This window comes from Budorcas taxicolor, chromosome 21 (assembly GCF_023091745.1).
Source record: "Budorcas taxicolor isolate Tak-1 chromosome 21, Takin1.1, whole genome shotgun sequence".
In the NCBI taxonomy this organism is placed as follows: Eukaryota; Metazoa; Chordata; class Mammalia; order Artiodactyla; family Bovidae; genus Budorcas; species Budorcas taxicolor.
Window position 1 is genome coordinate 48,805,006 of NC_068930.1, and position 121,896 is coordinate 48,926,901.

The 121,896-nt window shown below is 42.7% G+C and overlaps 3 protein-coding genes and 10 non-coding genes across 14 annotated transcripts; 6 read left to right on the plus strand and 7 right to left on the minus strand.

Annotated features, from left to right (window-relative positions):
• Positions 1–4,152: 4,152 nt before the first annotated feature.
• EAPP (E2F associated phosphoprotein) lies at positions 4,153–23,493 on the minus strand. The gene is made up of 7 exons (XM_052659768.1): positions 23,360–23,493; positions 20,174–20,355; positions 18,989–19,081; positions 17,570–17,687; positions 14,214–14,327; positions 7,822–8,389; positions 4,153–4,237 (listed from the first exon to the last, which is right to left on the minus strand). The coding sequence occupies exons 1-6, from the start codon at positions 23,455–23,457 to the stop codon at positions 8,113–8,115; spliced, it is 882 nt and encodes a 293-aa protein (XP_052515728.1). The 5' UTR covers positions 23,458–23,493; the 3' UTR covers positions 4,153–4,237; positions 7,822–8,112.
• Positions 23,494–29,050: 5,557 nt separating this feature from the next.
• Positions 29,051–29,214, minus strand: LOC128067166 (U1 spliceosomal RNA). Its single transcript, XR_008201367.1, has one exon. It is a non-coding gene; the product is annotated as a U1 spliceosomal RNA (small nuclear RNA).
• A 4,323-nt stretch (positions 29,215–33,537) lies between these two features.
• Positions 33,538–33,701, plus strand: LOC128067178 (U1 spliceosomal RNA). The gene has a single exon (XR_008201375.1). It is a non-coding gene; the product is annotated as a U1 spliceosomal RNA (small nuclear RNA).
• A 7,641-nt stretch (positions 33,702–41,342) lies between these two features.
• On the minus strand, positions 41,343–41,432 carry TRNAY-GUA (transfer RNA tyrosine (anticodon GUA)). Its single transcript is given in 2 exon segments — positions 41,343–41,378; positions 41,396–41,432. It is a non-coding gene; the product is annotated as a tRNA-Tyr (tRNA).
• A 2,592-nt stretch (positions 41,433–44,024) lies between these two features.
• LOC128067058 (U1 spliceosomal RNA) lies at positions 44,025–44,188 on the plus strand. The gene has a single exon (XR_008201275.1). It is a non-coding gene; the product is annotated as a U1 spliceosomal RNA (small nuclear RNA).
• A 7,544-nt stretch (positions 44,189–51,732) lies between these two features.
• On the minus strand, positions 51,733–51,896 carry LOC128067070 (U1 spliceosomal RNA). Its single transcript, XR_008201286.1, has one exon. It is a non-coding gene; the product is annotated as a U1 spliceosomal RNA (small nuclear RNA).
• LOC128066481 (uncharacterized) lies at positions 51,831–55,495 on the plus strand. Its single transcript, XM_052659530.1, has 5 exons — positions 51,831–52,224; positions 52,292–52,341; positions 54,214–54,363; positions 54,991–55,109; positions 55,262–55,495. Exons 1-5 carry the CDS (start codon positions 51,831–51,833, stop codon positions 55,416–55,418), a joined length of 870 nt encoding a protein of 289 aa, XP_052515490.1. The 3' UTR covers positions 55,419–55,495.
• On the plus strand, positions 54,489–54,578 carry TRNAY-GUA (transfer RNA tyrosine (anticodon GUA)). The gene is given in 2 exon segments: positions 54,489–54,525; positions 54,543–54,578. It is a non-coding gene; the product is annotated as a tRNA-Tyr (tRNA).
• Positions 55,496–57,683: 2,188 nt separating the features above from the next.
• LOC128067093 (U1 spliceosomal RNA) lies at positions 57,684–57,847 on the minus strand. The gene has a single exon (XR_008201305.1). It is a non-coding gene; the product is annotated as a U1 spliceosomal RNA (small nuclear RNA).
• Positions 57,848–60,577: 2,730 nt separating this feature from the next.
• On the plus strand, positions 60,578–60,667 carry TRNAY-GUA (transfer RNA tyrosine (anticodon GUA)). The gene is given in 2 exon segments: positions 60,578–60,614; positions 60,632–60,667. It is a non-coding gene; the product is annotated as a tRNA-Tyr (tRNA).
• Positions 60,668–64,248: 3,581 nt separating this feature from the next.
• On the plus strand, positions 64,249–64,412 carry LOC128067081 (U1 spliceosomal RNA). Its single transcript, XR_008201295.1, has one exon. It is a non-coding gene; the product is annotated as a U1 spliceosomal RNA (small nuclear RNA).
• A 1,735-nt stretch (positions 64,413–66,147) lies between these two features.
• On the minus strand, positions 66,148–119,554 carry SNX6 (sorting nexin 6). Of its 2 annotated transcripts, none has more exons than XM_052659678.1 (14): positions 119,497–119,554; positions 119,295–119,342; positions 102,910–103,014; positions 102,563–102,673; positions 99,256–99,377; positions 97,200–97,323; positions 89,808–89,903; positions 87,469–87,574; positions 83,531–83,606; positions 81,636–81,675; positions 75,733–75,819; positions 72,135–72,294; positions 71,967–72,052; positions 66,148–67,818 (listed from the first exon to the last, which is right to left on the minus strand). In XM_052659678.1, exons 1-14 carry the CDS (start codon positions 119,500–119,502, stop codon positions 67,765–67,767), a joined length of 1,221 nt encoding a protein of 406 aa, XP_052515638.1. In that variant the 5' UTR covers positions 119,503–119,554; the 3' UTR covers positions 66,148–67,764. The 2 variants fall into 2 exon arrangements, with proteins under 2 accessions (XP_052515638.1, XP_052515637.1); XM_052659677.1 differs by lacking the exon at positions 66,148–67,818 and adding an exon at positions 71,257–71,522.
• On the minus strand, positions 84,061–84,282 carry LOC128067105 (small nucleolar RNA U3). Its single transcript, XR_008201316.1, has one exon. It is a non-coding gene; the product is annotated as a small nucleolar RNA U3 (small nucleolar RNA).
• Positions 119,555–121,896: the final 2,342 nt, after the last annotated feature.

Below are 121,896 nucleotides of genomic sequence, written 5' to 3' on the forward strand. Positions count from 1 at the left end.
AGTCCACTTAGATAAATTCCTCAAAATGATAAAATTATGGATATGGAGAATAGATTATTAACTACCAGGGTCTAAAAATAATACTCAAATGCCAGGTAGATAGATCCATAAATGAGCAGCATGAGGGAGAGCTTGGTGGTAATGGAATAGATCTGTTTCTTGACAGCACTGATGATTACTGGAATCCATACACTAGATAAAATGACACAGAATTATACATATATGTTACACCAATGTCCATTTCTTGGCTTTGATACTGTACTATATCCATATAAGATAGAAGGATTGGGAAACTGGGTACTATTTTTACAACTGTACTATTTTTACAACTTCCTATGAATCTACAATTGTATAAAAATTAAAGTTAAGAAAGAAAAAGAAGTCAGGAACTCCCTGGCAGGAATTGGTGCTTTAACTGCCATGGCCCAGGGTTCAATCCTTGGTAGGGAACTAAGATCCTGCAAGCCACATGGTATGGCGAAAAAACAAAAGAGAGAGAAAAAAAAAGTTTAAAAGCAGTTGCATATCTACATAACAAAGTTAGAAAGCAATGTTTTTAAAGAGACAATTTAGGGGCTTCCCTGGTGGCTCAGTGGTGAAGAATCACCTGCCAGTGCAGGAGACATGGGCTTGATCCCTGGTCCAGGAGAATCCCACACGCCTTGGAGCAACTAAGCCTGTGCGCCACAACTATTGAGCCTGTGCTCCAGAACCCAGAAACTGCAACTACTGAACCCATGTATCCCAGAGCCCAGGCCCCACAAGAGAAGCCACTACAGTGAGAAGCCCCCACACTGCAAGAGAGCAGCCCCTGCTCGCCACAAGTAGAGAAAAGCAGCACAAGGAAGACCCAGCACAGCCAAAAATAGACCATTTAGATAAATAATAAAAATCATTAGTTACCTAGTAATTGTTCAGTCACTAAACCGTGTCCGACTCCCCATGGACTGCAGCACATCAGACTCCCCTGTCCTCCCAGAGTTTGGCCAGATTCATGTCTATTGAGTCAGTGATGCTATCTGACCATCTCATCCTCTGCTGCCCCCTTCTCCTTTTACCTTCAATCTTTACCAGCATCAAGGTCTTTCCCAAGAGTACCTGGAGCTGACTGTGACTCAGATCATGAGCTCCTTATAACCTACAAAATAAATCTTTTTAAAAAGTATTCAAGAATGGCATGTAAAAAATTATAAAACTCCATTGAAACATAAGTGGAGCAATATCATGTTCATTGATAGAAAGATTCAATATTGTAAAGATGTCAATTTCTTTAAAATGACCTAAAGATTAAATGAGTTTCCAATTAAGATCTCAAATAGGTTTCCAATTAAGATCTCAAATAGGTTTACAGTTAAGATCTCAAATAGGTTTACAGAACTTTTACTAGTTGCTTCTAAAATGTAATAGCCTAACTTACCATAAAGCTACAGAAATGAACATGGTACACTGCATTGGTACAAAACAACCAACCAATAAAACAGAATGGAGAGCCCAGAAGTAGATCCATGCACACTTGGAAATTTGATAAGACAGAGATGCCATTTAGGTCACTGGAGAAAGAATGGACTTTTCAATAAAGAGTGCTAAGTATCCACAAAGAAAAAAGGAATCAGTGATAGATAAAATAATTAGATATGAGTAGATATTTTGGAAACATTTCAAAGAAAATAGAGAATTATCTGTGACCTCAGGGTTAGGAGAGAGCTATTAACCAAGACACAAAAAGTGTTAACCATAAAATGACAAATTCGACCATCTTAAAAGAACTTTTTTTTCATTAAAAGAAACTATGAGGAAGGTGAAATGAGAGCCACAAAATGAGAGAAAGTATTTGCAATATATCACTCACAAAAGTCTGCTACCTACAATGTATTTTTAAATTTATTTTTAAAAGTAAAATAACAGATAATAATCAGGAAAATAAAATAAAAATTGCAATGAAAAATTGGTAAAAATACATATTTAGATTGGTAAAAATTAAATTTGTTAAGTATTGACAAGAATGAAGATTCTTATGGGAAGTTTGGGAGATTCTCAGATGGAATTTCTGTGTGTGTTTTTTTTTAATGAATCCTGGCTCTGAGTCTTTTTTTTTTTTTTTTGGCAGGGGGTGGGGGAGGGCGGTGTTGGGTCTTCATTGCTGCACAGGCTTTTGTCTCATTTTGGTGAAGAGCAGGGGTACTCTTTAGCTGCAGGCTTCTCATTGCAGTGGCTTTTTTTTTTTTTTAAGTTTTATTTTTCAAAATGTACATTTGGTGGGACCTGTTCATGCATCTTCACCAGCAGCTGGGGCATTTCCACCCTTGGTGTGTCTGGTGTAAATCACTTGAGCTCTGTGCTTTGAAAGCAGTTTAATTAGTCCTTTACTAAGGAGTTGCTGAAGGGCTGCCCTGACCAGGGAACCACGGATCTTCAGACTCTCAGAGACAACAGCTGGAGTTATAAGCCTAGAGTTGGGAGCTTCTTTACAGAGTTTGTCATATGTTGCTTTGTCAAACACGACTAGTATTGAGCTTGTCCCGAACTTTGCCTTTGGATCACTTCTTTTTGGCCCCAGATTTGTTCTCTGGATCTTTGTCTTTCTTGATCGACTGTTCCGGCATCTTTCCTCTTCTTGTTGTCCTTGGGCGGCAGAGTGAAGCCCGGAGGGCAGCTGTGACAACTGCCGCCTCGCTAAGATGTCGGCAACAAGGCTGCAGCGGCTTCTCTCGTTGCAGAGCACAGGCTCTGAGCACACGAGCTTCAACAGTTGACGCTCCCAGGCCCTAGAGCACAGACAGGCTCAACTGCGGCTCGTGGGCTTAGCTGCGCCTCGCCATGTGGGGTCTTTCCAGATCAGGGATTGAACCCATGTCTCCTGCACTGGCGGGCGGATTCTCCACCACTGAGCCACCAGGGGAACCTATTAAATGGAATTTCTTTTGTTTCCCTCGTGGATGTAAATTGGTATAATTATTGTGGAAAATGATTTGGCACCATCCTGAAAACTAAACATTCACATATAGTATAACATACAATTAACACTCCTAGATTTAACCTTAAAATTTTTGGAAATATGCATCAAGAAATGTGTATAAGAATGTTCAAAGCATCAATGTTTTTAACAGCAAAATAAATAAATAAGAAGAAAAACAACCCAAATATCCACCTGCAGGAAAGTAACTCAATGGGGAGGTTTCAGCTCAAATACCACTTCATTAGGCCTTCTCCAAGCTCTATTTAAAGTGTAAAACACACACTCTCTCATAGTAGCTACTCCCTTATTTTCACATCAAATCACAACTCTCAGTTACCATCTAAAGTCAGTGCTTTTTTTTTAAAGGTCGTCTTCTCATGCTGGACAGTAAACTTCATGAAAAGAATGTGTCTCTTCTTACTCTGTATGTCTAGGCCTTAGCACACAGTCACACTGAAAAAGGAAGGTGAGAGAGAAATAACAAAAAGAGGGGGATAAGTGAGGTGGAAGAAGAGTTCATTGAAAGCTCACCTACCAAAACAGAAACAGACTCACAGACATAGAGAACTGACTTGTGGTTGTTAAGCAGAGGGAGAAAGGGGGAAGGATGGGTTGGGAGGCTGGGGTTAGCAAATGCATCTATTATATATAGAATAAACAAGGTCCTACTGTACAACACAGGGAACTATATCCAATATTCTATAATAAAGCATAATGGATAAGAATACCTATCTATATATCTGAATCATACCGCTATAGAGCAGAGTACAATATTGTAAATCAACTCTACTTCCATAAAATTAGGTGTTTTTTTAAAAACAGTTCATTGAGATCTCAGACAAAAGGGGAAAGGGAAGCCAAGTTATACAATCTTCCACATGAAATGGAGCGACTCTGTATCTGGAAGGTATGCTCATCATTTGAAGAAGGACTGAAGAAAGACAATATAAAGAAAAGACTTGGCAAAACAGGAAGAAAAAAATCAAAATTGTGGGGGGAGGATCTGGAGGGTACAGAGCAATTCAAAATTGTTTCCGCTTTTGAGCTTAAGGTCTTACTCTTGCGATCACTATGTTTCACTGAGGGGTGGGAGGGCAGTATATTCCCATTGGAAGACAGTAGGAAAAGATTTACCTTAATTGAAGTGTGCTTTATCAAGTTTGCTATTGCATAAAATAAACAATGACAATTGTTATGGGCTTCAGTGTATCTTCTTAAAATGCGTGTGCTGAAATCCGAACCCCTGGTGCATCATAATGCGACTGTGCTTGGAGACAGGATCTGTAGTGAGGTAATTACAATAAAGTGAGGTCACATAGGTAGGCCCTAATCCATTATAACTGCTTTCCTTATTTCCTTACATAAAAGAGATGAGGACAGACCTGCATACACACAGAGAAAAGTCGTGAAAACACAGCAAGGTGGCCTTCTGCTAGTCAGGGGAAGAAGACTCAGAACAAAAACAAAAAACAAAAACTGCTGACCTTGATCTTGGGCTTTCCACCTCCTGAGCTTTCAGAAAATGCATTTGTTGTTTAAGCCACCTAGTTTGTGGTATTTTCTTGTGGCAGCCCTGGCATTACTCTAAATAAATACTACTCTGCCTAGAACTGCTTTAATGCAAAAGAAATTTTCCTGTGCTTCCCTAGGTCCCATTACCCAATACCTATTAAAAGATAATAAAATCTGTCATGCTATTAAGAATTATTGAAATTGCTTCATTACCTGAAATTAAAAGACACTTACTCCTTGGAAGGAAAGTTATGACCAACCTAGATAGCATATTCAAAAGCAGAGCTATTACCTTGCCAACAAAGGTCCGTCTAGTCAAGGCTATGGTTTTTCCAGTGGTCACGTATGGATGTGAGAGTTGGACTGTGAAGAAAGCTGAGCACCGAAGAATTGATGCTTTTGAACTGTGGTGTTGGAGTAGATTCTTGAGAGTCCCTTGGACTGCAAGGAGATCCAACCAGTCCATCCTAAAGGAGATAAGTCCTGGGTGTTCATTGGAAGGACTGATGCTGAAGCTGAAACTCCAGTACTTTGGCCACCTCATGCGAATAGTTGACTCACTGGAAAAGACCCTGATGCTGGGGGGGATTGGGGGTAGGAGAAGGGTACAACAGAGGATTCGATGGCTGGATGGCATCACTGAGTCAATGGACGTGAGTTTGAGTGAACTCCGGGAGTTGGTGATGGACAGGGAGGCCTGGCATGCTGCGATTCATGGGGTCACAGAGTCGGACACGACTGAGCAACTGAACTGAACTGAACTGAACTGATGGGATATTGATAAACTACTGCCAACTTTTTGTTCCCTTACTGATCCCTTCCTATAGGAAGACTTGATCAAATCCAATTTGTCCATTTCACACTGCAGGCAGGAAGCCCAGGGCCTGCAAGCTTTTCCAGAAACGAAAACATACAAGAAAATGCCTGAGATCTAGCCATGAAAAGGGCAGACACCAATTTAAGAAAATTAAACTACAAAATTTTTAAATGTTCCATCAAATTCATATAATTTTTTCATTTTTAAAACATGAATTTCCTTACATTTGAAAATAATTAGCACATTAGATTTTTACATTTCTCAAGAATTCTCACATATGCATGACTGCTTAAAACGAGTATCAAATCATTAATGAGTCAACACAGTCAATTAATTTCCAAAACAAAGATAATCCATTCAGAAAGTTTTTTGAGAAGATATTCAACATTGGATATGCGTGCATCTTAATATTTGATGACATGGGGTAGGGTCATCCATTCCCTAACTGCCTGCCTCCTTCATTTCCAAATTACATAACAGTTCAGAGGTGGGTGGCAGTGACTCCTGCAAGGGAGGGCTAGGGCACTGTGAGGACGAAACATCTAGGGGTAAGGAGGATAAGGGGCTCAGAAAAGAAGTAATCACAGGAACTTCCTTGGTGATCCAGTGGTTAAGAAACTGCAACGCTTCCAATGCAGGGGACAAAGGGTTCATGAATGATATACATGAAAACACAGAACAGAAGCATAGATACATCCTGGCAGGAGGCTTCTAGAGAGCAGCACCTGGCTTACATCCAGCAAGAAAACAGCAACCTCAGTCCCACAACCTCACACTTTGCAGTATCTTGGAAGTACAGCAGTTAGTGAAATCTTCCCTGGGCAAGTCTTCACATGAGAATACAACCTGGCCAACAACTGGATTACAACCTTCTTGGACCCTCGGTAGAAGATACTGCTAAGCCATGCCCAGACTTCTGACACAATGATAGTTAAGACAGAAAAAGATCTTACAAAGCTACAGTAAGACAAATACAAGGTTAAAATAAGTAGACTAGTAGTATTATTCTGTAATGTATTATCTGGCAATATGTTGAAACATTTAAAAGTATATACACTGAAACATTTGAAAGCATATATATTGAAACATTTAAAAGTATACATATTGGGAGGTGGGAGGGGGGTTCATGTTTGGGAACACATGTAAGAATTAAAAGATTTTAAAATTAAAAAAATAAAAAACTTAAAAAAAAAAAAAGAAAAGTATACATATTGCTTTCAACTGGATTTTTGTTGCTCAGTAGTGTCTGACTCCTTGCAACTTCACAGACTGCAATATGCCAGGCTTCCCTATCCTTCACTATCTTCCGGAGTTTGCTCAAACTCATGTCCACTGAGTCGATGATGCCATCGAACCATTTCATCCTCTGTCACCCCTTCTCCTCCTGTCCTCAATCTTTCCCAGCATCAGGGTCTTTTCAAATGAGTCAGTTCTTTGCATCAGGTGGCCAAAGTATTGGAGTTTCAGCTTCAACATCAGTCCTGCCAATGAATATTCAGGGTTGATGTCCTTTAGGGTTGACTGCTTTGATCTCCGTGCAATCCAAGGGACTCTCAAGAATCTTCTCCAGTACAATTGAACTGGATAGATATCAGCGTATCACAAAAATGATCAACTATGATATTAAGACACTGGAAATTTCCTAGAAGCAAATTCTTTATCATTCTTCTGCCTTCATTCAATTCCTACAAATACCACACTATCACTGGTTCCAGTTCACCGTATGTGTAGCCTTTTAGAAAGTGCAAAAGGCAGGGAAGTGGAAAGGATATGTTTTCCCTCCTGGAGGTATATCATTCTCTGAGGAAGAAAGCAGAAGCCCCCCTCAAGCTCTGTTGAGCCCTGACCTCTGTGGAAAATCACTGCTCTTCTCTTTTCATTTTAAAGATGAGAAAACGAGCTCACAGGAACAGACTTGCCAAAGATTAGCATGGTAGAGCCTGAATTAAAACCTATTTCCTGACTTTTTTTCACTCTATCACATCTCTATTAAAATAACAAGACGACCCCGAGCTTCCTAATGTTGTTTTTGGTGAGAGTCCAATCATATTTTTTTAGAAAAGCTAAAATGTACAGATGCCTACACTGCAATTTCCTCCAAGCTGCCACTAATGATTTTTCTATTATTAAGAGCAAAAATAAACATACCTTGGTTGCTTGCAACAGCAATTCTGAAATAAATGGTAGCACAAGAGACAGCAACAGAATTTTTAAGTCTAAAGCTAGAGGCTGAGTTTGCTCTTCCTTACCACAAATTTCTATTTTACTATGTTAATTCATTAAGTTTAGAATACTTGTAAGTATCATCCTTCTAAGAAAGACCTATGTTAATTACCCAAGGCACCCCCATACTAACTCTACCTAATTTTAACAATTACTAAATACTGTTCATTCTATCCTATGGGGGAGAAGAGAAATAAACATACTTCTAAGCAAAAACAATATATACAAAAGTGAAGAGACAGTTTCCAGTTTAAGTACACCAAGGGTATATCCAAAATAGAAAACAAAAGTAATACTCTGAAACAAAAGTTACCTGTAACTCTAGAACATTTTAATTCTAGAGAGCTTTAATAAATAAAAGGCCCCAGCTTCCAAATATCTATCCAAAAAAGGAATGAATAATGAATCCCATCAGAACTGGGGAAATTTTCTTTTTCTTTAAAGGAGGTGGAGGGATGAGAGCAGATAACCATTTTCTTTCAAAAAGATAAAGATAAAACACTGGTTCCTCAAATAACCACTCAGAATGTCACTTGAGATGAGCAGGCGGGAAGAATATAACTGTGTATTTGCCTTGTATACAATTAAATGCCAACTTGGCTATTTAGGAATGGCTTGCTAAAACGTTGAAAAAATGAAAGACTTCATCCTTGTCATAGACTGCCACTTCAGTGGAACATTCGGTGCACATGACTGGGTGATAGATTTCTTCCACATCTGTCTCTGCCTCCTCCGCAGCACCTTCTTGGTTAGACCTCATCTTCTTATGGCCTCGCCTTTTCTTCCTGTTCTCTGGGGCTTTGTATCTCAGAATCTCTTCCTTGTTGACAGAACAATTCATTACAAACATTGCTCTGTATTGAGTTTTATATGATTCATGCCTAAGAGGAAAATGAAACGGAGAATTTGGATTTATGTTCTATTTTAATAGTTATACATTTAGATAAAAATTTAAGACTCAAAAACTTGCTGAAATACCAAACAAAGTTAAAACATGAGAGCAAAACAAGAAATTCAAAAACTTTTAAGAGTTATTTTAAGAATAGGAAGGGACCTGTTACAAAAATAGATAATAAAGAAAGAATATATTCTACTGCTCTAAAGCTAACTTTTACCTCAGTAAAAAAGTTTTTGATTTGTTCTTCCAACACAGAAAGACAAAAGTTGTTGGAAACTTGAGAGGTAATGTTTAAAAAATCTTTGACTGCATCTTTTCCTGTTGTGGCCTGAGACTCTGCCCTCCTCTCATTACAGGGTGCCATTCTGGTCACTATTTTAGTAAAAGCTACAGTTTTAAATGCTTAAAGAGCATCTGACTTCATAATGGCCATTCTTGGCTTCACTCCAATAGTCTAACGAATAAATAATGATTTCTTTGTTCTCCTCAAATAACTTAATGTTTTCCTACTTTTCTTGACTTAGTAAGTTACTTTCCTTTTCTCCGCCTTAAACCTCATATAACAGAAATATCTATTTGGCTAAAAACAGTGAAGTCAAGTTATGCCTCCATTGGTTCTAAATGCTGATCTTTTCCTCGTCCACCAACCACCAAGCTGGTGCTTCTCTAGGTGAGACCATAAAAATTACATTTATACTCCACCATACTGGAATCCTGTATTCACATGGAACACAATTTTTACCAAGACCAATTTCTACTGTTAGATCATGAAGCAACTTCTTTTGGGTATAGGAATCCTGTAACATAGCAGCATGGTTTAATTTAAAAGAAAGGCAACTTTAGTACAAAGGTACTTTACTTTTTCTTTATTTCCTACTCTAGGTGTCAATTTATATACAAAAAACTTAAGAGTTCAAATGGAGAGTATGAAAATTCATTGTTGCAGATGATCAGAAACCTCAAGTTAGCTAGTAAGAGTAAAACTACATCTGGCTACTCAGTGACTGGAACAAATCTACCACCAGCATCATCATTTAGTTTCAGTTAACCTGATTTATAACACGGACTAAGATAGACATTTATAAGGCTACTGGAAAAAAAAGGAGAGGAAAAAGGCAAGATTATATTTGGATTAATAGAATGATGGGGGTAAAAAAAATACATGATCTTCTCAATTGATGCATAAAAAGCATTTGAAAAATTCAACACTTTCATAATAAAAACACCCAAAAACTGATAGAAGGAACTCCTCAATATAATAAAGGCCATATATGAAAAATTCATAGCTAACATCATATTCAATGATGAAAGACAAAACTTTTCCTCAAAGACAAGGGAACAAGACAAAAAATACCTGATTTCACCACTTCTATCCAACTTGAAAGTTACAGTAAGTGCAATTAGGTAAGAAAAAGAAATAAAAGGCATCCCAACTGGAAAGGAAGAAGTAACATCTTCTCTGTTCACAGATGACATGATATTATATGTTTAAAGCTCTATAAAGATTACACAAAAAACTATCAGAGCTAATAAATTAATGCAGCAAAGTTGCAGAGGGCAAAATGAAGACATAAAAATCTGCTGTTTCTATACACTAGCAAAGAACAATCCAAAAGGAAAGTAGAATAGAGATTACCAGAGGCTGGGATAGGTACGGATGGAGAATGGTGACTTACTGACTAATGGGGAAAGAGCTCCTGTCTGGAGTGATGAAAAGTTCTGGAAATGGAGAGTCATGATGGCTGTACAATTGTACTGTAGTTCATGTCACTGAATTGTACACTGGAAGGTCAGGTACACACTGCTATAGTTAACATGGATAACCAACAAGGACCTATTGTATATAGCACAGGAAACTCTGCTCAATGTTATGTGCAAGCCTGGATGGGAAGGGGTTTGGGGGAGAATGGATAAATATATACATATGGCTGAGAGTCCCTTCGCTATTCATCTGAAACTACCACAACATCATCAATTGGCTATACTCCAAAACAAAATAGAAAGTTTAAAGTTAAAAATAAAAAGGTTAAAACAGGCAACAAGATAAGAGTGTCCATTCTCACCACTCCTATTCAATATATTTCTAGAAATCTTAGTCAAAGCAATCAAGTTAAAAAAAGAAAAGGTAACCAAACAGAAAAGAAAGAAGTAAAATTATCCCTATTTCCAGAAGACATGATCTTATGTATACAAAACTCTAAAGATTCCAAAAAGAAAATGTTAGAACTAATAAATTCAGTAAAGATTCAGGACACACAAGCAATCAACAAAAATCTGTTGCATTTTCACTAACAACAAACTGAGAAATTAAGAAAACAATCTCATTCACAACAACATAAAAATACTAAAGTACTTAGGAATAAATTTAACCAAGGAGGTGAAGGATCTATACACTGAAAACTATGACAGTGATGAAAGAAACTGAAGAAAACACAAATAAATGTAAAGATATCCCATGCTCATAGACTGCTACAATGTCCATGCTACCCAAAGCCATTTTATAGATTCAATGCAACCCTTATCAAAATTCCAGTAGCACTTTTCATAGAAACATAAAAAATTCTAAAGTTTGTATGGAACCATAAAAGACCTCAAATAGCCAAAACAATCTTGAGAAAGAAGAACAAAGCTAGAGGCATCGCACTTCCTGATTTCTAACTATGCTACAAAGCTACAGTAATCAAAACAGTATGGGATTGGCATAAAAAACAGACTCATTGATCAACAGAACAGAATCAAGAGCCCAGAAATAAACCCATGCATGTACCATAAACTAGTATTTGGGAAGGAATCAAGAATATTCAGTGGGGAAAAGACAATCTCTTCAATAAACGGTATTGGGAAAACTAGATATTCATAGGCAAAAAAATGAAATTGGACCCTTAACTTATACCACTCACAAAAATTAATTTGAAATAAAGACTAAAACTTAAATTTGAAATCATAAAACTCCTAAAAGAAAACCTAAAATAAAGCTCCTTAACACTGGTCTTGGCAATGTTTTGGAACTGACACCTAAGGCACAAGCAACAAAAGCAAAAATATACAAACAGAACTACATCAAACTAAAAAGCTTCTGTGCAGCAAAGAAACAATCAACAAAATAAAAAGGCAACCTGTCGAATGGGAAAAAATATTTGCAAATCATATATCTCATAGGGGGTTAATTTCCAAAATATATAAGGAACTCAATATAAAAAAATCCAATTAATAAGTGGGCAAAGAAGCTGAATAGACATTTTTCCAAAAAGACATACAAATGGCTAACAGGTATACAAAAAGGTACTCAATATCACAAACCATCAGGGAACTACATATCAAAACTACTGTAAGATTATCACCTCAAAACTACAGTAAGATATCACCTCATAGAAGAGATATGATCAAAAAGTCAAAAGATAACAAAAGTGAACCCTTGTGTACTATTGGTAGGAGTGTAAATTGGTATAGCCACCATGGAAAACAGTACAGAGGAGCCTCAGAAAGTCAAAAAGAGAACCATCATATGATCTAGCAATCCCTCTGTTGGGAATGGATACAAAGGAATGAAAATACTCTCTCAAAGAGACATCTGAGCCCTCACTTCAGCCAGGTGATCAAGGTCAACATTAACAGCCATAAACCATGTTGGTAGCTTGTTGCCTATGACATAATGTGATAAAAATGGCACTTTACTTCAGTGGTCTTCCTCCCAAAAACCCATCACAGCATTATTTACAACAGCCAAGATGTAGAAACAACATACATGTCCATCAACTGATGAATAAATAAAGAAAATATGGTATAGACACACAATAGAATATTATTCAGCCATTAAAAAGAAAAAAGAAAAAAATCCTGCCATTTGTAACAACATGGAGGGAGCTTGAAGGAATTATGCCAAGTGAAATAAGTCAGAAAGAGAAAGACAAATAGTGTATGATCTCACTTATATGTGAAATCCAAAAACAAACAAACAAACAACTGAACTCATAAAGTTGGTGGGGGAGCCAATGTTCATCTCAGCACTGTTTATAATAGCCAGGGCATGGAAGCAACTTAGACGTCCATCAGCACATGAATGGATAAGAAAGCTGTGGTACATGTGCACAATGGAGTATTACTCAGCCATTAACAAGAATACATTTGAATCAGTTCTAATGAGGTGGATGAAACTGGAGCCTATTATACAGAGTGAAGTAAGCCAGAAAGAAAAACACCAATACCAACACATATATATGGAATTTAGAAAGATGGTAACGATAACCCTGTATTGCAAGACAGCAAAAGAGACACAGATGTATAGAACAGTCTTTTGGACTCTGTGGGAGAGGGCAAGGGTGGGATGATTTGGGAGAATGGCATTGAAACATGTATAATATCATATGTGAAATGAATTGCCAGTCCAGGTTCGATGCAGGATACAGGATGCTCGGGGCTGGTGCACTGGGATGACCCAGAGGGATGGGATGGGGAGGGAGGTGAGAGGGAGGTTCAGGACGGGGAACACGTGTAAACTGTGGCGTATTCATGTTGCTGTATGGCAAAACCAATACAATATTGTAAATTAATTAGCCTCCAATTAAAATAAATAAACTTATAGTAAAAAAAAAAGTTGGTGGGGGAGGGTAGGTTGATGAAAGTGGTCAAAAGATACAAACTTCCAGTTATAATGATTAAGCTCTGGAAATCCATGTACAGCGTGATGACTATAGTTAACAACGTGCTATGCTTAGTTGTGTGTGTGTGTGTGTGTGTGTGTGTGTGTGTGCGCGCGCGTGTGCGCGCGCTTAGTTGCTCAGTCGTGTCCGACTCTTTGCAATTGCATGGACTGTAACCCACCAGGTTCCTCTTTCCATAGGGATTCTCCAGGTAAGAACACTGAGTGGGTTGCCATGACCTCCTCCTGGGGATCTTCCCAACCCAGGGATCAAACCCAAGCTCCCACTATATTACATACTTGAAAAATGCTGAGAGTAGATCTTAAAAGTTTTCACCACACAAAAAAAGGAACTATGTGAGGTGATGGCTGTGTTAACTAACCTTATTGTGGTAATCATCCTGAAATATATTTGAATATCTAATTATTACACTGTATGCTGCTAAGTCACTTCAGTCGTGTCCAACTCTGTGCAACCCCAGAGACGGCAGCCCACCAGGCTCCCCCATCCCTGGGATTCTCCAGGCAAGAACACTGGAGTGGGTTGTCATTTCCTTCTCCAATGCATGAAAGTGAAAAGTGAAAGTGAAGTCGCTCAGTCATGTCTGACTGCTCGTGACCCCATGGACTGAAGCCTACCAGGCTCCCCCATCCATGGGATTTTCCAGGCAAGAGTACTGGAGTGGAGTGCCATTGCCTTTTCTGATTACACTGTATACTGTGTACCTAAAGCTTATACAATGGTATATGTCAATTACATCTCAATAAAGCTGGGAAAAGATTTTTTTTAATTCTTAAATGGTCTAGCTAACAATAAATTGAATATTCAAATGAAATACTCTTACAGCAACATTTTTAAATGCTTAAAATAGCAAATTTTATGTTATCACAATAGAAAAAAAAAATGAGTCTATTTGAGAAATTTCATCATCCTAAAACATATATGCAGTTTTACTGAATCCTTATCAGCACTGGCAAGTACTTATTAGAAAACCTAGTTAGACTACATATAATCAAAATTATTTCTATAAAGATCAGTCATGCAGCACAAGGGATATATGAAGACAGAACTTTATCAGAATTCCTAAGTACCTCGAAAGTCTATTTAAACAAGGACCACCAAGTGGTTTTATTTTCACGTGTGTGTGTGCATGTGTTTATCAGTTACCTTTGGCAATCAAGACATAGTGTAGTCATGCAGGCAGGGCAATTCAAGACAGCATCGCTATTCGGAACAGGCTGCTGCTGTTGACGTGGTCGCTGTATTCCAAAACCATGGTAGCTAGAACAGAAAAAGAAAGAGGAAGGGTGAAGCACATTAAAGCCAGATCTTCCTTTCTAATGCCACTTTCCAGTAATAGAAATCAGTACCCTTTTAGCTGCTGCTGCTGCTAAGTCGCTTCAGTCGTGTCCGACTCTGTGCAACCCAGAGACAGCAGCCCACCAGGCTCCCCCTTCCCTGGGATTCTCCAGGCAAGAACACTGGAGTGGGTTTCCATTTCCTTCTCCAATGCATGAAAGCGAAAAGTGAAAGTGAAGTCGCTCAGTCATGTCCGACTCTTCTCGACCCCATGGACTGTAGCCCACCAGACTCCTCTGTCCATGGGATTTTCCAGGCAAGAGTACTGGAGTGGGGTGCCACTGCCTTCTCCAGTACCCTTCAGAGAAACGGTTAATTCTAGGAATGGGGCACATAAGGTAGACTTGGAATATCCTGGAGGGCCAGAAAGTAAGGTGGTGCTCAAAAAGAAAAAAACAAAACCAAAACCAAAAATCCATGAGACAATATGTTAAAGGGGCACAGGAGCCAACTCAAAGAGCCCCTGATGACTGAAATCAAAACAATTAGAGCATTGAAATAAAACAGTGTTAAATTATAAGCAAAGTATAAATAAATACCCATGACTCCATGCTGACATAAATGACTTAATATGTAAATAAATGGGGGAGAACAGATACATCTCCCATATGTAAGAATTACAAATAATTTATGAAGGTACTCTCCCCTACAGGAGGTTGAACATGACTCCTTAAGTCGAGGCTAAGTATAATGACATCCTTCCAAACAGAAGGTACAGAAAGGTGTGGAAAGAGTAACTTTACAGCTGAGAAACTAAAGCATGCTTGGTAGTGTGTGCCCTCAATACAAACTGATGAAAACGGCACTTTACCTCTATGGTCTTTCTCCCCAAAACCTCAAATTCCAATAGAGGACCCTCCCACAATAGTCCTGATCCATGCTCCTCAAAACTGTTAAAGTCATCAAAACCAAGGAAAGTCTGAGAAACTCATAGCCAAGAAAAGCCTCAGTAGACATGACAACTAAATGTAACATGGTATCCCAGATGGGCTCTTGGAAGAGAATATGGATATCAGCATAAAAACAGGAAATCTGGGGGGATTCCCTGGCAGTACAGTGGTCAGATCATCTTGTTGTTGGTGGGGGGAAGTAATAAGGAAATTCTCTGTATTACCAGCTGAATTTTTCTGTAAATCTAAAATTATTCTAAAAAAGTCTACTAATTAAACACACATACATCAATAAAGCTACTTTTAAAAAGCAAGCATTGTAAGCTCTAAGTGCCTAAGAATCTTAGTCTGTTTTGTTCCCTTTTGTATTTCAAGAGTCTGGAACAGTGTTTTGCATATAGTAAGTGCTCAACAAATATGCGATGATTGAAAAAATAAAGTATGAATTTACTTACAAAGACACTAAGGTGTAAAAGGATATATTCTTAAAAGGGGCTTATAGAAAACATCAAAAAACTCTACTGCAAAACACAAAATCATTTGGCATTACTTCCTAAACTCTTTTTTGTGGGGAAAAATACTGAGAACGTGTGGTATATATTTCATAATTTTTGTTAAATACCTCCAAATGCTTGAAAAATTTCAAACCCCAAGAAAATAACTAAATTATTCATTCAACAGATAGTGAGTGTCCATATGACATTGTGCAAGATGCTTGGGATACACCACTGAACAAGACAGGTATGATCACTGTCCTTGTGGTGCTTAAAATGTACTGAATTCATTATCTGAAGTGGATTTCTGTGGTCTTAAAAGGCAACTACTACTTGACATAGGAATGTGAGTAAGATACTAAGATGTAACTTCTCAAGATTATATAACAGTGAAAATACATTCCATCTTAAGTCACTGACAACTTCTGTTACCAGAATCAGGAGCTAGATCATAAGCTCCTTCATTATTTCAATCGCGCTCACAGCACTTAAAATGTTCATTTCACACTGTAGGTGTGAAAACTACTCATCACATAAATGCAAGAGGCAGCTGTAATTGGTGCATGGGTGAAACTGGGAGAGGAAACAAGGACAAAGTGGGAGAGTGGAAGCTAAAAGGTGGTACACAAAGACCCACACAGCATCACATTCCCTCTGGACTGGACAACTATAGATTCCTGGGCCCCACCCCCGATGAATCAAGACTTCCTGGAGTAGGACTCAAGGGTTTGCATTTCACTCCCACCAGGTGATTCTGAAGCTCAGGCAGGCTAGGGTAACATTAGGTAATAGTGATAAGCTTTCAGCTTTCATTTTTATGATAAATCGATTTTTATCAAATCAAATTTGAAATAGAGTATGGAGTTTCCTCTTGGAATGATGGAAATGATTTGAAATAAACATAGGTAGTGGTTGCACACCACTGTGAACACACTAAATGCCCCTGAACTGTTAACTTCAAAATGATTAACATCATGTCATGTGAATTTCACCTCAACTTTAAAAAGTCAAATTTGTAAACATGATTCAAGTATTCAAATAGAAAACATAACATCCACTCTTAATCCACATAAACTCTTTTACTTTTGGCCATGCTGAGGCATGCAGGATCTTAGTTCTCCAACCAGGAATGGAACCCGAGCACCCTGCAGTGGAAACGTGGAGCCCTAACCACTGCACCCCCAGGGAATTTCCCATTTGAACTTTTAATCTCTAAGTAATTTTATACTGCTTATTTGAAAAGTCTGCTTTGTTTCTTGAAGGGAGAGACTTGACTAGCTACAGCAGTTTGAATTCAACAACAGTTTTTAAAAAATAAATGGTCTAAAGAATGTATATATGTATATAACTGAGTCACTTTGTGTACAGCAGACATTGGCACAACATTGTAAATCAACTATGTTGTTGATGTTCAGTCACTGAGTCATGTCCAACTCTTTGTGACCCCATGGACTGCAGCACACCAGGCTTCCCTGTCTTTCACTATTGCCCAGAGTTTGCTCAGATTCATGTCCATTGAGTCCATGATGCTATATTTCAAATAAAAATAAATAAATAACCAGTGGCCTGACTGAAATTTGCTTTTCAAAATATTCAGTAGTTTTTTTCTCAAACTTTCCTTATGCACGACCCGGGTGTCCTGCGTTACAGGCAGATCCTTCACCATCTTAGCCACCTGCAAAGTCCCTATAAACACACACACATACACTCAAAACGTGAGTACAGTGAAAATCATCTTTTAATCATTTTCCCTAAAGATGTGAAATATTAAATTTCTTACCCTCTTCTCTGTGCATCAACCCAGGCCTGATCTCTGTTATCTTTTTCAGGATCATATAGTAATTCATCATTTGTTGGAATTCTGTGTTGTTTCTTCTTTTTTTTCTTGGTCACTTGTGCTAATTTTGAAAATGTTAAGAATATGGCTAAGTAGCATGTCTAAAATTCACACCTCTTTTACACAAAATGAAGAATCCTATTTCCTAAGGTATACATTTTTTCTATTTTCCTAAAAAAACTTTTTTAAACTATTCCTCCAAATAGAGTTCAGAACCGAGTTCAAATAATGAGAAGTCAGAGTCTCAAAAAAGCCACTCAAATCAAGTCAAGAATAGACACTAATTTTTTTTTTTTTTTTGGCTGCACTGCTCGGCTTGCAGAATCTTAGCTCCCAGATCAGGGCTCAAACCCAGACTTCCAGAAGTGGAAGCATGGAGTCTCAGCCACTGAACCAACAGGGATTCCTTAGAAACTAGTTTTGATGTCTTAAATTTTCCATAAGCTCTCATACATAAAATGCTCCTGAAATCAGAACAAAAATGAGTGTGGGGGGAACCACTATGATCGTCTACACACACTAGACCTACCTGAGCAAGTCAGTATTTATCCAACAATATATAAAAATATAAAATCATTTCTTTACCTTATAAATATGTACGTATTCCATCATAACTACTGATATAATTAAGTTAGTTTTAGCTCTTGTCATTATGCTCAACTTTGCTCAAAATTTACACAAAATCAGGGGCTTCCCTGGTGGTCCAGTGCTTAAGAATCTGCCTTGCAATGCAAGAGACACCACTTCCATCCCTCGTCTGGGAAGATCCCACATGCCGCAGAGCAACTAAAGCCTCAGCCCGGTGCCGAGAGCCTATGCTCCACAGGAGAAGCCACTGCAATAAGAAGCCCACTACAGCAACCAAGAGTAGCCCCTGCTCGCCGCAACCAGAGAAAGCCTACACACAGCAATGAAGACTCACTACAGCCAAAAAAAAATTTTTTTAATTTATACAAAATTAATTTCAAAGAACAGAGAGGTTGATTAAAAAAAAAAAGAATTGTTTCCCTAAGCAACAACTTAGGGAAAATTCTAAAAGAGAGTAGAAACTATCTGCAGTCGTGAAAGCGAATGCTGCTGTGCTAAAGAACGCTGAAGGAAAAGGCCGAGAGCCTTGAGGAGAGAGCTACTGAGTCAGGACTCTCCTCCTCTCCCCAGATGCGCCTCTGCACGCTGCCCTAGTCCCAGCCCTCACGTGTGTGTGCTTCCATCTGCTCTACACACAATCCTGCTTTTGTTTTCACATCAACTGTCTGCAATTTCTTAAAGGATAAAACTCAAAGGGAAAACCTAATATCAAATTGCTAGGTAAAACTTCTTTCATAAAATATAACTGCTAAACCTGGCAAACATGTTCCTTACCTGCTTTGTCTTCATCTTCAGAATCAGAATCAAAATATATATTGTCATAGTACTTTGTCGGAGCTGTTCCAACTAACCCATCTCCTGAAGACCCTAGTCAAACCATAAAGGAAGTTTAAAGACTAAAAGATACAGAATTGACAATATAAAAAACTCCATACATTCTTCCATCACTTCAAACTGCTATCGGCTCATTCCCAATTTCATTTCAGTGGAAAAATACTTTCACATCAATGACTTACTGGAGTCAATGACTTAACTGTATTTCTGTGCCCTATGCAATCACAGAGAACTCGTCGTCGAATATGTGTTCCAAATCATGAGAAAATTATTCTTCCTCTCTTGCCAGAAAGAGACTGAAAGCACATATGATAATGATAAAAGCACCTCTAATAAAACAAAACAGCCATATTTTCAAGTTACCAGTATATATATCTCTACCTTTCAGCCATGCAGTATACTGTAGAGAACAGGAAATAAACATCTTGTTTTAAGGGACTTTAGAAAAAAGAGGATAAGAGCTCTACAGAGTCAGGAGGAATGAGTCGAGGACATTTTCTTCCTCTCCTCAGTAGTGCCTAGTGCCATGACATTTCCTATACTTCTGTCATCATATGCGTACATCCCTAATTCTTCCTCTTAACTAATATCTGCCCTTGCTTTTATCATTATCATATATTCTTTCCATTTTTAACAGTTAATATATAGCATAACAATATGGAAACCAATGTTGAGGAGTCCTACTTTCACAAAACAGTTTTCAAGTCAGGTACATTTTACATAACAGACCATGCACCAAAATTAAGTATATTTCATTACTTACTAAAATAAGACAGGAATTTGTGGTGACACATTGCTCAATCTGCTAGATCAGTGTTATATAACCTAAAAAGTACTTCTATAAGCTAATGTCTCTTTCTTTCTTTATCCGAAGGTAAAAAGTACAAAAGGAAATCATATAAGTAAACAATGCTTAACAGTCTCTTTCCGGCACCACAGGAAAATTCTGCACTAGCAATGAAAGAACAGTACGCTCAGGTTGCCAAGCACATTTATTCATTCACTCAAGACGTGTTTACTGGGCACTGACTGAAAGTGCTGGGGACACAACAGAATGCAAATAAGGGTCTCTGCCATCATGGAGCTTAGAAAAATATCTATGTGAAAATCTAACTAAAAGTTTACCTGTTTCTAGAGAAGATAACTTGTCCTCCATTGTTCTTATGGTAGAATTTAATTCAGCTTCCATTTCTTTTTCAAATTCATCTTCACTAGAGGATTCACTTTCCCCAGTAAGGCATTCTCTGATAAGTTTTCGTTTTTGGTCAGGAGTCCCATGTAAAAGCACATCCACCTCATCTTCAGAACTAGAACACATTTAAATCACAAAGAACATGAATATTAAAGTATTAAAATAACTTAAACACCTATCATCCCATTGCCCAACAATTTTAAGTTTCATAAGGTTGCACTGGATTCAGCTGTCATTACATACAGCTCTTCTGACTTCAACCATTTCTGCGTATTTCCAAACATATTTTTTAATGTCTGCATACCATTTCCCCTTGCAGATGCTGTATAGTTATTTGTCCTTGCTATTAAACACATACAATGAATAACTCTGGATATATAATTTTGCTTCTGTTGATTTCCTTAGGTTAAAAGTCTAAAATTAGACACAAACATCTTTCTGACTTCTGGAATTATCACACTACTTTTCAAGTGTATTGCACCAATTTGTAATTCCATCAGCAATGAAAACTTTACTGGGCATTTGTTTTAAAGTCTGGACACTTAAATAAAACTTAATATATGTAACAGACAGCTAATATATCCACACAAAGTGTTAACAGACAGTAAATATCACAGTTTGAAAGGCACAGTGCTACAGAGAACTATAAAAAGAGAGAGAGAGAGACCTAAAATATATTCCAAATTCTCCTGAGCAATTTAAGCCAATTTGGCCTTTTGTGCCTGGGTTTCCCCATCAATAGCAGTATGGAATTAAACCAGATATCAGAAGAAATGAAATGTTATCAAGATGAAATGCCTAAGACATTTCTAATACAGTCAATAGTACATATATAATGTTCAATTATTCATGATCTGATGAACCGTTACAGACTATTCATGGGTTTTGCTTCACTATTTTCTCTTCTATTAACACACCAGAAGAAGGTAAATAAGAATAATACAACTCATGCCAATCAATTTTGCTAATGACAGAGGCCTTACCCAGATTTTACTCCCAAGAAAATTCCCCATCCTGACCTGCACACTCCCTTTCTCCATCACCTCTATATTCACTCAGGTTCTCTTATCTCTGCCTGTACCATCAAGGCCTAAGGATCTCCAGGTCTCAAAACTCTTCTGCTTCCTTCCACCCTGAACCCTGATGCCACCATATTATTCCTAAAGAACGCTTATCACATCACTACCCAAATCCAAAAAAAAGTCATCCATGACCAAAACTCTGAGTACAGCATTCAAAAGAATCTTCCACAATCTGGTTTCAACTTATCTTTTCAGGCTTATCTTTCACTACTACCCTTGAACTATCACAGTACTCTTCAACTGGGGGCAATTTTGCCTCCTAGGGAACATCTGGCATAGCTAGAGATATTTTTGATTGTCACAACTGGGACGTGGGAGGAGGGGTTACTGGCATCTAGCGGCATATTTACTGCCTGCTGTAAAAGGTGCATTCTCCAAGCCCAAGTGGTCCTCAGCTATGATACCAACCCACTGAACATGTAGCAGCCATCTGGGCCTCTGCATGTAACTCTATAGATAGGAGTTGGAAGCAAGAGCAACCAACACAAACGGGATGCTCAGACTGCCTGCTCTACTATGAGGTGCCTCTCACTCAGGAGATTCATGTGTTCTGCCAGCTTCCATGAAACGGTAACAGGCGATAAAGGAGTCACTTCTAGAATGAGTAAAATCAAATCCTGACAGACACCTCTTAAACACCTCTCTAACACAATTTCCCTTTCCAAAACAAGCATTGGATTCAGCAGGCAATACCACCTAATAACACTGTTTTGTTTTCCAAGTATTTATATTTACAGTTACCTTACCAGTGGCAACTATCATAGGAATATAAAGTCTCCTTACAAATATTTAACTACATGGGAATTCCCTGGTGATCCAGTGGTTAGGACTGTGCTTCCACTGCTGGGGGCCCAGGTTCAATCCCCAGCTAGGGAACTAAGATCCCACAAACTGTGAGCCAAAAAAAAAAAGAGAAGGCATTTAACTGCAAAAATGTAAACTGACTTAAAGAAAAATATTAAATAAATAATAACGAGGGTGAATACGGGGATGATAATGGAAGAATAACTCAAGTTCAGGAAACACTGAAACCAATCAAACTGAATTACTAATTGAGACCTACTTTCACAGACTGGGCCCCTAAGTGAAACTCTTCATAAGGGAATCCTGGAATCCATCCTCACTTCCCACAACAGAAATCTTCACAGCAGTCTGATCTCCCATCCTATAAACCCTCCCCAGGATAGCATGAGGAAGCACTGTGATTAAGAGAAAAACAGTTTCACAGAAAACTAGTCGGACAGAATGTTTTGAAGTTTATGAACAGGATCTGCTGACAGCTTTTAAAATGGCTAAACTTGCCTGGAAATCTCTAGTCAACATAATTGCGAGTTTCCCCCAGGTAGGATAAATCCCTTTCTTCTGGAAATTCCAGTGGAACTTCATCTGTAACTATCCCAGGTCATCTTTTTCTACAGCGCTCTTCTGCAATACACGTTTATTTCCAAGACATATATCTCGCAAGATACATATCTATCTTATGCCCCCTACTTTACCGTTAAACCTGTCAAAGACAAAAATCTTATGTCTGATCTCTGTAGCCCACAGCAAGCATACAACAGATGCTCAAAAAAAAAAAAAAAAAAAACGTTAATTATCCCCTAATTTCTGTTTATGGCAGTTTAATCTTAATGATGTTCAATCCACAGTAAGTCCCAAGTGCCTCACAACAAACTCGCGATATGCTTATTATACTTCCTTTTTATAAACGAGGGACTTGACCTCAGTCACAGTACTGGTAAGCTGCAGAAGCAGGATTCGACCTCACAGTTTTTGATTCTTACGCGTAATTCCAACATATGGACTATGGCCCTCCCCTGCGCCAATTTCGATCCTGCCTCCCCCGTTACTGCAAGACCTCACCAGAATCCCCAGCGGAGTCCACAGACGACAGTGGGGTGCGACAGGGTCCCGAACCGCTGGCCGCAGCATCCGCACGGGCCCGGCAAGCGCAGCGAGTCGGGAGGCTGTCTGACCTTGGTCCGAAGCCTCGGGGGTCGGAGAGTGGCAGGGGGACGGCGCGGGGCAGGGGCCCACCTGCTCAAAGCCGGCTCCTCGTCGCTAGGCTCCTCAACTGCGTACGGATCATAGTCGTCTTGGAGGCGGTTCATAGTGGCCGGCCCCTCCGATACCATCCACAGGCGTCCGCCGAACGACTGTTTACTCCGCAGGTCCCTTCCCTAAAGTGCTCCGGCACAACTTCCGCCCGCACTTCCGAGTCCTTTATGCGCGCCTGCGCGGATGTTCCCAGCGAAGGGCTGGTACGGCAGGCGGGTCCGGAAGACCTGCTGCTCCCCTTCGCAACAGGAATATGTTCCTATTCGGAAACGTACGAAGCCGCTACCTTATTACTGGAAGTTGCAGTCAGCACCCTCATAAGTGGCAGTATGTGGGATGAACACTCCACGTGCCGTGTTTCACGTTGTGACGTGAAAAACCAGAAATCTATATGCTGAGGGGCTTGTAGCCTTAGATCAGGGCCAGTAGGTCTCCAGACACTAGCATTCAACGTCCCTCCAGCCTCGTCGCCTGAAACCCTTCTACCTTTTTTTCTCGCGCTACTGCCTTGCTTTCACAGTTCTCCCTTCTCAGTCTGACTTCGCCCTCGTCTGTCTTCCAAAAAGTTGCTAAGCTGTCATTCAATTCAGTTCAGTTCAGTAGCTGAGTCGTGTCCGACTCTGCGACCTCATGAACCACAGCACGCCAGGCCTCCCTGTCCATCACCAACTCCCGGAGTTTACCCAAACCCATGTCCATCGAGTCGGTGATGCCATCCAGCCATCTCACCCTCTGTTATCCCATTCTCCTCTGCCCCCAATCCCTTCCAGCATCAGGAATTTCCCAATGAGTCAACTCTTCGCATGAGGTGGCCAAAGTATTGGAGTTTCAGCTTCAGCATCAGTCCTTCCAATGAACACCCAGGTCTGATCTCCTTTAGGATGGACTGGTTGGATCTCCTTGCAGTCCAAAGGACTCTCAAGAATCTACTCCAACGCCACCGTTCAAAAGCACCAACCTGCCATTACTTACTTCCTAATTTGCCTATCTTGACCTCTTCTTATTTCCGACCTTTTCTCAGCCCTTACCTTACATCTGCTGTATATGTGAGATGAGACAGATGACAGCGTCTTGACTGTGAGACAGTTTCTCCTGTTTCTCTACCAGCCTATACTCAAGCGTCTGCCCCCTTAGGGACAAGTGACCCCTCTTAATGATCCAATTCAGATGACTATTCTGTCTTATTTAATCCTTGCCCTTTCCTCTGATACTTTGTCGGATTTCTTCTTGCTTGGCTAGATATCTCCGTCTGCTGCAATTCAATCAATGTAGCACCAGATCAGCACAGCATCTTTCACCCCATTTCTATGCCTCAGTCAGAGCTGCTTTTGACTCAGTTTCTGCTCTTACCACTTCCCGACATCCTTAGAGTTGCCATAGACTGAAAGTCTTGGAATCGATTGGACTCCTTTGTCCCTCCTTTGCTGACAAAGGGCTGTCTAGTAAAAGCTGTGGTTTTTCCAGTTGTCATGTATGGATGTGAGAGTTGAACCATAAAGAAAGCTGAGCGCCAAAGAATTTATGCTTTTGAACTGCGCGGTTGAAAAAAACTCTTAGAGAGACCCTTAGACTGTGAGGAGATCAAAGGAATCAGTCCTAAATGAAATCAACCCTGAACGTTCATTGGAAAGACCGATGCTGAAGCTGAAGCTTCAATACTTTGGCCACCTGATGCGAAGAGCTGACTCACTGGAAAGGACCCTGATGCTGGGAAAGATTGAAGGCAGGAGGAAAAGCAGTGAGAGAGGATGATGAGATAGTTGGATGGCATCACCGACTCAATGCACGTGAGTTTGAGCAACCCTGGGAGACTGTGAAGGACAGGTAAGCCTGGCATGCTGCAGTCCATGTGGTTGCAGAGTCAGGCACGACTGCAACAGTAAGTGATTTTTATAGATATTATATTTGTCTTTGTCCGATCTGCTTAGTATAACCTCTAACACCTATTCAGTTCAGTTCGGTTCAGTCGCTCAGCCGTGTCTGACTCTTTGGGACCCCATGGACTGCAGCACGCCAGATCTCCCTGTCCAGCTCCCGGAGTTCACTCAGACTCCATGTCCATTGAGTCGGTGATGCCATCCAACCATCTCATCTTCTGTCGTCCCCTTCTCCTGCCGCCTTCAGTCTTTCCCAGCATCAGGGTCTTTTCCGATGAGTCAGTTTTTCACATCAGGTGGCCAAAATACTGCAGTTTCAGCTTCAGCATCAGTCCTTCCAATGAATATTCAGGACTGATCTTCTTTAAGATGGACTGGTTGGATCTCCTTGCAGTCCAAGGGACTCTCAAGAGTCTCCCCCAACACCACAGTTCAATTCTTCAGTGCTCAGCTTTCTTTATAGTCCAACCCTCACATCCATACATGACTATTGGAAAAACCATGGCTTTGACTAGAGTGACCTTTGTTGGCAAAGTAACGTCTCTGCTTTTTAATATGCCGTCTGGTTGGTTATAAGTTTTCTTCCAAGGAGCAAGCGTCTTTCAATTTCACCGCTGCAGTGATTTTGGAGGCCCCCCCGCCCAAATAAAGCCTTTCACTGCTTCCATTGTTTCCCCATCTATTTGCCATGAAGTGATGGGACCAGATGCCACGATCTTAGTTTTCTGAATGTTGCGTTTTACGCGAACTTTTTCTCTCCTCTTTCACTTTCATCAAGAGGCTCTTTGGTTCTTCTTCGCTTTCTGCCATAAGGGTGGTGTCATCTGCATATCTGAGGTTATTTCCCGATTTGGAACCAGTCTGTTGTTCCATGTCCAGTTCTAACTGTTGCTTCCTGACCTGCGTATGGATTTCTCAAGAGGCAGGTCAGGTGGTCTGATATTCCCATCTCTCTAAGACTTTTCCAGAGTTCGTTGTGATCCACACAGTCAAAGGCTTTGGCATAGTCAATGAAGCAGAAGTTTTTCCTGCAACTCTTGCTTTTTCCGATGACCCAACGGGTGTTGGCAATCTGATCTCTGGTTCCTCTGCCTTTTTCTAAATCCAGCTTGAAGAGCTGGAAGTTCAGGGTTCACATACTGCTGAAGCCTGGTTTGGAGAATTTTGAGCATTATTTTACTAGCGTGTGAGACGAGTGCACTTGTGCGGTAGTTTGAGCATTCTTTGGCATTGCTTTTCTTTGGGATTGGAATGAAGACTGACCTCTTCCCGTCCTATGGCCACTGCTGAGTTTTCCACATTTGCTATGCCAGCACGTTCACAGCATCTTTTGGGATTTGAAATAGCTCCACTGGAATTCCATCAACTCCACCAGTGAAGGTCCTAAGGCCCACCCACTTGACTTCGCATTCCCGGATGTCTGGCTCTAGTTGAGTTTGAGTGATCACTGCTGCTGCTGCTGCTGCTGCTGCTAAGTAAGTCGCTTCAGTCGTGTCCGACTGTGTGCGACCCCATAGACGGCAGCCCACCGGGCTCCCTCATCCCTGGGATTCTCCAGGAAGAAACGCTTGAGTGGGTTGCCGTTGTCTTCTGCGAGTTGAGTGATCACACCATCTTGATTATTTGGGTCGGGAAGATCTTTTTTGTGAACACCTATTCAAAGTGCTGTAAATTCAACAGAGACCCTTTTCCCACTTGCCTGGGTAATACTGAAGTAAAACCACACTAACCTGGAAAAGGATTTGATTTAGGTCATACCTGAATGGTCTAGCGGTTTTCCCTACTTTCTTCAATGTAAGTCTGAAGTTGGCAATAAGGAGTTCATGATCTGAGCCACAGTCAGCTCCCGGTCTTGTTTTTGCTGACTGTATAGAGCTTCTCCATCTTTGGCTGCAAAGAATATAATCAACCTGATTTCGGTGTTGACCATCTGGTGATGTCCATGTGTAGAGTCTTCTCTTGTGTTGTTGGAAGAGGGTGTTTGCTATGACCAGTGCATTTTCTTGGCAGAGCTCTATTAGTCTTTGCCCTGCTTCATTCCGCATTCCAAGGCCAAATTTGCCTGTTCCTCCAGGTGTTTCTTGACTTCCTACTTTTGCATTCCAGTCCCCTATAATGAAAAGGACATCTTTTTTGGGTGTTAGTTCTACAAGGTCTTGTAGGTCTTCATAGAACCGTTCAACTTCAGCTTCTTCAGCATTACTGGTTGGGGCATAGACTTGGATTACGGTGATATTGAATGGAAACGCCTTGGAAACGAACAGAGATCATTCTGTCCTTTTTGAGATTGCATCCAAGTACTGCATTTCGGACTCTTTTGTTGACCACGATGGCTACTCCATTTCTTCTGAGGGATTCCTGCCCACAGTAGTAGATATAATGGTCATCTGAGTTAAATTCACCCATTCCAGTCCATTTTAGTTCGCTGATTCCTGGAATGTCGACGTTCACTCTTGCCATCTCTTGTTTGACCACTTCCAATTTGCCTTGATTCATGGACCTGACATTCCAGGTTCCTGTGCAATACTGCTCTTTACAGCATCGGACTTTGTTTCTATCACCAGTCACATCCACAGCTGGGTGTTGTTTTTGCTTTGGCTCCATCCCTTAGTTTTCTTTCTGGAGTTATTTCTCCACTGATCTCCAGTAGCATATTGGGCACCTACTGACCTGGGGAGTTCCTAATTCAGTATCCTATTATTTTGCCTTTTCATACTGTTCATGGGGTTCTCAAGGCAAGAATACTGAAGTGGTTTGCCATTACAGACTGGTTCCAAATAGGAAAAGGAGTACGTCAAGGCTGTATATTGTCACCCTGCTTATTTAACTTCTATGGAGAGTACATCATGAGAAACGCTGGACTGGAAGAAACACAAGCTGGAATCAAGATTGCCAGGAGAAATATCAATAACCTCAGATATGCAGATGACACCACCCTTATGGCAGAAAGTGGAGAGGAACTAAAAAGCCTCTTGATGAAAGTGAAAGAGGAGAGTGAAAAAGTTGGCTTAAAGCTCAACATTCAGAAAACGAAGATCATGGCATCCGGTCCCATCACTTCATGGGAAATAGATGGGGAAACAGTGTCAGACTTTATTTTGGGGGGCTCCAAAATCACTGCAGATGGTGACTGCAGCCATGAAATTAGAAGACGCTTACTCCTTGGAAGGACAGTTATGACCAACCTAGATAGCATATTCAAAAGCAGAGACATTACTTTGCCAACTAAAGTCCGTCTAGTCACGGCTGTGAAGGCTGAGCGCCGAAAAATTGATGCTTTTGAACTGTGGTGTTGGAGAAGACTCTTGAGAGTCCCTTGGACTGCGAGGAGATCCAACCAGCCCATTCTGAAGGAGATCAGCCCTGGGATTTCTTTGGAAGGAATGACGCTAAAGCTGAAACTCCAGTACTTTGGCCACCTCATGTGAAGAGTTGACTCACTGGAAAAGACTCTGATGCTGGGAGGGATTGGGGGCAGGAGGAGAAGGGGACGACAGAGGATGAAATGGCTGGATGGCATCGCTGACTCGGTGGACGTGAGTCTGGGGGAACTCTGGGGTCGCAAAGAGTCGGACACGACTGAGCGAACTGAACTGAACCTGGAAAGTGACAGGCGTTCGTAAGAAAAGGTAACTATAACTGGGGGTACAACGTTTCTGAGCGTCATCAGTACCGCAAACTATGAAACACAACAGCGCAGCAACGAAACGAAAGAAACACAAGCGCAGCGACCACGGAGGCAGCGCACTGTGTAGTTACTTAGTTTCGTCTGTTTTTGGCAAACCGCGTTGATCAGGGGAAAGCGCGAACGCAGTCCCCCACTACCACAAATTATGCAGTCGAGTTTCCCACATTTGGGGAAATCGCAGGGGTCAGCACATCCGGAGTGCAATGGATAAGCCTCGCCCTGGGAAAACCACCTTCGTGATCATGGTATCTCCCCTGCCAGGTAAGTATGAGTTGCTGCCCACCCACCGCCCAACACGCTCGAGCTCGCCCCACTCTGCACGCACGGTCACTTCCCTCGCACCACCCCCGCACACTCAGCCCCTGCGCGCCCCTCGGCCCGGCCTCGCCCACCCGGGGAACAACCTCAGGAACCTCCGCGTGTGCACACGCAGGACACCGAGGCCCGGGAGGAGCGGGACCAGCAGCCTCTGCGCGCCGCTCATCTACATACGCCACGCCCCCATGCCGGTTCTGTGACCAACCAATCCCCAACCTAGACAAGTTGCCTTGAGGTTTCTCGGCCCCAGGGTCTGGGCGCGCAACGAGAAGACGCGACCTGGAGGGGGAGCCCCGGAAAACAGGAGTTCTGGGCGGCCGGAACCCCGCATTTGAGAGTGAGGGTGTGAGTCGCGGCTCCGTTCTAGTCTCACCTTCCGATTTTGTTTCCACAGCCAGACCGAACTCATCCCCACTGGGCATGGTTATTATGAGGACCTTTCCCTCCCCCGACCCCCGTTAAATATTTAAGTAATAAGATTTCCGCAGTCAGTTTAAAAGCGATCGCTTTATTCGTAGTGTCTTCCTGAGTTAGCATCTCCATCAACTACTTCAACACGTATCTGCTTCAAGATACACAACTAAACCAAGTGAAACTTAAAGGGAAAAAAAGTCAAGAGTCTAACCTTGAAGAAAGTAAACCAGGCCAAGGTACAAACTTCTTCCACTTTGCAAAGAGTGCAGTGCTTGAGTCAAGTATATAGTACTGGCAAATACAAAGTTTTAGATTTTATTTCGGCCGTTGCCCTGCGATTTGCAGGATCTAAGTTTCCCCACCAGCGACTGAGCCTCTGCTCCCTGCAGTGCAAGCACGGACCTAGCAACTGGACCAGCAGGGAATTCCAAACAATTTTTAGACAGTAAATGAGACATTTTATATCTCAGCTACTCTGCCCACTTAGAGTCTACCCCTCCCCTGGAATCCCAGTAACTAAGCTGATCAACAGAATGAGGCCCAAGTGATTTTCAGGGGATTCTGAGGCTAGGTCCGCGGAAGCCTTGCATCTTCTTCTGTGTCTCTGAGAACCTTGTGTGGCAGACTTGAGCTGTGAGTAAGAAGACTGACAACTCGGGCTGCCATGTTGAGAGGAAGCTGCTGCTTAAACCTGTCTCTTCTCCCTCCGTAAGGAGAGAGTAAAGATAGAGATGAAAGTGAAAGTGAAGTCGCTCAGTCGAGTCGGACTCTTTGCAACCCTGTGGACTGTAGCCCACCAGGCTCCTCCGTCCATGGGATTCTCCAGGCAAGAATACTGGAGTAGGTTGCCATTTCCTTCTGCAGGGGATCTTCCCGACCCAGTGATCGGACCCGGTCTCCCACATTGCAGGCAGACGCTTTAACCTCTGAGCCACCAGGGAAGGCCAAGATAGAGGTAGGCCACCCTAAATTGGCAGATGGCAGGTCCAAGAAGCATAGGAACTTACTAAGATTGTCTTGGGTGGCTGAAAGAGGAGTAGCTCTCTACCCCTGCCTGCCAAGTCTTAAAAGTTTATAAAAAGGCCTTAACTGGTTTGTCAGGTACACTGTTCAGATGGTCTCAACAACACCTTACTTCCTCAAGGTGTTTTCCTTGGGATAGTTCCCACTGTGGGAGTAGTAGGCAGAGGGTACATTCCAAGGACAGGGGAATGGTTGCCTGAGTCTAGCTCAAAGACCAGTGGTCACAGCCTACCGATCATCTCCTTCAACAGAAGACCAAAGTTTTGTCTCCAATCTGTTCCTGGTTGGAGAAGTAAGATCCCACAAGCCAAGAGCCATGCATGGAAAAGGGACACACTCGGGTTTCAGTCCCAAACTGTGACCCCAGAAACTGCAGATTTGAATGAAAATAGATGAGTGTTTTTGTTTCAAAGCTCTTAACTTTGGGGGTGATATTTTCTGGGAGGGGGTGATATTTTTGTGCAGCAATAGAGAAATAGAAGAGGGATACAGAAGTAAGCAAACAAGTAACATGAAGTAGAAAGGGGAAAACTGGATTAAGGGATAAAGAAGACACAATGGAGAGCAGGGGGTGGGGTTGAGGGCTTACAGTGTGTGATGAGGGGGTCAGGGAAAGCCTCTCTGTTTCAGTTTGCTGCATAATCCTGCTTCCCTTTGCTTGCTTGTCATTAGCGCATGTAACCACCAAAAATTGACAGGCTCAGCCCCTGAGTTTACTTGTTCTGTTACCAGTCCTAGAATCAAAACCAATTCCTTAGCATTTCCAATTCTTAGTTTTAAATTTATGGGAGTAAGTAAGTAATGACTTAACTTTGTGGATCGGAATGAATATGGATGTAATTGTGGCCGAGGGCCACAATCCTTCAGCTCAGCTCAGTTCACTTCAGTCGCTCCGTCGTGTCTGACTCTTTGCGACCCCATGAATCACAGCACGCCAGGCCTCCCTGTTCATCACCATCTCCCGGAGTTCACCCAGACTCACGTCCATCGAGTCCGTGATGTCATCTCATCCTCGGTCGTCTCCTTCTCCTCCTGCCCCCAATCCCTCCCAGCATCAGAGTTTTTTCCAATGAGTCAACTCTTCTCATGAGGTGGCCAAAGTACTAGAGTTTCAGCTTCAGCATCATTCCTTCCAAAGAAATCCCAGGGCTGATCTCCTTCAGAAAACACCACAGTTCAAAAGCATCAATTCTTCAGCGCTCAGCCTTCTTCACGGTCCAACTCTCACATCCATACATGACCACAGGAAAATACATAGCCTTGACTAGACGGACCTTAGTCGGCAAAGTAATGTCTCTGCTTTTGAATATGCTATCTGGGTTGGTCATAACTTTTCTTCCAAGGAGTAATCGTCTTTTAATTTCATGGCTGCAGTCACCATCTTCAGTGATTCTGGAGCCCAAAAAAATAAAGTCTGACACTGTTTCCACTGTTTCCCCGTCTATTTCCCATGAAGTGATGGGACCGGATGCCATGATCTTCGTTTTCTGAATGTTGAGCTTTAGGCCAACTTTTTCGCTCTCCTCTTTCACGCTCATGGGTTTCCTAACAGGTGTCTCTTTCATGTCATTGTGACTCACGGGAGAGTATTGTACCTCCCAAGAGAGTTGGGTGGAACAATAGTTGAAAACCAGGGAAGGGAGTTCCCTGGCAGTCCTCCCTTTCAGGGTAGTGAGTCTGGGTTCAGTCCCTGGTCAGAAAACTAAGATCCCACAAGCCAAGAGGCACAGTCTAAAAAAAACAAAACCAGAGAAATATACAGCATATGAGTGGTACATTATCCTACAACATTTCAAAGCATAGAAAGAGCACAAGCAGAGGGAGAATCTGAAAAGGTATTACAGCAATCGTACAGTTGGAGTAACCATAGGTGCAGCATCTCATGGCTGAAAGGAATCCTAAAGGATCTTTCTATCTAGTTACTGATCCACCCATTGCTTGCAGATGAATTTTGAAAGACAGGTAGGGTTTGGATGGTGTTTGCACTGCAAGGAGCAGAGGCTCAGTCGCTGGTGGGGAAACTTAGATCCTGCAAATCGCAGGGCAACGGCCGAAATAAAATCTAAAACTTTGTATTTGCCAGTACTATATACTTGACTCAAGCACTGCACTCTTTGCAAAGTGGAAGAAGTTTGTACCTTGGCCTGGTTTACTTTCTTCAAGGTTAGACTCTTGACTTTTTTTCCCTTTAAGTTTCACTTGGTTTAGTTGTGTATCTTGAAGCAGATACGTGTTGAAGTAGTTGATGGAGATGCTAACTCAGGAAGACACTACGAATAAAGCGATCGCTTTTAAACTGACTGCGGAAATCTTATTACTTAAATATTTAACGGGGGTCGGGGGAGGGAAAGGTCCTCATAATAACCATGCCCAGTGGGGATGAGTTCGGTCTGGCTGTGGAAACAAAATCGGAAGGTGAGACTAGAACGGAGCCGCGACTCACACCCTCACTCTCAAATGCGGGGTTCCGGCCGCCCAGAACTCCTGTTTTCCGGGGCTCCCCCTCCAGGTCGCGTCTTCTCGTTGCGCGCCCAGACCCTGGGGCCGAGAAACCTCAAGGCAACTTGTCTAGGTTGGGGATTGGTTGGTCACAGAACCGGCATGGGGGCGTGGCGTATGTAGATGAGCGGCGCGCAGAGGCTGCTGGTCCCGCTCCTCCCGGGCCTCGGTGTCCTGCGTGTGCACACGCGGAGGTTCCTGAGGTTGTTCCCCGGGTGGGCGAGGCCGGGCCGAGGGGCGCGCAGGGGCTGAGTGTGCGGGGGTGGTGCGAGGGAAGTGACCGTGCGTGCAGAGTGGGGCGAGCTCGAGCGTGTTGGGCGGTGGGTGGGCAGCAACTCATACTTACCTGGCAGGGGAGATACCATGATCACGAAGGTGGTTTTCCCAGGGCGAGGCTTATCCATTGCACTCCGGATGTGCTGACCCCTGCGATTTCCCCAAATGTGGGAAACTCGACTGCATAATTTGTGGTAGTGGGGGACTGCGTTCGCGCTTTCCCCTGATCAACGCGGTTTGCCAAAAACAGACGAAACTAAGTAACTACACAGTGCGCTGCCTCCGTGGTCGCTGCGCTTGTGTTTCTTTCGTTTCGTTGCTGCGCTGTTGTGTTTCATAGTTTGCGGTACTGATGACGCTCAGAAACGTTGTACCCCCAGTTATAGTTACCTTTTCTTACGAACGCCTGTCACTTTCCAGGTTCAGTTCAGTTCGCTCAGTCGTGTCCGACTCTTTGCGACCCCAGAGTTCCCCCAGACTCACGTCCACCGAGTCAGCGATGCCATCCAGCCATTTCATCCTCTGTCGTCCCCTTCTCCTCCTGCCCCCAATCCCTCCCAGCATCAGAGTCTTTTCCAGTGAGTCAACTCTTCACATGAGGTGGCCAAAGTACTGGAGTTTCAGCTTTAGCGTCATTCCTTCCAAAGAAATCCCAGGGCTGATCTCCTTCAGAATGGGCTGGTTGGATCTCCTCGCAGTCCAAGGGACTCTCAAGAGTCTTCTCCAACACCACAGTTCAAAAGCATCAATTTTTCGGCGCTCAGCCTTCACAGCCGTGACTAGACGGACTTTAGTTGGCAAAGTAATGTCTCTGCTTTTGAATATGCTATCTAGGTTGGTCATAACTGTCCTTCCAAGGAGTAAGCGTCTTCTAATTTCATGGCTGCAGTCACCATCTGCAGTGATTTTGGAGCCCCCCAAAATAAAGTCTGACACTGTTTCCCCATCTATTTCCCATGAAGTGATGGGACCGGATGCCATGATCTTCGTTTTCTGAATGTTGAGCTTTAAGCCAACTTTTTCACTCTCCTCTTTCACTTTCATCAAGAGGCTTTTTAGTTCCTCTCCACTTTCTGCCATAAGGGTGGTGTCATCTGCATATCTGAGGTTATTGATATTTCTCCTGGCAATCTTGATTCCAGCTTGTGTTTCTTCCAGTCCAGCGTTTCTCATGATGTACTCTCCATAGAAGTTAAATAAGCAGGGTGACAATATACAGCCTTGACGTACTCCTTTTCCTATTTGGAACCAGTCTGTAATGGCAAACCACTTCAGTATTCTTGCCTTGAGAACCCCATGAACAGTATGAAAAGGCAAAATAATAGGATACTGAATTAGGAACTCCCCAGGTCAGTAGGTGCCCAATATGCTACTGGAGATCAGTGGAGAAATAACTCCAGAAAGAAAACTAAGGGATGGAGCCAAAGCAAAAACAACACCCAGCTGTGGATGTGACTGGTGATAGAAACAAAGTCCGATGCTGTAAAGAGCAGTATTGCACAGGAACCTGGAATGTCAGGTCCATGAATCAAGGCAAATTGGAAGTGGTCAAACAAGAGATGGCAAGAGTGAACGTCGACATTCCAGGAATCAGCGAACTAAAATGGACTGGAATGGGTGAATTTAACTCAGATGACCATTATATCTACTACTGTGGGCAGGAATCCCTCAGAAGAAATGGAGTAGCCATCGTGGTCAACAAAAGAGTCCGAAATGCAGTACTTGGATGCAATCTCAAAAAGGACAGAATGATCTCTGTTCGTTTCCAAGGCGTTTCCATTCAATATCACCGTAATCCAAGTCTATGCCCCAACCAGTAATGCTGAAGAAGCTGAAGTTGAACGGTTCTATGAAGACCTACAAGACCTTGTAGAACTAACACCCAAAAAAGATGTCCTTTTCATTATAGGGGACTGGAATGCAAAAGTAGGAAGTCAAGAAACACCTGGAGGAACAGGCAAATTTGGCCTTGGAATGCGGAATGAAGCAGGGCAAAGACTAATAGAGCTCTGCCAAGAAAATGCACTGGTCATAGCAAACACCCTCTTCCAACAACACAAGAGAAGACTCTACACATGGACATCACCAGATGGTCAACACCGAAATCAGGTTGATTATATTCTTTGCAGCCAAAGATGGAGAAGCTCTATACAGTCAGCAAAAACAAGACCGGGAGCTGACTGTGGCTCAGATCATGAACTCCTTATTGCCAACTTCAGACTTACATTGAAGAAAGTAGGGAAAACCGCTAGACCATTCAGGTATGACCTAAATCAAATCCTTTTCCAGGTTAGTGTGGTTTTACTTCAGTATTACCCAGGCAAGTGGGAAAAGGGTCTCTGTTGAATTTACAGCACTTTGAATAGGTGTTCACAAAAAAGATCTTCCCGACCCAAATAATCAAGATGGTGTGATCACTCAACTCGCAGAAGACAACGGCAACCCACTCAAGCGTTTCTTCCTGGAGAATCCCAGGGATGAGGGAGCCCGGTGGGCTGCCGTCTATGGGGTCGCACACAGTCGGACACGACTGAAGCGACTTACTTAGCAGCAGCAGCAGCAGCAGCAGCAGTGATCACTCAAACTCAACTAGAGCCAGACATCCGGGAATGCGAAGTCAAGTGGGTGGGCCTTAGGACCTTCACTGGTGGAGTTGATGGAATTCCAGTGGAGCTATTTCAAATCCCAAAAGATGCTGTGAACGTGCTGGCATAGCAAATGTGGAAAACTCAGCAGTGGCCATAGGACGGGAAGAGGTCAGTCTTCATTCCAATCCCAAAGAAAAGCAATGCCAAAGAATGCTCAAACTACCGCACAAGTGCACTCGTCTCACACGCTAGTAAAATAATGCTCAAAATTCTCCAAACCAGGCTTCAGCAGTATGTGAACCCTGAACTTCCAGCTCTTCAAGCTGGATTTAGAAAAAGGCAGAGGAACCAGAGATCAGATTGCCAACACCCGTTGGGTCATCGGAAAAAGCAAGAGTTGCAGGAAAAACTTCTGCTTCATTGACTATGCCAAAGCCTTTGACTGTGTGGATCACAACGAACTCTGGAAAAGTCTTAGAGAGATGGGAATATCAGACCACCTGACCTGCCTCTTGAGAAATCCATACGCAGGTCAGGAAGCAACAGTTAGAACTGGACATGGAACAACAGACTGGTTCCAAATCGGGAAATAACCTCAGATATGCAGATGACACCACCCTTATGGCAGAAAGCGAAGAAGAACCAAAGAGCCTCTTGATGAAAGTGAAAGAGGAGAGAAAAAGTTCGCGTAAAACGCAACATTCAGAAAACTAAGATCGTGGCATCTGGTCCCATCACTTCATGGCAAATAGATGGGGAAACAATGGAAGCAGTGAAAGGCTTTATTTGGGCGGGGGGGCCTCCAAAATCACTGCAGCGGTGAAATTGAAAGACGCTTGCTCCTTGGAAGAAAACTTATAACCAACCAGACGGCATATTAAAAAGCAGAGACGTTACTTTGCCAACAAAGGTCACTCTAGTCAAAGCCATGGTTTTTCCAATAGTCATGTATGGATGTGAGGGTTGGACTATAAAGAAAGCTGAGCACTGAAGAATTGAACTGTGGTGTTGGGGGAGACTCTTGAGAGTCCCTTGGACTGCAAGGAGATCCAACCAGTCCATCTTAAAGAAGATCAGTCCTGAATATTCATTGGAAGGACTGATGCTGAAGCTGAAACTGCAGTATTTTGGCCACCTGATGTGAAAAACTGACTCATCGGAAAAGACCCTGATGCTGGGAAAGACTGAAGGCGGCAGGAGAAGGGGACGACAGAAGATGAGATGGTTGGATGGCATCACCGACTCAATGGACATGGAGTCTGAGTGAACTCCGGGAGCTGGACAGGGAGATCTGGCGTGCTGCAGTCCATGGGGTCCCAAAGAGTCAGACACGGCTGAGCGACTGAACCGAACTGAACTGAATAGGTGTTAGAGGTTATACTAAGCAGATCGGACAAAGACAAATATAATATCTATAAAAATCACTTACTGTTGCAGTCGTGCCTGACTCTGCAACCACATGGACTGCAGCATGCCAGGCTTACCTGTCCTTCACAGTCTCCCAGGGTTGCTCAAACTCACGTGCATTGAGTCGGTGATGCCATCCAACTATCTCATCATCCTCTCTCACTGCTTTTCCTCCTGCCTTCAATCTTTCCCAGCATCAGGGTCCTTTCCAGTGAGTCAGCTCTTCGCATCAGGTGGCCAAAGTATTGAAGCTTCAGCTTCAGCATCGGTCTTTCCAATGAACGTTCAGGGTTGATTTCATTTAGGACTGATTCCTTTGATCTCCTCACAGTCTAAGGGACTCTCTCAAGAGTTTTTTATATCACTTATATGTGGAATCTTAAAAAAGGAAGTCAACTCAGTTATAAAACAGAAACAATCATAAAGAGAAAACAATGCTGGGCATCAAGGGGGAGGAGGAAGAAGAAGGGGAGGCAAAAGACAGGGATAAACTAATAGTATGGGATTAATAGTTATAGAACACTATGAAAAATAAGATTTTACTACATGGCACATTGAACTATATTCAATATCTTGTAATAACTTATAATGGCAAGGAATCTCAACTGTATACCTGAAATTAATACAAGATTGTAAATCAACTAGCTTAATATATAAAAAAATTTTAAAAGAATGTGGAGGGAATTTCCTGGCAGTGCAGTGTTTAGGACTCCAGGATTTCACTGATGGAGCAAGACATCAATCCCTGGTCAAAGAACTAAGATCCTGAAAGCCGTACAGCCCGAAAACAAAAACAGCAGATCTTTTTTCACATGTACAAGAGAACCCCGAAAGGAAGATAAATACCCTCAAAAGTGGCTAAGGGCTTCCTTTTATTGGCCCTGGTTCCTTTTGCTGAAGAATGATATTTAGAGACTAAAATCTGGTTCCTCTTGTTGATGAATACTGGTGTATCACTGGTATTAAGTCCTGTACCTATTTTACTCAATGGATTATATTCTATTATTATCATTACCTAGATTTGGCAGTGGGACTCCTTTGAAACTGGCTCCTATGCGCTTGATATGCCCCCAAATCAGTCACCGTACATTTCTTCACTTTTCTAGGCTTGCATGTTCCTCTCCTAAGAGCCTCACCTCCCGTGGAAGCTGATGTGCCCCTTCGCCCTCCTGCCCACCATGACTTCGGGTCGCAGCGAGGCTTCCTATGGAGTGATGGGGAAGGCTATCAGGCTCAGAGCAATCAGCACATTCAGGTGTAACCAGGCCTGTAGCTATTCAGCTTTGGCTGCCCTCCTTCACTCACCTACCCCAGTTCCTGGGCATAAGGGGCTGCTTCCTGGAAGAGGTCAAGGTTCTGTGGACTTCCTGGAGAGGGGGGTGGAATCCAGAGGGAGGGGCAGAGGGCACAGGTGTCCAGGTTGGACGCTACAAACATTTCAGATCCCACTGGGTGTGTGCCCACCACCCAAGATTGCTAGCCCACCCAGCAAAAGTCCTCCAGAGGCACAGCAAGCCACAGTGAAGTGGCCTTCCCTCAGCCCGGTGTGTTGCCACTCCCTGACCAGGCAGCAGGCACCTCTGCCCCTTTGAGGTTGGGGGACAGTGCCTCAGAGGCCCCCTGCCAGTCTCTGTGACACCCAGACCAGAATAGTTGGCCATGTGGTCACCAAAACCCACACCCCTTCCCACTTCCCCAAATCCAGGTCCCCAAGGATTGCACACCTCCACATCCCTTTGGGAATAGATCCAACAGAGGCCTAAGTTTCTTTCTTTTGGCCCCATCTGCTGGTCTTTACAGATGGTATCATTTGAGGCTGGGGTCTCTGCAGCCGCAGAGCCACGGACCCTTCTGGAAGGGCACCAGTCAGACTGCTGCGGCACAGCCCTCTAGGCCCAGGGAGACTCCAAAGACTCCAGGTTGGCGCATGTTAGTTAGCAGTGGGACGATGCAAAGGGCTGAGATGAGAAATGCTGGGTGACCACAGGAGTTTGCCAGGAGAGGAAGACAAAGCAGAAACAGTCTCCAGTTTGAGAGGCAGTTCAGTTCAGTTCAGTTCAGGCGCTCAGTAGTGACAGACTCTTTGCGACCCCATAGACTGCAGCATGCCAGGCTTCCCTGTCTGTCACCAACTCCCGAAGACTACTCAAACTCATGTCCATTGAATCGGTGATGCCATCCAACCATCTCATTCTCTGTCGTCCCCTTCTCCTCCCGCCTTCAATCAGAACCAGAACCAAAAAATGGCTTGTGGCCTTAGGGGTCGGGGACGGCTGCCCCGTGCCCCTGAGGTTTCAGAGAGCCACCCTGCCATCGGTGTTCTGCCGAGAGTCCTCTGAGATGGACTCCCAACTGTAAGCAGAGTCTCTGGAGTTTCCCTCCCACAGGAAGGGAGAGAGAAAGTACCACTCCCTGCTGTTCTCTGTATCCACACCTAAACCAGTCTGTCCCCAAAATAAAGCTGCTCCTTCTTGATAACAGTCCAGCCCAGTGCCTTCTGGGTGCTCTCTCCACTTCATCCTCTTCTTTCTCCCAATTTAGCCTTAAGGACCCAGCACTAAAGTTAGCTACCTGGTCAGAACCCACAGGCTCGTGATCTGTGCAACTAGGTGAATTTATGTGCCCCTCATGCTGACATCTCCTCACCTGCCTCCCATCCCACCCTCCACCCTTCTCCCTGCCATCAGCCCCCGTTGCTCCCGACTCAGGGCTCTCTGAGCTCGTCTGTACTTCTGCTGTCATCTCTACTTTGGCCTCCTGATGCGAAGAGCTGACTCACTGGAAAAGACCCTGATGCTGGGAAAGATTGAGGGCAAGAGGAGAAGGGGACGACAGAGGATGATGAGATGGTTTGATAGCATCATCGACTTGATGGACATGAGTTTGGGTGGACTCTGGGAGTTGGTGATGGACAGGGAGGCCTGGGGTGCTGCGGTTCATGGGGTCGCAAAGAGTCAGACACGACTGAGCAACTGAACTGAGCTGAACTCTCTCCTCCACCAGATGTACAGAATGGTGTGGGCGCTTTTAAGGGTGGGAGCAATCCTTCTTCTTTCCACAGGAACTCGAACCTTCCAGCGGCCACAGGGATAGGTGCAACGGCCCATGAAAGCTGAGGCTTCCCCGGGGGCCACTTCCGGGTCCTCAGAAGGACAGGAAACCTGAAGCAGCCGCGGAATTTCTCATCAGTACTGTCAGGCCCACTGAGAGCCCTGCTGACTTTTGCTCTTGCTGGCGTCTGCTTCTATGTAGGAGCAGGGTAGGCAATGGTTCGGAAGATCTCGGGGTGGCAGCTCTGCCCCGAGAGATGGCTGGGAAGGTTTTCTGTCTCCCCAAGTCTGCACCTGCAGAGACTATATGAAAGGGACAGAGAGAAAGTGGTTGGGAGGTTGAAAGACTGTGACTAGGAGAAACAGAGACTGTGACTTTCCTTGGGGGGGCAGAGCTGGGGGCTGAGCCAGCATTGAGGGGGTTTCAGGAAGGGTGCCCCGCTGTCCCTGACTCTGTGTGGCCTGGGTGCTTGTTGGCCTCGCTCCAGGGCTTTTGGAGCACAGATGCCGTTTTGTGGGCCTGGGCGGGAGTAGGGGAGGGATGGGGAGGGGGGGGGGGGGTGTGGGAAAGAGAATAAAAGCAGAAAGGGCTCGGCCCGAAGCGGAGGCCACCGCGCTGTGGGCCTGTGTGCGGCCTGCAGGCAGGAGACGGCCCAGGCGAGACCCCAGGCCAGGGCCAACGCGGGGCTATGAGGGTGTCCCCGAAAGGCTTTCCCGCCTCTGTCCAAGAAGAAAGGACGCTGCGCAGCCGCAGGGTGTCGGGCGGGGCAGAGGCGCCGGTGGCGGGGTGCCTTTCCCTGGGGAGCAAAAGCAACCAGCACCTCCTTCGAGCCGGAATCGAACCAGCGACCTAAGGATGACCACACGTGTCGGATCTACAGTCCTCCGCTCTACCAGCTGAGCTATCGAAGGGTGCGCGCCACCCAGCGGCCGGGGACCTTACTTTTTCCGGAAATGCCGCAACACCTCACTGGGACGCCCGAGGTGAGACCGTCCGGCTTGGTCGGAAGCCCCTTTGAAGAGACCGGTGCGCTCACCTCCAGGGCGCCGGGTGAGGGTGCGAGGACCCGGCAATCCTGCGGGGTGGCTGCGGCCCGGGCGTGGTGGTGGCCGGCATCCGGGCGCCGAGTTTCAAGATGCCTCGTTTCCTCCCCGCCGTCCCTCTTTCTACAAGTGGGGACCGCGGCCTGAAAGCGGGGAAGACGGCTAGGGGAGAGGCTTTGAGAAATGGATGATGGGCGCGTGGGGTGCGGGAGGCCGGGTCGAGGAGAGGGGCACCGGGGAGCCGGCTGCCAAACGCCTAGCCAGCCACCTGGTGCTCTTTAAGTGCCGTCAGTTCAAACTACTCCTTTGGTCAGAATGGTATTATTTGCTGTGGCACGTTGTGCCACCCTTCAAAGCCAGTATCATCTTGCCTGCATTCTGCAGGTTTCCTATGGATCTCCCTGCTTTCGCTCGGCCACCTTTACAGCCAGAATGATTTTCTCTCCTTTGCTAGGGGAGTGTGGAAGAGGGGTGGGGGTGGGGTGTGGAGGGTTTAGATGAAGCTGCCTCTCTTCTGGAAACTTCTGGTTCAAGTCTGAGTTCACTCAGACTTGAACCCTTACAAAGGTCTACACGACCCTCACTCAGTTCTTGTCCCCACGCAGTCACCTCTCTCAGTCTCGGTGCCATTCATAAACTTTGTTCTGTACTCAGGACCTTCTTGCTATTCTCCAGACACTGCTCTAACTGACCTTTTGCTAGGGATGCTCTTCCCAGACAGCCCTATGCCCATCCCCCTCCTCCCTCCAGTCTGCTCACATTGTCACCTTCTCCAGGGAGCCTCCCCTGACTACCGAAATCAACACAGCAACCTGCCTCCTTACAGCAGTTCCGCATCTCCTTTCCTTCCTCGTTTTTTTTTTTAATTTCTTCATAGCTGTTAACATCTAACATACTAATTAATTTGCCTACGGTGTCTATTGTCAGTTGTCTCCCACCTCCACACCCCTTTCTCTAACTAAAATATGACGTCTAAAACATTTTGCCTTACACCTGAAACTAACACAACGTTGTAAACAACTATATTTCAATTAAAAATAATTTTTAAACGTCCTCTCTGAGTAAGTCCAACACCTAACACAGGCCCCTGTCATACTTTTTCTTTCTTTCCTTTTTTGTCCGCGCTATGCTGCATTTCAGTTCCCTGGCCAGGGTAACCCGTGCCCCCCCGGCCCCCGCATTGGGCGCTCAGAGTCTTAACCACTGAACCGCCAGGAAGGTCGCTTGACTGCCCTTCGTTAGAGCATTCATTTAAAAGGGCTTGCAATTGTGAAGATGGTTTTCTCTTAGTCCAAAGGGTCTCTCTTTGGGCTGGGAGCCATTCCTTTGAAGTGTAAGCAAGAGATAGGGCCTCTGTCTCCCACTGTCTGTGCGAGGACCCAACCTAACTTCAGTAACTGCCCGCTGACAAACACGGCTGGCCTGCCTCTCTACTGACCAACTCTGTGGTGTGTCACTGCTGCCTCTTCTGAGCCCCCTCCCTCTCATCCTCCCTTTAAAACACTCCGCTCCCCTCGCCCATTCCGGAATGGAGCTGGTCAGCTCTGTCCCCTGCTGTCAGTATTCACTGAATAAAATCTCTTTCACCACTTTCTCTGCGGTCTGCTGTGTTTCTCTTTGACCGAGTCAGATCGGAAAGGACCGAAGGACACCTGGGGGGCCGCCCAGTGTCCGCCCGTTGGATGCGGGGGCGAGGCCCCAGGGCAAGGGCTCCTGACCCCGAGCACCGCGCTCCGGGAGCCCCCGCCAGGTGCGGTGGAGGCGACCGCTCGCGCTCTCACCTGGTTTTCTCTCTGCAATAGGACCCCGGGCTTTCCTTCCAGCATCACTAGGATAGGCTATATATCCCGAAGCACCTTCGTCACTTTTATTTAAAAAGACACCGTGAAGAAACATTACCACGCTTTCCTATTAAGGCGGCTTTAGCGCTTAATGTGAACCGGCAAATAGGTCTTTCCTGAGCTTTCCATGACTAGAAGATGAGTTCAGAGAGGCGAGGGCAAAAATGGGCTGACCTTTTTTGCTGAAAGGAAGGAGAGACGAGACTCGAGCCCCGACCCACCCCCTCAACTGCGGGGCACCGCGAGCTCGCGTCTTCCCATGTCCCCCACGACTGGTCGCCGCTCGCCCACGCGCTCCCTTCCCGAGACACCGGCGAGTCTCGGGTGGGGTTAGTAGGTCCCGCGCCCCCGCCTGGAACAACATGACATCCGGGACATCCCGGCAGGGGGCGTGGCGTATGTAGATGAGCGGCGCGCAGAGGCTGCTGGTCCCGCTCCTCCCGGGCCTCGGTGTCCTGCGTGTGCACACGCGGAGGTTCCTGAGGTTGTTCCCCGGGTGGGCGAGGCCGGGCCGAGGGGCGCGCAGGGGCGGAGGGTGCGGAGCTGGTGCGAGGATAGTGACCGTGCGTGCAGAGTGGGGCGAGCTCGAGCGTGTTGGGCGGTGGGTGGGCAGCAACTCATACTTACCTGGCAGGGGAGATACCATGATCACGAAGGCGGTTTTCCCAGAGCGAGGCTTATCCATTGCACTCCGGATGTGCTGACCCCTGCGATTTCCCCAAATGTGGGAAACTCGACTGCATAGTTTGTGGTAGTGGGGGACTGCGTTCGCGCTTTTTCCTGATACGTGACGTTTTAACAATAGGCTTAGCTGCTGGCTGTCAGGGTGTAACAAGCGGAAAATTAATACTTATGGACTGGTTTTCGTTTAATTTACATTAGGAGGGTAGATTTAGAGCAGTCAGTTTTTTGCGGAATAAAAGCTTTTATTTGTTTGTTTCAATAGTGATGAAGCGTGTCTGAATTTAATTATTTCAGATGTTGTAAGTCTGCCGTTTGATTTGGTGTCGTGTTAACTACATGTAACATATCACGTATTTTGTCTCTGAGCATCGTTTAAGCAAAATCATTTTTGATCATTGAATCGATAATGTTTTGTAACACTCATTCTTTAGTTGTCTCCTACTCTTGCTGTTAATCTTTCCCGGTATCAGGTATTCTCAATGTATCAGGTGCACCAAGTTGAAGCTTCGATTTCAGCATCAGTCTTTCCAGTGAATTTCTGAACTGACTTTTTTTTCGGTTTGACTAGTTTGATTTTGCAGTCCAAGGGACTCTCAAGAGTTTTCTCCATCACCACAGTTCGAAAGCATCAGTTCTTTGGTGCTTGATCTCTCTTGTTCATGGGGAAAAACATAGCTTTGACTATACAGACCTTTGTCAACAAAGTGATGTCTCTGCTTAATACACTGTCTAGGTTTGTCATAGTTTTCCTTCCAAGGAGCAAATGTTTTAATTTTGTGGCTTCAGACACCATCTCCAGCGACTTGGGAGCCCAAGAAAATAAAATGTCACTGTTTCCACTTTTCCCCCATCTATTTGCCATGAAGTGATGGGACTGGATGACATGTGATCTTAGTTTTTTGAATGTTGGGTTTTAAGTCAGCTTTTAGAGTTAAGCTTTTATATGTAAGTCAAGTACTTACATTGACTGGAGCAAATATATATTTTTAAATGTATATATAACAGTCATTTTGCTGTACAGTAGACTGACAACACCTCAAATTGTTTTCGTGTCAAATTTAACGCTTGAGGACATGGATTCAAGTTAGATTTATTTTGATATTATGAAAAGTGCTCTGCCAATAATCACCAATGACAGCTGTTCGACTTCAATACAAACCATTTCTGAGAGTGCAAAGTGGCATTGACTGGAAACATGTATCTGTAGGAAAGAATCATTACCTTTTCAGTGCAGCTCAGTTCCAACGTCAGTTATTCAGAAAATTTAAGTGTCATGTGCTTGTGTAAATCACCCTTTGGTCTTCCTAAGGTACTTACTGGCTTCACATGGGAAATATGAATCCAACTGATTTTCTCTTTCACTTTGATAGCAGATAAGCAACCCAAGGTCAGGGTTTGAGCCTTCAAAATGTGTGGCAGCTGCTGCTGCAGCTTAAAAGCACACAAGTAGGCACTTCCAGGACACTGAAATCAAGAACGGAGAACCATGCTATTAGGTTTATAGCCTAATCCTAACTTTTGACTTAAAATTCCATTAACACAACTTTGTTTTCATAACAAAATAAGTGAAAGTGTTTTTTTTTTTGTTTTTTTTCTAAAAATTGGAATACCCAAAGTTGGGGGAAAATAGCTGATTTTTCTTCAAAATCTTTTTTCTAGGGACCAAACCAGTAGATCTGGGGAATTCCCACACAGTGCTTTGTCAGAAGTTTTGCCTCTGGAAAAGCTGAAACCTACCATCTAAGTACCTGACTAGTGGTGGTGGTGGTGTAGTCGCTCAGTCGTTTCCAACCCTTTGTGATTCTATGGACTGTAGCCCACCAGGCTCCTCTGTCCATGGGATTTCCCATGCAAGAATACTGGAGTGGGTTGCTATTTCCTTCTCCGGGGGATCTACCTGACCCAGGGATTGAAACCAGGTCTCCTGCATAGCAGGCAGATTCTTTACTGCTAAGCCACCAGCGAAGTCCCTACCTGACTAGTACTTGTACCTGACCCCAAACTGTCTTTTCTTTTTTGGTACTAGATGCTTCACTGAAAAATTAGGTGACTCTTAGCTTGTAACACTTTGCTGCCTTTGATTGACAACATACCCTAAATATTTTACTTCTGTTTCACAGCACTACAGTTTATCTAGTGAGGCCTTGTTTCTCTGTGAAGCAAGGAGCTGGAACAAAGCTGAGGTGTTGGTTTTCCAGTGTCCTTTAGGAGGCTGTCAGAAAATCATCTACAATTAACGACCCTTCTGCTGGGACATAGTTCTGTAAGTTTTCCCATAAATTTGGTTTTTTCCTAGAGAAAATAGAAGAGTCCTGAAACCCTTGAGGAATCCTTTGCCATCAATATAGGACTCTGTGATTGAAAACAAAGACTCTGCCATTAGGGGGACAGAAAAATAACCAGAGCTCAGATCAATGACACAGATAAACCTCGAAGATGATGGTACGAAGTCAGGATAACTGCAGGGTTAGAAGCTTACAGGCCTTAACATTAATGGAATAACAAATTAATTTTTCTGAGATTGTGTATAAATCTACATATTAGTCAATTATTTATCAAATTTAAGTTACTTCTTTACAAGGTGGGCGCTGTTTTAAAATTCTCATTTTTCTGATTTTTTAAAAACTGGTTTATTCCTTCTATTGAATTCTTTTGCTAAACCTGTTTAGTTATTTTTGGCTGTGTTGGGTCTGAGTTGCTGTGTGGGCTTTCTCTGGTTGCGGTGTGTGGGTTTCTCACCGTGGCGGCTTCTCTCGTTTTGGAGCACAGGCTCTAGCACGCGGGCTTCAGTAGCTGCAGCCCAGGGACTGTCAGTAGTTGTGGCTCATGGGCTCTAGAGCACAGGCTCAGTAGTGGCGCACGGGCTTAGTTGCTCCACAGCATGTAGTATCTTCCCTGACCAGGGATGGAACCTGTGTCTCCTGTGTCTCCAGAGGCAGATCCTCTACCACTGAGCCACCAGGGAAGCCCCCTTTTAATTGAATTCTTGACAAAGGATATTGTTTTATACCTGACCATAGCTTATCCTTTTGGTAAATTATTGATTCTGATGGAACCGAATGTATAAACAGGACAAGAAAATTTAAGTGTAACATAGTCCCTGCCCATACGGGCTCTCCCTAGTGTGTGATGTATATTATACATTAACCAGATCTCCTTAGAGGTGGAAATGCCTGCTGGACCATAAAGATCAATTTTTTTCTCCCTTTCTTCTGACAACAGCAATGTAACTTCTCAGAGGATTGGCATTCTTTCCCAGCTGTGTCAAAGGGTATGGTGGCTTGCTGCTTGATTTGTACATGCTTACCTGAACTATGCATCTTTGGTGAACTTTATGTAAAATGTCAGTATGTTGTTTTGATGTATGATTATTTGTTCTGAAAAATATATGTGACTGTGCCTTGGACTTCTTTCTCAGAGCTTATCCTGGGTTATAATCCTCAATTTGACTAGAATAAAATTCTCTTTTTTCTCCTTAATTTGATTGTCAACTTTTGTTAATTGTTCTCTATCTCAAACTAAAACTGTCATTATTTGCTGAGGCCTACCTCCTTATGTGGATTGGTCTCTGTTTGGAGGGCTTTTCCAGTGCAGTGTGAGATAGTCACTCTTGGCCATCCGTCTCTTCTTTCAGGAGGTACATAGTTACCAAATTAATTAGGGGGTTTTTTCCTCCAAGGAGCTCCACCAACATGGCATCTATAGCACAGGACATGATAGCTTTTAATATGCACAGCAGGTCTCCCCAGTAGTTTAAAAGGAGAAAATAAGAATACATGTTTCTCAAGTCAGAGAACTTGTTCTATATGCAAACCATGGAGGAAAAGGAACAAGTAGAAAGGTGGCCCAAAAACCCAACAGTTTCTACTACGCTATCACCAGATGGAAAGTAAAACACTTCCAAGAAATTGAAGAGTAGTTCAGTTCAGTTGCTCAGTCATGTCCGACTCTTTGCAACCCCATGGACTGTAGCCTGCCAGGCTCCTCCGTCCATGGGATTTTCCAGGCAAGAATACTGGAGTGGGTTGCCATTTCTTCTCCAGGGGATCTTCCCGACCCAGGGATCGAACCCAAGTCTCCCTCATTACAGGCAGACGCTTTAATGTCTGCACCACCAGGGAAGCCCTGATGAGAGTAATGAAAAGTGAAAGTGAAGTTGCTCAGTCGTGTCCGACTCTTTGCGACCCCAGTAGTTCAGTTCAGTTGCTCAGTCATGTCCAACTCTTTGCAACCTCATGGACTGTAGCCTACCAGGCTCCTCGGTCCACGGGATTTTCCAGGCATGAATACTGGAGTGGGTTGCCAGTTCCTTCTCCAGCGGATCTTTCTGACCTAGGGATTGAACCCAGGTCTCTCGAATTGTAGGCAGACACTTTACTGTCTGAGTTACCAGGGAAGCTGGTATATATATATATATACACACACAGACATATTTCTTTTACCTTCAGTGCTAATAGTGATCCTGAGAATTTTAGAACCTGTGGCACCCCACTCCAGTACTCTTGCCTGGAAAATCCCATGGACGGAGGAGCCTGGTAGGCTGCAGTCCATGGGGTCACGAAGAGTCGGACACTACTGAGCGACTACACTTTCACTTTTCACTTTCATGCATTGGAGAAGGAAATGGCAACCCACTCCAGTGTTCTTGCCTGGAGAGTCCCAGGGACGGGGGAGCCTGGTGGGCTGCCGTCTATGGGGTCGCACAGAGTCGGACACGACTGAAGTGACTTAGCAATAGCAAAAAAATATGTTACCCATGCTTACTTAATATGTTGATATTGAAGCAGGTGGTTCCTCTAGCTAGAATTTGAAAAGAGCAGAGGGCTAAAAAAGGGCTTTTTCTTTCTTTTTTTTTTTTTTTTGCCACACCACATGGCATGCAGAAGTTTCCCTAACAGGGATCAAACCCCTGCCCCCTGCACTGGAAGCATGGAATCTTAACTACTGGACAACCAGGGAAGTCCTAAAAGGGAGATTTTTATATAACTCAGGGTCTTTATAACTTTTAATAACTCAGGGTCTTTTCTTACCTGACTGTTGTGAGACCACAAGACGTTTACCCAATTCAGTCAAGTCAAGAACCACCAAGCCAACACTTGTCCTCGATGCCAGACCATTGAGAATACCATCTCCTGTCAAACCAGGGAATCCTCTCCACAAAGATAGAAAGAAAATATTTTTACTGAAAAACTACTAAACCACATTGCAATGTGCATCACAAGAAATGCACCAAATAGACTGCAAAGACAGGATATCATTCAGTTTGGGCTGCTGTAATAATACATCATGGAGGGCCAGGGAGGTTTGAATAATAGGAACATTTCCCAGTTTGAGGAGCTGTAAATCCAAGACCAAGATATTGGCAGCTTTGCTTTCTTATGAGGCCTCTCCTTGGCTTGAAGCTGTCCCTCACATCTCCAATTAAGGACATCAGTCATCTTGAATTAAGAGATCCACCTTTATGACCTCATTTCAATCTTAATTTACCTCCTTAAAGGCCCTATCTCCAAATACAGTCACATGAGGGCTAGGGCCTCAACATATGAGTCTTGGGGCAGGGGGAATGACACAATTCACCCCATAACAATAAGAATGTTGCCTGTTATATAGGCAGGCAGATACAACTTATTACATATATGTCTTCAAGATCTTGTTCTCAATAGGAGGACTTGACAGCACCATTTGCTACACAGTTCATCCTAAATTCAACTGGTAATTGGAGTGGCCATCCATGTGCCTTTATCCAAAAGGAAATAAAACTCGTATCTCCATGGCAAGCAGGTTGTTACAACATGGAGCCAGCCACTTTAGCTAAATTCCCTGAGGTAGGGGAAGATGGGGCACTTCCTTAACGTTCACACTTCAAGAAGATGGCTTCAAAGGCCCACAACAAACATTCTTAGGTTGCAACACTGACAAAAGATTTATTTAGCTGTTAAAAACACTATGTATCTATATATCTCAAAAGGACAGATCAGGTATTTGCAAATTTTTTAAGAAATGGTGAGGACTTCCCTATTAGTCCAGGGGCTAAAATTCCACACTCCCAATTCAGGGGTCTGGGTTCCATCCTATTCAGGGAACTAGATCCCACACACTGCAACAAGGATCCCGCAAGCCAAAACTAAGACTGGCACAGACAAAAACAAAACAAAAGAATAAACAGTTTGAGAAAGAGGAGTAAATATTGTTCCCTGTTTTGCACAGGGGAGTTTTTTGTTGTTGTTGCAAATTTAGTATTCATCTTCCATTACACATGTTACATGTCCCAGTGCCTATGGGGCTGAAGAGCCTGGGCCAGAACTTGCTTGGATGGTGAAGTGAGTGAAAGGCTCTCAGTTGTGTCCGACTTTTGGCAACCCCATGGACTATGAAGTCCATGGAAGTCTCCAGGCCAGAATACTGGAGTGGATAGCCTTTCCCTTTTCCAGGGGATCTTCCCAAGCCAAGGATCAAACCCAGGTCTCCCACATTTCGGGCAGATTCTTTACCAACTGAGCTATCAGGGAAGCCAGGATGGGGAACGGCAACATTATGACTAGAGGAAAGGTCCACATCAGGATGGTAATTCCAAGTCTTACGATGGCAGTCTCCTGTTTCTTCCTGGGCAGTCAGGAGACTCTCTATACAGCATCTATGAAAAACCTTAGCAAATGGCCAGGGTCTTGCCTGGTCTTCTGAATCCATCGAAAGCACAAGTCCCTTGTTTTCGAAGGGACTCATAAACAGGCCTTCGCTGTCATCACATGCCTACATCTTGAGAGTGGGGATAATGCTGTCCCAGCCCCTTCTGAAGGCCTAGAATTTGTCCACGGCTGTATATACTGTCGACGCGCCAACCCTCCAGGACAATCTGATCACACGGACCACAGCCTCACTTAATGAAACTAAGCTATGCTGTGTGGGGGCACCCAAGACGGTCGGGTCATGGTAAAGAGGTCTGACAGAATGTGGTCCATTGGAGAAGGGAATAGCAAACCACTTCAGTATTCTTGCCTTGAGTAACCCCATAAGTGAAGGGACGTCGCTCAGTCGTGCCCGACTCTTGGCGACCCCGTGGACTGTAGTTTATAAGGTTCCTCTGTCCATGGAATTTTCAGGCAAGAGTACTGGAGTGGGTTGCCATTTCCTTCTCCAGATTTTCCCGACCCAGGATCGAACTCAGGTCTCCCGCTTTGCGGGCAGACGCTTTACCGTCTGAACCACCAGGGAAGCCCACCTCATGAACAGTATAAAAAAACAACTTGCACAAGATAACAAACAAATCAACACGGTTAAAAAGCAGACGAACACAACCTAGTAAAGTACGTGACAAAGAAAAAAACGTCAGACAAGCTAAACCGTACGTATATTTCAGTTCAATTGCTCAGTCCTAGTTCCTTAAGACACCAGAAATTGCAGCACATCACAAAACCAAACCACTCTATCCTCTTAACCAACTCCCAGGGTTCCACCAACACGGACGATAGTCACTCAGCAACCCTATTCAACTCTTTTATTTTGTATAGTTACTCTCCATTTTCCCCAACACGCACTTAGATTTTCTAAAACCACTAGTACATTAAGGAAATTAACAAAACTACAAACAACCCCCAAAAGAAAAAAAAAAACCACAAGCTGTTTCTAAAACCAAAAAGAAATGCCGGGGTAAAGCGCGAACGCACTCCCCCACTACCACAAATTATGCAGTCGAGTTTCCCACATTTGGGGAAATCGCAGAGGTCAGCACATCCGGAGTGCAATGGATAAGCCTCGCTCTGAAAAAACCGCCTTCGTGATCATGATACCTCCCCTGCCAGGTAAGTATGAGTTGCTGCCCACCCACCGCCCAACACGCTCGAGCTCGCCCCACTCTGCACGCACGGTCACTTCCCTCGCACCACCCCCGCACACTCAGCCCCTGCGCGCCCCTCGGCCCGGCCTCGCCCACCCGGGGAACAACCTCAGGAACCTCCGCGTGTGCACACGCAGGACACCGAGGCCCGGGAGGAGCGGGACCAGCAGCCTCTGCGCGCCGCTCATCTACATACGCCACGCCCCCTGCCGGGATGTCCCGGATGTCATGTTGTTCCAGGCGGGGGCGCGGGACCTACTAACCCCACCCGAGACTCGCCGGTGTCTCGGGAAGGGAGCGCGTGGGCGAGCGGCGACCAGTCGTGGGGGACATGGGAAGACGCGAGCTCGCGGTGCCCCGCAGTTGAGGGGGTGGGTCGGGGCTCGAGTCTCGTCTCTCCTTCCTTTCAGCAAAAAAGGTCAGCCCATTTTTGCCCTCGCCTCTCTGAACTCATCTTCTAGTCATGGAAAGCTCAGGAAAGACCTATTTGCCGGTTCACATTAAGCGCTAAAGCCGCCTTAATAGGAAAGCGTGGTAATGTTTCTTCACGGTGTCTTTTTAAATAAAAGTGACGAAGGTGCTTCGGGATATATAGCCTATCCTAGTGATGCTGGAAGGAAAGCCCGGGGTCCTATTGCAGAGAGAAAACCAGGTGAGAGCGCGAGCGGTCGCCTCCACCGCACCTGGCGGGGGCTCCCGGAGCGCGGTGCTCGGGGTCAGGAGCCCTTGCCCTTGGGCCTCGCCCCCGCATCCAACGGGCGGACACTGGGCGGCCCCCCAGGTGTCCTTCGGTCCTTTCCGATCTGACTCGGTCAAAGAGAAACACAGCAGACCGCAGAGAAAGTGGTGAAAGAGATTTTATTCAGTGAATACTGACAGCAGGGGACAGAGCTGACCAGCTCCATTCCGGAATGGGCGAGGGGAGCGGAGTGTTTTAAAGGGAGGATGAGAGGGAGGGGGCTCAGAAGAGGCAGCAGTGACACACCACAGAGTTGGTCAGTAGAGAGGCAGGCCAGCCGTGTTTGTCAGCGGGCAGTTACTGAAGTTAGGTTGGGTCCTCGCACAGACAGTGGGAGACAGAGGCCCTATCTCTTGCTTACACTTCAAAGGAATGGCTCCCAGCCCAAAGAGAGACCCTTTGGACTAAGAGAAAACCATCTTCACAATTGCAAGCCCTTTTAAATGAATGCTCTAACGAAGGGCAGTCAAGCGACCTTCCTGGCGGTTCAGTGGTTAAGACTCTGAGCGCCCAATGCGGGGGCCGGGGGGGCACGGGTTACCCTGGCCAGGGAACTGAAATGCAGCATAGCGCGGACAAAAAAGGAAAGAAAGAAAAAGTATGACAGGGGCCTGTGTTAGGTGTTGGACTTACTCAGAGAGGACGTTTAAAAATTATTTTTAATTGAAATATAGTTGTTTACAACGTTGTGTTAGTTTCAGGTGTAAGGCAAAATGTTTTAGACGTCATATTTTAGTTAGAGAAAGGGGTGTGGAGGTGGGAGACAACTGACAATAGACACCGTAGGCAAATTAATTAGTATGTTAGATGTTAACAGCTATGAAGAAATTTAAAAAAAAAACGAGGAAGGAAAGGAGATGCGGAACTGCTGTAAGGAGGCAGGTTGCTGTGTTGATTTCGGTAGTCAGGGGAGGCTCCCTGGAGAAGGTGACAATGTGAGCAGACTGGAGGGAGGAGGGGGATGGGCATAGGGCTGTCTGGGAAGAGCATCCCTAGCAAAAGGTCAGTTAGAGCAGTGTCTGGAGAATAGCAAGAAGGTCCTGAGTACAGAACAAAGTTTATGAATGGCACCGAGACTGAGAGAGGTGACTGCGTGGGGACAAGAACTGAGTGAGGGTCGTGTAGACCTTTGTAAGGGTTCAAGTCTGAGTGAACTCAGACTTGAACCAGAAGTTTCCAGAAGAGAGGCAGCTTCATCTAAACCCTCCACACCCCACCCCCACCCCTCTTCCACACTCCCCTAGCAAAGGAGAGAAAATCATTCTGGCTGTAAAGGTGGCCGAGCGAAAGCAGGGAGATCCATAGGAAACCTGCAGAATGCAGGCAAGATGATACTGGCTTTGAAGGGTGGCACAACGTGCCACAGCAAATAATACCATTCTGACCAAAGGAGTAGTTTGAACTGACGGCACTTAAAGAGCACCAGGTGGCTGGCTAGGCGTTTGGCAGCCGGCTCCCCGGTGCCCCTCTCCTCGACCCGGCCTCCCGCACCCCACGCGCCCATCATCCATTTCTCAAAGCCTCTCCCCTAGCCGTCTTCCCCGCTTTCAGGCCGCGGTCCCCACTTGTAGAAAGAGGGACGGCGGGGAGGAAACGAGGCATCTTGAAACTCGGCGCCCGGATGCCGGCCACCACCACGCCCGGGCCGCAGCCACCCCGCAGGATTGCCGGGTCCTCGCACCCTCACCCGGCGCCCTGGAGGTGAGCGCACCGGTCTCTTCAAAGGGGCTTCCGACCAAGCCGGACGGTCTCACCTCGGGCGTCCCAGTGAGGTGTTGCGGCATTTCCGGAAAAAGTAAGGTCCCCGGCCGCTTGGTGGCGCGCACCCTTCGATAGCTCAGCTGGTAGAGCGGAGGACTGTAGATCCGACACGTGTGGTCATCCTTAGGTCGCTGGTTCGATTCCGGCTCGAAGGAGGTGCTGGTTGCTTTTGCTCCCCAGTGCAAAGCAGAGGAGGTTCTCATCAGGTGGCTAACTTTAGTGCTGGGTCCTTAAGGCTAAATTGGGAGAAAGAGGTTTAAGTGGAGAGAGCACCCAGAAGGAAATTGGCTGGACTGTCATCAGGAAGGAGCAACTTCACTTTGGGGACAGACTGGTTTGGGTGTGGGTACAGAGAACAGCAGGGAGTGGTACTTTCTCCCTCCCTTCCTGTGGGAGGGAAACTCCAGAGACTCTGCTTACAGTTGGAGTCCATTACAGAGGACTCTACACTTGAGCCTCCGCAGTACTTACCCCAGTTAGAGTACACAGTGTGTCTTTCTGCCTCCCCGCCCAGGATTAGCCTTGACTGCAGGCATCTGACTCCTCCGTATCCCCCCCGCGCCCCAGGTCCCCCGACCTGAAGCCTCCACCTTCAGTGCCTCCCACCACGTGGCCTACTTCGAAGCTTCTGCCAAACTGCGCCTCAACGTGGATGAGGCCTTCGAGCAGCTGGTGCAGGCCGACGGGTGAGCTGAGCCCCCTTCCCGTGATCCTCCTCCTGCCCTAAGCCCCTACTCCACCCAAACTCACCAGCCGATGGCACTGTGGCTCTCTGAAACCTCAGGGGCACGGGGCTGCCATCCCCGACCCGAGACCACAAGCCCTCTTTTGGTTGCAGGAGGAGAAGGGGAAGACAGAGGATGAGATGGTTGGATGGCATCACCGGCTCAATGGACATGAGTTTGAGTAGGCTCCAGGAGTTGGTGATAGACAGGGAAGCCTGGCATGCTGCAGTCCATGGGGTCGCAAAGAGTCTGTCACTACTGAGCGCCTGAACTGAACTGAACTGCCTCTCAAACTGGAGACTGTGTTTCTGCTTTGTCTTCCTCTCCTGGCAAACTACTGTGGTCACCCTCACCACCACCACCCCCACCCCCCGGCCCTGTTGGTCTCAACCCTTGTAATCGTCCCACTGCTAATATGCGCCAACCTGGAGTCTTTGGAGTCTCCCTGGGCCTAAGGGGCTGTGCCACTGCAGTCTGACCAGTGCCCTTCCAGAAAGGTCCGTTGCTTTGTGGATGCAGAGACCCCAGCCTTGAATGATACCATCTGTAAAGACCAGCAGATGGGGCCAAAAGAAAGAAACTTGGGCCTTTGTTGGATCTATTCCCAAAGGGATGTGGAGGTGTGCAATCCTTGGGGACCTGGATTTGGGGAAGTGGGAAGGGGTGTGGGTTTTGATGACCACATGGCCAACTATTCTGGTCTGGGTGTCACAGAGACTGGCAGGGGGCCTCTGAGGCACTGTCCCCCAACCTCAAAGGGGCAGAGGTGCCTGCTGACTGGTCAGGGAGTGGCAACACACCGGGCTGAGGGAAGGTGGGCTAGCAATCTTGGGTGGTGGGCACACACCCAGTGGGATCTGAAATGTTTGTAGCGTCCAACCTGGACACCTGTGCCCTCTGCCCCTCCCTCTGGATTCCACCCCCCTCTCCAGGAAGTCCACAGAACCTTGACCTCTTCCAGGAAGAAGCCCCCTATGCCCAGGAATTGGGGTAGGTGGGTGAAGAAGGGCAGCCAAGCCTGGATACCTACTGGCCTAGTTAAGCCTGGATGTGCTGATTGCTTTGAGCCTGATAGCCTTCCCCATCACTCCACAGGAAGCCTCGCTGCGACCCGAAGTCATGGTGGGCAGGAGGGCGAAGGGGCACATCAGCTTCCACAGGAGGTGAGGCTCTTAGGAGAGGAACATGCAAGCCTAGAAAAGTGAAGAAATGTACGGTGACTGATTTGGGGGCATATCAAGCGCATAGGAGCCAGTTTCAAAGGAGTCCCACTGCCAAATCAGGGTATGATAATAATGGAATATATATAATCCATTGAGTAGGTACAGAACTTACTAGCACTGACACACCAGTATTCATCAACAAGAGGACTTAGATTTTAGTCTCTAAATATCTTTCTCCAGCAAAAGGAACCAGGGCCAATAAAAGGAACCACTTAGCCACTTTTGGGGATATTTATCTTCCTTTGGGCGATCTCTTGTACATGTAAAATATCTGCCTTTTGGGGGGGCCTGCACAGCTTTTGGGATCTTAGTTCTTTTATCAGGGATTGATGTCTCACCCCATCAGTGAAAGCCTGGAGCCCTAAACACTGGATCCCCAGGGAATTCCCTCCAGGTTCGTTGAAAAAAAAATTTATGTATTAAACTAGTTGATTTACAATCTTGTGTTAATTTCAGGTGTACAGTTGAGATTCTTTTCCATTATAAATTATTATGATGTTGAATATAGTTCAATTGCTATGTAGTATATTCTTGTTTTTTATATAGTGTTCTACCTATTAATCCCACACTCCTAGTTTATCCATGCCCCCCCTCAGCTTTGTTTTGTGATTGTTTTCGTTTTATAGACTTTTTTTTTTTCAGATTCCAGATGCAAGTGATAGAAGACTCTTGAGAGTCCCTTAGACTGCGAGATCAAACGAGTTGATCCTAAATGAAATCGACCCTGAATATTCGTTGGAGAGACTGATGCTGAAGCTTCAATACTTTGGCCACCTGATTCGAACAGCTGACTCATTGGAAAAGACCCTGATGCTGGTAAAGATTGAAGGCAGGAGGAAAAGGGGTGACATACAGGACGATGATGAGATGGTTGGATTGCACCACCGACTCAATGAGCAAGGAGTTTGAACAACTCTGAGAAACAGTGAAGGACAGGTAAGCCTGGTTTGCTGCAGTCTAAGTGGTGGCAAAGTCGGGCATGACTGAAACAATAAATGACTTTATAAATACTATGTGAGATATTATATGGGTCTTTTTCTGATCTTTAATACTATAAACGCGAAAGTTTGTTTCAAAACGTTCATCATCCAAACAGGAACCCCTCTTTTCGACAAACCCCACAGTTGTTCGTTGTTGTACCAACCAAAGGATCATGAGGCTTCAAGACACAAACTATGCAACCGCAACAGAACAAAAAACAGTGGAAAAAAAAAGAAGTCCAGTAAACTCAAAACACAAAGCCTGAAAAACAGTGGAGTAAATTAACTACCATAGTTAGTCAATCTTATCTATTATTAGTAAACCAGGCTATCAAGGGAAAGCGCGAACGCAGTCCCCCACTATCACAAATTATGCAGTAGAGTCTCCCACGTTTGGGGAAATGGTAGGAATCAGCACATCCGGAGCGCAATAAATAAGCCTCGCTCTGGAAAATTCACCTTCGTGATCACGGTATTTGCCTTGCCAGGTAAGTATGAGTTGCTGCCCACCCACCGCCCAACACGCTCGAGCTCGGCCCACTCTGCACGCACGGTCACTACCCTCGCACCAGCTCCGCACCCTCCGCCCCTGCTCATCCCTCGGCAAGGCCTCGCCCACCCGGGGAACAACCTCAGGAACCTCCGCGTGTGCACACGCAGGACACCGAGGCCCGGGAGGAGTGGGACCAGCAGCCTCTGCGCGCCGCTCATCTACATACGCCACGCCCCCTGCAGGGATGTCCCGGATGTCATGTTGTTCCAGGCGGGGGCGCGGGACCTACTAACCCCACCCGAGACTCGCCGGTGTCTCGGGAGGGGAGCGCGCGGGCGAGCGGCAACCGGTCTGGACCTGGAGTGGGAACCTGGGAAGACACGAGACCGCAGTGCCCCGCAGTTGAGGGGTGGGTCGGGACTCGGGTCTGGTCTCACCTTCCTTTCAGCAAGAAGAAAACATCAGCCCTTTTTTGCAGTTCCCTGTCTGAACTCATTTTCTAGTCATGGAAAGCTGAGGAAAGACCTATTTGCCCGTTCACATTAAGCGCTAAAGCCGCCTTAATAGGAAAGCGTGGTAATGTTTCTTCACGGTGTCTTTTTAAGTAAAAGTGACGAAAGTGCTTCGGGATATATAGCCTATCCTAGTGATGCTGGAAGGAAAGCCCGGGGTCCTATTGCAGAGAGAAAACCAGGTGAGAGCGCGAGCGGTCGCCTCCACCGCACCTGGCGGGGGCTCCCGGAGCGCGGTGCTCGGGGTCAGGAGCCCTTGCCCTGGGGCCTCGCCCCCGCATCCAACGGGCGGACACTGGGCGGCCCCCCAGGTGTCCTTCGGTCCTTTCCGATCTGACGTGGTCGAAGAGAAACACAGCAGACCGCAGAGAAAGTGGTGAAAGAGACTTTATTCCGTGAATACTGACAGCAGGGGACAGAGCTGACCAGCTCCATTCCGGAATGGGCGAGGGGAGCGGAGTGTTTTAAAGGGAGGATGAGAGGGAGGGGGCTCAGAAGAGGCAGCAGTGACACACCACAGAGTTGGTCAGTAGAGAGGCAGGCCAGCCGTGTTTGTCAGTGAGCAGTTACTGAAGTTAGGTTGGGTCCTCGCACAGACAGTGGGAGACAGAGGCCCTATCCTTCTTGCTTACACTTCAAAGGAATGGCTCCCAGCCCAAAGAGAGACTCTTTGGACTAAGAGAAAACCATCTTCACAATTGCAAGCCCTTTTAAAAGAATGCTCTAACAAATGGCAGTTAGGCGACCTTCCTGGCGGTTCAGTGGTTAAGACTCTGAGCTCTGTATGGGGGCAGGAGTTACCCTGACCAGGGAACTAGAAATGCAGCATACAGAAGCCAAAGGAAAGAAAGTAAGAAAAAACGGAGATCAGGGGCCTGTGTCAGGTGTTAGATTTTTTGAGACAGTATTATATATACTGTAGACTCTATTCGCATGTTATTACAAAATATTGAGTATAGTCCTGTGTGCTACACAGTAGGTCCTCTTTGTTTATCTGTTTTATATATAGTAGTGTGGATATGTTAATCCCCAATTCTGTCTTCTCCCCACCTTTCCCCTTTAGTAACCTAAGTTTGTTTTCTATGTCTGGGATGAGACAGACATTTTAATGGGGGTGGAGGTCAAGGCAGGGACAGGACCTTATGCTGCTGAAAGCCAGGCTTGAGTCTGGTCAGGTCTCCTAGTGCAGGAAATGGTTTGGAGGGGTTGCTACCTGCTGCGAACTCTAGAGTTCTCAACTTAAATGCTCTATTTTGTGACCAAAGAAGATAATTCTCCACATCCCCCTGGGCAAACCCTGGCTCCTGGCCCCTTCTTTTATATCCTGATCTCCTCTTTGACAGTACTGGGCACTTTTCCACTCAACAACTATGTATTGAATGCCAGACACTGTTCAGGAATTTGGCAACAAAAAGGCCTCTTGATATTCCTATTTTACTTAGAGAAAGGGGTGTGGGGTGGGAGAAAATTGACAAGAGACACAGTAGGTAAATTAATTAGTATGTTAAGAGCTATGAAAAAGAAAAAACCAAGGAGGAAAAGCGGATGGGAGTGGCTATAAGGAGGCAGGTTGCTGTGTTGATTTCAGTGGTCAGGGGAGGCTCCCTGGAGAAGGTGACAGTGTGAGCAGACTGGAGGGAGGAGGGGGCTAGTCATGGGGCTGTCTGGGAAGAGCATCCCTAGCAAAAGGTCAGCTAGAGCAGTGTTCAGGTGGGACTGGGTCTGGAGAATAGCAACAAAATTTAAGAGTGGTACAGAAACAGAGAGGTGACTGCGTGGGGACAAGAACTGAGGGTCTTGTAGACCTTTGTAAGGGTTCAAGTCTGAGTGAACCAGAAGTTTCCAGAAGAGAAGCAGCTTCATCTAAACCCTCCACACCGCACCCCCACCCCTCTTGCCCACACTCCCCTAGCAAAGGAGGGAAAATCACTCTGGCTGTAAAGGTGGCAGAGCGAAAGCAGGGAGATCCAGAGAAGACCTGCGGAATGCAGGCAAGATGATGCTGGCTTTGAAGGGTGGCACAAGGTGCCACAGCAAATAATACCATTTTATTCAAATGAGTATTTTGAACTAACGACACTTAAGAGCACTTAAACGGCACTTAAACGCTCTTTTCAAAGGGGCTTCCGACCAGCCCGGTCGGTCTCACCTCGGGCGTCCCAGTGAGGTGTTGCGGCATTTCCGGAAAAAGTAAGGTCCCCGGCCGCTTGGTGGCGCGCACCCTTCGATAGCTCAGCTGGTAGAGCGGAGGACTGTAGATCCGACACGTGTGGTCATCCTTAGGTCGCTGGTTCGATTCCGGCTCGAAGGAGGTGCTGGTTGCTTTTGCTCCCCAGGGAAAGGCACCCCGCCACCGGCGCCTCTGCCCCGCCCGACACCCTGCGGCAGCGCAGCCTCCTTTCTTCTTGGACAGAGGCGGGAAAGCCTTTCGGGGACACCCTCATAGCCCCGCGTTGGCCGTGGCCTGGGGTCTCGCTTGCGCCGTCTCCAGCCCGTAGGCCACACACAGGCCCACAGCGCAGTAGCTTCGGCCGCGGGCCGCGCCCTCTCTGCTTTTATTCGCTTTCCCACCCACCCCCATCCTTCCCCAACTCCCGCCCAGGCCCACCAAACGGCAGCTGTGCTCCAAAAGCCCTGGAGCGAGGCCGACAAGCACCCAGGCCAACACAGAGTCAGGGACAGCGGGGCACGCTTCCTGAAACCCCCTCAATGTCGGCTCAGTCCCCAGCTCTGTCCCCCAAGGAAGGTCACAGTCTCTGTTTGTCCCAGTACAGCCTTTCAACCTCCCAACCTCTGTCTCTCCGACCCTGCCTTTCATATGGTCTCTGCAGGTGCAGACTCAGGGAGACAGAACACCTTCCTAACCATCTTAATCTATTTGTGGGGCAGAGCTACCACCCGGAGATCTTCGGAACCACTGCTAATGGAACATGAGTAAATGTGATGGAAACAGGAGACTGAAAAGTAGGTGCTCATCAGGACTTGCTCTTATTTGCTGTCCTGAGACCACCATGAGAAGACTGATTTAGCCTATTGGAGGATGAACTATGGGAGTGAAGATAAAATATGTCTGCTGAGGCCCTTAGACCAACCTGCCCCAACTGTCGGACAAGTGACTGCAGCTGTAATAAGTGAGCCTACATCAATGCCACAGAACTGCCCAGCTGAGCCCAACTGCAATTGATAACCCAAAGGATGGTGGGCAAATAACATGGTTGCTATTTTTTAAATTAATAATTAATCACTTTATTTATTTGCCTGAGTCAGGTCTTAGTGATCATTGCCTAGGCTTAGTTTCTCTGCAGTTTTTAACCATGGGACCAGGGAAGTCACCCACATGGTTACTATTTTAAATTGCTAAGTTTTACAGTAATCTGTCACACAGCAGTAGATGACTGTTACACCACCCTAACCAAATAATGAATGTTAGCACCATCAATAGCTGAACAAACTGGTTTCACATGCTTCCAGTGTGATGCCCACAGGAGAACACTGGATTAACTTGATAGAGCTATCATAATAAAGTACTACAATCTGGGTGGTTTGAAACAACATAAATTTATTCTTTCACAGTTACAGAAGTTAGAAATCCAAAATCAAGGTGTCAGCAGGACCATGCTCCCTCTGAGATTCTGGGTAGATTCTGTCCTTGCTTCTTCCTAGCTTCTAGAGGTGACAGTCAATCCGTGACTTGCCGCTACAAGTCACTGCAAGACCACCGCTACAAGACCACTGCAGTCTGTCCTTTGTCATTACATGGCATTATATATATCTGTCCTTACACAGCATTTTCCTCTTATAAGGGCAATATTCTTACTGGATTAGGGCCCGCTTTACTGACCTTTTACAGAAAGAAAGCTGAGGGCCGAAGAATTGATGCTTTTGAACTGTGGTTTTGGAGAAAACTCTTGAGAGTCCCTTGGACTGCAAGGAGATCCAACCAGTCAATCCTAAAGGAAATCAGTCCTGAATATTCATTGGAAGGACTGATGCTGAAGCTGCAACTCCAATACTTTGGCCACCTGATTTGAAGAACTGACTCATTAGAAAAGACCTTGATGCTGGGCAAGATTGAAGGCAGGAGGAGAAGGGGACAACAGAGGCTGAGATGGTTGGATGGCATCACCAATTCGATGGACATGAGTTTGAGCAAGCTCTGGGAGTTGGTGATGGGCAAGGAAGCCTGGCCTGCTGCAGTCCATGGGGTCACAGAGTTGGACACAACTGAGTGACTGGACTGACTTACTGACCTTACCTTAATTATATGTACAAAGATTCTATTTCCAAATAAGATTGTGTTCATAGGCACCAGCGATTAGGATATCGAGGTGTGTTGCTTTTTTTCCTGGTTGGGGGGTGGTGTGGGGCGGGACACAGACATAATTCAACCTGTAGACCGATACAGTATCATTTATGTTGTCTACCTGTCAAAAAAATACATACTTGAATGTAATTATGAGGACATACAGGACAATTTAAAAATGAAAGGATACTCTACACTAATAACTGGCCTGTAATTTTCAAAAATGCCTGCATAATGAAATTAAAAAGATAGGGCTGGGAGTTATATCAGATTAAAATAGGTTTAAAAGTCAGGATACATAATGTAACACGTGATTCTGAATTTCCCTTTGTTATAAAGGATTACTGGGAGAATTGAGCAAATGGAATAATGTCTATAGAATAAATAACATATCAATGTTAATTTCTTGATTTTTATCAAGAAACACTGGGGTTAGATAAGAAAATCCTCTATTTTTAGGAAATATTCACTAAGAAAGAAAACTTCCTGAGACAACCAATAATCGAAAAGGGTGCTTGGGACTTCCCACTTGGTCCAGTGGTTAAGACTCCGTACTTCCACTGCAGGGCGGCGCGGGCGCGCGATTCCATCCCTGTTGCGGGAACTAGCATTGCCCCCACCAGACATCGCCGCAAAAAAAAGAAAAAGAAAAAAAGGGTGCTATAACGCGTATTCTAGGATCTTTGAGCAGTCAGGACCCCAGGAAGCCTTCCCTAATCTTAAAATCTCCAGTCATGCCTCTCGCCTCCTGATCGCACAACAGTTCGTTCAGTCGTTTTGCTCACGTTTGAGGAGGAGCCACTTGATTCCGAGAAATAATCTTCATATACGGAAGAGGAAAAGACAAATCTGGCAGTTGAAAGGGCAGCCTAAGTCTTTCAAGACTAAAACGTGATATTTGCGTGCATTTGATTTTCAGGGACCATCCAACACCTCACCCAGCCCATACACATCTACCCCTTACAGGGACGCTTTGCCCTGATCGTGTTTTTCTTTCGCTGTTGCAAGATTAGATTACTACACAATCAGAAAGAAAGATCATGGACGAGGACTAAATTTCATGCTAAATTTATGACGAAACTCTGCTCTTACTATTTAACGTCCGATTGACATTCTGTTGCGTGTCAATTTCAGTAAAAGTGAAACCAGACCCAAGCCGGGACCCACCCACCCACCGCCTCAACTGCGGGGCGCCGAACACCGAGAGCTCGTCTTCCCTGGTCCCCTCTGCAGGTCCCGACTTGTCGCCACGCGCCATGCCCCACCTCCACTGGAGATATCGGCGCGTCTCGGGTGGGGTCAGTAGGCTCCGCGGTCCCCAAGGCGAAGCACGCCGGCGACACCCACTCAGGAGCGTGGCGTATGTAGATGAGCAGGCGCGCAGAGGTTGCTGGTCCCACTTCACCTGGGTCTGCGCGTCCTGCGTGTGGACACGCGGAGGCTTCTAGGGTTGGTCTACGGCTGAGCGAGGCCACGACGATAGGCGTGCAGGGGCTGAGGGCCTGGAGTGTGCAGTCGGCTGAGTAAGTGACCGTGCCTGGAGAATGGAGCGAGCGCGAGTGTGCTGGGCGGTGCGTGGGCGGAAACTCATATTTACCTGGAAAGGGAAATACCATAATCACGAAGGCGGTTTTCCCAGGGCGAGACTTATTCATTGCACTCTGGGTGTGCTGACCGCTGTGACTTCCCCAAATGTGGGAAGCTCGAATGCATAATTTGGGGTAGCAGGGGACTGTGTTCGCCCTTTCCGCTGGTAGTTGTGAATACAGATTATAAGGGACTTATTTGGTGTCTGGAGTATGTTGCGTTTCAATGTTTTATACCCAAAGGGATTTGTAGCGGTGCTCTTTTGTCATTTTTGTTTTCTGCTATAAACTTGCTGTTAGGTGTTGTTCAGTGCCTCAGTCCTGCTGATTCACCCCATGAACTGCACCATGCCACCTATCGAAGTTTGCTCAAACTCATGTCCATTGAGTCAATGACGTCATCCAGCCATCTCTTCTTCTGTTGCCCCCTTCTTCTCTTGCTCTCAGTCTTTCCCAGCATCAGGGTCTTTTCCAATGGTAGCCAAAATATTGGAGCTTCAACTTTAGCATCAGTCTTTCCAGTGAACATTAAGGGTTGGTTTCCTGCAGGACTGATTGGTTTGATTTCGTTGCTGTCCAAGGGACTCTCAAGTCTTCTCCAGCACCAATTGACGCTTCTTCCAAAGCATCAATTCTTTGGCTCTCAGCCTTCTTTACGGTCCACTTCTCACATTTGTATGTGACTGGAAAAACCATAGTTTTCTATGTGGACATCTGTAAGCAAAGTGATGTCTCTGCTTTTTTAATATGCTGTTTAGCTTTGTCATAGCTTTTCTTCAAGGAGCATGCACAGAATTTTGGAGTCCAAGAAATTAGTCATTGTTTTCATTTTTCCCCCCATCTATCTGCCATGAAGGGATGGGACCAGATGTCATGATCTTTTGTTTTTTGAATATTGAGTTTTAAGCCAGCATTTTTACACTTTTCAAGAGGTTCTTTAGTTCTTCACTTTCTGCCCTAAGGGTGGTGTCATCTGCATACCTGAGGTTATTGATATTTCTCTACTCATAAGCAGTGAACAATCAATTTTTTGATAGCTTTCCTTTTACACTATGTGCCCACTGAAAAAAACTCTCATCCAGTTGGAGCCTCACTGGCTTCAGGCAGGCTTGCCTCACCTTTTTCACTGATTCCCTCTCCTGTCACTCTGCTCGCTCGCCACATAAACTCCTAATCCCTCACATCCTTGGTTCCCACTGCAACCGACGACTCCCCAGGCCGTTTCCACAGACCAGGTTGCTCCACTCCTCCTCCTCGAAAAGCATAAAGCATCTCCTGAGGGAAACCGTTTTTTTCCATTGCTGTCCTGTCTCTGCCACTAGGTGTCTTCCTCTCGTACCTTTGCCATGCTAAAGCTTTATGAATGCCACAACTCAATCAAGAGCAGTGAATCCAGGGTGGGCTATTTTTAACAGGGACTAGGAGAAGGAAATGGCAACCCACTCCAGTGTTCTTGCCTGGAGAATCCCAGGGACGGGGGAGCCTGGTGGGCTGCCGTCTCTGGGGTCACACAGAGTTGGACACGACTGAAACGACTTAGCAGCACCAGCAGTGAGCTATGGAATAAATGTTTCAATTGTTCTGGAGGTACAAAGTAAAATTTTGCCATATGACTTCAAATGAGTAACACACATTCTTTCCCAAGACCCTTGGATAGTAAATTAACTCATTTATACATGTATTTATTAAGCAGGCCTTACCTCCCCACACCCATAATCGTCACCTCCAGTTTACCCCATTCCGTCAAGCATTCTAAAATGTAAACCAAAAGGTCAGGGGATGTACTTTCCACTGTACTCCCTTCCTAGAAAAAGGCCACCTTGATAGAAACAGATTAGTTGATGGCTGTGTAGAAAATTGTGAACTTCCTATTTTTTAGCATTGACACAGCATCTTCACATTTCCAAAGCACTGTACCAACATTTATTAATCCTCACAACACCCCTGTGAGGTAGGTCAGTATATCCTTCATGGTGGAGAAACAGGCAAAGAGCTCAAGTGAACCCTGTGGTCTGAGGCCACAAGGGACTGCCCCTGAATCCAGAGGCTGGGGCCCTCCACCCCACGCTCACCCACTGGTGGGCATCACAGGGGCATATTCTCACCAGTGAAGGGGACATGGAGGACAAAAAACAATCTCTCAGCCAACACAAACATGGACAATTCAAACACACTGAGGAACAATAGTAACAGAGAGAAACATTGAGCAGCACACCAGTGAGGCAAGAGACAAGCAGCAGAGAAGTCGGGAACCGGAGTAACTAGCCCTGAGACCCAGGCAGGCGGTCTTCAGAATGGTTTGCAAAAACAATTAGGAACACACCGCAGGAGTGACCAACCCAAATGCCTGTGGTTTCTACATGGGAGACAACTTAGAATGGAAAAATCCAACCACTCAAGCTAATTTTAAGCTAGGAATAACATAATGGTCATTCACATTAGAAAGGTCAATAATATTTGTAAGGTAGCTACTGACATTACCTTAACTTTGTACCCTAACTTTTATTCCAAATATTCCAACTTTTCCCCACTGACAAGTGCTATTCCCTATAGCAGGCCTCTTTCTCTCTACATACCAATCTATACTCCGGCATATGTCTCATGGTTAATTGGCTGAGCTAGAGGTGGAATCCTGGAAATTATAACAGATCAGTCTCTGTTCCAGTTTTAGAAACAGCGGTCTCTAACCTGTCTCTGTCCAATTCCATCTTACACGAAGTGCTCAAAGCACCCAGAGAAGCAGTTCATTCTTTTGTAAAGCGGTGAACTTGGTTCCATATGCCATTTTAAAAGAAATAAAGAAAAGCTAAGACCTGCACTGTAAAAGCATAGTATAGGAGTAGATTATAGCTACTCCAAATTTTAGAGTGATACAATGACCACAGAGTTAAAAACTATCACTGTTATCACTGTTTATTTGACAATAGTTGGTTTAGTCTACAAGTTTAAGGCAAACATACTAATGCATTTGCTTTTCTTCAGAAATCTTACTTATAAAGAGTACATATAGCCTGTCCCAAAATTTCTAAGAACTGTTCATTAATTAAAATAAGTCTGATTAAGATGCTTTACCAGGATACAAGAGTGAACTATGGTGGTGTATAATTTTTTTAACAAAATTAAAAAAAAAACAGGTAATGGCAATCCTTATCTTCGTTTAAACCATGTATTTTTGAAAGGGTTAAACTTCAGAAATTATTTAAAGGTAAATAAGATTGGCAGCCAAAAGGAATACTATTCATATACACAGTTATAGAGGCTACTTAAAAAAGACAGAACTTTGGACTTCTGAAGAGGAGGAGGGCGCGATGATGGGCAATTGTCCAGGGTGTAGGTGCCACCACGCAGCCCGCAGACCCGTGGGTGGCACTGATCCATTATTTTTCAGAAAAAGGAGAGGAGATGCACTCTGTCAGCTGTTTCTTTCGTTTCCAGTGAGCAGTAAATGCCTAACATCATTAAGAAAAAATAAAATCTGAAGGAAGGCAGCCCTTTTTAACTGGAAGGCAAGAGTGTGGCTTATGTGTCTCCACTGAGCACTGCCAGGCAGTTCTGCAGCAACTGTAGATTACCCTGCAAAGGAAGGAAACAGCAACAGTGAGGTTCAAATAGTGTGAAAGAGTCTTACTGAAAACACATGGCATTAGAAATCACATTAAGATACCAGAATTATGAAAACAGTCATTATGTAGAAATAAAGCTTTAAAGACATAAAATTACAGAATCTGTTCCATGCACAATAATATTTACCATGTACTAGATGCTTCAGTAAGTTTCTATCTAGACTAATAATATATGGCATGCTCTAGTAAGGGTTATAAAATATGCCCTTTGTATACAGATTAAACTACTGAGCATGTTCTGATGGTAAGGTAGGTTCTTATTCTTTAGCTATTAAAATATACATTAGCTTAGACTTATAGCAGTTTTATAAAAATAGTAATATCACACAGAAGTTGTCTACAAAAGTCATACCTAAATGCCCATTTATAAAACGTCAACTGGCATCCAAATTTAGGAACATACAAAAGTAAATTTAAGTATATTTATGTTACAGTAATATATTAACAGGAGTGAAGCAAATCCTTCTCCTTAGAAATTCAACTAAAATATATAAAGATGGAATTAGAAAATGACCATTTGGCAATCATCACAAATTAACTGACTCAGGCAAAAAACATGAATGGATGCTATTATGAGACTTAAAATGGCAACACTGTAGCCATTAGCTATGTACAGCTGCATAATTAAAATTTCTGTTAATTAAAATCAAATAAAAACTCAGTCCCTCAGGTGCATTATCCACATTTCAAGGGATCAAGAGCCACACGTGACTAACGCCAACCACACCGGGCAGCGCTATGAGTACTCCCACCATGGCGTGAAGTTCTGCTGGTCAGTGCTGGTTGAGTGATGGGGTGTTTAACAGTCTCAAGTACCTCCCCACAGAATACCTCTTAATTCCAAAGTATAAAACAGCAACTCGGCCACTGTGAAGCCTGCAGACATCACTTTAAGCAAATGATCAATGCTGTACATTGTACAAGGCAGCTAATCAACAGCATGTATCTCCTCACACGCGATGCAATGAAACCATCTGAACATCACTTCTGTGTGGGACACCTTCCCAGAGTGCAGAACCCAAACCCAGGAATCAGACAAACCCAAACTGAGGGACATTCTACGGGCCTGTATCCAATGCTACAAAGCACAAAGACTCAGCAACTTCTCCAGACACCAGAAGTCTAAGACGACAGGTGCACTGAATACACACAATCTCTCCAGTCTCCTTTTGCCATTAAGGACATTACTGGCACAACTAGGGAAATGTGAATACTCAGGTCTCTGAGTTAGATAATAGAATTATGTCGATATTAATTTCCTCTCCTTTATAACTATTTTAAGAGAATTACTTGGTTTTAGGAAATTCACACTGAAACATGTAAAAGGAAGAAGCATAGTATCTGCAACTTATTCATATGGTTTAAGACAAAAAAGGTATGTACAGGGGTTTGTGTGTAAAGAGAAACAGGGAAGAAGGGAGAGAAAAAGACAAAACAGATGTGATAACATGCACATTTGGGGATCCTGGGTGAAGAGTATTCAGGAATTCTTTGTACTTTCCTTGCAATATTTCTGAAAAGTCTAAAATTAAGTGAAAATAAACAATTGTAGATGTTTAAGTTACTGTCAATTTTTGGCCAGTATAACAACAGAACTGACAAATGACTCTAAGCCTGCCTATTGTTATGCAATTACCTTCTTACAGTTGCATCCCCCAACGGGAACCAGTGAGTCACAAGATGTATGTGCTGCAGGCTGACACCTGCCAAAATGCCCCGCAAAAGGTGTACCTTTCTCTGCACCTACAATAGGGTATGTGGGGACTCACGTCACACCCTCACAGTTGGCTCATCACTTTCTTTTGTTACTGCCCCTATCATACATTTTTTATTTCCTTAATAAAGAATCTGAGCCTATTTTCAAGGAAACAAAAGTGACCTAACTATCGAGTTTTCTGTTATAACTCTGCTTCAATTATGTGGTAAAGTCATATATGTCAGTTATAATAAATAAAATCCAAAGTAGTTTCAAACATCTTGCTGTAAATTTAACCATTATCTACTCTTTCTGGAATGGTTTACCTGGATCCTGAGACCAAAATGAGATTTTGTTCAGACTTACAAAATCAGTAAGAAGTCTGAGACAACAGAGTTCTCCAAGCTCAGCACTCCTGACACTGGGGCTGTGTGATCCCCTCTTGTGGGGGTTCTCTGGTGCATCGGAGGATGTTGAGTAGCAACCCTGGCCTCTGGCCTCTCCATAACCTACCCATCCCGATTGGTGACAACCATAAATGTCTTCAGAAATTACTTAATGTCTTCTGGGGGGCAAAATCACTACTAGTTCAGAACAACTGGACTAGAACAGCTGTGAGAAACTGGCACCCAAAGAACATACCTCAGAAAGAATTTGAAAAAGTATAAAATCTGGAAACCAGAGGCTAACTCCAATCTATAGCATGGGTCAGCAAACTCTTTTTTGTGAAGTGTTAAACAGTAAACATTTTAGACTTTCAGAGACATTTGGTCTCTGTTTTAACTACTCAACGTTGCTGCAGTAGTAGTATGAAAGCAATCATGGACAAAGCGTAAGTGAATAAGCTTGGCTGTATTTCAATAAAACTTTATAGGTTAAATTTGAGTTTCATATAATTAGCAGGTCAAGAAGTATTATTCTTTTGATGTTTTTATAATCATTTAAAAACATGAATGCTATTTCTGACTCACAGGCTTTACAAAAACAGGTTGTAGTTTGTCAACTCATCCTTAGTCTATAACAAAATCCGTGATAGTTTATAACCTCTTTAAAAAGAACATAAACAGTGAATATCAGAAAACCGACACAGGCTCGATCCTAATTCCTTCACAGATAAAATGGAGAAATAATGGTGGATAATAGTATAAATAAGTGAATTCGTAACTATTCAAATAAATATAACCTAATAATATTAATTAATAAGTTAATGTCAATTAGTATAGAAAGAACAGAAGGGAACTAAAAGTTTTTTGGTGCCACTTTTATAAATTAGACTAACAAACACTGATTCATTTAAATCTGATCAATCTTTTAAATCAAAACTTAGATGACATAAAAAGGAAGTTCATACAAATTGCAAATATCAAACTGACAGGAAAAACTAGTGTAATAGTCAAATACTACATGATCAAACCCAAGTTTCCAAAAGATCTCAATGAGCTGGGCTAAGACTAGCAAGCTAAAATTTCACAGACACACATGTGGCCTGCAATTACATTTTTAAAATAAATGCTCAATAAATGAAAAAGTTCTAGAGATCCGGTATACAACAACGTGAATATACTTAACACTACTCAAACTTTACATTTAAAACTGGTTAAGATGGTAAACTTTATGTTTTTTAACCATAAAAAATATGAATTTGAGAGTAACATATACATACTTTTGTTTTTTTGAAAGTCGCTCAGTTGTGTCCAGCTCTTTGCAACCCCATGGACTATACAGTCCATGAATTCTCCAGGCCAGAACACTGGAGTGGGTAGCCTTTCCCTTTTCCAGGGGATCTTCCCAACCCAGGGATCAAACCCAGGTCTCTTGCATTACAGGCGGATTCTTTACCAGCTGAGCCACAAGGGAACATATACATGCTACTATATATAAAATAAACAACAAGGACCCACTGTATAGCACAGGGAACCATACTCAATATTCTGTAATAACCTATAATGGAAAAGAATCTGAAAAAGAATATATACATATACGTATATAACTGAATCACTTTTCTGTACACCTAAAACCAACATAACATTCTAAATCAACCATACTTCAATTAAAAAAACATGCTGCAACAAGAAATGTGTACAATAATCATTTCACACATGCAAAAGTGTTTCCATTTTAAATGAGTATAGTATTTTAAATGAGCAATGACAGTAGGGTAAAGAAGATTTATTTTTTTAACTAGTCAAAAAACGATACTGTTTTTCCATATTAGGTACTAGAGTCTTGCAGAGCTAACCATTAGAGACACTGCAGATACTATTCTTGCTGAAATTAGATAATCTTTAAAATCCCTCTCAAGTCTAAGATTTCCTATTTTTAAAATTAGTATAAAGTATCATAACAGACTCATTCCTAAATTCTAAGTCACTTAAATTGTTAAATCTTTAATATGACACTACCTTTGCATGCTTCAGTTCTAACTCCGCCAGTTCCACTAAATTTTTTCTGAATGCAGCAACTCTTCTTGTCTTAAAATCTATAAGTTCTGTGAACAAAACAAATTAGGATTAACTACTTGTGTAACAGTGTAAAACATACCTGATGACTAAAGGTTAATATAAAAGTACCTTGTTTTGCAGACTCAGATATTTTTTCAAATTTCTGACAACATAACTGTTGGGATGTTTCAGCCTGCAGAACATCTTTATTTTTCGCTCTTGCTTTATCCAGTGCTTTATTGGCATTTTCATAATCCACTAATGACCTAGATCTTCGATAGAGGAGATCCTATAAAACAGAATGCTTCATGATAACATATGCTGCTTGTGTCTAGTAGCTGCTGCCAACCTCCCCCACCCCCACCCCTGACAACGATCATCGGAGCTAACAATTACACACTGAATGCCACAGGCCAGTTACTCTTCTAAATTTTTCTGCTAACAGCTTTATTGAGGTATAACTCATATCACCATATAATTCACCCATTCAAAGAGCACAATTCACACAGAGTTAATATGCACACAGAGTTGTGTACCCATCACTACACTCAATTTTAGAACACCTCTGTCACCCAAAAGGAAATCTCATATCCATTGGCAATCACTCTCCATTTCCTCCTACAGCCCCCACCTCCAGTCATGGACAACTATTCACTGGCTGTCTCTACAGATTGCCTATTTTGGACATTTCATTAGAAAAGGAATCCTGGGCTTCCCTGGTGGCTCAGGGGTAAAAAATGTGCCTGCCAATGCAAGAGATATGGTTTCCCTCCCTGATCCGGGAAGATCCCACCTGTCATTAGACAGCCAACCCCATGTGCGCGACTATCGAGTCTGTGCTCTGGAGCCCGGGAGCCACTGCTGCCCGCACTCTGCAGCAAGAGAGGCCACCACAACGAAGTCCTGCACCACAAGCGGAGAGGAACCCCACCTCGCCACCACTAGGGAAAAGCCCACATAGCCACAAAGACCCAGCACAGCCGAATAAACAGAGTCTTAAAGGGATCATTTCATATGTGGCCTTTTGTGCCTGGCTTTATTTTTTTCCTTTTTTGGCTGCTTGCCTTGTGAGATCTTAGTTTTCTGACCAGGGACTGAACCTGGGCCCTCAGCAGTGAAAGAGTAGAGTCCTAACCACTGGACTGCCAGCGAACTCCCCTGTCTGGCTTTTTCACTTAGCATAAAATTTCAAGTTCATCTATCTATAGCATGAATCAGTATTTCATACCTTTTATTGCTAAATATTTCACTGTATGGATATACCACACTGATTTATCCATTCATCAGCTGAAAGATTTGGTTTGTTTCAACTTTTTGGCTATTTCATAAAAATGCTGTTACGAACATGTGTGTTTAAGCTTTTCTGTGGACATTTTCATTTTCACTTCTCTTTCATAGCTCTTTATTTAGAAGCAGAATTGCAGGGTCACCTCGTAACTCTATGTTGAACCTCTTGAGAAAATGCCAGACTACTTTCAAAGTGACTGCACCATTTACATTTTTCCATCAGAACTCTGAGGGGTCTCATTTCTCCACATTCCTGTCAACACTGTTGTCTTTTTTACTAGAGCTATCTAGTGGGTGTGAAGTGACAGAACTCCATGGTTTTGATGTGTATTTAGTGGCTCAGGGACTCCCCTAATGGCTCAAATGATAAAGAATCTGCCTGGCATGCAGGCAATCCGGCTTCAATCCTGGACTGGGAAGATCCCCTGAAGAAGGAAATGGCTACTCCCTCCAATATTCTTGCCTGGAGAATCCCCATGGACAGAGGAGCCTGATGGGCTACAGTCCATGAGGTCGCAAAGAGTCAGACATGACTGAGTGACTAACACTTTCCTTTCCTTTCCCTAACAGTTAAAAATGTTGATAGAAAGGACCACTATCCAAAATACACAAATAACTCTTCTTTTTTAAACAGGTAGCTCATCAAAGCCACAGAGATGGCAAATAAGCTTGTGAAAAGATGCTTTACATCAAATGTTATCAGGGAAATGCAGATTAGAACAAGGTATCACTACACACCTTGTCAGAATGGCCAAAATCTACAATACTGATAATACCGATTGCTGGTGAGGATGTTATACAACAGGAATTCTCATTCATTCTGGTGGGAATGCAGTGATATAGCCCCTTTGAAAGACAGTTTGACAGAACTACTCTTATCATATGGTCTGGCAATTACCCTCCTGGCTGTTTATTACTCAAAGGAGCTGAAAACTTATGTTCACACAAAAACCTGCACATGCATGTTTATAGCAGCTGTACTCATGACTGCCAAAACTTAGAAGCAACCGTTCAGTGAGGTCAGTGGATAAACAAACTTGATGGATAGAGGCTATTAATTGCTGAAGAGATAAGAGCTATCAAGTCCTGAAAAGCACAGAAGCAACTTAAATGCACGTTACCAAGTGAAGAAACCAATATGAAAAGACTCAACAATATGTCATTTTGGAAAAGGCAAAACTACGGAGACAATTAAAGTACCAAAAAGTGTTAGGAGGAAGGCGAATGAACAGATGGAACACAGGATTTGGGGGCAGGAAAACTATTCTGTATGATACTTATGTCACTACACACTTGTCCAAATCCACAGAATGTACAACACCAAGAGTGAAGGCTAATGTAAACTGCAGTCTTTACTGTTGGGCTTCTTTCACTCAGCAAAATAATTTTGAGAGTGACCCATCCTGTTGTATATATGCATAGCTTATTCCTTTTTATTTGCTGAGCAGCCTTCCCTTTTATGAATGTATTACAAACAATTACATATTATAATAATAAGTCTTCAAAGGTGAACAATTTATTTTAACCCTGCCCAACCATGTTAAGCAGTTCAAAATACACAATCTGATTTAAAACAAATTCGATATGGACAGTATATCTGCAAGTACTTAAGTCCTCAAAGTTAAAAGGGTTGTTTATAATTTGATGAGAGATAAAAGAAGGGTATTCAAAGCACCAGGGACCAGATGGGAATTTTCTGTACATCTCAATTCATAAATTAACACTGAATTGGAGTATCTGAGTCACTAAGATTTCAGTGCTTTTAGAAGTTTTTGTTAAACATTTTTTTTGATTAGTAAAGAGTTTTAGTTTTACACATGGACAGATTTACAAAAGGAAATTTGAGATGCCTTAAAATAAAACATAGCCTTGTTTTATGACTCTCTCACCCTCAACAGAGGGCTTCCCTGGTGATTCAGTGGTAAAGAATCTGGAAGACACAGGAGACGTGGGTTCAATCCCTGGGTCAGGAAGGTCCCCTGGAGGAGGACATGGCAACCCACTCCAGTATTCTTGCTGGGAAAATCCCATGGACAGAGGAGCCTGGCAGGCTACAGTCCATGCAGTCATAAAGAGTTGCACACAACTGAGCAGACACCCTCAACAGAGGACTTAGATAGGCCAAATTAGGACTCCTCTAGCTGTACAACTGTTATTTGGGCATTTTCCTTTTGTCTTTGCAGGTATTTCACCTGGCTAAATATATCAAATTCAAAAAAAAGATAAGTTCCAGACAAACTGTATCAGAAGTTAATAGAGGAGACTTTAATGTGGGGTTCTGTGACATACAATCTATAAAAGGAGAAAAAAAATCACACTTGAAAATAAGATTTAAAATCAAGAGATAAGTCATCTTAAACCATCTTAAGTCTAACAACTTCTAAAGAGATGATGGATTTCTGTAAAGCAGTCCATTTTAAAAAACAATGAATAAAATTACCTTAGCAGCTTGGGATTCTCTTAAGTAATATTTTAAAAGGTCAGAAAGTTTGAGGTCCTCATCAGCTGACACTCGTGCTTCTATTTTCTAAAATAGGGGAAAAAAATTAAGTATTTAATCAGTATTTACATTCTACACTCAGTACTTTCTTCCTTATTATAAAAAAATTAAAGTTATATCATACATAAAAATAAACTCAAAATGGATTAAAGATCTAAATATAAGACCAGAAACTATAAAACTCTTAGAGGAAAACATAGGCAGAACACTCTCAGACATAAATCACAGCAAGATCCTCTATGACCTACCTCCCAGAGTAATGGAAATAAAAACAAAAACAAACAAATGGGGCCTAATTAAACTTAAAAGCTTTTGCACAACAAAGAAAACTATAAGCAAGGTGAAAAGGCAGCCTTCAGAATGGGAGAAAATAATAGCAAATGAAACAACTGACAAGGAATTAATCTCCAAAATATACAAGCTCATGCAACTAAATATCAGAAAAACAAATGACCCAATCAAAAAGTGAGCCAACAGAACTAAACAGACATTTCTTCAAAGACATATAGATGGCTAACAAACACATGAAAAGATGCTCAACATCACTCATTATCAGAGAAATGCAAATCAAAACCACAATGAAGTACCATTTCATGCTGATCAGAAAGGCTGCCATCAAAATGTCTACGAACAATAAATGCTGGAGAGGGTGTGGAGAAAAGGGACCCCGTTACAGTGTTGGTAGGAATGCAAACTAGTGTAGCCACAATGCGGAACAGTGTGGAGATTCCTTAAAAAACTGGAAATAGAACTGCCATATCACCCAGCAATCCCACTGCTGGGCATACACATCGAGGAAACCAGAATTGAAAGACACACCTGTACCCCAATGTTCATTGCAGCACTGTTTATAATAGCTAGGATGTGGAAGCAACCTAGATGTCCATCGGCAGACGAATGGGTAAGGAAGTGCGGTACATATACACAATGGATTACTCAGCTATAAAAAAGAATGCATTTGAGTTAGTTCTAATGAGGTGGATGAAACTGGAGCCTATTATACTGAGTGAAGTAAGTCAGAAAGAGAAACACCAATACAGTATATTAATGCATATATATGGATTTAGAAAGATGGTTAACGACGACCCTATATACAAGACAGCAGAAGAGACAGATGTAAAGACAGACTTTTGGACTATGGGAGAAGGTGAAGGTGGGCTGACTTGAGTTATTAGCATTGAAACATATATATTACCATATGTAAAACAGATGACAAGTGCAAGTTCAAAGCAAGAAGCACGGCACTCAAAGCTGGTGATCTGGGACAACCAAGGGATGGGGTGGGAAGGGAGGTTGGAGGGGGGTTCAGGATGGGGGAACACGTGTACACCCATGGCTGATTCATGTCGATGTATGGCAAAAACCACCACAATACTGTAAAGTAATTAGCCTCCAATTAAAATAAATTTTAAAAAATGAAGATAAAGAAATTAAAGTTATAAGTAACTACAGTATCAGTTCCTATTTAAGCTGTTTCCTTCCATTCTTTCTATGAGCCTGTTATTTTGTCTTTGTACATAACTGACAAAAAAAATTTAACAGAAAAATGATGAGATCAAGTGAGATTAGTGAATTTATGGAAGGACTCTATATTTGACTCAAGCTCTTGGCTGTAACTAGTTTCAATATCATCTTTTAGGTTCACCTGTATTTTTCTATTCATTTTAATAGCAACTGATATGTACACATGACTATAAATAGAGGCTGGCAGTAGTAATGGACTAGGTAATTCAAACCAATCCCCCTGCTGCAGACAACCACAAAACAACATTAAAACATTTACAAAATGTGCCTGAAAATACCAAAGAGTAAAAATTAAAAAAAAAAAAAAACAAACAAAAAAACACAGAACTAAAGTGGTGTGGTGAGTCTGAGGTGAGGTGAAGTGGGAAGCACCCATGTCAGACTAAAAAGATGAGAACTCTTCATTCACTCTGGAGAGACAGAGGATAAAGAAGAATGTATTATGTCAACCAAATCTAATATGGGAACCTCATTTGAATCCTGATAAAAGAAAGTCCACTGTAAAAAGCCATTTATAAGACAACTGGGAACATTTGTAAAACAGATATTGATACACTAAGGAGAATCACTGATAATCATCCTGCTACATTAAAATTGATTCTTAGAAAACAACAAAATTCTGTAAAGCAATTATCCTTAAATTAAAAAATAAAATTTCAAAATTGATTCGTATCTTTAAAAGAGAGAGAGAAACGTACACAAAGGGCAAAAAACAATAAATATGGACCTTTTGGAATAAAATAACTTTAATGTAGAAAATGTTAACATTAAGGGAATCTGTATGCAGGACAAGAAGCAACAATTAGAACTGGACATGGAACAATGGATAGGTTCAAATTGGAAAAGGAGTACGTCAAGGCTGTATACTGTCACCCTGCTTATTTAACTTATATGCACAGTACATCATGCAAAATGCTGGGCTAGATGAATCACAAGCTGGACTCAAGACTGCTGGGAGAAATATCAACAACCTCAGATATGCAGATGATACCACTTTAATGGCAGAAAGTGAAGAGGAACTAAAGAGCCTTTTGATGAAGGTGAAAGAAGAGAATGAAAAAGCTGGCTTAAAACTCAACATTCAAAAAACAAAAGATCATGGCACCTGACCCCATCAGTTCACGGCAAACAGATGTGGAAAAAGCGGAAACAGTGTCATATTTAGTTTTCTTGGGCTCCAAAATCACTGCAGACAGTGAATGCAGCCACAAAATTAAAAGATGCTTGCTCCTTAGAATAGCTATGACAAACTGAAACAGTGTATTAAAAAGCAGAGACATTGCTTTGCCAACAAAGGTCCCTTTAGTCAAAGCTATGATTGTTCCAGTAGTCATGAATGGATGTGAGAGTTGGACTATAAAGAAGGCTGAGCGCCAAAGAATTGATGCTTTGGAACTACGGTGCTGGAGAAGACTCTTGAGAGTCCCTTGAAGTGCAAGGAGATCCAACCAGTCCATCCTAAAGGAAATCAACCCTGAATATTTATTGAAGGACTGGTGCTGAAGCTGAAGCTCCAATACTTTGGCCACCTGATGTGAAGAGCTGACTCACTGGAAAAGACCCTGATGTTGGGAAAGATTGATGGCAAGAGAAGAGGGCAACAGAGGATGAGATGGTTGGATGGCATCACCGACTCAACAGACATGAGTTTGACAAGCTCTGGGAAATGTTGACGGACAGGGAGCCTGGCTTGCTGCAGGTTCAAGGGGTTGCAGAGTTGGACAAGACTTAGTGACTGAACAACAACAAAAGGAAAGGAAAACTGGGTGACACGTGTACAGGAATTCTTTTACTATTCTTGCAATCTAAGTCAGAAATTGTTTTCAAAATAAAAAATTCAAAAAAAAAAAAACACCCTATACATCCACCAGAACAGCTAAAGTAAAAAAAAGATACCAAATATTACAACCCTGTGCAGCAGCTCAATGCTCACATTCATTCTGGTGGGAATGTAAGTTGGCACGATCACTTTGGGAAACAGTTCACCTACAAAAGCTTTTCACATGGGTATCCTACAAACCATCACGTCTCCAAGTTACATACACCCAACAAAAATGTATACTTATGTTCCGCTGCAGATAAACAAAAAATGGTCTTAACAGTACTCTGTGTCAAGTACCTCAAACCGGCAACTATCCAAATGCCCACCAGTAGAACAAATAATAAAGCCAGGTATATTCTTGCAATGGCAAACAATACAGCATTAAGAATGTAGGTACTATACCTACATGCAACACCACCAATGAATCTCATGTATATAACAATTAAAAGAAACCAAAGAATATATACTGCATGTATATTTATATAAGATATGAAAATAAAACCAATTTTTGCTGTTAGAAGCTAGGACAGTGGTTAGTCTTGCAGGAGGTGGTGACTCAGAAGGCAGCTGAAAGGGGAGTCAGGCACCTGAATTGCTGTAATGCTCCATTTCTTGATCTGGGTATTCATTACATGGGTGTGTGAAATAATATCTCACTGAGCTGTACATTTCTGTTATGTGCTTTTTTCTACATGTATAGTATACTTTAATAAAAAGTTAGAAAAAACTTTAAATTTCTTTGCGGAGAAACAAACTATACTTCCTGATATGCTAGTTAATGTTCGGTGCTTTTAAACAGGGCTCCTCTCCTGCCATTAGTAAGTAGGGTGTGTGTCCTCTCTCTTTGAATCTGGGCTCTAAGACTGCTTGGCCAATACAAGAATGATGCCATGCCAGTTTCCAGGCCCCAGCTTCCTCTTCCCATCATTTGGGATGCTCACTTTTGGAACCTCTTTACCAAGCTGTGAAGAAGCCTAAGCAGCTCCATGGGAAAGCCACATGTAGGTGTTACAGGCAACAGCCCTAGCAGAAGTTCCAGCTGCTAGCCAGTATAAACCCTCGGACACAGGAATGATCGATCCTTCAGACAGTTCCAGGCCCTGGCCTTCACAGCCTTCCTGTGGAGGCACACCAGGGGGCAGAGGCAATCATCTCCGCTGCGCCCTTTCTGAGTTCCTGAACCAGAGTTCATTGGCTTTATCAAATGGTTGCTGTTTAAAGCTACTGATTTTAGGATGATTTGTAACACAGCCATAGTAACCAGAACATCACGCACATGCTAACGGAAATAAGAATTTGGGGGTTATCGAAATGTGCCACCCGGACCTTGGTCAAGAGAAATGCTTGCTGAGGCTGGCTGATAGCCCCAACTGCAGTATCTCTGGATCTGGAATCATGTTCATACCAAAGTTATGTTCTGTCCTCCCCACCCAGCCCATTTTTGCCTGACGCAGAACTCCTCTAACGGGCGGCTCTGGCTTAAGGACTCCCCTGTGACCTGGATAAAGCTTTCTTAGAACTATGCTATAGTCTGAAGCCCTGCCTAGCCAGTCCTCTTTCCTCTCCCTCTCCTTTCACAGGTGCAGACTGGCACTGTCATCTGAAGGCTCCTCCTGTCTATTATTGCTCCTTCCTTTTTCCTTTTCACAATAAATCTCTGTGCATCTAATCCCATCTTTACATCTACTTTTAGTAAACATTTTCACTATTCTATCAATTTATAAAAATGTTAAATAGTATTTAACTATCATAATGATTATACATAAATACAACCCCTGAAAACCAAGACTGTATCAGTATTATTACTCAAATGACTAAAAATTTCATGCAGTTATATATTTGCTTTACATTGATACAACTCACTTTTAACTCAGTATTTCATGGGGGATCAAAAACAATAATCTTGGTAAGGTTATAGTGAATCCAAGATTTTCTTCTAGCTTACAAAATCCCCAAGAAAAAATGTTTTTTTTTTTTTTCATAAAAATACACCCGGTTTCCTACTGAACACATTTTCTGATCAAGAATTTGAACTTAGGGTGGGATGATTTGGGAGAATGGCATTGAAACATGTATAATATCATATATGAAACGAATCACCAGTCCAGGTTCGATGCATGATACAGGATGCTTGGGGCTGGTGCACTGGGATGACCCAGAGGGATGGTATAAGGAGGGAGGTGGGAGGGGGGTTCAGGATGGGGAACACGTGTACACCCGTGGCGGATTCATGTTGATGTATGGCAAAACCAATACAATACTGTAAAGTAATTAGCCTCCAATTAAAATAAATAAATTTATATTTTAAAAAATTTGAACTTTTACACTGTAACAAAAAGTGAATTTCCTGAAAAAACTCATTATTTTCAAATCTAAATCTGTCTTCATTCTTCTAAAGTATAATTCATCTTTCTCATAAAGTTAAACACAGCCCAACAAGTTAAACATTATTGTTTGCAGAGATTTACACTCCCAAAGGTTAGTTATTAGTACTTACTCTTGTCTTATCAAACAGTTCTGAAACTTTAAGAAAAAACCTGGAAGGGAAAAATATTTCATCATAAGCTACCTTTGAAATAATTTTCTATTCCAAATGTTCAAAGAACACACCCCCAAACCATATTAATAATGAACATTTTTATCTCATTACAATAATAATGATCTTCTTCACTGCAGATTTCATCTAGTTCAATAAAAATCTTTCTTTGTACAAGCACCCATATAACAGATTCCCCTTGATGTACTGTTATAGAAAATCCTCCCATTTCAAGGTAACAGTCTAAGCCATACATTAAAAACTTTGTCTTGGGAATTCCGTGGTAGTCCAGTGGTTAAGACTTCATGCTTCCAATGCAAGGGCCTAGGTTCAACCCCTGGTCAGGGAACTAGATCCCACATGCCTACTAAGACCCAGTGCAGCCAAATAAATATATTATATAAATATTAAAAAAAAACTTTTGTCTTGATATCCTTTAGTAATATGCTGCATAATATTAAATAAAGTCTATACCTTTAAGTTACTACAGAAGTACAGAACAATCACATCCAAAGAACTACATTTTAAATATTTTCAAATAGAGCTGTTTTGTTTTGGAAAACAATAGAAAGGAAGAGCCAATTTCTATTTCAGGATTCACTTTCACTTTTTTCGGGGTGGGGAGGGGAGCTGCACTTGCAGCTTGCAGGATGTTCCTGACCAGGGACGGAACCGGGGCCACCTCAGTGAAAGCCCGGACCCTAACCGCCAGGCCACCATGAAGTCACCACTGTCACTTTTAACTAGAAAGTCCATCTTTCAAATGCTAATGCCAACTAAAAAAATATCCCAAATGCCAAACTATTAAAGGGTATTCTGTAAAATATGACAGACAACATTATATTTGGATTAGGGCATATACTATTGAAAGCTGAATTTTATGAACTTCACTTTACTAAAAAGAACTTGCTTTGACAGGTTCATGTAAGATAACACATGGCAAGGCTGCCTTTTTTTCCGTATCAGAGACTTAAGAACTGTTTGGGAAGGTAGCATGTTAATTAGTTAATTAGTAGGCTATGGTATCTTGTTTTGCTGAAAAATTTGATCTGACATGTCTACTGAGACAGGATATACTAGAGAAAAGTTCAAGGATGTGGTTTAGAGAAAGGCATAGACTATGAAAACAGTTTTTCCTCTTAAATTTTTAAAAGTATGTTTGAGCTATTTTCAATGGAGAGTTAAGTTTAAATAACATTACACAAGCAACTAAGATTTATGGCTAGATTAAAACTTCAGTTCAGTTGCTTAGTCGTGTCTGACTCTTTGCGACCTCATGGACTGCAGCACACCAGGCTTCCCTGTCCACAACCAACTCCTGGAGCTTGCTCAAACTCATGTCCATTGAGTTGATGATGCCATTCAATCATCTCATCCTGTCATCTCCTCCCCTCCCTGCCTTCAATCTTTCCCAGCGTCAGGGTCTCTTCCAGTGAGTCAGTTCTTTGAATCAGGTGGCCAAAGAGTAAAACTTGGCCTCCAGCAAAATATATATTAATATATATATATTCTAATTCTAAAAAAGCATTTCTTATTTAAAATAAACTTTATTAAAATCTAAGAACATTTTAATATAAATCGTTTCTCTCTCACACAAATTGGCAAATTTTCATCAACTAAAACACTGTAAATGTTAAAAATTATATATACTGAGGTCGATTTTTATTTCTCAGATTTAAAAAAGAGAGAAAAGGAAGAGAAAAATAACACCAACCTAAGTTTATAAAGAAGCTCTATACTGTCAGTGTGTTTTGACAAAAATATTCCAAAACGCCTGCTGGGTCAGCAGTAGTGTGTGTGCCCGAGCTGCCAACAAAAATTTTGTTTCATTTAATGTTTTAAATCAGAATCCTTACTTGCATATATCTGTAGAATCCTGAGTTCCTAAAGCATATAATGAAGAACCAATTCTATTGTAATCATCTGCAGCACCTATGGAAAAAGTTTTAAGGATTTAATATATTTATTCATGGATTAAAAAAGTTACTGAATACGTACCTGCCAAAAAATGTGTATGTAATATGAGATATCGAAGTCTAGAGAAAGAAACGACACAAACTATAATACATTATGATGAATGGAACTGGAAGTAGCTATAAACTACTTAAGGAGCAGGGGAAACAGATATTCCACCTGAGGATGTCAGGGAAGGGTTTACAGACGCTACAGCAGGAGCTGGAGCTTGCAGGGTGAGGAAATCTTTACTAGGTAAAGTGGAGGAAAGAATTCTAGATAAAGAGAAGGGCATGGAAAAGGACCAGGGAGACATACAAGAGCAAAAAATATTCAGAGAGACTTCTGGGTCTATAGCACTGTATAGAGGGTTATTTTTTTTTTAAGTAAAACAAAAAAAATTTAAGTATTTACTTTTTTTTTTCTTAAGGAAACTACCGAGACAACATTCTCTCCCTCTTACTCTCCCAAAGGAGGAGGAGAACAATCATCAACAGCAAACAGCAACTGCAGAAGCAACACCACGAGCCGGCTTCACGCTGAGGAGAGACTGCTGTGCGAAGTGTGTCTCCTCCTCGTGGTTTCAGGTGCTCTACATGTTCAGAGAAACTTCTAGAGTAACAAACGATAAAACAATCCCCAAAAGTATAGTCTTAATGTTTACGATTTTAAAATAACAGTATTCAAACCATTATATGTTAACATAATATTTAAATGAAAAATAGTTAAAGTCAGTGACCATGGTGACACTTAGCTTTTGCAAATCTCTTTTTTGTGTCTGGATTAATAGTCAATAGCTCCGTTCTCTTATCTGCTTCTGCATTCGCTGTACTGTGAAACAATATTTTTGCTCAAGTGTGTGCGGAAAAACAGAGAAGGCGATGGCACCCCATTCCAGTACTCTTGCCTGGAAAATACCATGGACGGAGGAGCCTGGTAGGCTGCAGTCCACGGGGTCACTAGGAGTCAAACATGACTGAGCGACTTCCCTTTCACTTTTCACTTTCATACATTGGAGAAGGAAATGGCAACCCACTTCAGTGTTCTTGCCTGGAGAATCCCAGGGACGGGGGAGCCTGGTGGGCTGCCGTCTCTGGGGCTGCACAGAGTTGGACACTAAGTCACTGAAGTGACTTAGCAGCAGCAATGGGGGAAAAAAAACCTAGCTTCAAACAGGTATGTCATTGGAAAAGCAGGAGGTATTTTACTAATATTTTCAGATAACTGTGGATACTCTACTCAACAAGCAGTAGTTCCTTTAAGGGTTAGTCACACTGGGGAACCTAAAGTCCTATTAATTAAATCTGTGTACTCTATCACATTATACTCCAATGATATGTGATATTTATGCCAAGAATATAAGACTGGTTTAGTATCTGAAAATCAATCAACATGATTAACCATATTAACAGACTAAAAAAATAAAAACCGTATGGTTATCCTCACTGTTGCAAAAAGAGCATCTGACAAAATCCAACATTCATTCCTGACTTAAACCTGCTAAAAGGCATCTAGGAAAAACCTATACCTAACATCACAATTAAGATGGATGCTTTCCCACAAGATAAGGAACAAGGTCAAACCACTTGCCCTCACCACTTTTACCAACATGGTACAAGAGGGTACAGCTACAGTATAATGGACAAGGAAAAGAGAGAAACATCATTTCAACTGGAACTGAAGAAGTGTAACTGTTTTTATTCACAGATAACCCTTTATGTAGAAAATGCTAAGGAATCTACAAAATAGTTAATAAACTAATAACTGAGTTGATTTAGGAAGGCTGCAAGATATAAGCTTAATGCTGAAAATACAATGTATTTCTATATACTGGCAAAAAAACCCAGAAACTCAAGTGTAAAAAACACATCATTTAGAATCACATCAAAAAACAGAGATCTAACCTAAGATGCATAAGAGCTTTACAAAGGAAGCTACAAAAAACTGCTGAGAGAAGACCAATGTAAAAAGAGATATACCCTGTTCATGTATCAGAAGAACCAATACTTTTGAGATCTTAATCCTCCCCAAATTGATCTATATTCTACACAATTCCAATCAAAAATCCCAGCAGGCATTTTTGTAGAAAGTGACGAGCTGATTTTAAAATCCATCTGAAAAAATAAAGAACCTAGAGGGGCCAAAACAACTTTGATAAAGAAGAATAAAGTTGAAAGACTTATACAAGAAAAGAAGTTCAATATCATCAATCACTGAAATTAAAACCATATTGGCCTAGCAGAATGGATAAAATTTAAGACTGACTTTGTTGGTGAGGATATGAAGCAGCTGGAATTCTCGTGCACAGCTGGTAGGAATGCAGAATGATACAATCATTTTGGAAAAATGTTTGGCAATATCTTTTAAAAAGTTACTTATATACTTACATTTGACCCAGTCATTCTACTTCTAGGTACTACCCAAGAGAAATGAAAGCATATGTTCATAAAGACTTACATATGTCAGCTTTATTCTGAATGGGTAAAAGCTAGCAACAATCCAACTGTCCACCAACAGCTGCATAGACAACTGCGGTGTATCTATACAATGGAATACCACTCAGCAATAAAACAGAATGAATTATTGATGCATACAACAACGTTGATGAGACTCAAAATAATTTTGTTGAATTTCAAAGCCAGACCATAGAAAGTATCTACTGTATGATTCCATTTATAGACAACTCTAGAAAATGCAAATTAAACTAATCTATAGAGACAGAAAGTATTATCAGCAGTGGCCTGGGGACAGGGACAGGATGGAGGGATTATGAAGGGCCACAAGAGGACTGTGTGTGGTGATGGACATGTTCATTATACTGTCTCTAGTGATGATGTCATACATGTGTCAAAACTTATCCAGTTGTAAACTTTGAACATTGCAGTTTATTGATATCAATTACACTTCAATACAGCTGTTAAAAAAAACCATTAGTCTATTGTGTAGTTAACGTGATTTTGATTATTTAGAAAATACTGGTTCAGTGAATCACACACATCTTCCAAATGCAGATGCACTTCAGTATATAAAAAGTATCACACTCGGTAATATCACCATCAGTCTCCTCAGACAAGTCTTTAATTACTGAAAAGCAAACTCATGGTGACTGATACAAGTTTTCCAAGATTCTAATAATTGCTGGAAACCTTGATTTTTATCACTGTCAACAAACACTGCCAGTAGTTTTCCATGAAGTGTGAGGGTCATTTAATTAATTTTTGATAAAATGGCTACCAATACACAAGTTTGCATAATAGCAGCTTGTCTGTCAGTTGTTCTTTCAAGATTTTTACTTGATGATACTGAAAAAAAGCAGCCAGTTCAGTTACAACTCAGTTGCTTTTCTAGAAAGAACCATCATAATCCATATGCGAAGTGCTTTATGCATACCTCCCAATCCATCATTCAGCATATTAAAAAAGTATACTCAAGGGAGGAGACTTTCAATAAGTAATAAGTTTCACTGCTTCATCAAGGACATTCTTAATTGAATTTTTAAAATTTTGAATGCACTGTGGGAAAGAATTCAAAGATTATTAGTACAGTTTGGTGCCTCTGCTTTGATTTGTCCTAAGACACCAGCAATTTATCCATCACGGCTTTTGCATCGTTGGTATAAATGCCAACATGGTGAAAAGGACAAAAAAATCATCCTAGTATTATTATGAAATTAGTTTTGTTCTCAGAGACTTGCTTAAAAGGGCCTTGAGATCAAAGCTTCATAGACCATAGTTTGAAAATCACTGCCCTATATCAAGACTTTTACAACTGTAAATAACATAATAACTTGATAATTATTCCATTAAACAATGTAAACTTGAGCCACAGAGAAAAACCTTACTTTTGTGGGATCTTGTCATCCTATCAGATTTAGCAGATGCATCCTTAACTCGGTTATGATATTCTAAAAGGAATGTTCGTTCATGCTCAAAGAAATCATCTACATCCTATGGGATCAAAAGAAAATATGAGCTTTTTTCACTTATTTGCTTTAATCTAATATATAAATCACTTTGCTTCCCTTATAATCATAAAAGATCATCATTAAACAGCATAGCTATCCTCTAATAATCAGACATTATATTGATTTCACCAAAAAGTTCAAACTTCAAAACATGTAAGTTCAAACTTCAAAAACATCTATCAAGTAAGAAACCTTCCACAGTTCTACAGCAGAAGGCTTATGGTCCCATATGGTCCAAGCTCCCATGTTGTACTTGAACCTATTCCAGCTTGTGCTCTTCCACTACAATCCTGCTTCTCCAACACATTGCTTTCCTGCAGTAGGAGCAATCAATTACTTTTGAGGGAAAAAAGCCTGGCAGCAAGTAGAAATCTGCTTCTCTTGGTCTGTTATGCATTTTATGAACCACTCCTGAATGCTGCCAAGCCTTAGCCATTGGCCCTCTCTGATTGCTTTTGGGAACCTGGCCAAATTAGCTATCTGGGAGCAGTTTTCGTATTAAACACTGTTTTCAATCTTTTTTGGAACAAAGCTAGAAATCCATTAAAACTAAAAACAATGAACTACTTTCCTCCCTTCTAAAATAGCAACTGTTTACTGAAAAAGCACCAGTTGAAACGATGTAACTTGAGACCCATATTAACAGAACATAGTAGCAAAAGTTAGTGTGACAAAATGTGACTTAAAATCTGTTAATGCGTGTGTACTAGTTTTCTTAACTAGTACAGGTGAGGTCTATTGGAAAAAGAGAGAGAAAACTAACTTGCAGAGTTGTAGTGAAGATTAATGAAATGTGTGCTACCAAACACCACACTCCAAATGTTCAAAAAAAGTCAGCTATTACTTTAATAAAATTATCAAACTCATAATCAATATAGTCGTTTATACTTAATCAAAAAGTTCAACATAAGTAGCAACAAAATGGAAATAATCTGGAAAAAAAAAAAAAGAAAAAAACAACCCAGCCTGAATCTTTTTTTGGTCTCACTGCATGGTTTGTGAGATCTTAGTTTCTTGACCAGGGATTGAACCCAGGCCCTTGGCAGTGAAAGCGCTGAGTCCTAACCACTAGAGTGCCAGGGAATTCCCATGTCAGCTCTTTATTAAAAGTAGCCACAGGAGATACACTGTCAACATATCAACTGACCTGTCTCTACAAAATCAAAGTATAAATCAAACAGAACTTTACACCCAAGTTTTAGTGTAGATATATTTATAAAAACAGGCAATGATAATAAAGCATTATTTATTGCTTATTTGCTTAATATTATTATTATTGGAGTATAATATACCATCATATGATTCTGTAAACTTTGAAAATACATTCTGCAATAAACATTTTTCTCAATATTTTGAGGGTAAGAGTTTTTAAAAAAATCAATTCTTGTACCATTTTCAGACCATCATTAAGAAAAATCTAGGTGTTATCTAGGTAATTATAAGTATATGCATACCTAGCATCTCATTCTTTCTAAATCTAACTCAGTGTTTCTAACAATCCTGTAGCTAGGCAGCATTACTAACGTTTTCAAAATGGGAAACCTGAGATTTAGAGAAAGAAAAGTGACTTTTCTCAAGGTCACGTAGCTACTGTGAGACAAAACCAAAACTTAAACTCGGCTCTTCTAACTTCAAATCTGAACCCAAGTCGGCCCCTAACATTTGTAAAGCCAAGGCTAAGTGTACAAACCGAGGCAGCCCCTCGGTGCCCCACCCTGAGACTCTGTAAGGCACCCAGAGGGACCTCACGTGCATGTGGCCGGACAGTCATTCCATCCTGCACCCTGCTCTTCTTCCCTGTGCTGGCCCTCTACTCCTTGACTACCTGTGGAGGACAGGCCATCAGAGGCATGGTCTGCTCACCAGCAGATGAATTCAAGCAGGAAGTCCAGGCAGGACTTGAAGCAGGTTCGGAATCTGGGCAAGAAAATGTGGGGTTCTAGATAAGGAGAATGGTCTGGTTTGGAGGACAAGGGTGTGGGCTCTGGGTTGGCAAATCCCCTTGGAGCTGCAGACCTATCACCCCTTAGAGAAAGGAGCTCTCTAAAGAGGGGAACTCAGGGCAAGGGGCCCAGTTCCCCAGGCCTAGGTCTACTATCCAAACTTCTCTTTCATTCCAATATAACTGCCTACACATCGGAAAATCTCAAAGTATCTCTCTTGTAGAAGAAATAAATTCTCAAAGCAGTACCTCTGTTAACCAAATAGTGTCTTACCTTTACTCCAGAAACAATTACTCCATCTGCTGATTTAACCATGTTTTTAAAGAAATCTTCCAGTTTCTCTTTTTTATTTTTTCCTCGCACACTCAACTGGAAGAAAGGTAAATTTAAGTTAGTGTTTCTTTTAAGATTACAAGAGAGAAGTTAATACCTCCTTTATGCTCTGTCATCAAAACAGCAATCTCAAAAGGACTCCAGTTTTTAAACTTAATAACGTGGCAATTTCACTATGTATGATCAGTGATTTTCAAATTCTGGGAACTTAAAGGAGTCTGGCCTCACCCCCCAAAATTCAGGTTCAGCTGATCTACAGTAAGGCTCAAAAGTTAAAGTGTTAGCCGCTCAGTCGTGTCTGACACTTTATGACCTCATAAAGTGGACTGGAGCCTGCCAGGCTCCTCTGTCCATGGAATTTTCCAGGCAAGGATACTGAACTGGATTGCCATTCCCTTCTCCAGTGGATCTTCCCAATCCAGGGATCAAAACCGAGTCTCCCACATTGCAGGCAGTCTTTACCGCTGAGCCACTAGGGAAGCCCCTCCAAATTGTGTAAGTGTAGCTGATAATTCTGCTCTAAGGAGCCCTTTCATCATACTTTGTCAAACACTACTACAAAATATAAAGTCAACTAAAAATTCACTCAGGAGCTTCTCTGAACATGTAAAATGTATTGGAGTACAATATACCATCATATGATTCTACAGAAACTCTGAAAATATACTTTGCAAATTTTTCACTCTGAACTCCTCCAAATCTCATCTCCCAACCTATTCTGGGGTCAGCAACTCACGAGACAAAGGACACAAAAGATGACCCTGAATGGCATGAATAGTATGTATCTAAAGGCAAAACTGAGAAGCAGTCAACTCTGACTTTACCACTTATTGCACCAGTGCCCCATGAAGGAACATCTCATCTAACTTCTTTATCTGCTGCGACGGCTTCAATACTCACCATGAAGCAAGTGACTAGCAGATCTCAATCACTACGCCTCGGCTCTTTCCTGAATCTTAGATTCTATTTCCAACTGCCTACATCGTATTCTCTACATATATATTCTGCCAACCACACATTAAATATTTTTAAAAGTACTTATAATCTGACCTCCAAGTTTTCCCTCTTCTTGGTTCCCTATTCATGGTTTTCCCATCTATACAGTCTCTCAGATTCTCATCTGTTCCCTAAAACCCCATCAGTTCAGTAGCTCAGTCATGTCCAAATCTTTTCGACTCCATGGACTGCAGCACACTAAGCTTCCTTGTCTCTCTCCAACTCCCAGAGCTTGTTCAAACTCAGTGCAATGAGTCAGTGATGCCATCCAACCATCTCTTCCTCTGTCACTCCTTTCTCCTCCTCCCTTCAATCTTTCCCAGCATCAGGGTCTTTTCAAATGAGTCAGTTCTTCGCATCAGTTGGCCAAAGTATTGGAGTTTCAGCTTCAGCATCAGTTGTTCCAATGAATATTTAGCACTGATTTCCTTCAGGATGGACTGGCTGGATCTCCCTGCAGTCCAAGGGACTCTCAAGAGTCTTCTCCAACACCATAGTTCAAAAGCATCAGTTCTTTGGTGCTCAGCTTTCTTTATAGTTCAACTCTCATATCCATACATGACTACTGGAAAAACGATAGCTTTGACTAGATGGACCTTTGTTGGCAAAGTAATGTCTCTGCTTTTTAATGTGCTATCTAGGTTTTCTCATAGCTTTTCTTCCAAGGAGCAAGCGTCTTTTAATTTCATGGCTGCGGTCATCAACTGCAGTGATTTTGGAGCCGCAGAAAATAGTCTCTCACTGTTTCCATTGTTTCTCCATCTATATGCCATGAAGTGATGGGACCGGATGCCATGATCTTTGTTTTCTGAATGTTGAGTTTTAAGCCAGCTTTTTCACTTTCCTCTTTCACTTTCATCACAAGGCTCGTTAGTTCTTTGCTTTCTACATATTAGTTAAATAAGCAGGGTGACAATATACAGTCTTGACGTACTCCTTTCCCATGTTGGAACCAGTACATTGTTCCATGTTCTATTTTAACTGTTGCTTCTTGACCTACATACAGATTTCTCAGGAGGCAGGTCAGGTGGTCTGGTATTCCCATCTCTCAGAATTTTCCAGTTTGTTATGATCCACACAGTCAAGGCTTTGGCACAGTCAATAAAGCAGAAGTAGATATTTTTCTGGAACTCTCTTGCTTTTTGATAATCCAATGGATGTTGGCAATTTGATCTCTGGTTCCTCTGGCTTTTCTAAATCCAGCTTGAACATCTGGAAGTTCACAGCTCACGTACTGTTGAAGCCTGGCTTGGATTTTGAGCATTACTTTGCTAGTGTGTGAGATGAGTGCAGTTGTGCAGTAGTCTGAACATTCTCTGGCATTGCCTTTCTTTGGGATTGGACGGAGAACTGACCTTTTCCAGTCCTGTGGCCACTGCTGAGCTTTCCAAATTTGCTGGCATATTGAGTGCAGCACTTTCACAGCATCATCTTTTAGGATCTGAAACAGCTTAACTGGAATTCCATCACCTCCACTAGCTTTGTTCATAGTGATGCTTCTTAAGGCTTACTTGACTTTGGACTCCAGGATGTCTGGCTCTAGGTGAGTGATTGTGGTTATCTGGGTCATGAACATCTTTTTTGTATAGTTCTTCTGTTTATTCTTGCCACCTCTTCTTAATATCTTCTGCTTCTGTTTGGTCCACAGCATTTCTGTCCTTTATTGTGCCCATTCTTGCATAAAATGTTCCCCTGGTATCTCTAATTTTCTTGAAGAGATATTTAGTCCTTCCCATTCTATTGTTTTCCTCTATTTCCTTGCACTAATCACTGAGGAAGGCTTTCTTATCTCTCCTTGCTATTCTTTGGAACTCTGCATTCAAATGGGTATATCTTTCCTTTTCTCCTTTGCCTTTAGCATCTCTTCTTTTCTCAGCTATTTGTAAGGCCTCCTCAGACAACCATTTTGCCTTTTTGCATTTCTTTTTCTTGGGGATGGTCTTGATCATTGCTTCCCGTACAATATTCTACTGTATAATTGTTAAGGGATTTGATTTAGGTCATACCTGAATGGTTTAGTGGTATTACCTACCTTCTTCAGTTTATGTCTTAATTTGGCAATAAGGAGTTCATGATCTGAGCCACAGTCAGCTCCTGGTCTCGTTTTTGCGGACTATATCAGGCTTCTCTATCTTCAGCTGCAAAGAATATTATCAATCTGATTTCAGTACTGACCATCTGGTGATGTCCATGTGTAGAGTTATCTCAAGTATTGTTTGGAAGAGAGTGTTTGCTATGACCAGTGTGTTCTCTTGGCAAAATTCTGTTAGCCTTTGCCTTGCTTCATTTTGTACTCCAAAGCCAAACTTGCCTCTTACTCCAGGTATCTCTTGACTTTCTACTTTTGCATTCCAGTCCCCTATGATGAAAAGGACATCTTTTTTGGGTGTTAGTTCTACAAGATCTTGTAGGTCTTCATAGAACTGTTTAACTTCAGCTTTTTCGGCATTAGCGGTTGGGGCATAGACTTGGGATTACTGTGATGTGGAATGGTTTGCCTTGGAAATGAACAGAGATCATTCTGTTGTTTTTGAGACTGCACCCAAGTACTGCATTTCAGACTCTTTGGTTGACTATGAGGGCTACTCCAGTTCTTCCAAAGGATTCCTGCCCACAGTAGTAGATTAAACAGTCATCTGAATTAAATTCACCCATTCCAGTCCATTTTCGTTTCCTGATTCCTAAAATGTCAATGTTCACTCTTGCCATCTCTTGTTTCACCACTTCCAATTGACTCATGGATCTAACATTCTGGGTTCCTATGCCATGCTGCTAAGTCGCTTCAGTCGTGTCCGACTCTGTGCGACCCCAGAGACGGCAGCCCATCAGGCTCCTCGCCCCGGGGATTCTCCAGGCCAAGAATACTGGAGTGAGTTGCCATTTCCTTCTCCAAAGTATGAAAATGAAAAGTGAAAATGAAGTCGCTCAGTCGTGCCCAACTCTTAGCGACCCCTTGGACTGCAGCCCACCAGGCTCCTCTGTCCATGGGATTTTCCAGGCAAGAGTATTGGAGTGGGGTGCCATTGCCTTCTCCGATGCCATATCGTTCTTTTATTGTTCTTTACAGCACTGGACTTTACTTCCATCACCAGTCACATCCACAACTGGGCACTGTTTTCACTTTGGCTCTGTCTCTTCATTCTTTCTGGTTATTTCTCCACTCTTCTCCAGTAGCATATTGGGCATGTACCGACCTGGGGAGTTCATCTTTCAGTGTCATATCTTTTTGCCTTATCAAACTGTTCATCACATTCTCAAAGCAAGAATACTGAAGTGGTTTGCCATTCCCTTCTCCAGTGGACAATATTTTGTCAGAAATCTCCACTATGACCCATCCATCTTGGGTGGCCCTACACGGCATGCCTCATAGTTTCACTGAGTTAGACATGGCTATGGTCCATGTGATCAGTTTGATTAGTTTGATTATGGTTTTCATTCTGTCTGCCCTCTGATGGATAAAGATAAGAGACTTATGGAAGCTTCCTGATGGGAGAGACCAACTGTGAAGGTATGAAAGTATGAAAACTCCATACCTTTCAATAAAAATCTTGACACAATCTACAACTTCTTTTTCCTTCCAAAATCACACTTTGAGCATCTCTTCCATACTTGAATAAGTTCATGGAGTTTCATAATGTTCAGAGACTGAACGCCAATCCCCTTAGCAAGATACTCAACACTTTGAAAAAATCTGGTTCAGGTTACCTTTCCACCTCCACCCCTATCCCTAAAGAGCCTCATGCTCCACACTGTTCTCGAAAGAGGCTCTGATCTTAGGTTCCTCTGTATCTGAAATGGTATCTCCTCTCCCACCAAAAACTCTATTCAGACTTTAATATTCAAAATAAAAGGCATCTCTTCATGAAACCCTTTCAAATTCCCAGTTAGAATTCACTGCTCTATCTCAGGCCTCTCAAAGCACTCCAGCTTTTTTTTAACCTTATTTTTTACATTAATTATTTCACTAATTCACTCATTTAACAAACCATAATGAATGTATATTATAACCACACACTGTGCTGGGTGTTACAAATATTAAGATGATTAACAGGTGGTCCCTACTCTTACAGTAACTAATGGTACAGAGGAGGACAGAGAGAAGCAAACATATAATTACACACAATATGTGAAGTATAGTGTTAAAGCTATTCATGGGATAGCAGCAAAGCACCCAAGAAACTCAATATGACTGAGGGGTTGAGAAAGCTAAGACTGGAGGTTGACTGACCAGTCAGGGTCTGCTTCAATAACCCAGGCGAAGATTATGAAAGTCTGGACTAGTCTTTAGGTCTAGTGATGGAAGCAAGTATGCACAGTAAAATGAGACAGAGAGAATCTGGTGACTCCTGATAGGAACAGACAGTAGGAGTCCTCAGCAATTTTCATGGTGGAAGGGAATGGGAGTTAGTGATGCCTTCTTTGAGATAAGACAGAGAATACAAAAGGAGGCATGGATTTAAAAGAAAGGTTCAGCTGATGGTAAAAGGCCAAGGGGACATCTAAATGGAGGTTTTTCAGGAGGCTATTTAATGAATAGTGCTGGGCTTCAGGAGTGATTGATAGAGTTGGGGCAGGGGGAGCGGCCAGGCGGGGCTGTCCCATGCAGCTTATGGGATCTCAGTTCCGTGACCAGGGATCAAACCTGTGCTCCCAGCAGTGGGAGCACAGAGTCCTAACCAATGGACCGCCAAGGAATTCCCATAGATTTCTAAGTTAATAGCATATTAGAATTGATGGAGCCACAGAAGCAGGTATTAGAGAGAACTGACAGAATTAGAAATCTTACAGACTTGTAGAGAACTCAATGAGGAACCTTGGAAGAATCAGATTTAAATGAAGGGATATACGGCGGGAAAAGCCCATGAAGGAGACTGGGAAGCAGTCACAGAGTTAAGAGGGGAACACATCAAGATGGATTCCCATAGATCCACAAGAACATGGGAGTCAGCATAGCTAGAAAGGTATCTCAGTCAAAATGGAAAAGCATGAGGTACTTCACCACATTAACAGAATAAAAAACACGATCATCTCAACAGATGTACTTTTTCATGATAAAAACACTCAACAAACTAGGAATAAAACTTCTTTAAGCTGACAAAGGGTATCTATGTAAAAACTCACATTTAACATCACACTTGATAGTGAAGGAGTGAGTGCTTTCCCCCTAAGATCAGGGACAGAACACGGATGTCTGCTCTTATCATTTCCATGTAACACTGTACTGGAGGTTCCAGCCAGGGCAGTCAGGCAAGCAAAATTTTAGAAAGGCATCCAGATCGGAAAGGAGGAAGTAAAAAGAAAAAAGAAAAGAAAGCTATTAAATGAGTGTGGCTGCCAAGGTGGTTGAAAGCTAATGGGGGGGGGATACAGGAGGTTTGGGTGTTTGCTTTCTGATTGGTGTCCACTCCCAGTGAACAAGGTCATTATCTGATCAAGAAGAATTATTGCAATTAGCTTTAATGGAAAATGAGAGAGAGCTGTCTAAAGTCATAACACTGCTATAAGTGACAGACCAGGTACTCAAGGCAAGATAAGAAAGAAAAACAAAAGAGCTACTGACAGGGTCAAAGTGCAGGGGAAGTCAAGCGTTTAGATGCAGCAGTGAGTCAAAGAACTACTGCAGTGGGAACAGGGAAAAAGGGAGTCGTGAGGACAGAAGGCTATGTTTGGAGTCCATAGTATCAGGGTTTAAGAACTCGGGGGTGAGATGAGGTCCTGGGTGGTCACTGATGCCACAGGAAGAAATGAATGAAGGTTAGGAAACATCTCTCTTCTGCTAAAATTATGAGTTAATCTTGTCATCCAAATAGAGACTCCAAGATCTGTATCATCCATCCACTAAAAAGATTTTTTCCAGGACCACAAATGAAGAAACCTCTTGAGGAAGGGAGGGAGGAAAATTAGCAGCAACCAGCACTGAGGGAGGCAGGTTAAACAGATTAAGAGTCAATGATCAACCCAAAACTAACTGGGAAGTCTTTAGCTCAAGAACTTCTCTGGAATTCTCCATAAGGCTTCAGAAGCCTCCAAACTCAAATTTAAGAAACATTAACCAATTTAATAGCCCTATTTCTTAAGAAGGTCACAATTCAGGATCAAAATCAATATCTCATGTAGTAACATAGTTTAGCATCATTAAAAAAATTAATCTACTCAAGTTCTACTGAAATACTGTATCATCATTAAAAAAGAGTCATATTAAACTGCCTTGAAAAATCAGAGCATTTTATAAAATGTATTTATAAGGCCTTAAGCCGTTTCTAACAACTCCCTTCTCCTTCCAATGACTCTTTAAAAATAAACCTTGATCACTGCTTTGATCAATTCAATACTCACATCTTGATTATATTCCAGGAAGACATGGAAATTTAAATCTTTCCTCAAAATGGGATGTGCAGCCACACGACACAGAAACACTTCATGCATTGCAACCGTCTTCTTGAATATTGCCAAATACTCACTAGAAATAATACACAAAATTAAAGGTAAAACACTGCAGAAAAACACCTGCAACAGTTTTTTAAGCAAATACTAGGAATTATTCTAAATGCAAAACTAGAGGCACAAAGATATAATCCATGTAAACAAAGGTTTTAGTTGAACTGTTAACAAAATATATAAAACCCAGCTCTGAAAAGACTTCATGCTAGTTAATAGTATTTATTATATATAAACGTTATTATTTTTAAGTTTTATGAACCTTTCTTCCTATGCAAGTTGATGTTAAAGGTAACTATAGGGCTTTTTGTTTTTAGCTTTAGAGAAAGTATACTACAAATTATAGCATACAATTTTAATGATTCAATTTCTAGATAATTACTGCTTTTAAACACCTTCATACAAATAAATAAAACAAACCTGGGTAAACATATTTTCAACTTTAATAACTATTTTCATCTAAAGACCCAAGCACACAAGAAAGAAACACACCATGGAGAGACTAGTGTTTTCCATTATACTGAAGAACTGTGTTTAAAACATTTTAACATCAGTGAATCACAGCGATCTTATAGTAATACATGTCAGTTTTGGGGGAAAAAAAAAAACACTCAAGGAAAAGGCCTAATATTCTTGCTTCAACTACGTGCGAGGAGGTTAAGTTTTACATACCAGCAAACCAGCAGGACCAATGTTGGGAGAAGTTTGATCTCTGTGAGGGTAGTCATTCAGTGAAGACAAAAAAGAAGGATGCAGAGGATGGAGGTAGCAGTAGAATAAACCCAAGGTTCTCTGTTATCCAACCCCTAACCAGACCACAAAAGAATCATGATCAGGGCCACTGGAAAACCACAGATTCTTTCAATGTTAATGTGCGCTGCTCATTTCCAGCTGTCAGGCTTGTAAACCACAGTAGTTGTACCTGTCCACTATTAGGCTACTGCTTGCACTCAGTATTGACAGAATTCTTAAAATATCTGTCACCTTACACTTTAACAAAGAAGACCTACTTTGTTAATTTCCCTTGTCAAGAGTTTAGCATTATGAAGAAGAGTCTAGTAGCAGCATGAATATATGCTTAAAAACTGAAATTCAGTGGAAGAGGAGAAAAGGAAATGCACAAACGGGAGAAATGACCAGAAAAAGTGATGGAGGTGATGGTAATGCAAGGAAAGCTATTTTCTTGTTTAACTCTCAAAATACAGAAAAACAATATGCAACAATCCAAAATTATTTCAAATGTTCAAGAGAAGGGGAAAAACTATTTTCAGCGAATATGCTAAAAATGAAATAGAATTTTTTCAAGAATTTAATATATGTCTAGTATATATGAAACTAATAATCATTTAATAAAAAACACTAAAAAACTATTCTCTCATTGCTCTGCTCCTATTCTTTTCCCTTCAGGCAGAAGCCATAGGCACACAAAAGAAGAGTGGGAAAATTACACACACACGCGCACACACACACACTTTTTGAAAAAGAAAGAAGAAAATATCCAGAGTTGCTTAGTGCACACTTATATGAGAAACAGAAATCTTGGTAGTACGCACTTGTTCAAACAAGAGAACCAGGTGGGTTAATGACTAAGGCCTTGTAAATAAAAATAAAATGATCTACATGTGTAGATCATAATGACTTTAAAAAGCATTACTTCCCTTTCTACTATCATTTATGAACTTGTGGATCTTTTGTTTCCAACCTTCAGAGTTTATTTAAAACAGCAATTTAAAGAATTTTACAATGCAGACAATTATTCTATAATTTTCCTGTAGGCTCTGATCATGATAGTTAACACTGGTTGTATGGCTTAAACCTGCATCTTCCAGAAAGGGTCACTGTGGTGAAATGATTGAAAGGATGGGATATCAGAGAGCAGAGAAACAAAAACAAAAACCAACCAAACGAAAAAAGGGCATAAAAACAAGCACAAATAACAACAAAAGTCACATACGCTTCCAATTCCTGCTTCATCTTCGTGAATTCCTCCTTTGTCATAGACCCTTCTCCTTCTCCAAGTTTCTGTAGTTTCTCCCTTGAGGCATCAAAATCAGGTCTTGGTGGTGCTGGAGGGATCTGTCACAGAATAAAATCACTAGTTTTGTTTTGACCGTGCCATACAGCAGGAGGATCTTAGTTCCCGAAAAGGGATAGGTCCCACGCCTCCTGCAGTGAAAGCACAGTCTTAACCACCGGGCCATCAGGGAAGTCCCCTAAACTACTAGTTTTTAAAGATTTTCATTTCTTTCAGTAGTCGCACTACTGCCACTATAAAAGACTGTTGTCTCATCGGTTCTCCCTTGAGCTGGCCCGCTGTTCTAACAGTGTCTCCCACTCTAATAAACTTTATTTCCCTCTCAAAAAAGAAAAACAAAAACAGACTGCTGTCTGAGGGAGCTAACAACATCCTGAATGAATGAGGAATATCCTAATTAAGGTTAGAGAAGTTGATTAAGTCTATAAATTAAGTTTCTTGAGGTCCTTAACATCAAGGAAGAAACAGAGCGCAGCACTATATTCTGGTATTAGATCAGTAGGACCCAAACTTTAGGAAAAGGAGTACGTCAAGGCTGTATATTGTCACCCTGCTTATTTAACTTATATGCAGAGTACATCATGAGAAATGCTGGGCTGGAGGAAGCACAAGCTGGAATCAAGCTGGGAGAAATATCAATAACTTCAGATATGCAGATGACACCACCCTTATGACAGAAAGTGAAGAACTAATGAGCCTATTGATGAAAGTGAAAGAGGATAGTGAAAAAGTTGGCTTAAAGCTCAACATTCAGAAAACTAAGATCATGGCATCCACTCCCATCACTTCATGGCAAATAGATGGGGAAACAGTGGAAACAGTGGCTGATTTTATTTTGGGGGGCTCCAAAATCACCACAGATGGTGACTGCAGCCATGATATTAAAAGATGCTTACCCCTTGGTAGGAAAGTTATGACCAACCTAGATAGCATATTAAGAAGCAGAGACATTACTTTGTCAACAAAGGTCCGTCTAGTCAAGGCTATGGTTTTTCCAGTGGTCATGTATGGATATGAGAGTTGGACTGTGAAGAAGGCTGAGCGCTGAAGAATTGATGCTTTTGAACTGTGGTGTTGGAGAAGACTTGAGAGTCCCTTGGACTGCAAGGAGATCCAACCAGTCCATCCTAAAGGAGATCAGTCCTGGGTGTTCATTGGAAGGACTGATGCTAAAGCTGAAACTCCAATACTTTGGCCACCTGACGCAAAGGGCTGACTCATTTGAAAAGACCCTGATGCTGGGAGGGATTGGGGGCAGGAGGAGAAGGGGACGACAGAGGATGAGATGGCTGGATGGCATCACTGACTCAATGGACATGAGTTTGGGTAAACTCTGGGAGTTGGTAATGGACAAGGAGGCCCAGCGTGCTGCGGTTCATAGGGTCCCAAAGAGTCGGACACGACTGAGCGACTGAACTGAACTGAACCCAAACTTTATTTAGTCTGTAGACTCCTATGTGACAACCTAGAGCTCTCAAATGTATATGCACATTAAGCTCTAAGTTCATGTATGGATGTGAGAGTTGGACTGTGAAGAAGGCTGAGCGCCGAAGAATTGATGCCTTTGAACTGTGGTGTTGGAGAAGACTCTTCAGAGTCCCTTGGACTGCAAGGAGATCCAACCAGTCCATTCTGAAGATCAGCCCTGGGATTTCTTTGGAAGGAATGATGCTAAAGCTGAAACTCCAGTACTTTGGCCACCTCATGCGAAGAGTTGACTCACTGGAAAAGACTCTGATCCTGGGAGGGATTGGGGGCAGGAGAAGGGGATGACAGATGAGATGGCTGGATGGCATCACCGACTCAATGGACGTGAGTCTGAGTGAACTCCGGGAGTTGGTGATGGACAGGGAGGTCTGGTGTGCTGTGATTCATGGGGTCGCAAAGAGTCGGACACGACTGAGCGACTGAACTGAACTGACACGCTAATTAAATGTGTTGCAAATATGCATGCTATTTTTTCCAAAGTATGTAAATGGTATGACTGGAGTGTACCAGAGGCAGAAAGCACTGACTTAACTACAAGAGAATAAGGCAGACTAATGACTAACCTCCCCCTATTCTCCCATAGTGAGGGGGAAAGTAAGCACTTACTTTAAATAAAAACATAAGGTCTAAAAGAGACGTATCACTCAAGGGAATGATATAAGAAAAAAATCTATCTTAGAGGAAGAGCCTGCAAGTAAGAACTGTGAAAGGGAAATGATGAAAGGCAAAGATAGAAAATAAACAGAAGGAAAGGTAAGTAGGGGTAAGTTAAAACAGCAATGACCAGAAGAAAAGGATTATACCAAGGAAAGCAACAGGGAAGGAAGCACGAAGTAGACTGGCACATATTCATTGCTGCCAACACACGACATCTACCATGTGCCAGGCATGATGCTGAACGACCAGCAGATAAAGATAAATAAGACATGGTCTTGATCTTTGAGGAGTGTTTAGTCTATGAGAGAAAAAAGCAGTAAAAATATAATACCATACAAGAAGATGACGGGGAAGAGGGTGGAAACAGGAGAGCTTCCAGGCTAGTAAACACACTGACATGCTGGGAAAATGGAAGGTGGTACATCCTGGAAAGGGCATGCAAGTTCTGTGCCAACCCCTCACCCCAATATCTCATCCTATGCTTCTTTTCCACTGGGCTGTTCCTCAGTTGTATTCTTTATAAAAACTGGCAATTAACAACAACAAAAGCACTGCCACTTGTGCACCAAACTGGAGTTGTAGAAATGAAAAAAAAGCAAATGACTGAGAGTAAGGGCCACAGGGATAAAGATGGAATCAGGTCAGGATGATTTCAAGGAAATCAAATGAAACAGTTCCAGAAATCTGAGTGTGGTCCACAGCTGAGGCACAACACTGGTGCATATTCACATTAGATAACCTCTCAGGAGCTCTCCAACTCTAAACAGCTGTCTACCTAAGGGTTCAAGACCAATACGGTCTGTAACATCTCCTTAGTTATCACCCCCCAGAACAAGCCCATTTCAATTCTAATAAACAGTAAGAATTTAAGTTTAAATGAGGGAGTACATATCGATATCACCACACTCCCAAACAAGACAACTTGGGATAAAAAAAAGTGGCAGTCAATTATGTTTTATTGCTGGCAATTTTTTAAAAAATTACATCAGTTCACTAGAAGTGTTGAATAAAATTTCCAAACATAATAAAGTATCCAAAAAGTTCCTAGAAAATAGGATTAAAATGGAACCTCAATACTTACAATGTAACCTGCATAGTCTTCATTTTCAATGAAGGAATCGTGAAGCCAGATAAATTCCTCATGTTGTCGAACAACAGAAAACTCGTTCTGTTTAAAATTTGGCAATGAACTCTGCAAAGACAGAGATTTTCTCAAATAAAAATTAAGATTAGACTATAAAAGTTTCTATGAACATTTTATACCTTATTTTCTAAACTTAGTCTTTAATGAAAGATAACAAGCAGCAGTGAATTATAAACTAAAATACAATTTCTAATTATGTTGAAAACCAAAATTCTAGTCGGTGTACTATTATATATATAACAGCACAATAATTAAAATAACACAAGTAAAAAAATCCCATTTACCTTTGTGTGAACAGTGAATTTTACTTTGTCTCTCTCACTCAGAGCATCAGAAATGTCCACCTGCAGAGCAGCATCACTCTGAAGATCTACATTTATTGCTTTAAGCTACAAAGAAATTATACCTCAGTGAAAATTCTATAGGTTTTATGCAAATTCATTCTTCTAGATAATAAGACAGTGCAAAAACAAAACGAAAATAGCAAATCTTAGATCTAACAAGTACACAAGTTCATTTAATCTATCTTCTGGGGGAGGTGCTTTGGGTATGTTATCTTAATCAATTTTCATTCTACACCATTCAACTACCCTTTGAATGAGTCAATGTGCTAACTATGATTTACTATAGTTTCACCCAAAAAGTAAACTAGTAAACTATTTTCCAAAATGATAGTCCTTTACAAGTTCAAGTGTCCTAAAATTAAGAAACTTATCTACCTTTAAGAATAAGAAAAATAATAAAAAGAATAATGGCCAATCATTTAAATTTCATTGCTTATTTTAATTTAGGAATATATAATAAAATAAATAACAATTAAATGTATTATATATGCAAAGTGCTAAGAAAATGCTAACAAATAATTATTAACTCCTATGATATGTATTAAATTTTACTCTACAGCTTTAGTACATTAGAAGAACTGGGTATATTCCCTATTTAGTGCTTCTATTTACTCATCTACGAGAAGACGTCACTTATAATTCTAATCACAATTTTACTTATTCTTAAATATCAATCATTTTCCTTCCCTTTTAAACAGATTAACATTCTAACATCTTAAGGTAATTTGGAGATTTACAAAAGCTAATACACTAAAAGATAAAATCAAGTCTTAGCCAGATGCAAAGATACAAAATATTAAAAATCTAACTAGCCTGCTTCCAATACTCTAGCTATAAAAGCAGGATTGCCTTTGGAAACTTACCTAATCACTAGTGTTTCAAATTTCAATTACAATGCAAATGGAAAAAATGCTAGAAGCGAAATTATTCACTCTATGATCTCAATTATATTTTTAAAAACTGCATACATAAAATTATTATGTATAGGAAACACAACAAAATGTGAGTTGCAGTGGATTTTCTTCTATGTTCTTCTATTCTCCCAACTTTCCACAATATGCATGAATTTTATAAAATTGGAAAAAAGCCTTTAAGAAATCTTGTGACTTATTAAAAGATGGATTTTGTGAAGTTTCTCATTAAATAGAGTTGTTTATTAGTAATGAAAGTAAAATACTATTTCACTTTTGCACTACTGGTTCTGTATTGAGTAGAGATATTTTTAAAAAATAAATACCATTACAATCTAACTTAACAGTCACAGAAGAAATGAATCATTATTTAAAATGCATGACACTATCTATGATGGCCTTTAACAAAAACTTTATTGGTAACTTTAATGTTTATACTGAATTAAATTTCAATCAGCAATCATATTTTTAAGTTAACACTATAAACTTACATAAAAATGTTTTAAAAATCACTATTGTACTCCGCTACATGTAGCCATTGTCTGATAAAAGAAATTTAAAGGCTGTCCTGAATTACAAAGAAGTTTTCTTTTTCATTTTCCAATAACTTCATTGCTTCCGCAATATTGGAAACATTAGAGTACTCTATTCTTTGGTTTTCTTGCTTTTATTTAGTCTTATCAGGTCTTCAAACTGTTTCCTACCTCTTCTCTAACACCTTATCTTAATTCTAATTTAAGAAATCTGTTTCCTTATTTCTTTTTACTCATATTGAGGCCACTCTTAAGTTTATTGTGGTTGGTTGAATTATAGCTCCCCCAAAGACATTCACATCCAAATCCCTGTGGATGTCACCTTATATGGTTAAAAAAAAGAAAAAGATGTGGAGTTTATCCTGGACTATCCAGGAGGGCCCTAAATACAATTACATGTATCTTTATAAGAGGGAGATCTGACACAGACAAAAGAAGAGAAAGCAACTTAACTAAGGAGGCAGAGATTAGAGTGGTAAAGCCACACGCCAAGGAGTGCAGGCAGCCACGAGAAAGCTGGAAGAGACAAGAAACTAATTCTTCGCTAGAGCCTCAGGGAGCATGGCCCTGCCAACACCTTGATTTCAGCTCAGTGATACTGATTTCAGACTTCTGGCCTGCAGAATCATGAGAGAATAAAATTCTGTTGTATTAACCCATTAAGTTTGTGGTAACTTGTTACAGCAGCCCCAGGAAACTAATAAATTTATCTTACGGATTTCGGAATAACAATCTTGGCAGTTCTTCATTTATGTTTTCACTGCCTGGTCTAGCATTTCTCAGACACACCTGGTAAGACTCAACTTGAATGCTTATTAAAAAACACAGAATCCCATGTCCTATCACAGACATATCAAAACAATTTTCAGAAAAATCCTTAAAAACCATATGAGGGAACGCTAGTCTAGATTTTTCCGGACTGTCTTTACATTCTGTCAAAACTTTATCTCAGTTGCTAATATTTTCTTTTTAATGATTATATAAAACATTTTGCCAGACTTCATATCTCTAAGTACATTTTAACTTTCAGGTTTATTTTATTTTTTTAACCACTGCACTATTAATCTGGAAACACACCTTTCAGGATTTCTACATATGAACAGCTGTTATTTATTCTTCTAATTAAAGATTATTTCAAATTATTAACATATTTCTGTCTTCCATTTCAGTATTCTTTTATATCACACCCACTATTTCCCTTTTTTTTTTGCTTTGTTTCAGTTCAGTTCAGTCGCTCAGTCGTGTCCGACTCTTTGCGACCCCATGAATCGCAGCACGCCAGGCCTCCCTGTCCATCACCATCTCCCGGAGTTCACTCAGACTCATGTCCATCGAGTCTGTGATGCCATCCAGCCATCTCATCCTCGGCCGTCCCCTTCTTCTCCTGCCCCCAATCCCTCCCAGCATCAGAGTCTGACAGTAAAACATTTGGCTTTTTAAAATTGCAACTCATCAATAAAAGTATTCCTATATACAAAAAGTATACCTCTATTATACATTCCTATACTCCCATCTCTCTTTTGGTCTTGTACTCTATTTTTTTTAAGTACAGTTTACATATAATGAAATGCAGATTTTAAGGATATAATTTGAAAAGTTTTAACAAATACATAGATTATACCCTTGTAATCATCACCATAATCAAGATATGGAACATTTCCATCAGTCCAAGAAGTCCCCTCCTTTGCTTTTATTCCTCTACTTCTTTCTAACCTTTCTATAAATTCTCTTCTTGTATGCTTTACTAAAGCATCCCATATAATAGCTTTAATAGCTATTAATTCAATCTGCCATTTGCTTCTTTCATTCTTTTAACAACTGAGTTCTAGAACTGATCTCAGGAAAATGTACATGAATTACAAATGTGGTCACAGCAAAATGCTGATGGTAAGATTCTGATTCTTCCTCTTCATATCTCATAGGAACTTTAGCTAAATATCAGCAGAAGCATTCATTTTCATAGTGCATGTTCCTATGGTCAGTTCCCATATACACTTCAGACTTCAATTTTTTTCCATTTCCTGGGCCTATGGAGAAGGATTATTTTGTCTGACCACAAGATTTGTTTCACACACATAAGGGTTTGCCAGCCAATAAAATCATCTCCCATATCAATACAAAACTTTCGCTTAAAGATAATCTAGATGGATAAACAACAAGGTCCCACTGTATAGCACAGGGAACTGTATTCAATATCCTAGGTTAAGCCACAATGGAAAAGAAAAAAAAAAAATGTCTGTATGTGTATGGGCTTCCCTGATAGCTCAGTTGGTAAAGAATCCACCTGCAATGCAAGAGACCCCAGTTCAATTCCTGGGTGGGGAAGATCCGCTGGAGAAGGGATAGCTATCCACTCCAGTATTCTTGTGCTTCCCCTGTGGCTCAGCTGGTAAAGAATCCACCTTCAATGCAGGAAACCTGGGTTTGATCCCTGGGTTGAGAAGATCCCCTGGAGAAGGGAAAGGCTACCTACTCCAGTATTCTGGTCTGGAGAATTCCATGGACTGTATAGTCCATGGGGTCCCAAAGAGTGGGACACAACTGAGCTATTTTCACTACTATATAACTGAGTCACTTTGCTGTATTGCAGGGGTTGACACAACACTGTAAATCAACTATAGTTCAATTTAAAAAATTAAGTTAAAAAAGAAAGATAATCTGATATCATATTTCATCAATTCCAGATGCATATTTTCCACATTTTAATGTATCTGAAACAAGGATGCCCTGTAATTGATAACAAATTAATAGTTTAGTTGGCTGTATTTTTTCCTTAGTGGTACATGTAAGAAAATATATCTTCCAATCAACTGCACCTTAGATTTAATAAAATATCGTATTATAAATTTAGTGGGGTTTTTTCCCTCTTTCTTTTCTGGGCCCTGTTGTGCAGTTTGCAGGCTCTTAGTTCCTCAACCAGGAATGGAACCCCGGCCCCTGCAGTGGAATCAGAGAGTCCTAACCCTGGACCGCAGGGAATTTCTGTAAATTTAGTGCTAATTATATACAATGTGCACTGACCTTCCTGGAGAAGGAAATGGCAACCCACTCCAATATCCTTGCCTGGAAAATCCCATGGATGGAGGAGCCTGGCAGGCTATATTCCATGGGGTCACAAAGAACCGGACACAACTGAGTACACACACACACACACACACACACACACACACACACACACACACACACACGCAGATTTTGCAAGCAGAGTATCTTCTTGGTTTAGAGATAAGTAAGTAATTTTAGGTAGCTTTTATTAAGGGGAGGAGTGAAGCAAACAACTGTGATTTATTAACATTTAATTAACTTTGTGCAACTAGTCAGGTCAGTTTGAGGATATTCTAATTAGACTACGTTCATCAGTTTAATCCTTATCTGGGTCAATAAACTTTGTACTTTCTTTTGTCAAAGACTTACTAGGTTAAACATTTGTGTCATGGTCAAGAGAAAGCCCAGGCAGAGGAAATGGATTAAGCAACATAAATACACTATCCTTAGAAATATAAAGACACTGCCCTGCTGCTGATAGATTAATTCATGTGTAATTAGTAAAGACGACATTCACTACCAGTTTAGTACACTGATGTGTTTACACATTAAAGTACCTACTTTATGACACTCCTAAAATACTGTTCATCTTTTGTCAGGAAAGTAAATACATGTACAGAGATAGACTGATGGAAGGAGGAGGAAGAAGGAAGCAAGTGAAAGTGAAGTGAAAGTGAAGTCGCTCAGTCGTGTCCGACTCTTTGCGACCCGTGGACTGTAGCCCGCCAGGCTCCTCCGTCCATGGGATTCTCCAGGCAAGAATACTGGAGTGGGTTGCCATTTCCTTCTCCAGGGGATCTTCCCGACCCAGGGATCGAACCCAGGTCTCCCACATTGCAGGCAGACGCTTTAACCTCTGCACCACCAGGGAAGCCAGTACCTACTTTATGACACTCCTAAAAAACAGTTAATCTTTTGTCAGAAAAGTAAATATATGTACAGAGATAGACTGGCGGAAGGAGGAGGAAGAAGGAAGCGAAGTAACTGATTATTGCCACAGCTTCCCAACCAGTCTCTTGCTTCTGTCCTCTTGCCTCCTCAATCTATATTCCATACAGGGCCACTGGAGCGATGCCACTAAACTAGAACTCATTCCTCTGCTCGAAACCTAAGGGGTTCTGGCTTGCAGAAAAGCCTAGTCCTTACAGTGAGCCCCCAGGCCCTATTCTTCTGGCTCAAGGCAGCCCTGAAAGAAAGGCACAAACCGTACTAGTGCTAAGAAACTATTTCTAGGGAATTACAGTACAATCAGTGAAAAGCCCCATGAGACAGACAGAAATTCTGTTACGTTCACTAGTTCTGGCCAAATTTTAAATCTATTTTACTCCTAGCTCAGTTAGGATTTAAAAAAGCATTTTTTTTAAATTGAGGTACAGTTGATTTACAGCCAGTTATAATTTTAGAGATGGTGAGGGACAGGGAGGCCTGATGTGCTTCAGTCCATGGGGTTGCAAAGAGCTGGACACGATTAAGCAACTGAACCACAACAAATAATTTTGGAAGTCCTGCAGTGAATTATTTCCATTATTATACCCAGTATACTCAGCAGTCAAATCAATGGTTGATTATACATACATATACTTTCTGGAAACTAGATTGCCTTTCATCTACCATACCAAAAATAAGTCACTCGATGTCACTCCAATGCCTTTCTCACCCGTCTTGTCAACTCTCACTGCTCTTTGCCATACCTGACTTGCAAATTCCCACCTGGAGGATCAATTCAATCGACATTTTTTGCTTTCTGAGCTGAGTGTGGCTAGAGAAAAGTCACAACTGCTTGTTGCACTTATCCACTACAAATTACTGGTCTCCAAACTGCATAAGATCCTTAAAATCATTCAACAGTCCTAGGCCGATCTGCTCAGCTCCCCTTCTGACCCCCTGAGCAACTACTCCAAAACTTTCCTGTCTCAAGCCTCAACCACATTTCCACCCCTATGCTCAATAAGTGACACTGCCTCCCACATCTCCAAGAAATCAACACTAGCAGCTGTTACCCCTTCACACCCATCAATAAGCCTTTCTACAAATAGATTTGGATGGACTCAACGCCTCTGCTTTCTCAGAAGACATGGTGTCCTACAGAGAGCGGAGCTCTCTGGCCACCTGAGCATGTTACTTTCCTGTCTGCTCTAGCACTGCTCTTCTAGTCAAATTAGCCCTGGTCTCACAAAACCTCCACACGGTGAGGACCTAATTTCCAAATCCAATACTTTGCAGTCTTTTTGACCTCTCTTCAGTATTTTGCCTTAATGATCATTCTGACCCTTTCCATTAAAACTCTCAGCTTCTGGGAACGCTTCTCATTTTCTTCCCGACCATCTCAGCCCCATCAATTAGTCCATTTTCTCCCCTTGGCATGTGAATCTTTGTTTCCTCTGGGTATCCAGCCTTCGTAATTTCAGCCATTCTTGACTAATAACTCCTGAATTTAGTCCTTCAACTCACATCTCTTATTCTAAGTTTCCAATCATAATTTCAACTTACCAACTAGACATATCCACCTGGATGTATTTGTTGTTTAGTGTTTATGTATTTATTTCTTAATACTTATTAAACAACGGAGTGCCTTCAGTGTGCCATCTACTGTCAAAGGTGCTAGGATGAAAAGACACAATCTTTGTCCTTTCAGATCTTAGTTTGTAGTTTTGGGGGAAAGGGATGAGGCACTTCAAATCCAGCATATCTGAAAACCAAACCTATTATCTACCTTCTAACTCTACTCTTCTCTCCTGTATTCCTCATCTCCTTCTCCTCTGCCCAGCCCATGTATTTCTTAAGCCACTATGCCCTGTCTATTCTATCTCCGAGACATCTCTACTACGTCCTCTCCTTCATCCCTTCTCCCACTTCACGGCCTTAGTTCTACCTTTAACGTTTCTCATTTGGACTGCCACAATGGCCTGCTAACTGCTTTCTCTGCTTTCTGCAAGAAGGCAGCAATCCATCTTCCACACTGGAGTCATCTATAATGCTATTTTCATCTGGGTATATGTCCTTCCCAGCTAAGAACCCTCAGAACTTCCCACTGGCTGGATTCTTTACCATTATGCACTTTATCTGTACTACTGGTATTTACTCCTGCTTCCAATGTGAGAGACCTGGGTTCGATCCCTGGATTGGGAAGATTCCCTGGAGAAGGGAATGGCAACCCACTCCAGTACTCTTGCCTTGAAAATCCCATGGGAGGAGCTTGGTGCAGGCTACTATCCATGGGGTTGCAAAGAGTCGGGCATGACTGAGCGACTTCACTGCACTCCAATAAGAACAAGCGCTGCAGGTGGAACCAGATGGATTATCTACACATGTTATCTTCTCTGCTGACAAGCTCTCCCATTCCCTGACAGCCTACACAATTTCTGATCAACATTTAAGGTTTAGCTCCTTTAGGAGACAGCACCATGGTTAACATGATTGTTTACTACCTCTCAACCATAAACAGCACAGAGAGTTTTGGAGTATTTTGAAAGTCTTAATTAGCATAGGGCTTTTCTCATTGTTGAGTCAATGATTGCTGCCAGGCCTCCATATCCTTAGGCACCTGGGAATATATTAATCAATGTATTTGGAATATAGAAAAGGAAATATAGTAGTTTTAAGGTTAGCAATACTAGACTTTTTGAGTTAATGAATTTTCTCTTTTGTAATAGATCACTGTACTTTATTATAAATCACTGTGTCCTTGCTATGTAAAAATTTATCACTATCTTAAGACTAAATAGATCTTAAGGGGAACATTGGTGAAAGGATTATCATTTGTTGGGCTGATGTTTGCTGTTAAATCTCCATATTCCCTGCCCTTATAATGAATATAACTAGCATATAGGAGAAATAAGTATTAACCTTTAAGATTAATCATGTTAACCTTGGGTTAAATAAATTCCTTTCTTGATTGTAACTCACTACACCCTCACCCTATAGGAATGTAACTATTTGGAGGGTGGTGCCTGGTTTAAGAAAAAACACCCTTGGAAAAAACAAGTTTTTCGGTTATCAGAAAGAAAGGATCATAAAATCCCTAAGACCTTTTTATGTGAAGCACCTGATTCTGATAAAGGTCAGGACTGCTGACCCCCGTGTGACTCTGTATTCATCCCTATGTGTAACAAAAGGTATATAAGCAAACCCCAAAATAAAGAAATCGGATCAGTTTCTGGAAAGACTGATACCCCCATGTCGTTCTTTCTTGCTCCCTGTTTTTCTGGCTGAATTCCCACGTGGAGCATGGATGCTATTCCACGTAGCCATGTTATTCAGCCTCTTTTTCTCCACTAATTTTCCTACTACACTATCCGTTTCCAATCTCTCTCTATATCTGTGATTAAATATGTATTTTTCCAAGGACACCGACGCTGTCCCCACCTTCGAATTCCCTGGATCCCAGCACTTATCTACACGTTATCTTCTCTGCTGACAAGCCCTCCCCTTCCCTGACAGCCTACACAATTTCTGATCAACATTTAAGGTTTAGTTCCTTTAGGAGGACGAGCAACCCCATGTCCAAGGAGCGGTGGCTGCGCAGGTGCAGGAGGGCCTAGAGGAGCCATCCCACGTTGAAGGTCAGGAAGGGCAGCGGTGAGGAGATACCCCTCATCCCAGGTAAGGAGCAGCGGCTGAGCTTTGCTGGAGCAGCCGTGAAGAGATACCCCACGCCCAAGGTAAGAGAAACCCAAGTAAGATGGTAGGTGTTGAAAGAGGGCATCAGAGGGCAGACACACTGAAACCATACTCACAGAAAACTAGTCAATCTAATCACACTAGGACCACAGTCTTGTCTAACTCAATGAAACTAAGCCATGCCAGTGGGGCAACCCAAGACGGGCGGGTCATGGTGGAGAGGTCTGACAGAATGTGGTCCAGTGGAGAAGGGAATGGCAAACCACTTCAGTATTCTTGCCTTGAGAACCCCATGAACAGTATGAAAAGGCAAAATGCTAAGATACTGAAAGAGGAACTCCCCAGGTCAGTAGGTGCCCAATATGCTACTGGAGATCAGTGGAGAAATAACTCCAGAAAGAATGAAGCTGCTGCTACTGCTGCTAAATCGCTTCAGTCGTGTCCGACTCTGTGCGACCCCATGGACTGCAGCCTACCAGGCTCCTCTGTCCATGGGATTTTCCAGGCAAGAGTACTGGAGTGGGGTGCCATTGCCTTCTCCAGAAAGAACGAAGGGATGGAGCCAAAGCAAAAACAACACCCAGCTGTGGATGTGACTGGTGATAGAAGCAAGGTCCGATACTGTAAAGAGCAATATTGCATAGGAACCTGGAATGTCAGGTCCATGAATCAAGGCAAATTGGAAGTGGTCAAACAAGAGATGGCAAGAGTGAACGTCGACATTCTAGGAATCAGCGAACTAAAATGGACTGGAATGGATGAATTTAACTCAGAGGACAATTATAACTACTACAGTGGGCAGGAATCCCTCAGAAGAAATGGAGTAGCCATCATGGTCAACAAAAGAGTCCGAAATGCAGTACTTGGATGCAATCTCAAAAATGACAGAATGATCTCTGTTCATTTCCAAGGCAAACCATTCAATATCACAGTAATCCAAGTCTATGCCCCAACTAGTAACGCTGAAGAAGCTGAAGCTGAATGGTTCTATGAAGACCTACAAGACCTTTTAGAACTAACACCCAAAAAAGATGTCCTTTTCATTATAGGGGACTGGAATGCAAAAGTAGGAAGTCAAGAAACACCTGGAGGAACAGGCAAATTTGGCTTTCGAATGCGGAATGAAGCAGGGCAAAGATTAATCGAGTTTGGCAAGAAAATGCACTGGTCATAGCAAACAACCTCTTCCAACAACACAAGAGAAGACTCTACACAAGGACATCACCAGATGGTCAACACCGAAATCAGATTGATTATATTCTTTGCAGCCAAAGATGGAGAAGCTCTATACAGTCAACAAAAACAAGTCCAGGAGCTGACTATGGCTCATCATGAACTCCTTATTACCACATTCATACTTAAATTGAGAAAGTAGGGAAAACTGCTAGACCATTCAGGTATGACCTAAATCATATCCCTTATGATTATACAGTATAAGTGAGAAATAGATTTAAGGGCCTAGATCTGATAGATAGAGTGCCTGATGGACTATGGAATGAGGTTCGTGACATTGTACACGAGACAGGGATCAAGACCATCCCCATGGAAAAGAAATGCAAAAAAGAAAAATGGCTGTCTGGGGAGGCCTTACAAATAGCTGTGAAAAGAGAAGTGAAAAGCAAAGGAGAAAAGGAAGGATATAAGCATCTGAATGCAGAGTTCCAAAGAATAACAAGAGGTAAGGAAGCCTTCTTCAGCGATCAATGCAAATAGAGGAAAACCATAAAATGGGAAAGACTAGAGATCTTTTCAAGAAAATTAGAGATACCAAGGGAACATTTCATGCAAAGATGGGCTCGATAAAGGACAGAAATGGTAGGGACCTAACAGAAGCAGAAGATATTAAGAAGTGGCAAGAATACACAGAACTGTACAAAAAAGATCTTCACGACCCGGATAATCACGATGGTGTGATCACTCATCTAGAGCCAGACATCCTGGAATGTGAAGTCAAGGGGACCTTAGAAAGCATCACTACGAACAAAGCTAGCAGAGGTGATGGAATTCCAGTGGAGCTATTTCAAATCCTGAAAGATGATGCTGTGAAAGTGCTGCACTCAACATACCAGCAAATTTGGAAAACTCAGCAGTGGCCACAGGACTGGAAAAGGTCAGTTTTCATTCCAATCCCAAAGAAAGGCAATGCCAAAGAATGCTCAAACTACCGCACAATTGCACTCATCTCACATGCTAGTAGAGTAATGCTCAAAATTCTCCAAGCCAGGCTTCAGCAATACGTGAACCATGAACTTCCTGATATTCAGGCTGGTTTTAGAAAAGGCAGAGGAAACAGAGATCAAATTGCCAACATCTGCTGGATCATGGAAAAAGCAAGAGAGTTCCAGAAAAACATCTATTTCTGCTTTATTGACTATGCCAAAGCCTTCGACTGTGTGGATCACAATAAACTGTGGAAAATTCTGAAAGAGACGGGAATACCAGACCACCTAACCTGCCTCTTGAGAAACCTGTATGCAGGTCAGGGAGCAACAGTTAGAACTGGACATGCAACAACAGACTGGTTCCAAATAGGAAAAGGAGTACGTCAAGGCTGTAGATTGTCACCCTGCTTATTTAACTTATATGCAGAGTACATCATGAGAAACGCTGGACTGGAAGAAACACAAGCTGGAATTAAGACTGCCGGGAGAAATGTCAATAACCTCAGATATGCAGATGATACCACCCTTATGGCAGAAAGTGAAGAGGAACTAAAAAGCCTCTTGATGAAAGTGAAAGAGGAGAGTGAAAAAGTTGGCTTAAAGCTCAACATTCAGAAAATGAAGATCATGACATCGGGTCCCATCACTTCATGGGAAATAGATGGGGAAACAGTGGAAACAGTGCCAGACTTTATTTTGGGGGGCTCCAAAATCATGGCAGATGGTGATTGCAGCCATGAAATTAAAAGACGCTTACTCCTTGGAAGAAAAGTTATGACCAACCTAGATAGCATATTCAAAAGCAGAGACATTACTTTGCCAACAAAGGTCCGTCTAGTCAAGGCTATGGTTCTTCCAGTATTCATGTATGGATGTGAGACCTGGACTGTGAAGAAGGCTGAGCACCGAAGAATTGATGCTTTTGAACTGTGGTGCTGGAGAAGACTCTTGAGAGTCCCTTGGACTGCAAGGAGATCCAACCAGTCCATTCTGAAGGAGATCAACCCTGGGATTTCTCTGGAAGGAATGATGCTAAAGCTGAAACTCCAGTACTTTGGCCACCTCATGTGAAGAGTTGACTCATTGGAAAAGACTCTGATGCCGGGAGGGATTAGGGGCAGGAGGAGAAGGGGACGACAGAGGATGAGATGGCTGGATGGCATCACTGACTCGATAGACATGAGTCTGAGTGAACTCCGGGGGTTGGTGATGGACAGGGAGGCCTGGCGTGCTGCGATTCACGGGGTCACAAAGAGTCGGACACGACTGAGCGACTGAACTGAACTCCTTTAGGAGACAGCACCATGGTTAATGGGATTCTCTGGTGGCTCAGTGGTAAAGAATCCACCTGCAATACAAGAGATGCAAGTTTGATCCCCGGGTCAGAAAGATCCCCTGGAGAAGGAACTGGCAAACCACACCAGTATTCCTGCCTGGAGACTCCCACGCACAGAGGAGTTGGGTGGGCTACAGTCTGTGGGGTTACAAAACAGTCGGACGTGACAGCCTAGGACCCATAGCTAGATTTCCTCTGAGTTTGAATCTATTTCATACTGGCTGTAGGAATCTGGGCAAGTTACTTACTCTTTCTAAACCTCACTTTTCCTTTCCAAAGTAGGAATAACAGAAGCAGTTACTTCACAGGGATTTGAGAAGTGAGTTAATATATGGAAAGTCCCTGGCATGCAGCAAATGCTTCAGCATCATGTAGCTATCGCTACGTGTTCACCCTCCTTGGTACTCCCTCAGCACTTCACCGTAAGTCTCATACTACACTGCCATGGTCCCAGGGCAGGAGCTTCCTCTTCTTCCTCTGCCAACATTCATCTTATCCTTTGCTAACAAAATCTATGTGACATTTTTATCTGAAATAACTATCAATAAATGTGGAATGTATTCAAGCTAAATGCTGAGGAGGCACAAAAGAAAATATAGACATCTGGGCCAAGTCTTAAAAGACAAGCCAAATTTCATGTGGAAAAAAAGAGGTGAAGGGAAAAAACCACTCCACAACATTGACAAGCATGCATAAAATAGACATTAGAGAGGGCAGAGGTGCTTGAGCAATGACAAATAGACCAGAATATGCCTATAGTGTGTGTGTTGGGGAGGGGATGTCTGCTGTGGCATCTTGAGAATGAAGTCAGCCAGAAAGGATAACGAACGGTATTCAACGCTACGATAATGAGTTTAGACCTTACTGCCAAAAGAACTGGGTCCAAGTAAGTCCTTGTGACTACTGGTGCCGTATGAGTCAATCATTTCAGTTAGGTAAACTAGCGGTCATGTGAAGTCTGGACTGGAAAACAGAAAGACCAGAGATAGAGACCAATAACAGATACTGCTATAAGCCAGGCAAGAGATGGCAGGGACCTTAACTGGGGTCACGTAAACAAAAGATGGGCTAAACAATATTTCTGAGGTGAAATTATCTGGCCTTGATGACTGTTCTGCAATGGGGATGAAGGATATGATTCAGAGGCTTCTTGCCTGCAGGAATGGAAATGATATTAATGAAGATAAATACAGAGGCAGGAGCAAGGCGAGGAGTCCAGGAGAGGTGCAGTTCCTCCACCTGAAGTAATTCTGAAAACAATAAACATATTATTTAGAATTCAAATCAAATACTAACAGAACTATGCCATCATGCTGGCACCTACTGCTCTATTTAACAAGGACATCAGAGCAAAATGAGTCCAGTTCAAAGGGCTCATTTGTTTTACTAAATAATATGTTACTGTCCTGCCTTTGGGAAAGAAAAAAATACCCTATTATGTAGAGGTGTAACCGAAGAGATTAAACGTGACCAATGTTTTCAATATTGTATATTCTTAAAGTCTGCTTTTTATGTTTTCTCACGAAACAGTATTTCCTTAAAGCTTTACGATTCTCTTCTGTTCCAAATATAATGAAAATTCAAGGCTGCTTATAAACATATTTAAAAATGCTGTCTTAATTTTGTTTACTTGCTGCTTTGAATGAAGTGCTTACAGTATTATTTTTGAATCTGTGACGTTCCCCTCTGTAATTTGTATCAAATAGGTATTTCATGCTTTCTCTTCATCAAGACTTTCTTAAAAGGCTGAACAGGACAATCTGAACTGAAAGTTCTACTAATCTATTTCTATCAAGACAAACACAATATAAGGAAATTAACAGGCCTGCAATTTCTGTTCCTGAAATGAGGAAAGAGCAGGATAACTTTGTGCAGCCATAATCAAACTTCATGTGCAACGGAAACTTCTTGCTTGTTAACAAAGTAGTTTTCGTCCCTCCCCATCTCAAGAGACTGATTTACTAGACAGTGGGCCCAGAACCTTTTGACTTTAGCTTTTCAAACACCCCAGGTGATTTTAACGCAAGTGTTTCAAGGAGACTCTGAGAAATATGTGCACTGGCTTTAATGTCAGCTCCATGGTTTAAAGTCCACCTCTCCCACTCACTGACTATATGACTTCAGACTATTTACTTAGTTTCCCTGAGGTTCAGATTTCTCATCTGTAAAGGGGGGATACTAAAAGCTTCACAAGAACGATGAGAAGATATAAGGGAACTGTGCGTATACAGTGCTAACACACTGTCCGGCTGTGCCTGTTACTATGATTCACCTAGTCTCACAGGACAAAAATAAAGAAGAACTGGACATGCAGACATATTCATCATGACATTCTAAATGCTTTCAAATTCATGGTAATGTTTGTTGGGTTTTTTTTTCCATTTTCATATTAAAATTTTCATCTGCAAGGTTCTGTAAGAACCTCCTGGTCACCCATGCCTTTCATCTCACCCTGCCTTTAATCTGTAATACATGAAAAGTTTCTGGACACATTACTTAAGAGGTTCCAGTTTGATAAGCAAATCTCATCAAAGGCATAAGGCTTGGAACACAAATATTCACCAGAAAATACTCTATTTTTCACATCAACATAAATACTTAAAAAATTAATACTTTTACTGAACATTAGTCAGGTTTTACAAGAGAGCAAATCCTGTTTGCTTTTCCTGTTTTGTGTAAACAGAGAAATGTATTAACTCATTTATAAAAGTATACGGCACCCTTTGCATCTTTCTTACCATGTTAAAGCTTTACAAAGGTCATCAGTTAATACTAACTACCGTATCTTTACTTAAAAAAAAAAAAGGAATAAAATCTTATAAGAATACTTTATCATCTGCCAAAAACCGACTAACAGATGTGTCTCTCACATTATCAAAGTTATTAAGTAAGTAAAAGCCAAACAGAAAAGTAAAGCTCACGCTGTTAAATGTGAGGAACCATGGAACGCTGCTGAGTTGCAATCATCATGTATCAGTATCTTTCAAGTGCTCACTTGTACAAGGCACTATAGAGATTACTACCCTTCAGGCCAAGGTAAATGGGGCAGAGTAGAAGGGAGGAATCAAAGCTCTGAAGGCCCTTTCTGAAGGGAACTGCAGTTTGCCTCAAAGCACCACCAAGGGATCGCCGCAAAAGATGTGTCTTTTGGACATTTGGAAAAGTTTAAAGGTACAGTGGGCTACCAGCACTTTGCAAAATCTCGTAGGATACTGGAGAAGAGATAAGATCCGGCGACTGTAAAATCCCTTGCAAAAGGATAATTTACAACAAGCCAGTACTATAATGTTTTAGAGAGAGAGAGAAGGGTGGGCGGAGACGGGTTCGAGGTCCCCAAGGGGAAATTCAGGGTGCGGGCAGGAAGGTCTGACAATGGGTTTCGTAGCCCCCAATGTGGGGCGGGGGGCGGGGACTGTCTAGCTCAGGCTTCCCTCTCCACTTCCCCAGCTGCACCCGGAGCGGGCGGGGAAGGAGGTCCACCGGAGGGTCGGAGCCGGGGCGGGGGGCCGAGAGGGGCCGCCGGTCCCGGGGAATCAGAACCGCACGGCCCCAAGGGAGAAAGGGCTGCAGGAGGGCGGGGCGCGGTGCGGCGAGGAACCCGAAAGGAGGCCGGCGGGGAGCGGGTGCCGCCCGGCCGGGGACCCCCCCCTCCGGTAACCCTCCCCAGGGCCAAGGCGAGGGAGGGGGGTCCCGCGAGCCAGGAGGAGGCAGAACTTACTCCGCGGTCCTCCTCCGAGAGGAAGTCGGGGCCGTCGTCCAGGCCTTCCTGCGGGGTCGGCGGGGCCCAGCGCGCCGGGGGAGAGGATGGAGCGAGGGAGACACAAAGGGAGACGTTAGTGCCCAGCCGGCGCGGCCCCCGCGCCCGCCCCGCGCCCGCCGCCCCCACCGCGCGCCCTGGGCTCGGCGCCGCGAACACCCACCATCATGGCTGCTCCGAGGCGAGAGCCAGCGCAGGCGCGTACCGCACCGCGGGCCGTAGGGAGCCGGCGGCGGCGGCGGCTGCAGGCGGGCGGGGCCTCGGAGCAGCTCCGCCCCGCCCCGCCCTGCCCTGCCCTCCCCGCCTGTCCCTCCCAGACGCTGGGGGCCGGGGTCTGAGAGCGCGGAAGAAGGACTCAGTGCCCTCCGCCCAACGTCGTCGCAGCCTAGGCTGAGAGCGCCCAAACCCAGGCGCACGTGTCTGGAGACCGCTCGCGGCTGGCCGGTTCAGACCCAGGAAGGGCCGAAGGCCACCCGGGGAGCTGTCCAGTTCCCTTTTCCGGAGGTCTGAAGCGAAAACCAAGCAAGTGCCCTCCGGAGCCACAAGAAACCTTCTAGTCTTTGTATGGTGCCACACGATAATTAATCACAATTAATATTTTGCCCGTAGATGTTGTGGGAGCCAAGGCCCTTTACACAGTCATCGGTCAGGGGCTGTAATAAAGCTTTTTACTGCTGGCAAGGTAATAACTACCTCAGGGTGTGGGGCGCTAATAGTTGAGCACTATATAAATGAGCTGTACACGAGTAGAGTATTCTTTTCTTTATACCAAGAACTGTCCCCAGGCCCACTCTACCTGTCCAGTTCTATAGCACCACACAGGTGTCCACAGGCACTTGAAACAAGACCATTCCTTACCCCCTGCCCCACTTCGGTTACACAGAAGTGCACACACGTGCACAAACAAAAAAGCAATCCTACGTTTCCATTCAGTTTATGGCATCAGCATGTTCAGATGTTCAGGCCAGAAACCTCAAAAGTCCCATTCAAGTCCTTCCTTCCTCTCCCTCAGTCCTCACATCATTTAGTAATCAAATCCCATTACACCTATAGTTGATTATCTGCCATTACCTCTTAAATTGGTCTCATTCCTCCTTCCAACTCCCTTCCACAACAATTACCTTCAGCATCTCTTGTCTGGCCTGTTTTTAAAAACCATTTTTAAAAACTGAAGTAGAGCCCCTAGTGTATAGCACGGGCTTCCCTGGTAGCTCAGCTGGTAAAGAATCTGCCTGGCAATGCGGGAGACATCGGTTCATTCCCTGGGTTGGGAAGATCCCCTGGAGGAGGAAATGGCAACCTACTCCAGTATTCTTGCCTGGGAAATCCCATAGACAGAGGAACCTGGCAGGCTACAGTTCAGTTCAGTTCAGTTCAGTCACTCAGTCGTGTCCGACTCTTTGTGACCCCATGGACTGCAGCTCGCCAGGCCTCCCTGTCCATCACCAACTCCCAGAGTTCACCCAAACTCATGTCCATAGAGTCGGTGATGCCATCCAATCATCTCATCCTCTGTTGTCCCCTTCCTTCAATCTTTCCTAGCATCAGGGTCTTTTCAAATGAGTCAGCTCTTCGCATGAGGTGGCCAAAGTACTGGAGTTTCAGCTTCAGCATCAGTCCTTCCAATGAACACCCAAGACTGATCTCCTTTAGGATGGACTGGTTGGATCTCCTTGCAGTCCAAGGGACTCTCAAGAGTCTTCTCCAACACCACAGCTCAAAAGCATCAATTTTTGGCGCTCAGGTTTCTTTATAGTCCAACTCTCACATCCATACATGACTACTGGCTAGAGTTCATGGGGTCACAAAGGGTAGCACACAACTGAGCGACTGAGCATGAGTGCATACTACACAATAGGTCCTTGTTGTTCATCTATTTTATATAGATAACAGTGTGTATATAGCAGTGTGTATATGTTAATACACACACACACACCACACACACATATATATAGCAGTGTGTATATGTTAATCCCAAACTCCATATTTCTCTCTCCCCACCCTTGTCCAGCCCTTTGCCATAACTTCTCTTGTCATTCTATATATTTCTCATAACTTCTACATATTCTATATTTTCTACATTCTATATATAAAATATTCTATATATTTCTCATAACTTCTTTGCCATTCTATATATACTGCTGCCAGTTTTCCTCCTAAGACACAGATATTGGTGATTATGTTACTACCCTGTTCAGTAATCTTCCCAGGTCTCTGTTATGTGAAAGTCCAGCTCTTCAGCCTGTGGGTCCCTATTTTGCCAGGCCCTCCCATCCTATCTTATTAAATTGAAGCTCTCAAAACAGTAATGGGTTTTATTTTGCTTGGGTTTTTTTTTTTTTTGGCCAGGTTCCATGGCTTACAGGATTGAACCTGTTACCCTCTGCAGTGAAAGCACACAGTCCTAACCACTGGACTGCCAGGGAATTTCTACAAAACAATAATGTTAAACTTCCAGACATTTTCATGATAAATTGTAGGTTTCATTTTATATGTAAGGAGAATTGAGGCATAGAAAGATTTATTGGCCCAACAAGGGTTATTCTCCAACATGGGAGCGGGG

Coding starts and splice junctions, on each gene's coding strand:
- EAPP (XM_052659768.1), bottom strand. CDS start 23,457: ATGGTATCGGAGGGGCCGGCCACTATGAACCGCCTCCAAGACGACTAT. Junction 17,688..18,988: donor TGAAGATGAAGACAAAGCAG/GTAAGGAACATG, acceptor TTTCAAAATTAG/CACAAGTGACCAAGAAAAAA. Junction 14,328..17,569: donor GTTGATGCACAGAGAAGAGG/GTAAGAAATTTA, acceptor TTTCTGTTCTAG/CTACCATGGTTTTGGAATAC.
- LOC128066481 (XM_052659530.1), top strand. CDS start 51,831: ATGGATAAGCCTCGCTCTGAAAAAACCGCCTTCGTGATCATGATACCT. Junction 52,342..54,213: donor CCTTCCTTTCAGCAAAAAAG/GTCAGCCCATTT, acceptor CCCCGCTTTCAG/GCCGCGGTCCCCACTTGTAG. Junction 54,364..54,990: donor CCTCACCCGGCGCCCTGGAG/GTGAGCGCACCG, acceptor CCCGCGCCCCAG/GTCCCCCGACCTGAAGCCTC.
- SNX6 (XM_052659677.1), bottom strand. Junction 103,015..119,294: donor TCTCGGAGGAGGACCGCGGA/GTAAGTTCTGCC, acceptor ATTTCTTTGTAG/CTTAAAGCAATAAATGTAGA. Junction 71,523..71,966: donor TAGAACTGAAGCATGCAAAG/GTAGTGTCATAT, acceptor ATTCTTTTTCAG/ATTCTTTTCCATTATAGGTT.